The 144,179-nt window shown below is 40.9% G+C and overlaps 1 protein-coding gene, 1 non-coding gene and 1 pseudogene across 5 annotated transcripts; all 3 read right to left on the reverse strand.

Moving 5' to 3' along the window:
• Positions 1-748: 748 nt before the first annotated feature.
• On the reverse strand, positions 749-103,207 carry Dnajc5b (DnaJ heat shock protein family (Hsp40) member C5 beta). Of its 4 annotated transcripts, none has more exons than XM_021158367.2 (5): positions 103,121-103,207; positions 60,892-61,018; positions 32,517-32,730; positions 29,051-29,222; positions 749-1,096 (listed from the first exon to the last, which is right to left on the reverse strand). In XM_021158367.2, exons 2-5 carry the CDS (start codon positions 61,008-61,010, stop codon positions 1,002-1,004), a joined length of 600 nt encoding a protein of 199 aa, XP_021014026.1. In that variant the 5' UTR covers positions 61,011-61,018; positions 103,121-103,207; the 3' UTR covers positions 749-1,001. The 4 variants fall into 4 exon arrangements, with proteins under 4 accessions (XP_021014026.1, XP_021014025.1, XP_085691484.1 ...); XM_021158366.2 differs by having other exon boundaries at positions 103,114-103,207; XM_085835358.1 differs by lacking the exon at positions 103,121-103,207 and adding an exon at positions 79,468-79,679.
• On the reverse strand, positions 22,570-25,982 carry LOC110290958 (B-cell lymphoma/leukemia 10 pseudogene; annotated as a pseudogene).
• LOC115030729 (U1 spliceosomal RNA) lies at positions 46,009-46,172 on the reverse strand. The gene has a single exon (XR_003836326.2). It is a non-coding gene; the product is annotated as a U1 spliceosomal RNA (small nuclear RNA).
• Positions 103,208-144,179: the final 40,972 nt, after the last annotated feature.

Below are 144,179 nucleotides of genomic sequence, written 5' to 3' on the forward strand. Positions count from 1 at the left end.
AAAACTATAACAAGTACTTGAAAATGAAATATTACATAAAGAAGTAAGACAGGTTCCGGGGAAAGCAACAAGTCCTGGCTGCTCTGCCATTTTAGAAACAGCGTGTGGCTCCTTCACGATGGTAAGAAAAAGGAATCAAACAAGCAAATACCGAGGTGCTTTTGGAGCTCACGAGGCCTAGCATGCAGAGCTGTTCCATAATTAATTCTATCAAAACGGGCGCTGTGCTTTTCAGTGCAGCTTTTCAGACGTTAAAGATGCACCCCTTACTTCCTGTGTTTCTCTTCTCAGCTGACTCATCCAGCCAGGTTATATACAGATCATTTTACAAAGAAAATGGCAGGGTACTGTTTGGGGCTAGCTAGGTCATGTTCATGCTGATTATCTAACTGGCTTAGTTCTAAGAATTAACTAAGGTTGAATGTTTTTGTCATTTTAAAGCCAATCTAAACCAAGCATGCACTAAACCAAGCCACTCCTGTTTTTACTCAACATTTTTCAGTAAATGTCATGTCTCCTTTAGATCATATTTCTGTTACCACTTTAAATATCAACAAAGAGCTCCACAAACACAAATTCCTTCTCAACTGCTCTAAGTGCTTTGCTTATGACATTTGTGGCAAGTCTGGACTATTGTGTTTAGTTAAGGGAGAAAAAGTGTCTTTTCTTCTAAAATAGTACAACTTTAGTCTATAAGAAATAACATCTGGCTCATCTTAAGATCAGACTCATAATGACTGTCCACTGCCACCCTGGTACCTCATGAAATCAGCATAAAATAACTCTTCAGGCCTTTATTCATCAAACTGAATGCTTTGATTAGGATTCTACTCAAAGAGAAAGTCTGAGAAAATTATGTAGCAATCATCTTCCCCTTAACCTAAAAATAAAATACAAATGTGAATATGTTCACAGCATTTCATGTTTGCACTTCCCCGATGACCACCCAGAGACATGGCTGAACCAAAGAGAGGAGCTGTGGACCCTCCACGGGCCCAACATTAAGAGTCTGTGCAGTAACTTCGAGATCCTTCTCTGATTAGCTGTGTTTTCTCATTTGTATTTGTAGGCTGGAGAACAACTGGAAAGTCCATATCTGGGGAGGAAAACACAAAGAAACAATAATCAAACTTTTTTTTAAACCTTGTTCCTTTGATAATGAGGCAAATGGTAGTGTTTTGGTGAAATAACCAGCATGCTTATGAGATATTACCTGAATCCATTCTGCAAGTTAGAGGACTATAACTAAATCTAGGCTGCACTCTGCTCATTGTTCCATTTTCCATGGAAACTACAAATATGAAATAAAAACATCTATATGGAGGATGAGTCCTAGAGTTTTGTCGTTCATAAATGTATGCTTGCCTCTTGCTGGAGCAGAAGTTACAGCCTAGGGCTTGCTTTGGTGGAGAACCTAAGGGGAAGTTTAACACATAAGTAGTGTCCAAGGTAGCCACACTCCCTCTTAAGTGTATATGAAGTTCTTCTCTGGTGCTAGGCTGAGGAAGCTTCCTTAAAAATGTTTGAAGACAAACCAATAAGCACACGAATTGTCAGCCAATGTCTTTTCAGTATCCATGTCTTCTATCAGATACCAAGATAATCATTCACCATACAGTTATTCGGTACAAGCTATACTCTCAGGAACCTAGCAGAAATTAATGACTTCACATTCAACCTAGCACTAAGGAGTCCCTATAAAATTGCAAGAAACCTGAGCCCATAGAAAACACACATGCACATATTCACACAGACACGCACACACTTACAGAAAGAGACAGAGAAACAATGTATAGTGAGTGAAACCCCTAGAGTAACAACAAAAGATGAGATAAGATTCAGAGATGCTTCCATTTTTGCATTTATTAAATACAAGTGTACAAAAAATATGTATTTAAAGATATCAGATATTGAAATGAACAAAATCCTAGTGATTGAAGTATCTGAAATTACATTTTAAAAACTAAAGAGTTTTTAAAAGCTAAAAAGAGAATTCATGAAGTAGCAGACCTATTTGAAGAAATTATTCAGAATGTAACACAGACACAAAAAGAAAATATGATAGGAGATTAATAAGTATGAAGAACAGAATGTTAAGACTTAGCCTATGTCTATAACATTCTTTGCAGGAAGACATGTTTTAAAAAGGAAAGTAATATTCAAATCCTCAAGATCCAAGAACCAACTGGATTCCCCTGCAAATTAATATCTCTTTCTTCTTTTGCTTGCTTCTATCTTTGATGGTGTTGTGCATTTGTGTGCAGGTGTCTGTTTATGTGGGTATACATGATTGTGTGGACAAGTGTGTGTGGAGGACAGAAGATAACCTTAGGTGGTATTCCTCAGGAGCCATTTAACTAGGCCAGCCTTTGCCCTCCACACATGTGTACATACACATGTATTGCACCTATACACACATGTACATGCACCACACTTGCATATAAGTGTTTAACCTTACCACTAAATGAAGACAAAAATTAGAGCCATGGCACTATGCCATAGGCCCCACACTAGACTAGATTGATTTTCAGTCAATCAATGTCAAGAGTCAGCAAGAATGTGAGCTTCTGTACTAACATTAACTCTTAGTGGGAATATAAATTAACCCTTCAGTTTTTCAGAACTGCTTGGTGCTACTTATTACATTGTAGATGTGAATACCCTTTGCCTATGGGATTCCATTCCTGTGTATAATCACAAATACCCCTTAGCACTCATGCACCAAGACTTAAGTACAAGATCATTCTTATCACTTGTTTGTAATCCAAAACAAAGTGGAGTCTACTCAATCATCAGCAGTAGAATGGATACTAAATTATGAGATGCTATTTCAGAATATTATAATGGTGAAAATAAATAAATGAAACCCACAAAATGAAATCTAGACAAAATAGGGCCTGTGGCATAGAGAATGAATTTTAGAATGATCCAAATGTGAAGCAAAGTGAGGCTGATTGAAAGTAGAAATGTGATTGCCCTTCCAATCTGCATACCCACCTAAACTTGTGGCAGAGTGGTGTGTCTAGCCCTGGACCCCACAGCCTCCCTGTCTCCTAGGAGGTCTGCTCAAACCAAGGACACAGGAAACCTGCTCTAACCTGGGACACAGGAGCCCCGCCCTAACCACCATATAAACAAACCACTATATAAACAAACAAAATCATTCAAAAGCTGAAAAAGTCTTTGACAAAATCCAACACCTCTTTAAGTTAAAAGTCTTGGGGAGATCAGAAATTCATGACACATACCTAAGCATAATATAAGCAATATACAGCAAACCAACAAGCCAACATCAAATTAAATGGAGAGAAATTTGAAGAAATCCCACTAAAATCAGAGATAAGACAAGGCTGCCCACTCTCTCCTTATCTATTCAACTTAGTATTTGAAGTTCTAGACAGAACAATTAGACAACAAAAGGTCAAGAGGATACAAACTGGAAAGGAAAAATTCAAGGTATCACTATTTGCAGATGGTATGAGAGTATACATAAGTGATTCCCAAAATTCTGCCAAAGAATTCCTACAGCTGATAAACAACTTCAGCAAAGGTGTTGCATAGAAAATTAACTCACACTCACACACACACAAATCAAATAGCAAATCAGTAGCCTTCCTCTACACAAAAGATAAACTAAGAAGTTAGGGAAACACCACCATTCACAATAGCCACAAATAATATAAAATATCTTGGTGTGACTCTAACCAAACAAGTAAAAGATCTGTATAAGAAGAACTTCAAGTCTCTGATGAAAGAAATCAAAGATCTCCAGAGGTGGAAAGATCTACCTGCTCATGGATTGGCAGGATTAATAGTGAAAATGGCCATCTTACCAAAATCAATCTACAGATTCAGTGCAATCCCCATCAAAATTCCAACACAATTCTTTACATACATACAAAGAGCCATTTTCAACTTCATATGGAAAACCAAAAAACCCAGGATAGCCAAAACAATTTTGAACAATAAAGAACTTCTGGGGTAATCACCATCCCTGACCTCAAGTTGTACTACAGAGCAATAGTGATAAAAAAAATTAAAAAAAGCTGTGCTTCTCATGAGGGTGTGGGGTTCAGAAAATAAATGTACAATTCACCATCTCTATTTAGTTGGCAAATATCTCCTTGGACCAAAACAGGAGTCAGTGGGGCTGCTTGTTACTCACCCTTTGCCCTGTGTCCTGGCGACCACCGACCTGTTTCCTCCTTCATGAATTCAACCGCTCTGAACTGTGTTATCTGACTGGAAACACGGTACACTTGTTTTTTCTACCCTAGCTTCTTTCACTTAGCATCATGTCCCAAGTTCCTCTCTCTTCAGAGTATACCTGTGTTTCCCTCCAAGTCTCTGAGGTTCTCTCTTGACTCCTTTCCCTCTCTCATAGCTGTTCCTGGTACTTGGTGCTTCTTGGGCAGATTGTCAAGGCACTCTACCACCCCTTCTGATCATATTTCATTTTGATGGGTTGAGCCCTTCCTTGAATACACATTTTGGTCCCAAGATCTTTGCAAATACTGCCTTAATGAAACTGCTTCACTAACTCAGTGATAAAACTGCTTTGTAGAGGTCCATACTATGACTCCCCTGCCTTGCCTGACATGTGGAACACCATTCACTATCTTATCTGCAGGAATGACAAACAGACTATACTAAATATTTCTTGTATCAATATTCATCCCTTCAAATGTGTCCCATTTCCATTTCTTGCTCTTTTATGTTTCTAAATTAAATTTTATGTTTCTGACTTTGCTGGGGAAGGTATAAAAATGCCTGAAACTATGTCAATTCCCCTCCTGTTCACTTTCCCAGGCTCCGTGGTTCTTCTCTGATAGGTTCATTGTCCCTGCAACTTGCCTAGCTCTATGTGTTAACTCTATGTGTTTCTGCACATAGTATTTTAAATATTAGATATAGAAAGACATTCTCAGTTCACACACACACACACACACACACACACACACACACACACACATACACACACACACACACACACACACACACACACCTTACTGAATCTTGGCAGCTGTTGGGAGCCATTAAGACAACACAATTGTCCTGATCTCTGAATTGGGCCTCCCCCACCGCCCCCCCCCCCCCCCCCCCCCCGAGAAGAAAAGGGAGTCAAAAGCGGGCCACCACTCCGAGAACAACCACAAATTGTTCCAGCCCTAAATCAGCGCCAGATGTCCTGGCCTTAAGATGTACCCTGATACCACCAAGTTCCTGCTTCCCCGTGTAGTCGCCAAAAGAAAAATTTCTGGTGTCCCATCCCTCCTGCTGAGAAGTACTTCCTTTTTTTCTGCTGCCCCATCCCTCCTGCTGAGGTGCATTTCCTCCGCCCCATTCCTCCTGCTGAAAGGCACTTTCCCTTTTGCTTGTGCATTTAAACCTCGGGCCTGACTAATACACTGGGGCTTTGATGCAATTCAGAAAGGTCCCATGTTGTTCGCACAAGGCCCTCGTCTCTCTCTACCCCCCATTTGGTTCTTAGGAGAAAGTCCCCTCGAGACCCTTGAATAACTGGACCTGCTGGACGGGTCAGGCAGCTAAACATTGAAGGGACACTTTGAGCCACCTTGTTGGGGACAGTCCTGGGCTGCTCATTCATTCCACTACTCTGTACTGGTGCCTTAATGTTCTATGATGTCTTTGTATGAAGCATCACAGGATTCTTTTTCTTTACTTTGTTTTTAGATTTATTTATTTATTTATTTATTTATTTATTTATTTATTTATTTATTGTAAGTACACTGTAGCTGTTTTCAGACAGACCAGAAGAGGGCATCTAATCTCATTACAGATAGTTGTGAGCCACCATGTATTTCCAGGAATTTGAACTCAAGACCTCTGGAAGACCAGTCAGTGCTCTTAACCACTAAGTCAAGTCTCCAGTGCATCACAGGTTTCTAGTGATATTTCCCTTTCACTGTTCTTAGACATTGATTACTCTCATTGTAGGGAAAAGGACATTGAATGAGGGTGCAAAAAGAGGGAGGATGAATTTCCATCTCTCTTGGTCCCTTTTCCTGGAGTGGCAGATGTGATGAATGCTGAGCAGTATATATAATACATGTTTCTAGATCCTGGAGGAAGCAAGAACCATATGGTTGTGAGTCTATTGGAGTTCTGTTCAGGTGACTAGCAATAACAGCTAAGCAATCAACATTTCTCTGTGCTCTGAATCATGTTCTTTAGCTCCAAGGTCAACTCTATAAAACCTCTCTCTTTTTCATACTCTGTTCCACCTCTTTCCATAAAAAGGAAGCCGTTAATTCATAAGAGCTTGTTAGTGTTTACCTCAACAGTTTTGTTTGGATTTATTCTATTGGCTTCAGCATAGAAGAGAAAAAACTGAATTTAGCACTTGTATTTTGATCTGCTTTCCCAGAGTGTTCAGAAATGACTGGCTGCAGTTTAGGCTTTTGTTCAAAATTTTACACAGTGAAGTTTGTAATGGGAATATGGGAGGGAAGAGGAAATGATGCCTCATAGTGTTTCACTGGTACAGTTTTATTGTCTCAAAGGCTAAAATTCAAGGAAGTGCCAAACTGTCTCGAGGATAAGCTCTTTAATGTTGGCTGATTTCCAGAGCATCACAGTCCTCCCAGTTTCAAACGGGGAGGGTACTTTAAGACAGACAGAAGAACCCATTTGTGATTTCTCTAGCTGGCAGCAAATACTGAAGGTGGCAAGAGTTTGAAGTGTCTGCACTTCATTTTTTAACCATGGTAGTTGGGTAATTTATTTAAACATTTCAACATTGTTTAAAGAAATAGAATAACCCAAACAACTTTCTCTCTTATACTAGCGAATCCTACCCAGTACCACTACACAGAGACTTGTATCATGTTTACAACTCCAGAGACTCTTATTGATGCAACAGCACCAAACAGCAGGAGGAGCTGAAATGCATGCACATGAAAAATGGGCAAAGACTGAGCTTCTCAAGGAACTCAGACTTGTGATTCTGCTAGTTTGTAGTGTGAAGTTTTGTCTACTACTTTTGAGTTCCTATCCAGTATCACAATAACACCGACCCATGAGCTTTCTCAGATCTGTGATTAGAAAACACACACACACACACACACACACAAAGTTAATCTTGAAATGCCTTAGCTACTCATTAACTGGGCACTCCTAATCCTTCCCCTGCTATCCCAGGCCCAGTCAGGGAAGTGGTCAGAAGCCACTTACCCTGAAACTCACATTTCTGGTTGGTTTTTTCTCTCTACTACTTTATTCCCTTCTTCTCTTCCCCAGCCTTCTGATACTCTCTCTGCATCCTACCTGAGAAACTCTCAGTGTCCCATCCCATGTGCAGCCATTTGCTATTGGCATCTTTGCGGATAGATCAAAATTCAACTGGGGTCAATGACCTTCAGTGCCAGTAAACGCACATTCCAGATCAAAGCATCAGATCCAGCCTCTACATCTCAACTTTTCTGTTCAATTTTAAAAAGAAAAAAACAAAACCCAAAACCTCTTCTCTAAGTCATAAACTTAACAGAACTATAACTATCATATAAATTAAAAAGCATGTTATACCATTAGCATCTAGTACACCATATTGATCAATTAAATAAAGTACTCTATCATCATTCCTAACTTAAATAGTTATAATTCTATCCCTGTAGCCTGTAACACCATCTGAAAACTATGTTTTTACTTCTATATCGTATCTTTAAGGTTAAACAATTGTTTGCCTATGGGACTATAGTTAATTTTCAACTCAGAAATCTGAGAATGAATTAAATATCACCTGAGTAATAGGAAGCCCCACACTTAACTTCTAAAACTTAAACAAATTGTAGAGACAGCAGACTGCTTGAATAGTTCCCTAATTCCTAGTAATAACATCAGAGCACCAGTCTTCAGCCTTCTGGCCCGTTATCATCTAACAGACCTTTGCAAAGCAGACTACATGAAGGACTAGCTTACACTGACTTAGTAGAGCTTAGCAATTGACCATCCCACACAGTGTGTCATTTCCCCAGACAGTATTATTTCTACAATTAACATAGGCCAATTCTGCCCTGTGGCTACCTTACCATAATAAATAACCTCACCTGGAGGTGAAGATACTCAATTCTTTTTAAAAAGAGAATGGGAAAGCTGTCAGGAACATACATGCCTCATTATCAAATGATTCTTAACAGTGAAATAACATGCCTTCTAGTTTCTGCCTGCACCAGGAGCCAATCCTGTGCCATAGCACTCCATATCCAAATACCACTGGGAGAAAGCTGGTCTCCCAGGAGTGCTGATGTGCCTGTGAGCACAGGTAAGACCACCACTTCTGCTCAGAGGGACCCGCCCAGAACCATCAGGACACAGGAACCAAGGAGCAGCCTGGAACAGAATCCTTGCAGGTTCTGTCCACTCTCGGTGATAATTCTGTGCCACAGCTCTCCATGTTCAAATGCCACTGGGAGAAAGCTGGTCTCCCAGGAGTGCTGACATGCCTGTCAGCACAGGTAAGACCACCACTTCTGCTCAAATTTCTGGCTGAAGAGGGAACTACTCAGAGCCATCAGGACACAGTGGGAGACAAGATCCTTCAGGTTTCTGTCTACACCCCAGAGTTGACACTATGCCACAGTTCTACATACAGAAATTCACCCAGAGAGAACTGGTCTCCCAGGAGTACTGACCCATGGGCTTGCAGGAGGGACAAGCCACAGAGACAGCTAACACCAGAGATAACTAGATGGTGAGAGGCAAGGGGAAGAACTAAGCAATAGAAACCAAGGCTACTTGACATCATCAGAACCCAGTTCTCCCACCACAGCGAGCCCTGAAAACTCCAACACACCAGAAAAGCAAGACTGATTTAAAATCACATCTCATAATGATGATAGAGGACTTTAAGGAGGACATAACTCACTAAACACCTCAGTATCAAAGACAGACATTACCTCAGAGAAAATTGCTGGAAAACAATTTTCCAAGCAAATGGTCCCAAGAAACAAGCTGAAGTAGCCATTCTAATATCAAATAAAATCAACTTTCAACCAAAAGTTATCAAAAAAAAGATAGGGAAGGACACTTTATACTCATCAAAGAAAAAAAAATCTACCAAGAAGGGCTCTTAATTCTGAAAATCCAAATGTAAGCACATATCCACATTCATTTAAAAAAACTTTAATAAAGCTCAAAACACACATTGTACCTCACACAATAATAGTGGGAGACTTCAACACCCCACTGTCATCAATGGACAAATCACAGAAAAAAAACTAAACAGACACAGTGAAACTAACTGAAGTTATGGACCAAATGGATTTAACAAATATCTATAGAACATGTCATCCTAAATAAAACGAATATACCTTCTTACCAGCATTTCATGGTACCTTCTCCAAAACTGTCCATATAATTGGTCACAAAAGAGCCCTCAACAGATACAAGAAGATTGAAATAACCCCATGTATCCTATCAGTCCATCACAGACTAAGGCTGGTCTTCAATAGCACCAAAAACAACAGAAAGCTCACATACACATGGAAGCTGAACATTGCCCTACTCAATGATAACTTGGTCAAGGAAGAAATAAAAAAAAAATTAAAAATTTTTAAGTTTAATGAAAATGAAAGCACAAGATACCCGAACTTATGGGATGTAATGAAAGCAGTGCTAAGAAGAAAACTCATAGTTCTGAATGCCTCCAAAAAGAAACTGGAGAGAGCATACACTAACAGCTTGACAACACATCTGAAAGCTCTAGAACAAAAAAAGAAGCAAATACACCCAAAAGGAGTAGACAGGCAGGAAATAATCAAACTCAGGGCTGAAATAACCAAGTAGAAACAAAAAGAACTATACAAAGAATCAACAAAACCAGGAGTTAGTTCTTTGAGAAAATCAACAAGATAGATGCACCCTTAGCCAGACTGACCAGAGAGTACAGAGACAAAGAGTATCCAAATTAACAAAATCAGAAATGAAAAGAGAGATATATCAACAGAAAGTGAAGAAATTAAAAAAAAAAATCATCACATTGTACTTCAACAAAACTTGACAATCTGGATGAAATGGACAATTTTCTAAAAAGATACCAAGTACCAAATTAAAGTGGGATCAGATAAACCATGTAAACAGTTCCATAACCCCTAAAAAAATAGAAGCAGTCATTAAAAGTCTCCCCGCCCCCTCAAAAAAAAAAAAAAAAAAAAAAAAGCCAAGGACCAGATTGGTTTAGTAGAGAATCCTATCAGACCTTCAAAGAAGACCTAATATCAATACTCTTCAAACTATTCCACAAATTAGAAAAGAAGAACACTAATCAATTCATTCTATGAAGCCACAGCTAGGCTGATATCAAAACAACACAAAGACCCAACAAAGAAAGACAACTTCAGACCAATTTCAATATTGAGTATCAATGCAAAAATATTCAATAAAAGTTAAGCAAACAGAATCTAAGAACATATCAAAATGATCTTTCACCACCATCAAGTAGGCTTCATACCAGGGATGCAGGGATGGTTCAATATATGAAAATAAATCAATGTAATCCACTACATAAACAAACTCAAAGGAAAAAAAAACACATGATCATTTCATTAGATGCTCAAAAAGCATTTGACAAAATTCAACATTCAAGGCCTATATGTAAACATAGTAAAAGCAATCTACAGCAAACCAGTAGCCAACATCAAACTAAATGGAGAGAAACTTGAAGCAATCCCACTAAAATCAGGGACTAGTCAAAGTTGCCCATCCTCTTCCTATCTATTGAATATAGTACTTGAAGTTCTAGCCAGAGCAATTAGACAACAAAAGGAGATCAAAGGGATACAAATTGGAAAGGAAGAAGTCAAAATATAAGTATTTACAGATGATATGATACTATACTTAAGTGACCCCAAAAATTCCACTAAAGAATTCCTATAGATGATAAACAACTTCAGCAAAGTAGCCAGATATAAAATTAAATAAAACAAACCACTAGCTTTCCTATTCTCAAAGGATAAATGGGCTGAGGAAGAAATTAGTAAAATGACACCCTTCACAATAGTCACAAATAATATAAAATACCTTGGTGTGACTCTAACCAAGCAAGTGAAAGATCTGTATGACAAGGACATCAAATCTCTGAAGAAAGAAATCGAAGCAGATCCCAGAAGATGGAAAGATCTTCCATGCTAATGGATTGGCCGTATTAATATACTAAAAATGGCCGTCTAGCCAAAATCAACCTACAGATTCAATGCAATTCCCATCAAAATTCCAACTCAATTCTTCATAGACTCAGAGCAATTCTCAAATTCATTTGGAATAACAAAAAACCCAGGATAGGGAAAACTATTCTCAACAATAAAAGAACTTCTGGGGAAATCAGAATCCTTGACTTCAAGCTGTACTACAGAGCAATTGTGATAAAATATTCCTTGGTATTGGTACAGTGACAGGCCAGAAGATCAGTGGAGTAGAATTGAAGATCTAGAAATGAACCAACACACCTATGGTCACTTGATCTTTGATAAAGGAGCTACAACTATCCAGTAGAAAAAAAGATAGCATTTTCAACAAATAGTGTTGGTCAGCATTAGAAAAATGCAAATTGATCCATTCTTATCTCCCTGTACAAAGCTCGAGTCCAAGTGGATCAAGGATCTCCACATAAAACCAGATACACTGAATCTAATGGAAGAGGAAGTGGGGAAAATCCTCAAATACATGGGAACAGGGGAAGAGTTCCTGAAAAGAACATCAATGGCTTATGCTCTAAGACCCAGAATCAACAAATGGGACCTCATCAAATTGCAAAGCTTCTGTAAGGCATAGGGTGTGGGAAGCCACATGTGCCGTTGCAGAGTGGCGCTGGCTACCACTGGCCACTGCCCATGATTATGGGTAAACAACCAACGTGCGCATGTGCATAAGAGGTTTTTGCCAAGTCACTTCCTGGCCCGACGCATATTAATGAGGTACTGGTAGCATAACCAATCAGGTATGGACACGTCACTCCTAGGCCTATATAAGCAGCACCATTTCTGGGCTCAGGGTCTTTCACCTATGCAATCAATGTTCTCCCAATAAACGTGTGCAGAAGGATCCTATTGTGGTGTCGCTCTTGCTGGCAAGACGGGCGCCCACAAATGGTGCTGAAACCTGGGATGAGAAACATCTTCAGGCATGAGCGAAGACCCCCTGCTACAGGGAGGATTCAGAACTGCATTGAGGGAAGGAGCGGTTAATAAAGTGTTCCCGTAAAACAGACTGCTGAGAAGGATCCGGCGTGGATTCAGAACTCTTCAGCTGGGGAACAGGGGTACCAGTAAGTGAAAGGAAATTAATGTGTGTCTCTGAGAGGTATGCTTTCTTACTCAGTAGGTCCAGTAATTGTCGTTGGGGTTGTGTTGCTTTCTTTCTTTCTTAGTCTTGATATTATGCTATTGCCTTACTTTTTCATCGCCCTGGACACATGGGTGGGAGTGTATCTGCTGGGGGTAGCTTGGCAGGCACATAAGATCATAAAGCAAGTGTAGATAAACTCGTGGATCGACCTTGGGGCTAAGAATCTCACGTAGATAAGTGAGTACCTCAAGGACGCCTTAGTCCAGGACAAGTATGGGTACTGGCCAGTCTATGGCGTTAGTGGGGCCAATGCAGGCCTTGCTCAAAGAACGAAGTTTAAATAGACTTGCCCCTTGGTTTGCCCCCACTGGGTCGCTGACGCTACCTAGTTGGGAAAAGTTAAGGAAAGATATAGCGAGAGAGGAGGCAGAAGGAAAAGTGAGAGCAGGAACAAGGCTGTTATGGAAGCTGACTAAGGCCAGTCTATCCAGGACAAGAAATGTGAGCTAGCTGTTAAGGAAGGGCAACGACTTTTGCAGGAGCACCAGGGAAGCATATCAGAAACAGAGAGAAATGAAAAAGAAGGTGCGCACAGAAAAAATTTTAAAAAAATGAAAATAAGCTATTTCAGAGCTCTCCTAGGGACAGAAGAAAAACGGGAGATGTCCTGCTCTGGCTCCTATGGAGATATTTTTAGGTTTGGATAGGATATCTGTGTCCCTTTGAGACAACAAGTTTTATTCCCTGTCTGTCTATTGTCTGTTTTTGGTGCACCAAATTGTCCATATGTCTGTCAATTCATATTTGTTTTTGTTTTGTTGTTTGAATGGTTGTTCTGTGTTTCATGTTGAAAAAATATAATTGGTTAAAACTTTATCTGCTGGCTGTCCATCCTTTAACTTGTTTAAAAAGCAGCCTCAATTTGCACAGCAGAAAGTGATAAAAGCACTGTGGCTGGGAGTCAGGTACAGCTGAAAAAGCCCTGCTGAGGGCTGATTGCAAATGGAGCTCTTAAAGGGGCAGGCAGCTGAATATAGACGGACCTTCTGTTCGGAGATTTGGAGAGAGATTAGATTCTCCTTGCTGGGATGTCCTATTTTCACCGACCAAGCAGGGAAGAGATACCATGAGCCTCTAGATTTCAAAGTAATCAGGAATTTGGCTGAGTCCGTGTGGATGTACGGCCTCCTATATTATGGCTCAAGTAGAGGCCTTGAATAGACACTGCATGATGCTGTCCGATTGGGCAGGCTTGGTAAAGGCATGCCTTTCACCTGGGCAGTATTTAGATTGGAAAGCCTTCTTTATTGAATTTACAAATGAACAGGTGGTGGCTAAAGTTGCTGTAGGAAATCCAGCATGGGATAGGGATATGCTGCTTGGTCAAGGTCGCTTTGCACAACAACAGACAGGATATCCAGTGCAGGTGTTTGAGCAGATGAACCAGATTGCCATAAGGGCATGGAAATCATTGCCCACCGGTGTTGACAGTGTTGTAGAACTCCAGAGAGACAAAGAGACACTGAATCAGGTAAGAGGAGCGCTCTCAATTGGTTTGGGAGAGAGGGTCTGTTAGTTTGTTTCTTTAGGATCATCGACAACAGCTGCAGGTCCCGGAGCGGCTGACCAGAGCAATTCAAGGCAGGTGGAGCTGTGAGGACATGGATGTTCCTGTGGCTGGAGGTGCTCCCGCTAGTGAAAACTGAAGAGCTCTGTGTTCCTGAAACCATGCCGTTGACGCATTCAGGTGTTTCTTCAATTCTTTACATCTAATGCCAGATTTTAAGCCTTAATGGAACTCGAATAGAATCCATCATTGTTGGCAATTTTACCTCTTGGCTTACCTCTGCTCTTTCTTACTTTAAGGAATGGGTGGGAGTGATTTTGTTTGGTGCTGCCATATGCTGTGGACTGGTGTTCATGCTCTGGTTGGTATGCGAATTCAGAACCCAACAAAAACGTGACTCAGGCACTTTTAGCCATTGAAAACGGAGCCTCCCCTGAAGGTTGGTTATCTATGCTCAAGAATTAGTTGGCATCTGAGTTCTCTGCTCTTGCACCCCACGGATTTATAGATCCATTACACTGGGAGGAGAGAGACTCGACAATCATTGATCAGCCCTTGCACATCGCTGAGGTTTCCTCATTGCACACGATAGGGTGATCATGATTTCCCCACTAATTCATTTTTTGGCTGGCCTCTTTTGTAGAGTTCGCCCTAGGTCATTTAGCAGTTATTGACACACAGCACTGCAGTATCCAGAGACGGGCAACTTTCCTCATGCAAAGACCAACCTAAGACACAGGGCCTGGTGGCAATAGGGTTACCCTATGACAGGAAAGGCTGTGACATTAGAAGAACGACCTAAAACAGGAGGCACGGCAGATGGACATAATTGCATAGGCCTAGACCAGCCTAATTTTATTAAAACAAAAAGGGGGAGATGTGAGAAGCCACATGTGCCGTTGCAGAGTGGCGCTGGCTACCACTGGCCACTGCCCATGATTATGGGTAAACAACCAATGTGCGCATGTTCATAAGAGGTTTTTGCCGAGTCACTGCCTGGCCCAACGCATATTAATGAGGTACTGGTAGCATAACCAATCAGGTATGGACACATCACTCCTAGGCCTATATAAGCAGCATCATTTCTGGGCTCAGGGTCTTTTGCCTATGCAATCAATGATCTCCCAATAAATGTGTGCAGAAGGATCCTATTGTGGCGTCGTTCTTGCTGGCGAGACGGGCGCTCACAATAGGGCACTATCAATAGAACAAAATGGCAACCATCAGATTGGGAAAAGATCTTTACCAATCCTACATCTGATATAGGGCTAATATCCAATATAGACAAAGAACTCAAGAATTTAGATTCAAACAATGAAATAACCCTATTACAAATGGGCTTCAGAGCTAAACAAAGAATTTTCAACTGAGGAATATGGAATGGCCAAGAAGCACCTAAAGAAATGTTTAACACCCTTAGTCATCAGGAAAATGCAAATCAAAACCACCCTGAGATCTCATACCCAGTCAGAATGGTTAAGATTAAAAACTCAGGTGACAGCAGATGCTGGCGAGGATGTGAAGAACGAGGAACAGTCCTCCATTGCTAGTGGGATTACTAGCTGGTACAACCACTTTGGAAATCAGTCTGGTGGTTCCTCAGAAAATTGGACATAGTACTACCTGAGGGCCCTGGTATACCATTTCTGGGCATATACCAAGAAGATGCTCCAAGATGTAATAAGGATACATGCTCCACTATGTTCCTAGCAGCCGTATTTATAATAGCCAGAAGCTGGAGACAACCTAGATGCCCCTCAACAGAGGAATGGATACAGAGAATGTGATACATTTACACAATGGAGTACTACTCAGCTATTAAAAACAATGACTTCATGAAATTCGTAGGAAAGTGGATGGAACTTGAAAATATCCTGAGTGAGGTAACTCAGTCACAAAATAACACACTTGGTGTGCACTCAGTAATATGTAGATATTAGCCCAAAAATTGGGAATACCCAAGATTCAATCACAGGTCATATGAAGCCCAAGAAGAATGGAAGACCAAAGTGTGGATTCTTCAGTTCTTCTTAGAAGCAGGAACAAAATACTCACAGGAGGAAATATGGAGACAAAGTGTGGAGCAGAGACTGAAGGAAAGGCCATCAGAAGACTTCCCCACCTTGGAGTCCATCCCATATACAGTCACCAAACCTGGACTCTATTTTGGATCCTGGGAAGGGCTTGCTGACAGGGCTTGATATGACTCTTTCCTGAGAGGCTCTGACAGAGCCTGACAAATACAGAAGCAGATGCTTGCAGCCAATCATTGGATTGATCTCAGGGTCCCCGATGAAGGATTTGGAGAATGGACTGAAGGGGGTTTGCAGCCCATGGAGGGAGCACCAATGTCAACTGATCAGACCCCACAGAGCACCTCGGGACTGGACCACTGATGAAAGAGTACAAATGGAGAGACCCATGGCTCTGGCCACATATGTGACAGAGGATGACTTTGTTTGACATCAGTGGGAAAAGAGACCTTAGGCCTGAGGGTACTTGATGCCCCAGTGTAGGGGAATGCCAGGGCAGGAAGACTGGAGTGGGTGGGTGGGTGGGCAAGCACCCTCATAGAGGCAGGGGGAGAGGGGATGGGATAGGGGATTTCCAAAGGAGAAACCTGGAAAGGGGAAAATGTTTAAAATGTAAATAAAGAAAATATCCAATAAAAAGATGAAATAACATTAAATGTCATATTTTGTGGATTTCTGATGTTTTTGAAGACTATCTATGTAAAGTATATTCAACTGTTAAACCTTAGCTACTCTTAGCCATTTCTATTTGAGTATAAATTGAAAGTACTTTACTATAATTAAATGAGAATCTAACTTAACCATGAGTTTACCACCTGGCCCTTAACTTGCATGTTTAATCATTGTCTTAGTGACAGTTTAATTGCTGTGAACAGACATCATGACCAAGGCAGAACTTATAAGGACATTTATTTGAGGCTTGCTTAAAATTCAGTCTATTATCATCAAGGTGGAAGCATAGCAGCATCCTCACAGGTATGGTTTAGGAGGATCTGAAAGTTTTACAACTTCATCAGAAGGCTGCTAGAATACTGACTTCCAGGCAGATAAGACAAGTCTTACAGCCCACACCCACTGTGACACACCTACTACAACAAGGCCACACTTCCTAATAGTGCTACTCTCTGGCCCAAGCATATACAAATCATCATATTCCACTCCCTAGCCCCTATAGGCTTATTTGAACATATGAGTCTATTGCATACCTAAACATACAGTAATGCAAAATACATTTAGTCCAAATTCAAAAGTTTCCATAGTCTATAGCAGTCTCAACAGTGTTAAATGTCCAAAGCTCAAAGTCTCTTCTGAGATTCATCTGATCACTTAACTGTAATCCCCAAAGCAAGACATGAAACCAGCTGGGCAAATTCCAACCTCTCCATCTCCAATTCTGATGTCAAAGTGGTCTTCAGATCTCCAACTCCTTTTTCATCTTTGTTGGCTGCAACAAACTTCTTTCTCCTAGGCTTGCTCTACTCCCTGTTAGAAGATTTCCTCAGCAGAGAGCCCACAGCTCTGATATCTTCAATGTCTGGAATCCACACATGATCTTCTAGGCTCCACCAGCTCTGCCCTCTGTATTATTCTAAGCTCAGGTTGATCCACTCCACTGCTACTGCTGTTCTTGGTGGTCATCCCATGGTACTGGCATCTCCAGTACACTGAGGTCTTCCTCTGCAACTAGGCTTCACCAATAGCCTCTCATAAGCTCTTTTCATGGTGCCAGGCTTCAAATCCTTTGCATGACCCCTTCAGTCCTGGGCCATCAACTGCAACTGAGGCTGCACCTTCACCAATGACCTTCCATGCCCTCTCACAGTGACAAGCCTCAGCTGCTCTTCATGACCCCTTCATGCCTTCAAAACCAGTAACACCTGCATGACTGTTACATATTACCAAGTACAGCTGCAGCACAAGGTACAACATTGGCTATTTCTGGAACAGAGCTTCTTTGTGCTCACAGAAAACACTTCCCAGAAGATTTCACCTCAGTGATGCTGGTCTCTTCTTAATCACCACTAATTTCCTAGCTCCAGCTAACCAGCATCAATTGTCCCAGTAATCCCTTCTAAAGAATCATGTGGCTGATGCTGCCAAGTTCTGCTGCTTGTTGGGTCTGGAACATGGTCCCCTTGTTCTATTGAATTATCACCAGCTTTCTGTTTTCCAACTCATTCACCGCCTAAACTTGGCTGTCCTGGAACTTGCTCTGTAGATTGATTTTGAACTCAGAGATCCACATGCTTGTCTCCTAAGCACTGGGACTAAGGTTGTGATTCACCAAGCCTAGATTTAAGTTTTTCTTCACCTAGAACTTGCTCTGTTCTAGGCTGGCCTTGAACTAAGAGATATGCTTTTCTTTGCCTCTTTTACTACCATACCTAGACTAAACTTAGCTGGGTAGGATCTTGCCCCAAGGTCACTTTTTCCTTAATTCAATTTAATATCCTTAAATACAGGATTCAGCTTCATTTCACTTCCTGGTGCCCCTTTAATACTTGAACCATATATTTTTAATTTTTTTCTCAGCTTGCTATGCTTTTTTAAAATGTTCTTCCTGACACTTAACCAGAGAATAAAGTCTATGATGGGTGTTTCTGAGACTTCTTTTGTCAATACAAAATTCATCTGAGTCTCTTTACCTTAGCCTCAGGTGGACTCTTCAGAGAAGGGCAAAAAATAGTGACAATCTTTACCAAAATACCACAAAAGCAGTTTCTAGGTCAGATATTGATGTTTTCCACTGAAACCTTTTGGGACAGATCTGCATGGTTTCAATCAGTCTCAGTAAGAAAGTCCTCCATATTCCTACTGGGATAACCCATTAAGACCCAGTTAAAGCATTCCACTGCTTTACAAATCCAAAGTCCCAAAATACACACTTTTCCAAACAAAAGCATTATCACCCCACTCCTGGTACCAACTTCTGTCTTAGGGTTTTATTGCTGTGAACAGACACCATGACCAAAGCAACTCTTTGAGGACAACATGTAATTGGGGCTGGCTTACAGGATCAGAGGTTCAGTCCATTATCATAAAGGTGGGAGCATGGCAGCTTCCAAGCAGGCATGGTACAGGAGGATCTGAGAGTTTTACATCTTCATCAGAAGGCTGTTAGGAGAATACTGACTTCCAGGAAGATAGGACTAGGGTATTCTAGCCCATGCATACTATGACACATGTACTCGAACAAGGCCATACCTCCTAATTGTGCCACTCCCTGGCCCAACCATATACAAACCATCACAAACATCTTGTTCTTAAATAAGGTGCATAGGCACAATGCCTATCTAAGTGTAACTATTAATTTCAAATTTTATATCAATATACAGATTTATATCAATGAAAATCTTAAATCTTTATCACTATATAAATTCTGTACCAATTTAAGAGATTGTAACTTCAATTTTAGATCAATAATAAAGATTTCTACCAATGTAATATTATGGCTATACAATGTTTTATTCACAAATATTTAGCAGTCCATTCCATCTATTTCCTCCATGTTCAAAATTATGACCATTCATAAATTATCCCTTAGAATAACAACCTATCTAATTTGTAAAATAATAATATCCAGACACCAAAATCCAAGGAATCAAGCTTCTTTATGCTGATTAGGAGCACTGAGAAATTCTTTAAAGGGGCAGAGAGGAATAGGAAAATTAGAAACTTGGTTAGACTTAAGAAAGCTAGCTTTAGTATCTGTTATCCAGTCTCTGTATGCTTAGAAGGCTCAGGGCTTGACTGAAGTTCTGACTGGATCCATCTGAAAAGTTGGATGAGGCCAAATGATCTGGAATCAGTAACAATCCTAAAGCTGTTCTGGAAACAAGTCTCTGGATAGCATCAAGAGCAGGAGGCTGAACAGCTGGTCAGTTCAGTATCTTTGAGTATAAATCTTGTCAAAATTGTACATTTTGTAATATATGATTCTCACAACCAAAATTTTAGAACCTTTAAGATTTTTGTATGGATTGTGCAGGATGCACAGATCAGATAAGGATGGAATTTTTTTGTTTGTTTGTTTGAGCAGGTGAAAAACAACTTTCTTGTTATTAATTAATTTCTCAGTAACCATTTGTAATAATTCTTCATTTATGCCTTATGAAGGAGGGCACAAAGAATCTTAAAGATTCGATAACCGATAAGATTTATTGACTCATTTTAGCTGAAGTTTTGGCTAGAGACATTTTTATGTCTAAGCCAGATACTGGGCTGTTTCTATATCCAGGAATCAGCAGATCAATTTACCTGTCTTGCTTGATTTTCTCAAAATTTTTTGAGATGTTCAGGTGGCCTTCCTCTGTCATATCTGATCCATATTACTCTGAAAGGGATCCAGAGCCTTTTCTCCTATCCTGTCAACACAAAACAGAAACTTTCTCCCAAAATAGCATGTTCTTGGTCCAGTAACTGGAAATCATTGAGGGTATAGCTTGACCTAGCTCCCAGAGGAACTTTAACACAACCACCAAACTCATAACCACACTCATTTTGATAGTAAAAACAATTCAAAGCAATTAAAGCAATGTAAACAAATAGTATCTGTTGAGACAGTGCTTCTACTGTCCCCTGGCCAACCTTCATGAGAGCAAGGCCTTCGTTATTTATACATCTGTGTAAACTTAAGTTGACCCTACTCTGGAGATTACTATCTCTGTGGGTTCATATTGTAGTATGTGCCTTTCTCTAGATATAATTCTCAAGGCCTAGGTTTCTACTGTCTGAGATAGGCTAGGCTCCCTACCTCCTCCTGCTTTCAACCTAATCTATTTTTTTAAGATCAAAATCCTCAATATTTATATATCTCTATATAACTTTAATTCAATTCCCTCTACTTGCTATATAAACCTATTTATAGGCTTTAATTTTTATTACAGATGTGTCAACCAGGTTCAAAGGCCCTGAAAAATTGTCCTGGCAAGGCTTTTCAAGTGTCTTGAAATCACTTGTTAATTCATTTTCCCCAACTTCTCTCTTCTGTGGAGCTTAATACTTGCTGCATCTACCATCTGGATGCAGCACGTGACTCAGCTCTGCTCCTCTAAGAAACCAATTCATCCCCCATATTAAACTATATCATTGTATGTGTGTAATCCAAGAATTTCTTAAATTATTAGTGGATTCTAACTTTCCATGTGCTGGTACACCATATATAGTGTGGAGTTTTGTCTACACTGCTTTGAGTTCCTGTCAAGTCACATGCTTGCACACCTGCACACTGCCCAGGAGCTATCTTAGATCATCCTTAAATGAAATACACACACACACACATACACACACACACACACACACACACACACACACACACACAAATTTAATCTTGAAATGCCCTCGCTACTCATTGACTGGGCACTCCTAATCCTTCCCCTTGCTACACCAGGCCCAGTCAGGAAAGTGGCCAGAGGCCACTTACCTGGAAACTCACATTGCTAGTTGGTGTTTTCCTCTGCTACTGTGGTCCCCTTCTTCCATTCTCCAGTCTTCTGATTCTCTCTCTGTGCCCTACCTGAGCAACTCTCAGTTTCCCACCCCATGCTCAGCCATTTGCTATTGGCATCTTAATCGATAGACCAAAATCCAATTGGGGGCAAGGACTTTCAATGTCAATAAACACAGCTTCCCCATCAAAGCATCAGAACTAGCCTCACACTAGTCAAAGCCAGCAAACTGGTTGGTTGGTTGGTTTGTTTGTTTGTTTTAATTAAAAACTTTATTGTTAATAGCAAATTTTCATTTCTTAATTTTTAAATAATAGAAATATATAGGAGTTAGATGTCAGGAAATAGGTAAAATTATAATTTAAATAAAGACAATCAGCATTTTTTAAATGTGTAAAGTTAGCCAAACTTTAATGCAGTAAAAACACAGATGGAGCTGGTGGCTGCCTGATGCAAACACTAAAGCCACACTGCCCACTGCACACATCCTGTCAGTTCCTCTAGCTGCTCACCCATGCTCCACATGGCAGCGCTCTCGGATCCAGAATGAACGGCTCAGAGCGAGGATTTTAGACAATTACAAGTATGATCCATTAATTACAAGTGATGCCCTGCCAGGATAACATCCTTTAGGATAGGGCTGAGGACACAAGGCCTGTGAAAGTAAGACCCTCACACTGGCAGGGTGAGTATAAAACAAATTTTGGCCCACTGAGGTCACAAGGTTCAGTGCCATCAGGTGTCTCCTCAGAACCTGATGGCCTCTCAAGAAGTAAGGACTGGGACACTCTCCTGAGTGTGTCGGCAGCTTTCCCAGTGCCCAGCTTTCCTGAAACAGAATAGCTTACTGCTAAAATGTACTGCCAGATCAGTGGGAATAACAATCAGACTGAAACTTTGTAGCATAAATGTGCTAAAAAAACATTATTCCCAATCCACAAGTTGTTTTCTCAAATTGAGAAATATTCTATAAAATCAGTCTTATAAAAAGTTCAAATTACGCAAACACCTAAAAATAATAAAAAAGAAAGGACATTATGGAAAAGTCACGACCACCATGATTTACACCCTAGAGTGCTTCTTTACCCTAACAAATCCTATTTACAGAGAATGTGTACACTGTGATTGCAAAGGCACGCATGGAATGTGAGTGGTTTGTATAGAAAGATCATATCCTTCACAGCATTTTGCATCACTAGTAAAACGACTAGGTGGTGATATATCATTGGCGTGAAAGAGCCCGTGACTGTAAGGGGAGAAACATCTCACTTGAGTTTCCACAACGTACCCCCTCTTCCAACGGAAGGTCTGAGGGCAAAGGGGGAGCCCCAGGGTCCCCGGGTCTAGGAAGAGTGGCTGACGAGAAGCTGCTGTTTTCAGTCCTGCCAACTTCCAGGACTGGCAAGTTCAGGGACAAGGTCACAGAGAAGAAGGGAGCGGTGCTGGACTCTCCCTCCGGGTGGTACAGGACAGTGGATGCTCTCTGTTTCTCAGAGAGATTGCTCTCATCTGAATTGCACCTAGAGAGGCTGTTGGTGGCTCCAGCTGCAAAGGGCTCACAGCTGCTGCACTTCAGGCCTTTGAAGTAATATTCCAGTTTTATATTCCGAAGCCTTAGCACCTCATCCGTTATCTTTTGAATCAGGAAGCTCTGTGTTTTCTCCCTGCGATGGATTCCACAAGGGTGTCCAGGCCCCTGGGGTTCTTCTGTAAGTAGTCTAACAACTTCCCAGCCCGTTTTCTACTTGAAGTTCGGCAAGAAATTTCTTCCGTGTCTTCTCTACTTAGTTTTTTTTTTTTTTTTTTTTTTTTTTTTTTTTTTTTTTTGCACGTAGATGATCAAAATGTCTCTCAGCTATGATTTTCTCACACAGGTAAACATGTAAATTCTCTAAAGCGTCCTTCTTCACTTCAGTCAAGTCCTCCTCCGTGAGGGACGAGGGACGGTGCGGGAGCTCCCATGGCCGAGGCTGGGATGGCGTACTTAGCCACCCAGGCTAAGGGCTTGGGCCTCCGGGAATCAGGCTGTAACTTGGGGGGTGGGGGTGGGGGTGGGGGTGGGGAGGGCTAGAAACAGAAGGGGTGGGGAACGGCCCGCAACCTGGTTTTTTTTAAAAGATGAGTCTCTTCTAAAAAGGATTTGAGATTTCAAATATGGATTTTTATAAATTAAGAAATATAACATTTTATAATTTGTTTTTTAGATTGAAATTTGAAGTGGTCGATTACTTAATTCAATGGAAAATACACTTTTTCTTTTCTTTTTCTTTTTTTTTCTTAGATATTTTATTTATTTACATTTCAAATGTTATCACCCTTCCCAGTTTCCCCTCCAGAAACTCCTTATCCCATCCTCCCTCCCCCTGCTTCTGTGAGCTAAGTCCTATTCTTTTCCTTTTCTGCATTTTTTAACTGTTTGAGCATTTCATACATGCATATAATGTGTTTTAATCAAATCCAGCATTCCCTCTCTTCCAATCTCTCCCCAAGCTACTTCGTGTGTGCCTTCCTTCCTCGCAACTCATGGAGTGCAGCAAAGATTCCCACATGGACATGGATAGAAGCCCAGCTACTAGAGCAGTGGTTCTCAACTTGTGGGTCTCAACCCACTTCGGACTGAACAACCCCTTCACAGGGGTTGCCTAAGACAATCAAAAAACACAGATATTTTCATTATGCTTTATGACAGTAGCAAAATTACATTACAAAGTAGCAACATAAAAAATGTGTATTGTTGGGCGTCAAAACGCGAAGAACTGTAAAGGGTTGCAACACTAGGAAGCTCGAGAACCACTGTTCTAGAGCATGATCCAATCTCCCCAAGGCTCATGGATCATTGAAGGGGTTGGAAAGACTCTAACAGTCAGAAGTAGTGGACTTTGTAGAGAAACAATATTTTCTGATATGACAGGCCCATATGAGTTCACAGAGGCTACAGCTGTATTTACAAGACTAAGCCAGTCATGGGGAATGGGGAAATATCATGAAGTCCAAACTCTTACTAACTTCTGTTCTCTCTTTGGTTGATTTAGTAAGGTCTGAGAGGGAAAAGTTCAGCAGTTGCTAGCTTTTTATCTGGAAGGAAAATATCTTCATATTAGATTTATTATATTTCATATTTTAGCACTTCTGAATAAAGAAATAACAGGAGGAAGAGGTGCTGCCTTTCACTAAAATCAGTATTTATGAACAAAAGATTAAATTTCCAGCTATAATCTTCATCTGTGAGTCAAATTTCCAAGCACAGGATATTTACATATATAGCACTTAGATGAATGGTTACTATAAACTGCCAGTTGCCACATGAATCTCCACACTGTTCTATTATACCTCAATTAGCTCTTCCTTCTTTCTCCTTCCTAGAGAAATGTGTTCAGTAGCACCTTCAGTCAGACCACAGGCCAAAAAGAACAACCCCCAAAGTCTGTTCTTTCCTCCTTACCGGTCTTCACTTGCATTAAAATTATCAGTAAGTTACATATGTCTCTGAATTAGTGGAATGTAAATATGAACCTAACTATTGCAACTGACCACAAATGAAGCATAGATTCTCACAATCAGATGTTATGTGAGCAATGGTGGTTCCAGTGTACAGTTAATGAGACTTAGGCCATAGAGACTCCTACCAATACAGAACCTTTTAAGAGTCCATTTGCATAGACCTGAAACAAAAGTCATTCTATCAAAACCAGACGAAGCACAGCCTCTTTCCACATTGACCTTTTCATGACATCTCTTTTTGACAATGGATACAAAAACATATTAAGAGATTTAGATAAGGAGAAACACAATTGAAGAGGGGAGGTGGTGAATCAGTCATTTAACCACCATTCAATGGGGCTTAATTTTGTAGTTTGCAGCAAGCAGTGTATAGCTAGTTATTGCTACTCCTACAGCTCACTATGCCAACCCATGTGCTAGGAGGACATTAAAACCCATGCCAGACACTGTGACACATCGTCTGAATGTGTCCTCTGGGCTCTGAGACCAGGAGGATCAGGTGTTGTGACATCAACATGGTCTGAAATGTACAGAGTAAAATAGTTGTCTGTGGAAAATTCTTCCAAATCTTACATATACAATATACATAGTCAACATGAGCTTTAAAGCTAGATGAAACTATTATAATTCAATAATAGTAATAAAAATAACAATTATAATAAACAAGTAAGTTTTGTTTGAATACAGTAGAGAAAAGGAAGAGTTGTTTTTATATTTTCAACAGAAAATTATATTGTAAATTTGTTATATGGATATGCAATCAAAGAATATACCACAGACAAACTAGGTGGTTAAATGACTGATTCGCCACCTCCCCTCAATTTTGTGACATACTCATGATTATTTGTCCACTTTTAAGCTCATTAATTCATCATGATTACTTTAATTTAAAACAAATACTGATATTCAGAACTGTGTGCTATTCTCGTAAAGAGGTCTGGCCAGATTGCATAAATTTCAAGAACCATAAGACTTGGGTCACCTTAGCATAAAATCTTTCAAATGTTTATTAAAAAAAAAAGCCATTCCTGTGTCTTAAGGATTCTTTAACAGTGGTATAAGATTACCGACCTGACCTCTGCAATGGAGTTGGTAGTTCTGGATGTCAGAACAGCCAGAGGAACACAGACCCATCACCAATCACCCAGCAGGGAGTAGCTCTGGGGAGAATCTGGCACCTAGTGTAAGATTCTGTTCCAGAAAAAGAGATCTTTCCACCAAGGTCTCTGAAATGACCTGCAGGAGCTTTTATCCAACTTTTTCAGGTAAGTATGGATGCTGGACTTGGGAGATCTGGGTTCAATTCACTCAGATTTAGCTTTCCTACTACAAATGCGAAGCTAAGGAAGAATTAGAAGTGCAAAGGCTTGCAAGTAGAGATACCACAATGAGACCCTTGACTTTGCATTCTGACTTATAAATTATAAAGATGCTTTAACCTAAAATAAAAAATAAAGATGAAAAGTAAAGACAATGCCACCATAGCCACTGTCTGTCCCTCCCTGTGCTCTGTCCATGGCTGAGTATTGGGTATTGATCATTTGGTCCACATATAGTAGTCCCGCTGACAGGATATGTCAATGCTGCACTGCCAATTACCAGCCTCAGATTGGAGAGGGGTTCTGAGGCAAGGGGTGTCTGAGAGTGGCAAAAACAAAGGACTTAAAGTCAAATTGTGGGTCCAAGCTGGTGGCCTATGTTCTCTTTGAGACAGCTTCTCAGGTTGTTTTCTCTTCGTTCTGCTTTCTCTGAAGATCTCCATACAGCTCGCTGTCTCTTCTCTGCTTGAAATAGTTCTCCAAGCAGTTCTTTCTTGCTATTCTCACAAATTTCTCTGGACATCTCATCTCTTGCAGATCATAAGTTCAGTCTTTTATTTTGTATATCAATCGAGTCATTTACTCCAGGTTTTCTTTTGATACCCTATGAATCACCATCTCTTGAGCCCAGCCCCTTGATTCTTAGGTAACAGCAAGCACACATTTCTTTTTGAACATTGAGAAAGAATTCAGAGATCTGCCTGCCTTTGTTAAGCAGAGCTGATAAACTAACTTGCTGGGTGGGACTCTGCCATGAAATTACCATTTCCACCACATCTCTGTATTTGCCTGCTTTTTTATCTTTCTGAGAAGCTGGGTCATTATTGCAGCTACCTTTGTTCTTTTAGATTTGTGAAGCACCTCAATATATTCATATTGCATTCTTTTTTTTTTTTTGCATAGTTGAGAAATGAGATATTTTCAAACTCATGTTTTTAGAGTTCTTTCCCACAGGATTAAGGGCTGTCCTGAAGGTGCCACTGGTTATCATTTTGCAAAGACATTAGCCACACCTTCACCTCCCAGACTCATGCTGTCTCTGATTACTATGGAGTTATTAACATTATCAGGGAGGTCATTCCTTGAAGGGGGAACATTAAAATATGTACAATATTATACAAATGAGCCCTGTGCCCACACCAGCCATCCATTGACACTCATGGAGGACCCATGCCTTGTTGGCCCTGTCCCAGGTGTGGGAGACAAGTCCTTTCACCCCAACCAAGGCCATGCTGGACTCCACATTGTACCTACAGAGAGTAAAAACATTACACCACACCTCACAGACTTCCCATGCCATTTCACCTCTCCCCTTATATGAACTGTCGTTTCAGTTTTATTAAAGCCAGTTTTCCGGCTTTCCTGTTAAGGTACACACAGAGAAAAATGAGTGGTAGTCACAGAATGGCATGCAGCATATTCTTCATTATTCTTAAGCACCTCTTTCACATATTATATGAGACCTGTGCCCAGGAATTGTCACTCGTGAGCACATCTGCCTATTGAGAAGGCCTTCCCATATAATCAGCACTGCTTAATTGATTTGTTAGTGATTTTATTTGCCTGTTCATTCTGTATTAAAAGATTCAATATTTGGTTACTTTCTATACAAAATAGTGCAGAGTAAATGTACACTACTTTCAATGTACAATAATTTCACCATTAGTCGACAGTTTAGTTCCAATATCAGTAACAAGAAATGTCTAGGAATATTTCTAGCTCAATAACCATGCCCATTGCAAGACATTACAGTTTTCAGGAAGGAAAAAAAAAAAGCTTAGAACAAAACAAAACAAAACCTCTACCCTCTCTGGACTCCCAGTTCTGAGAGTATGGAATTCAGGACTAGTCACATAATTAAACACACTCTTTTGCTGGACTCTGGGTGCTTCATTCACGCATGATGTTATTAGCTTCACATCTGATAAGAAATACAAGGCATACAGAAGCCTTTAAAAAGTTTCTGGTGCTGTTTAAGTGTGACGAGAGAACGACAGAAATACACCATACTGATTCTCGTAATCCTGGAAAAGTGTGCCTCTTACAGTTATCCAGTAATTCTTTTAGCTGTTTGTTGGGAACTTAGGAGTGGGATTAGTAATAAGTCTGAAACCCAAGATAATAATATACTCCACAGAAAACGGACAGTGAGAATTGCTTCTAGAAACCAGGACAATGGCAGTGTGATCCCTGCTTGTTTAAACAAAGACATTGTTCAAAGACCATAAACTATCTCTGGTATTTTGAACTCTGAGAATTTTTTCTTTTACATTCTTTTTTCTTTTTACTTTCTGGGTAGAATAAACTTAAAGTATGAAGCAATGTAGCACAGTGATGTGTGCACACTGATGGGAAGCAGAGGTGACTGAGCAAGCAGAGTTTGTTCTCCATGCTGCTTTATGGCTATCTTTGAGTGGACAAAGAAGCTACATTCCAGAAGAAGAAGGGGTCCTAAATCATCACACAATAATACAAAGGAAGAAAAGCCACGGTTGACTGTCAGTCCCTTGTATTTCAAAAGAGATCCTAAAGACTGAAGTGTATCTTCTGGGAGAAACTTCTACCTTAGCTCTCTGTCCCTGGGCACTCTTACCCTAACTTCCCTGAACCCATAGCTCATTTCTCTTATAAAGAGACAGCAAACTATACCATGATGATGTTTATCATTATCACAGGCAGTTCATGGTTTCTCTCTAATGTTAAATCTAACCTTTCTCTAGGCTCAGTCAAGATAAATGCCCTTTGTCTTCTCCTAAACTGCCCACAAAAGCTGGTAGTTTGGAGAAGAGGCTGGCTCTGTGTGGTTATTGTTTCACTTTAGTAAGACCTGGTCTATAGTCGGAGGTAACAATGCCCAGTACCTCTAATCTCATTTCACCCTACCTTTCTCCATGTCAGTTCTGATCTGCTCCTCAAGGTCCTCTGGTGACACATAGAACTCCTCTTCTGGTGTCGATGATTTGGGCCGACAATGTCCACAACAACAGTTGCAGCAGCAGCAAAGGCAGCAACAAAAATAGCAGCCGGTCAAGAGGCCAATGATGATGAACAGGGTCTAGGGTAAACAGAGGCCAAGTGAAGTCTGAGTCACTGGCATGAGGGACAAGATGACCCCAGACACAAAGTCTGTAAGTGTATACCTCATAGGATTAATGAGACCCCAACATCCCCTGCTTGTCACACACTCGTTCTTATCCTTACCCCCATGTAAGCTATCTCTTAAGTTCCTTTAAAATAACTTTTTCTCACAAATATTTGTGCAAATAAAACCTAGAGGAAATTACTTTCAGCCAGAGTAACATAGTTTGGAACTTCCTTCTTTTTCTTAGGCTATTAAGAGAGCTAAGAGCAAAAGAAAAATCAGACCAGCACTAGATAGGATATTCCTTGGTCAGCTGAGCTCACCAAGCTCACTTGTTCAATGAAAGTAAGTTCTTACCACATAGAAGAGCTGCCTTCCCTGCCACATGCAAGTGCCTGTTAGTACCCAGGTCCTGCACAACCTCTCCAAAAGATCCCTACATCCTCCCTCTCTTCTCTATCTGAGTCAGGGTTCTTTGCACATCCTGCTCACATCTCTGGTGTGGATACTTCATTGGCCATTCTCCTTCTGCTCTTGCTATATGCAACCCTTGTTCCCTGGAGCTTTGGCAGCACATCTGCTGCCAGCTCTCTCAGCAGTAGCACAACCCTGTGTCTGCCATACAGCTGGATATTCCATATGGATTTGCATGGCTAAACATTCCTGACCATTGTTCAGCTTATACCCATCTGCTCTCTAAGATCACCTCAAAAATCACCTTTATGTTGACTTGCTTGTTCCTATTCCAAAATGGCTGCCTATCCTTTTTATTCCAACTGTATGCCATACCACTCAGATCTCCAATCCCTTATTGCTGATGGTATGGAGCAGAGATTGCTTGACAGGAGTGTCTTATAGGCTACAATCATTAGTCATCCTTTACCCCATCTGCCTAGTGAATTAGTACCTGACATGTTGCAGACGTCTAATTCCTACCGAATTAGTGAGTATACAAAGTAATACGCAAACAAATGGTTTGTTCCTCCCAGGAAATAGCATCAAGATTTCCCTATAAGCACAAGTGGTTTGCTCATTAAACAGAAAACACTTTCTTTGACTTCTCCAATCTGAAATTCCAAGAAATCCATTTTTTTTTTTTTGGTAACCAAACAAAATCAAGTTTATTATAATAAATGAAGTTTGTACATCTTAAAATTTAATGCAGACTCTATATAATCAGTGACTGGGAGTGTGGCAATGGTTAAGATGTGAATGTGTATGTACACACTTCTTCAGTGACCTAAGAAGAATTCAAGCTTGACACCCACCCCTCGCCTCCTCTCCTTCTCAAGGTGTCACTACTCATTCTGGCTCCAGAAATGAGGATGGAGTCTCAGGATGGCTTGCGGTGGAGGACCTGTGGTTACACACACTTACGGTCTCTTTGCATGTTGTTGTATGTCATTATGATTTCATCATTTTAGGGAAAATTTAAACCCCCACTTGCCTCTAAGACTCCCTGTGAGCATTCCCCAGCCATGGCCCTCTAAGACCCCAGTTCTTCTTCACCTATATTTTTCCTCTTTCTTTGAACTGTACAACTGCCCTAAGTTTTCTGAAAATCTCCTTTTCATCCCCATCCTGTTCCTTTCTCCAGGGAAATCCCCTTTTTGGGAAAGTCTTACTTCATCCCTTACCATATGTGATATACAATATATATTAGTAACTATTAGTTCCAAGCAGGAACCTGGTACTTTTTAAAAGTACCTTTTAATGGTACATTGTTTCATTTATATGGAACATATTTAATGCCACTTAGGTAAGTGCTATGCAGTTGAGCTTTGGTGCAGCAGCAAAGGAAAGTATACTTCTTTGTAAGGAGCCATGCCTGGCATGGCTCTGTGATTGAAGTTTATCTAGAGAAATTTTGATCAGTTTCTTCAGCTTCCTGAACAACAAAATTGCTTCTCATCTTTAGACAAACAAAATACAATATCAGGTAAGCATGTGAGATTATCTGGACTGCAGATGTTTCTTCTCAAGGGAACAGTGTCATATCTGGAAGGCAGGTTCCTACGCAGCCCCACCAAAGCCCACTTTGTTGTGTGAATGCTAGTCTGCCCTCATTGATTCTGTGGTCAGAATGTACCTTCTCACCACATGGTCAAAATTCATTCAGCACCATCTCTTTATCCCAAGTTTCCCACGAAGGAAGGAGAAAGGATATCTAAGACAGTTAGGAGAAGACAAGTGGGGCTTTGTGGTTCAGACTGTCTCTCCATGCTTACTATGAAAACATATCCTCTTTCCCATCAAATTCAATATAGGGAGGTTAAGAGGGAGAAAACAGTAATCAAAATTCTATTCAACATGAATTCTGCCTTTTCTAAAGCGAACTTTTTTTTAGTTAGTATTTTCCACAACATACATGAATGTCAACTGCCCACAAAATGCATTAATGGAACATATGTCTATTTTATATGTAATATACATTATTACATATACATATGCATATTACATATATACTATATGTACCATTACATATATATACAATATATATTATAATATGTAATATAACTCTATATGCAATAGAATCCTATATGGATAGAACAATGTCTGTTCTATATGTAAAACTATTGCTTTTATCATAAAGAACACTAAATTTCATAAAAATATAAAACCACCAGCAAATGTGTATATATTAGGGATTCCTGGGAAAAGAAGCAAAATTACCACTACAATTCTGATTGTGCTGTTTTAAACATATTGCCTTTTTCTTAGCCAGGTAGCTATCAATCTCTTGTCTTCTACCACTTAATTCTCACTTTTCCTCTCATTTTCTTCTCTGCCACCTCAAGGCAGGCTCCAGCTGAGCCTGTAACATAATTACCACCCATCTTCCTAGGTATTGTCTTTGCTGATGTAGCCTATGCTATAGATAGTAAAGTACATGGCTAAATTTATCTTATAATAATTTATTAAATAGTTGTCACACTAATAAATTATTTTTAGTTTTGAAAAATGAGTCAGTTCTTAATTAGTCACCATGGGGGGAAAAAGGGAGCAGTCAGAATTAACCTGAAGCTCCATACTCAGATATAATTAATGTCTAGAAGTCTGTTAAGTCATGTTGAATTTCATAATTAATTGATGGACTAAAGAAAAATGGTCTCCAAATAACAGCTTTCAGAGGAAGTGATGTCTCATTTTATTTACAAGAGTTTAACAGAAGGAAGGTTGGTCTTTCTTTGAGATAGGGTCTAACAAGATGAATAATACCATTATTTTTCTAGGAAATTGCTTTTGAGGGAAAAAAAAGTGATTTACCTTTGCCCACCAGCTTGACAGCATGAAGTATGTGTTAACGTTTTCATCTCCAAATTGTTCGGCCACGTAGAGTCCCAGCGATCCATACTTGTCATATATGTTTCTCTTTGAGGTGTCGGTGAGGATTGTGTGGGCATTGTTGATTTCTTTAAACTTCTCAGCAGCAGATGGGTCATCTGGATTCTTGTCTGGATGGTGTCGCAGGGCTAATTTTCTTTTAAAAATTAAAAGCAAGGAGAAAAGTGTTAGCTCCCTATCAGAAATTACAACAGTACTTTATAAAGACAGTGTTCACTTGTACATTCTTTATTTGTACACTTTCAATGGGATGCTATGTTTCTAAGTTCTCATTAAATGATGCTATTTGGTCCCAGTATGCAAAAACTATTACATTGCTTCTCCCTCTACATCTTCAAAGGAATCCTCACTAAGGGAATAAAGGCTGTGGCTGAGATAACCTACTATTGGCAAATGAAGATGATTGTAGTCCACTCCAACACATGGAGGTATTTATGGATTCTAGTTTACACTAAAATTTCACTTAGAACCTGTAAAGCTATCTAGAATGGCAGAATCTCATGTTACATACTCTCAAAGTTAAAGCATAAAGATATCTTAACTTTATATTACCATGAGCAAACATTAGGGTTCCTTCATAAGTGCCCTACATGATGTCTTTATCACTTTTTATGTTTCTGAACAAACTATTGATTTCTGTTGCTTCCAAGTATGCATTTGACTTCTTTCCACAGGGATCTTTCTACTTCCAATAGCCTGGGCATCGACAGTTGTGCATATAAGGCTCTTCCTCCTTCCCATGGGGAGGATAAAGCTGATGCTGAGGGTATCATCTGTGGTCTGACTTGAGTGGGATGTCTTGGATTGATGTTAAGTGTACTCAGCTATAAAAAGCAACCTGTGAAGTGGATTTAATGAGTTAGCCATGCAGCCTCCTAGCCAGTAGCCATTTCTCTGACTTCTGTCAAGAAACAATTCAAATGATTAAAGCCGTGTTCAAAATTGAGCCTTCAATTTCTTTCTCCATAAAAAAAAAAATCAATTGCATGACTCTCAGTTAAAATCCCACAGGACTGTTCTCCCCTAGGAGGCCATCCTGAGTGTGCATATGCATTTACTGTATTGATCCGGACAGAATGTGTCACTATAGTGTTATAGTAAAAGCCTGTATGCAGAACAGAAGAGTAGGACATATCTTAAAAACCAACCTGTAAAGCTAAATGAAAAAAAAGACCACACCTATTAAAGTATTCAGTAAAATACTTGCAAACTGAAACTAAGAACGCATCACAAAAACCATCCATCATGTCCAAGTAGCCTTCACTCCAGATATTCAGAAATGGTTCAGCGTATGGAAATCTGTTAATGTAATCCATCACATAAAGAAACTGAAAGAAAAAGTGATCATCTCAGATGCCGAAAAAGCACTGAACGAAATCTAACAGCCCTTCATAATAAAAGCCAGAAAAGATCAAGGAAAAAAGGGACATTTAAACATAATGATGGCAGTATATAGCAAGCTGATAGCCAACATCAAATTAAATAGAAAGAAACTTAAAGCAATTCTACTAAAACTAGGGACAAGACTGTACACTCTCTCCAAATCTAGTCAATATAATACTTTAAGTTTTAGCCAAAACAATAAGACAACTAAAGGAGATCAAGGAGATAAAAATTGGAAAGAAAAAAAAGTTTCCCTATTTACAGATGATATAATAGTATACACAAGCAACCCCAAACATTTTACCAAGGAACCCCTACATAGGCTGGTAAAGATCATCAGTAGCCCTTCTATATGCAAGTGATAAATAGGCTGAGAAAGAAATCAGAAAAACATCTTTCAGAATAGCCGTATGTAACATATCTTGGTGCAACTCGAACCAAGCAAGTTAAAAACCTGTATGACAAGAACTTCAAGTCTTTGAAGAAAGAAGTTGGAGAATATATCAGAAGATGGAAAGATCTTCCGTGCTCATGAATAAGTAGGATTAACATAGTGAAAATGGCCATCTTACCAAAAGCAATCTACAGGTTCAGTGCAATCCCCATCAAAATTCCATCACAATTTTCTTTACAGACCTTGAAAGAACAATACTCAACTTCATATGGATAAGCAAGAAACTCAACTGAAACAGTTCTGTACTTTAAAGGAACTTCTGGAGCTATCACAGTGCCCAATTTCAAGTTGTACTAATTAATTGCAATAAAAACTGCAAGGTACTGGCATAAAAGCAAGTAAGTTGATCAATGGAATCAAATTGAAGAACCAGAAATAAATCCGCACAACTATGGACATTCGATTTTTGGGGGGAAAAAGCCAAAATTATACAATTAAAAGAATAAAGAATCCAACAAATGGTGCTGGTCTAACTGAATGTCTCCATGTAGGAAAATGCAAAAGATCCATATTTATCCCTGCACAAAACTCAAGTCCAAGTGGATCACAAACTTCAACATAAAACCAGATACACTAAACCTGAGAGATGAGAAAGTGGAAAATAGCCTTGAGTACAGCACAGGAGACAACTTCCTAAATGGAGCACCAACTGTGTGTAAGCACTGAGATTGAAAATTAACAAATGGGACCTCATGAAACAGACAAGCTTCTGTAATGGCAAGAACACCTTCAAAGAGACAAAACAGCAGCCAACAGATTAGAAAAAGATCTTCATCAACCCCACATCTGACAGAGGGCTGATATCTGAAATATATAAAGAACTTAAAAATCTAGACTTCACAAAAGCAAATGACCCAATTAGAAAGAGATAAAGAGAGAATTCTCAACAGCAAAATCTGATATGTCCAGGAAGTATTTAAATAAATGTTCAGCACCCTTATTCATCAAGGAACTGCAAATCAAAATGACTCTGAGAATGCATCTTACACTTGTCAGAATGGCAAAGATCAAAACAGAAGTGACAGCTTGTGCTATCCAGGATATGAAGCAAGGGGAACACTCCTCCATTACTGGTGGGAGTGAAAACTTGTACAGCCACTTTGGAAACTTATATGGTGGTTTTGCAAAAAAATTAGGAATAGTTCTACCTTAAGGCTGTTATACCAGTTATACCACTCCTGGGCATGTAGTCAAAGGACATTCCAGCATACCACAAGGATACTTACTCAACTCTTGTTTGGAGCAACTTTATGCATAATAGTCAATTACTGGAAATGACCTAGATGTCCCTCAATAGAAGAATGAATAAAGAAAATGTGGTATATTTACACAATGGAGAATTACTCTGCTGTTAAAAACAATGAGACCATGAAATTTCCCAGCAAACGTATAGAACTAGAAAAGATCATCCTGAGTAAGGTAGCTCAGACCCAGAAAGACAAACATGGTTCATACTCATAAGTGGATAATAGCCATAAAGTAAAGGATAACCATTTTATAATCCCAAACCCAGAGATGCTAAGCAAAAAGGAGGGCTCAAGGGGAATGGGGAGGCACACGAATCTCACTGTGAAGGAGAAATAGAATAGGTATCTCAGGAGATGGATGGGAGGAGGGGTCTACATGAAGTGAGGGTGAGAGTGAGGATGGGAACAGGAAGGACCAAATGGAGGGAGAGAGTCGTGGGTTAGACAACTGGAATCAGGGTGGTGGTGTATCTTTGGGACAAGCTAGAAATTTAGTACAATGGAAACCCCCCAGGAATCAATAAGGGTGACACTAGTTAAGTCTCCTAACAGTGGGGGATATGGAGCCTGAACTAACCATCTCCTGTAACCAGGCAAGACTTCCAGTGGAGATACTGAATCACCAACCCAGTCACAAAACCTCTGATCTATAAGTTGTCCTGTCTACAAGACTTGCCAGGATAAAAGTAGAACAGAGGTTGTGGGAGTGGTCAACCAATATCTGGTCCAGCTTGAGACCTATACCACGAGAGGGAGTTCACTCCTGACACTGACTGAAGGTCCAGGATTCAGAGAGTGGATAGCCCAGAGACCTAACATAGAACTAATCATGACAAAAAAAAATTAATGAAATGATTTCTAATGATATTCTGCTATATTCATAGTTCAGTAACTAGCCCAGTTATCAGAGAGGCTTCACCCAGTAACTGATGGAAATAGATGCAGAGACCCACAGCCTAGCATTAGGCAGAGCTTGGAGAATCCTATGGAAGATGAGGAGGAAAGATTGTAGGAGTCAAAGGGGTCAAGACCACCACAAGAATAACCATAGAGTCAACTAACCTGGGTTCATAAGTGGCTCACAGAGACTGAATCACCAATCAGAGAGCCTACATATGACCTATGCCCTCTGCACATACATTACAGTTACACAACTTGGTCTTCTTGTAGGACTCAGGGGCTGTCTCTGACTCTGTTGCCTGCTTTTGGGACCCTTTCTTCCTATTGAGTAGCCTTGTCCAGCCTTAAGAGGAGAGGGGGGTGCCTAGTCTTACTGCAATGTGATATGCCAGGGCTAGTTGATATCCATGGGAGGCCTACCCTTCCCTTTTTAAAACAGAGAAACGGAACATGTCCTTTGCTTTTAGCCAGGTAAAACACATTTCAGGATTCTGACCTCTAAAATTGAGGACTGAACCCAGGGCCTTGTGCAAGGAGATTCTTCACTTTGATTTATTTAATGTGTGCATATGTGGGCATGCACATTAAATATTTAAAACTGTATGTAAAGTGTGTCCTAGAAATTATTGTCAACAATCTGTCCTCATCCAGCTATTCACCTTAAATTCTATATAGTAAATGTTTTTATTTTTTTAAAAAATCACTTATTTTATGCACTAAAATTTGCTGATTAAAAGGTGGATGGATATTTTACATGCAACTAAGGATCATGGATGCTTAGGGAGTACCATAATGCTTGGGAATATAAATCCAGGTATAAAATCCATTCCACCACTCATCTCAGAACAAATAGAGAACAGAATAACTAGAGTTTATTAGTTTAAGTTTGGTTTATCAAAAAAAAAAGTGTGTGTGTGTCTTTTGCTTTCAGAGATATTTGGAGTACCTGTAAGTTCTTATAGCCAAAACTTCTGGTGTCATGGTTTTGAAATGTGGAATTGATGAGAAAGTCTTTGCTCCTAGCCCAAAGTGCTTGCCATTTTATAACCTTTTCAGTGTTCACTATAGGTGATTACTTGTGAGCTTGATATAACTATTCTTCCAGCAAGCATGACAAAGGCTTTTTTAGTATTATCCTATTTCACATGAGACTATACAGATAAGGATCTTGAGAATATACAGTTAAGGATCTTGCCCAGAGTCACACAGCTAAGGTGAGAAGCAGGCCCAAGGCACAATTAGACTCTCAGGCCATGTGCTTCAGTCTGTGTGATATGAGAGACTGCCTGAGTATTCTGAAATCAACAGTTCACCCAACATTACCTTCAGATATGCAATCTGAAAGATGCCTAAGGCAAAAGTGGGCAGGTGCTTCCAAGGCCTCTTGTAGTGATCAGGCAGAAGTTCCTGTGGTTGTGGACGACAGAACAGAGTCTTGATATATTTTGAGAGATTTGGATGTGGGGGTAAAAGGAAAAAAGATGAGGATAACAGCAAGGTTGAGGCCTTAGCAAACAGATTTGGTTACTACTGTTTGATGAAACAGCAAGGGACTCTCTTATACTGAAGATTTGATGGGGTCTAATGGTTCTATTTTGGATACTTGAGATGTGTATTAAAATATAAGTAAATCTCGAGAGCCATGAGTCCAGAGTTCAGAAGGAAAATACTGTAAGAGACCTACATTTAGAAGTTCTTGGTAGGCAGCTGATATTTACAATCATGAAACTACAAGAAAGTCCAAAAAAAGTGGTTCAAGAAGTCCAAAGACTGGGCTTTGAGATAGGATTTAAGAAAACCCAGCCATGCAGGGTAGGCACACCTAAAGCCAATCTATCTCAAACAAAATAAAACAAGACAAAAACCACACTTTAAAACAAGCAATAAAAAGCAAGGTTCAGTGAGATAGATGGGAAAATCTAGACAGTGCCAAGTCTTGGGATCCAGGGGAAGAAGATGTTCAAAGAGGAGCAATCCGGCAAACTGCTAAGACAGACAGACTGTAAAACGCCCAGGACTCAGAAAGACCAGACACAATGTCCTGGAAATCCTTCATACCAACCCCATACACATATGTTAAAGCATGTTCTAAAAGGAGGAAAGTAATGGTAAAAAAAAAAAAATTTAAAAAGCAGAAAAAAAGAAAATAGAAAAATGGGAAGTAACAACCAGAATTAAGTGTTTATGGTTGTACATTAGGATTACAGGATTTTTTTTTTTTTTGCTTTCTTTTTGCTTATGATAGTGTATATAGTACTTATATGTTTTTGTCAAAGCATCTTAAAGCTCCAGTGACAAGATGTATTCTTTTGAAACATCTGAAAATTCAGGTTTTGTTGCCTTAAGTGACCCATTACTGAGTCACAGGGAGTTCATAAACATAAAAGAAACGTTTTCTGAGTATGTATAGTGTTCTTGGTAGGGAGCATTCCCTCAAGCCTTCTTCCCGCAGCTGGCTTTGTGGTGTACCCTTCCTGGAATTTCACTGTGCAGCTTTTCCTTCTGGTAGTCCTCCAGGTACCATGTGTCATCTAACCCAATGGAAGGGCTGTGACCTCTGCCCAGAAGGGAAACATTCCCTGAAAAAGAATGGTTCTTACAAACCTTGCCTTGTCTCCAGGCTTCAGAGGAACACTGACACACTCCACCCAGACTACGGCAGAAGCCTGGCCTCCTCTCATTTGTTACCCTGTTGGAACTTTGACAGCTCACAAGGGCAGATGCACTCAGCCGTTTATCACACTCCCCTAACAATGGTGTTGGCTGATTTGGAGGGCTGGAACGCCTCCATCTGCAGCAAATCCAAGTCCTGGTTGTCAGCAGTGTTTTGACTCCTCTTGGCAGACACTCTTGGCTCTGAGTTTCCTTGGCACAGATGGCAAAGCAGGGGCAGCTGCCAAAATTACACAACTGCTCAAGCAGGTGAGCTCAGTGGCGCCCCACCTGCTTGGGGGTTACCTACAGATCAAGCAAGACATGAAAGGTTCTCTGGAAGCTCAGGTTGAGGAGGTGCTCGGACTCCATTTAAATACAACCATCACCTGTTTGTGTTAAAGGTATTCTTGCCATTTCTAATTTTACATGCAAAAGGGACATGATATTCAACTAGAATGTGAGAGTTCATTTCTAAACATTCCTGTGCTTCCCAAAAGTGAACTATAAGGGAGAAAAATAGGACGTCATAGCCAACACTCTCAGACGAGACCCACCTACTGTCATCCCAGCCTCTGAGTCACCTGGGGCTGATTTTGACCGGCTCACCCAGCTGTCCCTCCATGGGTTGAGATATCAGAGGAGAGCTTTTGGGATGACCTCAGCCACATTCTATTGTGGCTTGTTTGTGTCTCTAGCTGCCTTCCTCCTGCTGAACACATGTCTGCCTCCTTTTATTTATTATTTTTATGTTTATATCTATCTATCTATCTATCTATCTATCTATCTATCTATCTATCTATCTATCTAGGCTTTTCAAGACAGGGTTTCCCTGTGGAGCACTGGCTGTCCTGGAACTATTTTTGAAGACCACGCTGGCCTTGACCTTAAAGATCTACCTGCCTCTACCTCCCGAGTGCTCTGACCAAAGGCATGCACTACCACACCCGGCACATTTCTGCCTCTGAACTCAGTTTTTAATGTTGGTTATTATTGTGAATCTATCTCCATTTCTTCCTGACTTCTTTATTGAGCCATGACATGTGTGTTCTCTCTGACCTCAGAAGAAATCTACCTGCGGGGTGCTAAAAAGAAGAGACAGCAGCCACTGATATCTTCCCCTGTTCCAGAACCCTGTGGCAGAGCCAGTGCCAACTGTGCTTTTTGTTTCATTTTGTTTTGTTTGTCATTTTTCATCATAGTGGGTTTTTGTTTATTTTGAATATTCTTGTATTTTGTGTATCAATTTGGTTTTTGAGAGAGAGAAAGCATTGTATGGTGGGGGTGGGGTACAACCCAAAAATGAAATTGAGTGTGGAGGAATAAGGGGAGGGTTGGGAGAGAAACCGGGGAGAAACTCAGACCCTGTTTCAATAGAACAATCACTTGTTCTTTCATACACCTTTCACAGTGTATGAAAAAAAATTGATTCGAGACTATAGCCACAGCCTGAAATAAAGAGAGAGAAGCCTGGGATCATATTAGATCCTAGAAAACAGACCTTTGTCTAGAGAGGATTGCCTGTGGTGAGAATGAGACCAATAGTGGATACAGAGATGAGCCGCCAGAGCCACAGTTGGCAGAATCAGAAACCTGCCAACAGTGTGACCATGGAACATCTGAAGCTATGTGTGACAGTGGAGAATCGAGGCCCTTACACCCTCGTGGACTTGGGTGATGCACACGTGAAGATACAGAAAATGAGTACCATAACATTTGGGATGAACCAGCATCTTAATGTCTGTCTGATTCTGTACATGCCTATATAAACTAGTCTCTATATGTTTATGTTTTACATGTATACATATATATCTCTATATATGTGATATTATGATCTATAATAAAGCTAGTTATGTATTTTATATAGTTATATGTAGAAAGAAACATTTAGAAATAGTATATTTCTATCTTTTATAACTTTTAGTTTGGCTTTTAAAATTAATTTGTAGGGTCTAAGAAAATATTCTGTATGTGCTCCACATGAATCTTTCATTGATTATTTATACTGAATACATTTCCCTTTATTGCATTATTACTTAATGGTATCTTCTGGATAAAACTATTGTTTATTTTAAAGTTCTCTCCTCTTGATTTCTGGAGTCCTCTATATCCTGTTGGTCAACTTAGTCATCTCTAGGCACCCTAAGAAGCAAATTCCTTCACATAGTTCTGTAAAAGTTTTGGTCTAGGGTGGTGGAGTGGTAACAGGCAAGCCTGAGTTCCCAGGTCAGCATTCAGCACAGGGAACAGAGAGGTCTGGGCATGTCTGTGATAGACACAGTTTGTCAACTTATAAACACACATATTCACATATGTTGCCGAGACACTCTGTGCAAACTCTCAATCTTGGTTTTCATCTTTTTAATCATATTTGTTTTAAAATCTTTATCTCACAATTCTAACTACTCAAGTTCCCATAGTTCCATGACCTCACTTCTAACCCTGCTCTCTTGGCTTTCGTTATCTTTGTGTGATTAATATTGTATTTTAAAAATTTCCCAGAAGCAATATGAATATTAGGATATAATTTCAAATCACAGAGTATTTTACTTATGACTTTTAGATGTCTAGGGGACCATGTTAACCCAATATAATAAACCAATATTTTCTTCATTACACAGGTAACTAAGAGTTTAGTGGTAGCCATAGTGGTACCCACAACTAGGACCCTTAAAATAATAGCATTTTATTAATTAACTTACAGTATTATAGTCAGACCCAGATAGGTAGGACCAGTTTTTCTCAGCTCTACTTGCCTTTTTTGGGGACATTCAGTTAAGTGCTCAGCCTCCCCTGTACATGATTTCCCCATATGACTAAAAAGAGTCAAATTTCATAAACACTGTTAATTTAAACCAGATTGGAAAGCAGAAGCAGGTAGGCCATTTCAAGTTTTGAAATAGCCTTATGCATTATTTATTTTCAGATAGGCTGTCTTAGCCAAGGCTGACCTTGAATTCAATAGCGCCAAGGTCAACTCATGATTCCCCTTCCTCCACCTCCCAAGTTCTGGGATTATAAACCCATATCACAATCTCTTCTGATACACTAGTGAGAAACCTCAGAAACTCAGCCCTGATTCAAGAAGTCACCATAAAGCCAACTACTGAGGCCTACCAATGGAATTTTCCACCACAGATGGCTTCTGGTACTCTTAGACCTGTGCTGTGGTATTCCATAGGCTCAATAAATTTTCAGAATTCCCACCTTTGGGACATTTATGAGGTTTCTTCTTCTTCTTCTTCTTCTTCTTCTTCTTCTTCTTCTTCTTCTTCTTCTTCTCTCTCTCTCTCTCTCTCTCTCTCTCTCTCTCTCTCTCTCTCTCTCTCTCTCTCTCTCTCTCTCTCTCTCTCTCTCTCTCTCTGAAGTAGTTTGAAGCCTGCAGTCTTGAAGCCTCACTCCCCTCAGATAATGGCGTTCAGTAGTTTTTCACTCTCAAATGCTTTTGAGATACTCATTTCCTCTTGGTTTTCCTGTTTCTCTCACTGGCAGAAAGAACTAGTAGGAAGTACTTAGCCAGTTCTTAGCCAGGAACCTGCTAATCTCTGGGAGCTTCCTGGCCTGGGCAACAAATGTGTCTGCCTAATGGCCCCAGGTCCTGCCCTCCTTCACTGCAGCTGAGGCCCATTAGCGCAAAGCCTGCCAAAGCCAAAGGCAAATTTTTACACATCCAATTATCATAAAAATAGCCCAAACAAGCAGCTTTTAGTCACTTGGAGCCTTTCTATTTTACACAGCCTGCAAGAACTCAGCATCTGCTGGCCATTGACACAAACCACAGGGTTCTGTGTCTCAGTTCCTGAGCTGCATGCAAGACCCTTCTCTGACCAAAGACTCGTCTATGGGCTGGGTGGTACTGCCTGCCTGGGTACATGGCTCTTTCCGACTCTCTCTGCTCTTGGGGTTCCCTAGCCCTAGTACAGGGGGGGGGGGCGGTCCCCAGCTGTCAGCGCGTGGACCTCCTGCAGTAAGGATTGTTTCTGATTTAACCTTGTCCAAGTACCAGTCAACTACTGCTGATGGCTATCATGGTCACACATTCCCTTGTTTGGTCCTCAAACTTTCAGAGCCAAATACAACCATATCATATGCTGTACCCTGGACAGTGGCCCTCAACACAAGAAGATTTAATGTTGTGAGCTGTAGAGCAGAGACTGGAATGAAAACAGTATAAAGTCCACCATAAGGACAAGATAGAAAGGCCAGGACACCGTTTGGCATCATATTGCAGATACAGATGCCAAACCCACCACGGCTGTGTGATTATTTCTGGAGCATCTGCTACCAGAACGAATGACTCCTGTGCTTTGACCATCAAGATGCCACAGGAAACGACTAAACACCACATTATTCAGCACTGTGACTTCCCCACATTTGCAGACACTGTAGCTGAGTGTTAAAGGAGTTGTCCTAGTTTTGCGGGATCACATCACATCACATTTGTGGTTCAGGCTATGTGGTGTGAGGCAAGGACAGGAAAGAACCACACAGATAGATAGATGCTCTGCTGCCTCGCAGACAGCTCTCTTCTTGCCTGCAGAACTGCATCAAGAGTCAAGTGCTGCCCTCTCGTGGCTGGTGTTGCCACTGTACCAGAGATGGTCAGGATCTCAACTTTTTCATGAGGCATTATACTTTGATTTTTTTTTTTTTAATTTTATAAGAGTTTAAAAAAAATGCATCAATACTCAGATTTTATGGAAGCCTAAATTCCTGTTGGTGGCACCGAGTTTCAGTTTTCTGTTTGCTACCAAGTCTTCTGTGGCTTTCTCAGATCCACGTCTTTACTTTCCTTGATAAAATGAATACACTGGAATATCCATGTCAGTATATTAGATAAATCCGAGGCCAATTCTGTAAGCTTCTTACTGTGCTGGCAATAAAAGTACTAGTCTGAAAAAGAAGTGAACCCAGACACTATTGCATACGCCAGCAAGATTTTGCTGACAGGACCCTGATATAGCTGTCTCTTATGAGGCTATGCCAGTGCCTGGCAAATACAGAAGTGGATGCCCACAGTCATCTATTGGATGGAACGCAGGACCCCTAATGAAGGAGCTAGAGAAAGTAACCAAGGAGCTAAAGGGGTCTGTAACCCTATAGGAGGAACAACAATATGAACTAACCAGTACCCCCCAGAACTGTCTCTCTAGTTGCATATGTAGCAGAGGATGGCCTAGTTGGCCATCAATGTGAGGAGAGGCCCTTGGTCTTGTGAAGATCATATGCCCCAGTACAGGGGAATGGCAGGGCCAGGAAGGGAAGTGGGTGGGTTGGGGAGCAGTGCGGGGGTGGGGGTATAGGGGACTTTCGGGATAGCATTTGAAATGTAAATGAAGAAAATATCTAATTTTTAAAAAGGTGAAAAAAGAAGTGAACACCTGAAGTTCTGACAGCACGGAGGTCTGGATGTGTCCTGCCCCAGCTTGCTCTAGGAGTCTGGAGGCTGCATCTGCTTATCTACCTCTGTATAGGGAACAAACTCCCAATAACTATTTCTGGGTTTCTAACTTCACTGTTTCCAGAGGGAAAGTACATTCTTTTCTCAGGTCGACTGCCTCTCCTGAACTGTGACTATCAAGGTACAAGAACATTAGGATGGAGGAGAAATGGGCACACTCTCAGCTCAATAGCCAGGACTCCTGCTTCCAATAGCAGGCCCCACCGCTGCTGGTCCTGGTGAGACTTCTCAGCAGGCCAGAACTGCTGCTCCCTTCTGGGTCAACCTGAAGTGACAGTTAGCTGCACATTATATTCTTGCAGGTCCTAGGAATGTCTGTCACACTCAAAAACTTTCAGTCTCTCTTCTTCAAATCCTTTCAGTGCAAAAACATATGGCACTGTCTTCTTATATATCTTTGGGCCCAGCTCTCACTTAAAACTTTCCTCCCAGAAACTCACTTTTAAAACCGAACAGGGCCTTTTCTTACAGGCTGGGGTCTTGTTGGTTTAATTTGAATCATAGGCATGTACTTAAACCATTCTCAACCCCTACCAAGTTCCTTAAAAGATTTCCTGTCCTGGCCACGAGAAGATGACTATGGCCCCTCCTCCTATTTCTAGGCTTAGCAGCATTGTCAGACAAGATTTTAAAACACTATGAACAACAAGCTATAAAAATATACAGTTCCCCCTTGGCTGTCTCCTATGCGGTTTGCCTGTCTCTGTTCAACTTCAGTAAATTCCTTTTCATGTCCCCAAGAAAAATTTCCAAACCTCTTATTCCCCCCTTGATTGCTATTTCCAATTCCCTCAGCAGACACCCCCACTTCTGACTTGGAAAGGAACAATCTTCTGCCTCTACACTTGAGAGTAATAACACCACGGTCTCCATCCTCTTCCCAGTTGTGTTCCTTCTATCTATTCACCTGCGCAGACCCTAAAGCATCACCAGCCCCCACTCCCAACTCTAACGTTTTCTGTGATGTTTTGCTACTCCCATCTCCTCGGGGATCACTTAGCTTGTGTTTTCAGCTCTAGGCATGTGTGTACTGCCAGACTGTGGCCCAAGAATTGCCCTTTTATCTTTTTGAGGTATGGTCTCAGTAAGTTACTCAAGTTAGTCTTGAACTCACTATTTATCCCAGGCTGGCCTTGAACTCATGGTCTTCCTACCTCAGCTTTCCAGGTAGCTGTAATTATAGACCCATGCCATCAGGCCCAGCTTCCTCATCTTTCCCCTTGTTTATAAATGTTCTTCTCTTCCTTTGCATTTTAACTCCATTCTTCTCTCATGCAAAAAGGTTACTCTTCAATGCCCATTCCCTTCTCTTTCTTTCAGAGGAGAGCTCTAAAGCAGTTCCCCACTACCACAAATTATGCAGTTGAGTTTCCCACATTTGGGGAAATCGCAGGGGTCAGCACATCTGGAGTGCAATGGATAAGCCTCACCCCAGGAAAACCACCTTTGTGATCATGGTATCTCCCCTGCCAGGTAAGATGTCCATTTCCTTTTCAACTCGCTGAAATAACCTGATTGCTATTTCCAGCTCTCTCGCAAACTTCCTCTCCCTTCTATGATGCTCTGGATGAAATCCCACAGGCTTATTTTTATCTGTCTTGTACTTGACCCTTTGTAGTATTTGATGACTGCTCCTTTCTTCTCTAGACATCCTGAGTGTCTTTTCAGTTCTTTTCTGGGCTTGGCTTGACAGCCTAGAACTGGAAAGACGGGCACAAGACATCTGAGGAGCTCTTGCAGCCAAGTTTAGCAAAAGCAGTGTTTTGTGTCAAGTAGCCAGCACACTGTGAATGAAATAGAGAATGGGACAGACCATTAAATAACCCAGAGTCCAGGAACTGCGATTTGGGAGTGGAAATATCCAAAACAGTTTGTATTCATTGCCCTTAAACCAGATTAGGGCTGTCTCTCATAAGGGACCAAGAACAGACTGGTAATTTTGTGTCACTATAGTTCTCTGTGCCTATCAATTGCCCATGGCCATGATAGTTTTCAACATCTATGGCTAAAACCCATGTGGAAAGGAGTACGGTATAGGGGACTCTATAGTACTGTATAGGTGCCCCTGATCTTAGAGTTTTTGGTTCTGTATGTAGGTCTGGAGATTCTATATGGTAGAAATTATATATCTGATTCAGCTAAGTGCTGAACTCAGAGAATCATTGCTTTTGTAGTTTGGGAAATTTGGTTTGTTGTATTTATCTTATGATTTTATAAGAATGTATAAGATTTAATAAGAATTTATCTTATGATTTATATTTGTAGTATAAAGCTAATTTAACCAGATATGAGAATTGATGTCTTGTTTTCTCTTATAAAGGATCTTATGACATATTCAATCTGAAAGCCATTGTTTCGCCCACATTCCCACTTCAGAATCCCACATCAGATCCTGGAGTGTTCTTACAGCCTCATGTCTTCCACTCACAGTGTGCACATATCAGTGGGGATCCCTGTGATCCATCCAATGTGGACCACAGTGGGGCAAACACACCCATGAATTTTGAGCCCCATTTTTGCTTAGTGTACCCCCACATCCTACCCACATATCCTTACTTCCTGCAGTCTCTCTTTAACTTGTATGCTTTGTTTTTGAGTTCAGCTGTCTACCCTATTTTGTAAGTGGCCAGCTCAAAGAATTAATCCTGACAGAAAACCTAGCCCACATAGAGAAATAGAGTGAGCCCCATACTCTATGGGAGAGTGAAACAAAAACAGGTTCTGGCACACGCATCTGTTTACTGGTGTGAGGCCTGGTGTTCCACTAGTCTCCTTGATTCTCTGAATGTTTTATCTGTTTCATTTTGGGTCATCTTAGCCTACATTTGAGGTCCATAAAGTGTTTCTTGTGTACCCTCAGGTCTCCCATTGAGCCCTTCTACTTAATTTTTCAATGAAGTTATTGAATTTTCCATTCCAGGATTTTTGGTTGACTCTTTTGGTGATTTTGTTTCTTTATAGACATTCTTTCTTTGATGATTCATTATTCCCACCCTTTCCTTACATTCTTTAGATACCATTTTCCTGAGCCTTAGCAAATTTGAATGAGCTGATTTAGAGTTTTCATTCTTCAATTTATTCTTTGAAAATTTCATACATATATACAAAGTATTTTGAACATAGCCACACTATCTCCCTTGAACTCCCTCGGAGCCTCCACTTCAACCCTTCTCTTTCCCAAGGTCATGTCCTCTGTTGTCTTCTTCTTGTTGTTGTTATTGTTGTTGTCCTCATTGCTATTTTATATTGAGTCTACTTAGTGCTGGCATATGAGCCTGGTGTGAGAGCATCCAGTGGGGCAGGGACAACATCCTAGTAGCCATAAAGAAAAGTGACTTCCCAGTCAGCTATTGGATGGATCACAGGGATCCCAATGGAGGAGCTAGAGAAAGTACCCAAGGAGCTAAAGGGATCTGCAACCCTATAGTTGGAACAACATGATGAACTAACCAGTACCCCGGAGCTCTTGTCTCTAGCTGCATATGTATCGAAAGGTGGCCTAGTCGGCCATCACTGGAAAGAGAGGCCCATTGGACTTGCAAACTTTATATGCCCCAATACAGGGGAATGCCAGGGCCAAAAGAATGGGAATGGGTGGGTAGGGAAGTGGGGGGGGGATGGGGGACTTTTGGGATAGCATTGGAAATGTAATTGAGGAAAATACGTAATTAAAAAAAAAAAGAAAAGAAAGAAAAGTGACTTCCTACCTCAGTATCCATCAACTGGCAATATCTCCTGGGCTTGGGATGGAACTTAAGAAAGCTTTCTCCCATTTACACTAAAGTGCTGACTGGCTTAACTTTCTTCAAATCCTGTGCAAGTAACCATGGCTTTCATGAGTTTATATGAGCAGCAGGTATAGCATATCTAGAAGACAGTATTTCACAGTTGTCCAATGTCACAGCTCTCCCATGGCACAGCTCTCCCATGGCACAGCTCTCCCGTGGCACAGCTCTTCCATGGCACAGTTTTCCTATGCAACAGCTCTTCTCTCTATCCTCTAGCTGAATTTTCCCTGTGTACACACCTGTTCTTAAAATTTATTTTGAAAACTGGACATTTCAAACTGGATATTTGCAGCAACTCAACAATCCATACTCTCTCCTTCCCCATGATTTTTGTTGTTACTGTTATTGGTTAAAGTCACTTTTCTGACATAATTTATAGTTTGTATGCATAGATGTACTAATCAGGTAAAAGATCAGAGGTGGAATTCTTTATATATTAAGAACTAGAAATTTCACAGTCCTTGCAGATGGTCTTGTGTGTGTTAGACACACCTTTGACACTCACCTAGACAGTTTACATCTTTGTCTATCCTGCTTGCTCAGAGCATGACACAAGTGAGAGCTGAAGGTCTTCATGGATCTTTATTAACTGTGAGCACAACTTTAGGCTTAGGAGTAACTTCTGGTTAATGAAGACTATGACATGAGAGAACTTTCCGGAGTCTTATTCCCTAAACCACGTCATTCTCAACATTTCCTTCCATGATTCTTAGTAAACCCACCCTTTGTTCCAGGTGCCGCCATTGCCCAGAGATGCAGTGACATCAGTTGCCTACAAATACTTCCACAGCCCCCATGTTTCATCCCCTTAATTGTTTAACCAGATTTGTTGGATTCTAATAAGTCCTTCAGTCACTAGAAAAATCAATCAAGTATTTTCTTTGTCAACAATATTTTTTTTTCCCTGATCATTCTGGTATCCAACTTGATAGTGGTAATTGGAATGGTGTGCAGTTCTTTTAAGGTTACTGCTGACCCAAGGAGCAAGGGCTGGGGTGGTAGCTCTGTTGACATAGTATGTCCCTTACAATCACAAGAATCTAGGTTTACCTCCAGAACCAGTCCAAAAAAGAACGAACCCTGGGTCTCACTGGTGCCTACTACTAATCCTCCTTCTAGTTATCCTCCTCCTCCTCCTCCTAATCCTGGCCCCCAGTCAGAGTAATCATAGCTCCAAGGCAGAAACAGGAGACACCCAGAGCTCACTCACTAGTTCACTTGCTAACTTGTAGGTCAGCGACACTAACTCATAAAATTAGGGACACTCAGGCATCTCCATCCTCACATGCAAATAAATGCCTCTTGGTTTTGACAAGAACTCCATTAATTTTCAGATTCCATAAAATTTGATCGTGATAATTCTTGACATATTTCAGCTCCTTTCATGAGGAACTGGGCTATTTTTCATAAACATTTCCATTCTTGATAGTTTTAATATCTATACAAATAATAAAATACAGAAAATTCTATAGAAAATATGTCACTGAATGTAGAATTTTGTTGTTTCCTCTTTTGTTTCAAGAATAACAGTAAAAACAGACAGCCCAGGAGAGGTAGTGTATACCAGCAGAGAGGTATACCTCTGGAAGGCAGAGGTCGGGTGATTGTAAGATCAAGCATAGGTAGTCTATCAAGAAAGATCCTGTCTCAACAACAATAACAAACAAACAAACAAACTGATGGACCTACACAGAACAAACTTACAGATCTCACATCATCTTCAGTGGGTCAAATACTTTTGTTCCCTCCACTGCTGGTGCTCATCTGATTCTTTCCATCAAGCATTAAATCACTTGGCTGGATGCCTGCTGCATGAGTTCTCTTGAAGACAAGAATTGTTTTTTCTCACTGACTTATTCGTATAGACTTTCATGTTTGCATTTATCCATAGATCATTCAAAATGCTCCCATCTAGATCTACTGCTGTTATGATTGGATGCACAGCCCATCCCCATGAATACCAAAAGCTACTTAAAATCCTGCAGAAATAGATCCCGGTAGCTGAGGTGTGAAGCCATCACTGTGGGTGTATCTTCTGGCTTTTTTTTTTTTTTTTGACTGCCTTTAATATAAACTAGCCTTTCCTGTACTGAAATTAAGATTGTACTCATCTTTATAGGGAAATTGTCTCTAACCTCTAGAGTAGATTTCTATCTTTGTTATATACACTCTCTCCTTCAAAGCTCTTGACTTAAAAGTAGAAGTCTACTTTTCCCAGTATTCAACTATGATCATCAGTTACATTTCCTGTAACTCTTTCTCTAGCATCTAGCAAAGTGTGTAGAATAGAGATGAATAATGGGAAGCATTTGCGTTTAATTAATATGATATTTGTTCTTCTCTACTAATCAAGCCTCCCTTTTGTTTGCCATTGAGTGTGTAGATATGGAGTTCCTTCTATTTAAAGAGCTTACTGTGCAAAAACAAATTTAACAAGACATATATTCCATAATGAGCAAAATTGGGCATAAAAATCAGTGAGACCATGATAAGCTGAAATGATATGTAGGGTTCAAACTGATGAAAAATTAAATATTCTCTCCAGTAAATTGTAAATAAGCATGTTATAAGGAATAAACACTGAGTGAGTGGAAATGTCATTGATTGTAATGATCTCAGTGCTGAGGACAGGTTGGTGCTCCATAAAGAGTCAAGAGAATGAAATAGATGAAGATATTCAGGAGAAAGGAGGTCACACAGCCACCTGGAAATCATCTCCAACATGGCCTTACATACTTCTCAGTGGAAGGTTTTAGAACTCAGGAAACAAATTAGTGCCTGATAGAGATTAATTTCAATTAATCTTGTGAGCTTGAATCATCACTCTGCCTTGTAAATATTTACAATTTTTCCATTAGCTATGCATTCCCCTGACAGTAACTCTTTATTCATAAGCAGCCTCCCTTTTTACCTGTAATTGCTAATAAAGATGGGCAAAAACATCACAGATTGGGGTTGCTACAGAAATTATACTCTTCCTGCTCCTTGTGAAACTAGCAATTTCCTCATTTTGGTTCACTCAGGAGACTCATTATTTCAAATTCTGGGTAATTTTTCCAGAAAGTTCCATGTAGCAGTGAATGAAATAGAAGCAGTGTTTAGAAGCAGGGTTTGAATTACCTGTTGCTTTGTCAACAAGAAGTTAAGCTGATCCACAAAGCTCAGGGACTTACGTGAGGTTATATAGGGTATAATAAAACCAACTTCCTCTAATTTGGTGGTCCTTGATGAGCTAAGAAAGAGCTAGATCTTTGCGTAATTTCAAATCAGTGGACCAATATTTTGTTAGCCTTTTGTTCGGACATGACATAGACACATATTGTTTTTAATTTCTTAATCTTATTTCTGTATATTTTTAAAGTATAAATATTGGTGTAAATAAAAACTAATATGTGGCTGCATAAGTGGCTCAGCAGTTAAGAGCACTTAGCACTCTAGCAGAAGATCTGGCTGGGTTGGCTTCCCAGCAGCCACGTGGTTCATAACCACCTATAAATTGAGTTCCAAGAGATCCAATGCCCTCTTCTGAACTCCACAACCTTTGCACATGGAGCACTCACATACACTCAGGTACACACATGTACACAAATTATTTAAATATTTCAGATTAACATTTATGTAACCTATAAGGTTTTGTTGCTTCTTTTGTTTGAGGCAGGGTCTAGAAATTGCTTTGTAATTAGGGCTGACCTTGAATTTGCAGCATTCTTTCTACCTCCTATTGCCAAATAGTAGGATTACAAGTGTGAGCCACACCACACCAGCATGTGTGGACTTTGCACACTTAAAACTTACAGTCTCTAAATTGGCTCTGTGTCCTTTCCCTCATCCTTTGTGTCTCACTGGAAGGTCTGAAGTCACAGAAAATGTACTGTGTACCAAACAGATGACAAGGCCTTTCGTTGTCCATCTGCCCCTATCTGCATTTGCTGGGCCAGTTGACTACTTCTCATTCAGCAAGATGATTAAATATGTCATTTGAGAAATGGTTCTAAAGAGCTTAAAATAAAAACACAATCAAGGAGAGAGCAGCCAGAACCACACAATCAAAACATACTTGCTGATCACTTCACTTTTTCTTTCTGCAAATGTTAGTATGGGGGGTGGCACTGGGAGCACAGTGGGAGAGGCAGTATCTTCCCTTAACAACTTGGATGGAGTGGGAGATGCAGAAAGGAAAAAAAAGTTGACCAGGTGCCTGATAGGACACCTAGGCATGGAATATTTATAAAGTGCTCTGCTTCCCAGAAAAGGGACCTGCTGAGCACCTCGGACCCAGATAGGGGAGATCCAGTCTGCTCCTTTTCTCTCTCTCCTTCCATTTTCTTTCTTTCTCTAACCCCTTCAATTGAGTTCTAACTCCTTTTGCTTGGTTGTTCCTTGAAATAAATTTGAGAAACTTATTATTTTTAGCTTAGTTTGAAAAAAGCTATGAAATATGCAAAGTATGTGATTTTCACAATACTATGAGCATCAGCATGCTAAAATAGAACAGTTGTAATGCTCACTTATTCATTAATCCATTCATTCAGTAACTATGCTTATATGCTAGTCAGTATCAATAAAAAGAGAGACTCTAATCACACTTGCGATGTGTTTTGAGCAGCAGTAGATGGCAAATTTCAGAGGTTGCCTTCGTATAGAACTGTGTAGTTTAGATGACATCTTTGAGTCATTGCACATATCCTTGTCACTCACTACTAGAAATTTAACACATCAGGGCAAGTTTGGAAAGTCAATGCAACAGCCTGGAAAAAGGAATCCAACCCACCATCCACTGTGATTTCCTTCAAATGAGAACATGGTGAACAATTGGGAGGATGCTTATGTAAGCAAAGCATGTAACTGAAATCTGGAAAAGAATCAGTCTAAATGAAAGAGCCGGGCATGATGACCTTGACCTAGGAACAGAGATAACTGGAATTCTGCTAATAGTCCCATAGAATAATGAGAGCTGGCCCCTGAGGGAGCTCAGCAGAATGCAAAAAGAGGAAGCCATCAAACTCCATGCCTCCTGATGTCTCAACTCACCACCAGGGATTGAAGGCTCAAGCCTCAACAGTACATGAGACTTCTGGGCCAGAGGATTGAAGACTAGTGTGCCTAGTAGGGAGCAGCTGCACCTGCCTGTCATGCATGGGTGATACAGTACAGATGCAGGGTAGCTGTATCCAATTGAGCAGTAGGGGAGCTGAAGTTTCAGACCAGAGCCAGGGATGGATATACCAGTGGCCATAGACAAACCCACTGGGCCACTGGTATCACTGGCAGGGTAAATATGTGGCTTAGAGGAACTGCTGAGTGAGAATGATCTGGTTCTTTTGGTTCTATAGACTTTCCCAGCAGAGACTCTGGAAATACCTCAGTTGGTAGAAACTTTAACTCAATGTGATGATTTGTATTTGCTTGACCCAGGGAGTAACACTATTAGAAGGTGTGGCCCTGTTGGAGTAGGTGTGCCACTGTGAATGTAGGCTTTAAGACCTTCATCCTAACTGCCTGGAAGCCAGTATTCTGCTAGCAGCCTTCAAATGAAGATGTAGAACTCTCAGCTCCTCCTGCACCATGCCTGCCTGGATGTTGCCATTTTCCCACCTTGATGATAATGGACTGAACTATATGCCAGCCCCAATTACATTAAATATTCTTCTTTTAAGAATTGGGTCATGGCCTTGGGTCATGGTGTCTGTTCACAGCAGAAAACCCCTAAGACACTCAAGTTCTTGAATTAGTTGGAAGAGTCAGTTGAAAATCTTCAAGTCCCTCATTTCAAGTCCCTATTAACTACTCAGTTGTCTACCCACCCCACATTTCACCACCTCTCTCCCTCTTCCTTCACCAGCTTCATTCAGGAGCTTCCTAAGAACTATGTTGACTCAGAGAAACTAAGATAGGAAGGCAAAACATGCTAATGTAAAGAGAACAAATGACAGGAATATAGATCAGCCTTTGACTTTCTGGAACATGAGCATTTTAATAGAGCCTTCTTCCAACAATACATTAAGTAGTCGGTAAGATTTCTAAGTTCGGAATAACAAGAAAAGACATTGCTCATCTGCAAATACTGGTAAGGATGAAATGACTTTGCCCATCAGCAATAAGAACTGATTAAATAACCTTGGATGCTAATGTCTTTGAAATGAGCACTGCAGTGCTGAAGGCATTTTGTTCCTTACTGAGAGTGCCAGGAGAGATGCTATGAGTTTCATTCTATGATAGGTCACTTTAGATACGACCTAAAATTCACCTTGTATAAGAGGGATAAATGGTCTGAACAGTAGAACCAAGTGGCAGGCTAATTTTAGAATAAGAAGAATGATGGGGATGTTCGCTCAGTTCCCATTGTGCCTATTCACAAAAGGTTTCATGTTCTTTAAGAAAATGGTCTCATTCTTCCTACAAAATCCCAACAAGTCATGAGCTTAAGTAGCTTATAGACTGACACACTAAAAGCCTTCCTATTGTCACCTTCCCCCTCCACCACCACCTGTCTTTTGAGGTAGTAGGGAACTCTCCTAGAACAGTTACTTAATGAAGCACAGTTCAATTTCAGAAATTCAAAGGAAAAGACATTTCACAGACCCTGTGATGGATTTATCCACAGACATCGGAGAGATTTACGTGGTCTTTGGAGCACTAACTTATGGAAATTCTCTAAGGCATAAAAGACTAAGGGTGCCAAAAATCTCCTTCCCAATTTTGTACACCCCTCTTAAAGAATATTTCTCCTTTTCATATTGATACATGTCCTTGTTTATTGGCACTGGCTATCTGTAATTTCAGATCCCTAATCAGAAACAAATAGAACTGAGTAAGTAAATGGTTTATTTGGATAATGATTTGGGATCAGAACACACATAACTAGGAAGAGAATGGAAACCAAGACTAGTTTATTTCCTCCCTAACTTCTCCCTAACTTTCTGTGGCAATGAGGTTTCCCTCTAGGAGTAACTCAAATGCTGTTTAAAAGGCAGCCTTGAAGCATAACCTCCTAATTAGTTACCTTTTTTGCTGCTGTGAGCAAATAAATACCCGGCAAATAGTAGCTTAAGAGAGCAAAAACTTAGTAGGAGTATAAGGTGGTTGGCTACACTGCATCTGCACCCAGCAATCAGTGAGTGGACAGGAAGTAGGGCAGGGCTACATAACTTCAAGGGCCACCTCTAATGACACACTTTCTCCACCTGAGCTCCACTTCCTAAAAGTTCTATGACCTTCCAAAACAATGCCACTAGCTGTGAGCCAACTTTTCCAAACAAAAAAGCTATGGGGCACGTTTGACACTAAAACCATGATTGCCAACAGAAAGTTTATGAACTCATGGTACATCTGTGCCCTGGCAGTAAAGTCAAAGAGTAAGATCCTTTTGGGCTGGTCATTTCTGGGTATACTGTTAAATTGTAACGAATGAAATGGGATGGATAGTATATTCGAACTGTTTAAGAAAGGGAACGCTTGTCTGGGCTACTGACAATCCATTATTTTTATTTATTTATTTATTTATTTATTTATTTATTTATTTATTTATTTATTTATTTATTTTGGTTTTTCCAGACAGGTATTTTCTGTGTAGCCCTGGCTGTCCTGGAACTCACTCTGTAGACCAGGCTGGCCTCGAACTCAGAAATCTGCCTGCTTCTGCCTCCCAAGTGCTGGTATTAAAGGCGTGCGACACCACTGCCCAGCCCTGACAATCCATCTTATGTTAGGGATTAAGTCTTTTTCTTATTTACTTTCCTTTGTTTTGTTTTGTTTCTGTTTGCTATTTCTCCCACCTCCCCCACCCCCCAGTTTTCTGTTTTCTTTTGTTTTGTCTTCCTGTGGGTTATCTGAGCATTTTTTAGGATTATATATTGTTCTATTTATAGTATTATTACTTAGTTTTCTTAGTCATTTGAGGTGGGTGCCTTCAAATAGTCTATGAATATATTGGTATCTGTGTTTTCTGGTTTTAGCAAAGTGTATAAGTCTCACTGCCATCCAGGACAATCAAGAATCACGTGGTGATATAACTTTGGGTCCAGTAGTTCATACTTTAGGAAGCCCGTGGAGAAGGTAGTCTTATTTTATCCAGATTTCAGCTGTCTCTATTGTTCTTTCTTCATTGCATGACACTCAATTTGTAATTTCCTGTATTTTGAAAAGCTTCTTGGAGTACTTATTTTTTAATTTTGTGTATGTGCTTGCATATGTGGCATAGATTGTGTGTGTGTGTTTGTATGTGTGTGTTCACATTTGTGTGGGTACACACAAGTTTATGCCATTCTCTAAGAATAGATCTACTACTGCCAAATTCTTCTGGATGTCTTCTGTCTGTGTATTTCTTAACTTCCTTAACTTCCCCTGATAGCTGAGATACAATTTTATGAGATGCCATATTTGCAATTCTCCCTCAGCACTTGAAAACTGTCATGTCTGCTTCGCTGCAGATTCTGTTGCTTCGGGCCTGAGACTCAAGTGGCTGTGCCCAGTAGATAGGATGGTGTTCGTTTTTCTTCTTTCAAGTCTTTTTCTTGGTTTTAGTTTTTAAAGGTTTAATGTTGTGTTGGGATTAGATTTCTTTTGCTAGCCTATTTGTATTCACTTTGGTTCACTAGCTGTGGTTTGTGATTTTTTTGCTAAATTTGGGAGGATTTCAGTCATTAATTCTCTAAATACTCGAAGTCTGTTCTTTCTCTTCCTTCCACCTAAGACTTCAGTGCTGCACAGTAATCTGTTGGTAAGCCATGGATTTCTAAAATCTGATTGTTTTTTAATTTATTGTCTCTCTGTTGTGCATACTGGGTAAATTTTACTGGTTTATCCTGAACTCCAGGGATTCTTTTTTGAGTCCTTCCCACTGTTACTGAGGTCAACCTGTTAGCATGATTTCTGCTATTTCTCTGGTGTAATTCACTTGATTCTTTTGCTCTGAGCTTTCTTTCCTGTGATTTTTGCAGCTTCATTTGTTCCACAACAATTTGAAGATTGTGTCGAGCCCTTTCCCTCATGCCTATGGTTTTACTTTCAATAGCCAGCAGGCAATTCCAGTATCTGTTTCCTGTCAGTATGGGAGTCGGCTGATGACCTTTCTCATTCAAATTGTCACTTTCTTAGTTCTTTTTATGATAGGTGATTTTAAAAATATCTGGATATCTTGACTGGAGATATTTGGGTTCTATTTTTTTTTTTATTATAACAAATAGTCACCTGCTTTGGTTTAGTATGTGGGTCTCAGATTACTTTTGCAGGTGACTCCAATAAGCATCTGATTTTTCAGAGCCTCTATGGTGCTATTTTCATGGAGCTATTTTGATTTACTAGTTTGTCTCCTATGAGCCTTTCTCTTATACTATTTAAATGTTTATTTTTATTTTATGTGTATGGTTGTTCTGCATGAATGTACGTCTATGTATGTCTACTGTGGGCACTGAGGCAAGAAGAGGGCATTGAATCCACTAGAATTAGAGTTATAACCAGTTGTAAGCTCCCATGTGGTGCTGGACATTGGACCTGGGTCTTCTGGAAGAGCAGACAGTGCTCTTAACTGCCGAGTCATCTCTCTATCCTCACATGAGCCTTTCAGCATTCTTTCTCGTACCGGGAAAACTGAGAGGGACTTCATTTTGGCTGAGTGCTTTCCCGTGGGGGAAGGGAATCTCCAACCTCCTCTGACAAAAGTTCACTTCCACAACTGGGTGCCTACTGTTGAATCCATCTTATCAGATGGGATCTCTGCCAGACGGAGGCTGAGTGGAAAGGCGGTGTCTTAGATTATAGACCTAAAAGTGTTTTCCCTGTCCTTATTGTTAAGAGACTTTCAAATGACAATCTTTCTATTATGCAGGACTTTATAGGGTTATTGGGTGATGTGTAGGTCAAATTGGGGAAAGATTAAGATCACCTGGGTTAGTTCTGCTGGAAGACTGGGTGACAACTAAGAAAACTCCCTTTCTCAGTTATGCTATGGTGTGTGAGAAGTGGAAGAGTCCTAAGATGTTTTATGGCTATTACTCCTTTGGTCCTGAGGTCACTAGCCTGTTCACCCCATTCTAGCTATCAGATTTCCTTTTAGATGCCTCTTGTGTCATTCTCAAGAATTACAGCCAAACATATCAGGAGGTACAATGATGAGAGATAAGCCTACTCCATCTTGCCCAGTCTGGAAGTTCTATCTGCTCATGAGCTTTCTTTAGAAACGTATGCAAGAAATTAATAACATTGTTTCCTCTGAGAAGATGACCTGGAACATGCATGTATTCAAATGAATATATTATTTAATATCTATCAGAAAATTTGGATAAAGATAAGAGAAGAAACTTTCTAACTCTATCTTGTTAGAAAGAGGAACAAGCAAAAGACCCTAAGAAAGGTCACTAGACAGTCAGTAACTTTATCCCATCTACCTGTGGTCAGACAGCATATGGACCAACAGTCAGTAATTTTATTACATCTCACGGGCTTTAAGCTCACTATGTGGTCACTGTCTCAATGCAGACCTCTGAATATAGGAATAATATTCTCAGTGGATTTTCAGCCTGCTCCTGCATTTTGAATAACTTGCAGAATACAAATGTCTAATTTAGGTAGAAGTAGATGCTCTGGGTAGCATGCTAGTGCCCTAATCAGCTGAAAAATAATATTTGTATGACATTAAAACAAAATTAATGGCAAGACACTGATTACATGAAAAGATTTTCTGTTGTGATTATTAAACTTGCAAGTAGCACGGCATAATTAATGCTGTAATTAGGATATGACCTGAAATCTCAGCTTCCAAAATTAATAAAGGCAATTAAAAGTCACATTTGTAAACTGAGCTTTAAGAATGGCAAGGAAGTTTGATATAGCTTTTTTACTTCTCATTTTGGAGCACATTTTTATTGTTACTAAGCAATTGTTATGATTTCCATCCCCAAGAACTTCACAACAGTGGTCTGAAGCTTTAAGAAAAGTTCAGAAATGTTCCAGTTAGGTTGTGCATCAGTTGTGGGTTGAGCCACTCCTAGGCATACTTGTGAACCTCTGGTGCCAAATAAATAGTAAATTCTTCTCTGTCCCCAGCACTCCAGGTGAAACGTGCTACAAGATCCACATTGGCTTTAAGGAGCCTCCACCACTTTCAAACAACTGGACCGTATGGCAGCCTGAAGGATTGTCACTTGGGCTTCTTGGGGTCACATCAGCTCCCATAGTTTATCACATGGTGAAGCTCAAGGCCAAAAGAAGGTCTCATTATTGGTAAAATTGGAGACATCAATAAATATTGGTGGGCTGCTAATTTCACAAAACCATGTCTGAAATCCTGCCTCATCCCTTATACCAAAGTAAACCCTAAAAAGATCAAAGATTTAATGTCAAAGCAAATCGCAGATGCACTGAAAGGAGAAGGAAGCTGATATGTTTACAATATTGTAACTGAGAGAGGCTTTTTAGCCATGACAAGTAGGACAAAGACATTACAGAAATCACTAACAATTCTCCTATTTCAAAAATTTAAATTCCATACATTAAAAAAGAACTATAAGCTTAAAAAAAAAAACAGTTCAAGACATGTTTCAATTCATTTTGTCTTATAAAAGTGCAACTTTGCTCTTCTATTAGGAAACAATTGGAAACACATACTGCAATTTATGTACAGGATATTAAGCATAAAAGGAAACTAAAATAACTCCCATGTTAACTAATAAATGCTTGTAAAATGACTAGATACATTGAGAATAACCATAGGCTACAAGCAGGAAAACAGTATATTTAATAACATGAAGATGTTTTCATTCCAGTACTTAGGAGAAAGAAAGATGTGTGGAAACTAAAGACAAGGACAGTTTAATCCTTTGCTGCCTAATCTACACAGCAAAGGATGAAGGAAAAAAAAACTCTCCGTAAAAATTAGATAAATTAATGATGCACATTATCTTCATTTTTGATAGTTTAAAATTAGCGAGGTATTTTATATGTGATATGTATTTCTGATCCTTAGAATTTTAAGTAAAATGATATTTCAGTTTTCCCCTACAGTAACTATTAGAAGCAAATCAGCTATGAAAAGAGAAAAACTAAATGCCAGTGTGGTTGACAGTACAGCATTTGTGACAAACCTTTATACCAGATCTAGTGTCGCATGGGTTAAAGTTCAGCTACTGATTTGCTTAGGTTTCCTCCCTCCTCCTTCCTAAAGACTCTCTCTCCCTGGTCTAGACTCATAACTTCCCTTTCCTCAGGCAGGGCATCATTCAGCAATTCTTTCATAAATCACTGCTATGTCTATCTATTCTGAACTGTAGATACTACATAATAGGAAGCATGGGTCCAGAAATCAGATCACCTGGTCTTGGCAAGAAGCTTATGTCTTTAATTTGGTACCACTAGCCAGTCACCAGAAATCACCAACAGTAGCACAGGAACTGTCCCCACTGAACATCCATGGTACCTGTAGGTTTTCTTAATTTCTTCACATGATGCTCCCTTATGCAGACCAAGAATTTCATATAGACTTTCTCCTGATGTTGACAAAGTCCGCTGTCTTTGGTTAGGTGCGTTACATGCCATTTCTCAATCTGCAAAACCAAAGATGGAAAAATAGCCATGAAGATTCTATACTCTGGATCCTACCTCTGGAAGGGAAGAAAGTTCATTTTTTAACACCTGTTTTAAAAGACCAGCATTTTTGCCTTGGTGTGTTAGGTACAATATGAGGAGAGGAAATGCCAAGAGCTAAAAGTGGTTTCCAGTCAAAGATTACAGGAAGGCACACAAATAGAACATGACTTTTCACAACTATTTCAGAAGTATTGTGAATCAACTCTCATAGGTTAGAACTATAGGTGTTTTGTTTTGTTTGTATAAGATATGTGTGTCTTCAATTTTGTATATTTCCAACTGTATCTAGCTATGGAAAGAATCATCCTTCTCTACTGACTGGTGGGATATATAAGCAGGCAATGGTGCTTGCCAGGGTCCCACATGATGAAAGGAGAGAACCCATTCCAACAAGTTGTTCTTGTTGCACATGTGTTTTCTTGTACACACATACATACACATACAAGCACACACAAAATAAATAAATGTTAGAAAGAAAATACTAGATTCTTAACCAATGAAATAAGACACTTCAAGAAGGCATTGGGTGATAAGACAGTTGAGAGGTGCTGACACACAAAAGGGTGACTCAGCCAAAGGCACCACACACACAGCTCCAGGACAGTAGTTCTGTAATGTGGAGTTGCAGAGGCATAAACTTTATCATTAGCGCCTAGTGGCTCTAATGAAAAGAGGCTCACAGCCCCTCTAACAGTCAAGCCCACAGTCCTCACAAAATTCAAAGCCAGTTACAGTTTTCTTTGAGATTGACTACTCCAGTGGCTTTGTCCAGAAGTAGAGGGAAAGTCCATGTCACACCTCACCCCTTGCCCAGAGTTCTATGCATAGACACAATCTTTGTGGGGACCTACTGTTTAAAAGAGAGCTGAGGGTGTGAACACGGGGCTAATCATAAGTCAGAGAGCCTGAAGTTAACCATACAGTCCCAATGAGAGACACATAGAGGAGGCAGTTAAAGAAAGCAGAAAAGCCAGACACTGAAAAGCAGGTGGCAGGAGACTTGGCTCAGGAAGTAAAGATAAAAAGAGGATGCTGTGCCACCAGCTGGACCCAACCTGATCATTCCAGAACTTTGGATTAGACTGACCATCTTTGGAAAGCTGTGAGAACATGGCCGGGTCAAAGACACACAGTTAATGTGTGGACAAGACTGCACACATCCAATAGACCATCCCTTGCTTGCATCTTCGATACTCCCTTCACTGCAGCATTTCTCTGTTACATTCAGTGGACTTTTAGCAGTGTTTCTACATTACGTCTCTTTTAAAAAGAGACACTTTCACATTTTTGTCATCCCTTCTGATTTTGTTGAAGCATGTCTACTGGTTACTTTTCTTATTGTGTGATAAAAGTAAATGATAAAAGTCACATAAGGGAGGCAGAGCCATTTGAGCTCACAGAGGTTACAGTCTATCATAGCGGTGAACTCACAGCAGCAGGAGTGTGAAGCAGCCAGGCTTTGGCAGGCACAGTCAGGGCGCAGAGAACTGTAACTGCTAATGTTTAGCTTACTTTCTCCTTTTTATTTAGCCTAGAAACCCAGTCCACAGGAAAGTGCTGCCCATGCTCAGGGTGGGTGAACTCCCTTACATACACACCCAGAGACTTGTTTCTCAGATGATTCTCGATCCTCTCTAGTTGGTCATAATAGTAACCATCACGTGGTGTGATCCTTTTACTTCCTTTTTTGCCCATCCCTTTTACCACACCTTTACTGATACCTTGTATTTATCTTTTAAAGGTTTTATATATGACTTGCATTCTTTCATTAATTTTGCTTATGAATTTTTCCATTATTAGAAAATTTTTACTTCAAGTTTGAGAACTTTCCTCTTCTTCTATAAAATTCCTCTTTACTCTTCTTCTATTCCCTTACTTCCCCTTCTCCCTCACCCTTTACCTCATTCAGCTGGTATTTCTACATTTACCTAAGTGTTCTTTACCACATGCTCTGCTCGTGCTCTGTTCTCTGCTTTTTTTACTGGTATATGACCAGTCTTTAATCAATTTTAAGTATATTTCTATATTTTGTTTAGTTTGATGTTGTTGCTATAAGAGCTGGTTTCCCCCAGTGGATGGCATTGAGAATTAAGCACTAAAAAGCAAGCTACTCACTAAAATGCTTTAATTAAACTGGAAGAGACATCCAAAGCAACAAATGAACAAACTATAACACAGAAATCCAAGAAGCATGACAACGCAAGACAATATGATTCCTAAAATGCCAGAAGAATAGTTTATATGCTTACTTATAAAAATAATCAACAATATAAAAGAGGATACAATGAAGGAAGGCAAAAAATTCCAGTCCTGTGGAACAGAACCAGAAACATAGATGAGAGCATCATCAAAATAGATAAGAAATGCAAACTAGAAAGTTGAGATGGGGGAAGGGGTGGAAAGAAAGAAAATGTGGACACTGAAAACAATGAATCACATAGAAAACACAGGGAAATGTGACACTAACAGACTTGATCAAACAGAAGAAAACATACCAGAGACATGGAAAAAGTAGAAGGAATACTACATTCAAATATCAAATAAAAATTAGCATGGCTACAAATTTCAATTTCTATTGAATATAAATAGGAGACTATATCAACCCTAGATGATGGTATAGAGGAAGCTGAGATATTTTTAAAAACTAAAGGCACAGAAAATTTTAATGAAATCACAGAAATTCCCTCAAGTTTAGGGAAAGAAAAGAATATCAAACAAAGTTTAGATAAAGGCATAACTGGAGAACTTCTCCATGATACTCTGTACTTAAAATGTCATTGAAACAAAGAAATAACATTGAAAGGTATAAGAGAAAAATGCTAATTCACAAAAGTAAACATGTCTAAAAGACATCATACTTCTCAAAAAAGTCATCTAAAGCCAAGATATTAGAAAAGTGTATATTTCAAGCCCCAACAGCCAATAATTTCCAACCAAGATGGCTATGCCCACAAAAATTATCTGTTTAAATTTGATAGAGAAATAAGAATATTTCAACATGAACACAAAAGAAAACACTACAAAAATTTACCTAAAGGATTTCTAAACACACACGGGAGAAAAACAGTCTCAGGAAAGCACAAGCAAAGATTATTGAGAGGAATGTCTGGACAAAGAGACCTAGAAATGAATTGTGTTATAACAGAAAACCAGTAAAACCTCAATGTAAATAGGGGAGAAACAGAAGAACAATCATTTAACCATAAGAATTAGAATACCACTGTCAATAAAAACGTTAAGTTTTCATTGTCTCAATTCTTGTGATGGTTTGAATATGCATGGCCCAGAGAGTGGCACTATTAGGAGGTGTAACCTTCTTGGAATGGGTGTGGCCTTGTTGGAGGAAGTTTGTCACTGTTGGGGGGGTACTTTGCAAACCTCTTCCTTGCAATCCCCATCAAAATTCCAACTCAATTCTTCAACGAATTAGAAAGGGCAATTTGCAAATTCATCTGCAATAACAAAAAACCTAGGATAGGAAAAACTCTTCTCCAGGATAAAAGAACCTCTGGTGGAATCACCATGCCTGACCTAAAGCTTTACTACAGAGCAATTGTGATAAAAACTGCGTGATACTGGTATAGTGACAGACAAGTAGACCAATGGAAAAGAGTTGAAGACCCAGAAATGAACCCACACACCTATGGTCACTTGATCTTCAACAAGGGAGCTAAAACCATCCAGTGGAAAAAAGACAGCATTTTCAACAAATGGTGCTGGCACAACTGGTGGTATTCATGTAGAAGAATGCGAATTGATCCATTCCTATCTCCTTGTACTAAGGTCAAATCTAAGTGGATCAAGGAACTCCACATAAAACCAGAGACAGTGAAACTTATAGAGGAGAAAGTGGGGAAAAGCCTTGAAGATATGGGCACAGAGGGAAAATTCCTGAATAGATCAGCAATGGCTTGTGCTGTAAGATTGAGAATCGACAAATGGGACCTCATAAAATTGCAAAGCTTCTGTAAGGCAAAAGACACCATCAATAAGACAAAAAGGCCACCAACAGATTGGGAAAGGATCTTTACCAATCCTAAATGAGATAGGGGACTAATATCCAATATATATAAAGAATTCAAGAAGGTGGACTCCAGAAAATCAAATAACCCCATTAAAAATGGGGTTCAGAGCTAAACAAAGAATTCTCACCTGAGGAATACCAAATGGCTGAGAAGCACCTGAAAAAATGTTCAGCATCCTTAATCATCAGGGAAATGCAAATCAAAACAACCCTGAGATTCCACCTCACACCAGTCAGAATGGCTAAGATCAAAAATTCAGGTGACAGCAGATGCTGGCGAGGATGTGGAGAAAGAGGAACTCTCCTCCATTGTTGGTGGGATTGCAAGCTTGTACAACCACTCTGGAAATCAGTCTGGCAGTTCCTCAGAAAATTGGACATAGTACTACCGGAGGATGCTGTAATACCTCTCCTGGGTATATATCCAGAAGATGTTCCAACCGGTAAGAAGGACACATGCTCCACTATGTTCATAGCAGCTTTATTTATAATAGCCAGAAGCTGGAAAGAACCCAGATGCCCCTCAACAGAGGGATGGATACAGAAAATGTGGTACATTTACACAATGGAGTACTACTCAGCTATTAAAAAGAATGAATTTATTAAATTCCTAGGCAAATGGATGGACCTGGAGGGCATCATCCTGAGTGAGGTAACCCAATCACAAACGAACTCACATGATATGTACTCACTGATAAGTGGATATTAGCTCAGGAACTTAGAATACCCAAGATACAAGTGCAAAACACATGAAACTCAAGAAGAATGAAGACCAAAGTGTGGACACTTTGCCCCTTCTTAGAAATGGGAACAAAACACCCATGGAAGGAGTTACAGAGACAAAGTTTGGAGCTGAGACAAAAGGATGGACCATCTAGAGATTGCCATATCCAGGGATCCATCCCATAATCAGCCTCCAAACGCTGACACCATTGCATACACCAGCAAGATTTTGCTGAAAGGACCCTGATATAGCTGTCTCTTGTGAGGCTCTGCCGGTGCCTGGCAAACACAGAAGTGAATGCTCACAGTCAGCTATTGGATGGAACACAGGGCCCCCAATGGAGGAGCTAGAGAAAGTACCCAAGGAGCTAAAGGGGTCGGCAACCCTATAGGTGGAACAACAATATGAACTAACCAGTACCTCTGGAGCTCATGTCTCTAGCTGCATATGTATCAGAAGATGGCCTAGTCAGCCATCATTGGGAAGAGAGGCTCCTTGGTCTTGCAAACTTTATATGCCTCAGTATGGGGGAATGCCAGGGCCAAGAAGTGGGAATGGGTGGGTAGGGGAGTGGTGGCAGTTTGGGGGACTTTTGGGATAGCATTTGAAATGTAAATGAAGAAAATACCTAATTAAAAAAAATAATTAAAAAAATTAAATTAAATTAAAAAAAGAAAGAAAGAAAGAAAGAAAGAAAGAAAGAAAGAAAGAAAGAAAGAAAGAAAAGAAAACCTCTACCTCGATGCTTGGAAACCAGTCTTCTCTTAGCTACCTTCAGCAGAACTCTCAACTCCTTCTCCAGCACCATGTCTGCCTATGCACTGCCGTTCTTCTCACCTTGATGATAATGGACTGAACCTTTGAACCCATAAGCCAGCCGAAATTAAATGTCCTTTAGAAGTGTTGCCTTGGTCATGGTGTCTGTTCACAGCAGTAAAACCCTAAGACAGAAGTCAAAACTAAAACTACACTAAGCACCCTATTCAAAATATGTATCATCAAGAGGCCAATGACAAGAAAAAAAGATGTTGACTAGATTATAGGAAAAGAGGGGGCCCTTAGGGGATAATGGGTCTATAAAGTGATACAGCCACTATGGAAGGCAATATCGAATTTCCTCAAAACACTAAAAACAGGAGTTCTATATGATCCAGTTACATCATACCTGGATACATACCCACAGGAATCTAAGCGTGGAAATACATGGCTTTTTTATGGCACTGTCTATAGCAGCTAAGAGCTGGAACCTAGATGTTCCTCAGCAGATGAATGGATAAAGAAAACATGGTACATACATATGCTGTTTCCTTCAGTCATAAAAAAGAATGGAAATGTCATGTGCAGGGGAACGGATAGAACTGGAGGCTATCCTGCTTCAGCAAAATAAGCTACATGCACAGAGATGATGATTGCCTATGTTCAACTGCTTGCTCAATCAAGGTGTGACTATAGATGGATGGACCTATGATGGAGGGGAATCAGTCTAAAGGGAGGAGAAAAAACAAGGATGGGGGGGGGGAAGAAAATGTTTCAAATTTTTCTTTCAAACGGAATCTATGTTTAATTATTTACCCATACATTTATATGGCATGAAAGTAGGTGAGGCACTGTTTAGAAGAAAGAAAATAGCAAGAAGAGAAAGGTCTGAGGGAAGTAATAGCAAACATAAACAAAGTACAGAGAGTGATATGTATGCAAGGAAATGACATAATGAAACTCCCTAATAAGTATACTAAGTAAACACTAACTAAAAAACATTATAGAGAATCAGAAAAAACATAATAAAAATATGACCTTGCCAAATGAAAGATGAAAATTTATCTCTTTAATGTACACATACACACACACACACACACACACACACACACACACACACCAGTGAACCAATGAATGAATTCATATACTAGGACCATTTCAGGACTTTTCAGACAGTCTAAAGAATCCCCAGTGACGGGGCTGGAGAGAGAGATGGCTCAGCAGTTAAGAGCACTGACTTCTTTTCCAAAGGTTCTGAGTTCAATTCCCAGCAGCCACATGGTGGCTCACAACCATCCGGATCCGATGTCCTCTTCTGATATGTTTAAAAACAGCGGCACTGTACTCATATAAATATAATAAATAAATCTTTAAAAAGAAAGAGAGGGAAAAAAGAATCCCCAGTGACAATGGTGGCAACTGTGAGGAGTTGAGGAAGCCTTGGGTGTGTGATGCTCTGGGTGACTATGTGTGCTGTTTGATACTGACATAGGCTAACCATGTCAAGGACCCCTAACCTCAAACCCATGAGAATGCCAAAACCTTTCAGCTCCTGGTGAGGCTCAGGAGGATGGAAAATGCTTCCTTTTGGTCTGTGTCTGTTGATAGTGTGTGAAGAAAATGTCCACTGACCTGGCTCCTCCTAGATGTTTACAACCTGAAGACTGCTCCCCAAAGAGACAGCACCTGTGAGAGTAACCTGCCTCCTTGTTCAGCTATAGGCAATAAACCCTGCTTCCTTGTTGATCTGTGTTTCCTTGTTTGGCCGTGTTAAGTAATGCTGCCTCTCTGTTCAGCTGTATAGAGTAAACATGCTAAGCTTCTGGGGTTCTGGGGTTTCTCCATCACAGAGTGCAGCACACCCAATCCCAGCTTTTCTGGGTGCATGAGTCTGCCTGGTCTTCATTCTCTTGCTGCCTTAGTCAGGCCAAGTTGCTGAAGCAGTGCAAAACTGAGACAGGCATCAAAGAACATTACATATGGCAGTGGCAGGCAGGCACAGTTGGAGCCCAACTCCCAGCTCTCCGCTGACAGGGTTCACGCTGGACCACCTCAGATAAAGGCAAAAGCTACCGATTGTCGTCTAGTTACTGGAAGTGATCTTACGCTTCAGCAAGGTATAGTGACAGCTGGTGGTCCTAAGGAATTCAATAAAAACAACAACATAAGTTCAAAATGTTTTTGTGAACCTTCACCTTCTTTTGTTGTTGTTTTGTTTATTTGTTTTTCAATACAGGGTTTTTCTGTATAGCCCTGGCTGTCCTGGAACTCACTCTGTAGACCAGGCTGGCCTCAAACTCAGAAATCCGCCTGCCTCTGAATCCCAAGGGCTGGAATTAAAGGCACGCACCACCATTGTCTGAGGAAATGTGACATGATTCTGCAAAACTCTTAGTGCCTCCCAAAGGATCTGAGCTCAAAAGCAGCCTACCTAAGAATAAGACTATACAGGGGCAAGGGTTTGCCATGTATCCTGGTACATTTCCTTCTCCCTTCAAAGTGGAGTCCTTGGATGCCAAAGGGGCACAGTTTATAGAGTCTTATACAAAAAACAAACAGACAAACAAAAACAAAACACTGAAGAAATCCTGACTGTCCACCACAACATACAGCATGGTACCCATGGAATATGAGTTGCCCAGTAGAATTTGGGTGATCTCAGCACAAAAATTAAGATAAGCATGAAGCAATGCATATGTTAATTACCTTGATTTAGACATTCTACTATGTATGCACAATTCAAAACATCATGTTGCACGTAATAAATATATAGCACCTTGCCGAGTTAGATAATTGGTTAATGGATAAATATGGCCATCCAGATCCTAGAATCTAGAATTAAAAGTCAACTAGACCTATTATTATTACACTTTAGTCATTGTGTCCAGAAATCTTTATAACTGGTAATCTTCCTATTAGCAATTAGATTCTCTTTTTTCTGAGGCATACATATGTCTCCATTGTAACAAAGCTTTCCTCCAAGACCTGCTTCAGTCTCAAGTTTCACCTGATAAAATGAAAAGTTGGTACCTGACCCAATCCAGACAAATTAGCATTCATCCCTAGATTATTTTACACAGGACAATGACTCCGTGTGGGCTATAGATAGAGTGGACAAATTGTATTTTGCTGGCTTCTCTGAAATGGTCTGAACTTATGAACAGAGCAGTGCCCACAGGAGGTGGAAGGAGGCACTGTGGATCCCACCCCTCTGGCTCTAGATATTACCAGGTCTACATGCAGCTCTTATCCCCAACACTAGACCATTCAACCTTGTTCTAGATTGAACCAATAAATACCAATACACATATTTACACATACCCCACTCCTCTGAGCATGTTTTAGCTAGGATTTGGTCACTGTCAACTAAGATTCCGGTCTTACAGTTTTATTGCTATGAAGAGATGTTGGCCACTCTTATATTGGGAAACATTTAGTTGAGGTTGGCTCACAGTTCAGAGGTTTAGTTCATTATGGTTATGATAGGAAGCATGGTATCATGCAGGCAGACATGATACTGGAGAGGTAGCTGAGAGTTCTGCATCTGAATCAGCAGGCAACAGGAAGAGAGAGAGACATTGAGTCCAGCTTGCTTAGGCTTCTGAAACCACAAAGCCCATCTCACAGTGACACCCTTTCTCCAACAAGCCAACACCTAATAGTGCCATTTTTATGAGCCTGGGGGGTGTCATTTTCATTCAAACCATCACACTCCCAAGTACCTCACACTCTCAAGCACCTATGGTGATTCCTGGGGAATCTCCTCCCAGCCAGGTTAATAATTGTGTTATATATTAAGACATAAATTTTTCTTAAATCTGTTCTTTCTTGCTACATTTGTATATTTATATACATTTCTAAATATGTAAGTGGAATCTGCTCAGTCTGTATAAGGTTATTTGTATGTATTTTAGCTTTTTATATATCCTAGCACCAACCACCAAGGGGATGGTGCTGCCTGCAGTGAGCCAGACCACCCTACATCAGTTAACAATCGAAATAACCACCCACAGGCATGCCTATAGGCAATTCTTTTTTTTTTTTTTGATTTTTAATATTTTTATTACATATTTTCCTCAATTACATTTCCAATGCTATCCCAAAAGTCCCCCATAGCGCCCCCCACTTCCCTACCCACCCATTCCCATTCTTTTGGCCCTGGCATTCCCCCATATTGGGGCATATAAAGTTTGCAAGTCCAATGGGCCTCTCTTTCCATTGATGGCCGACTAGGCCATCTTTCCATACATATGCAGCTAGAGACAAGAGCTCCAGGGTTCTGGTTAGTACATCATGTTGTTCCAACAATAGGGTTGCAGATCCCTTTAGCTCCTTGGGTACTTTCTCTAGCTTCTCCATTGGGAGCCCTGTGATACATCCAATAGCTGACTGTGAACATCCACTCCTGTGTTTGCTAGGCCCCGGCATCGTCTCACAAGAGACAGCTATATTTGGGTCCTTTCAGCAAAATCTTGCTAGTGTATGCAATGGTGTCAGCGTTTAGAAGCTGATTATGGGATGGATCCCTGGATACGGCAGTCTCTAAATGGTCCATCCTTTCATCACAGCTACGAACTTTGTCTCTGTAACTCCTTTCCTGGGTGTTTTGTTCCCAGTTCTAAGAAGGTGCACAGTGTCCACACTTTGGTCTTCATTCTTCTTGAGTTTCATGCGTTTAGCAAATTGTATCTTATATCTTGGGTATCCTAAGTTTTGGGCTAATATCCACTTATCAGTGAATACATATTGTGTGAGTTCTTTTGTGATTGTGTTACTTCACTCAAGATGATGCTCTCCAGGTCCATCCATTTGGCTAGGAATTTCATAAATTCATTCTTTTTAATAGCTGAGTAGTACTCCATTGTGTAAATGTACCATAATTTCTGTATCCATTCCTCTGTTGAGGGACATCTGGGTTCTTTCCAGCTTCTGGCTATTATAAATAGGGCTGCTATGAACATAGTGGAGCATGTGTCCTTTTTACCGGTTGGGACATCTTCTGGATATATGCCCAGGAGAGGTATTGCTGGATCCTCTGGTAGTACTATGTCCAATTTTCTTTTTTTTTTTTTTAATATTTTTATTACATATTTTCCTCAATTACATTTCCAATACTATCCCAAGAGTCCCCCATAGCACCCCCCACTTCCCTACCCACCCATTCCCATTCTTTAGGCCCTGGCATTCCCCTATATTGGGGCATATAAAGTTTGCAAGTCCAATGGGCCTCTCTTTCCATTGATGGCCGACTAGGCCATCTTTCCATACATATGCAGCTAGAGACAAGAGCTCCAGGGTTCTGGTTAGTACATCATGTTGTTCCAACAATAGGGTTGCAGATCCCTTTAGCTCCTTGGGTACTTTCTCTAGCTTCTCCATTGGGAGCCCTGTGATACATCCAATAGCTGACTGTGAACATCCACTCCTGTGTTTGCTAGGCCCCGGCATCGTCTCACAAGAGACAGCTATATTTGGGTCCTTTCAGCAAGATCTTACTAGTGTATGCAATGGTGTCAGCGTTTAGAAGCTGATTATGGGACGGATCCCTGGATACAGCAGTCTCTAAATGGTCCATCCTTTCATCACAGCTCCGAACTTTGTCTCTGTAACTCCTTCCCTGGGTGTTTTGTTCCCAATTCTAAGAAGGTGCACAATGTCCACACTTTGGTCTTCATTCTTCTTGAGTTTCATGCGTTTATCAAATTGTATCTTATATCTTGGGTATCCTAAGTTTTGGGCTAATATCCACTTATCAATGAATACATATTGTGTGAGATCTTTTGTGATTGTGTTACTTCACTCAAGATGATGCCCTCCAGGTCCATCCATTTGGCTAGGAATTTCATAAATTCATTCTTTTTAATAGCTGAGTAGTACTCCATTGTGTAAATGTACCATAATTTCTGTATCCATTCCTCTGTTGAGGGACATCTGGGTTCTTTCCAGCTTCTGGCTATTATAAATAGGGCTGCTATGAACATAGTGGAGCATGTGTCCTTTTTACCGGTTGGGACATCTTCTGGATATATGCCCAGGAGAGGTATTGCTGGATCCTCCGGTAGTACTATGTCCAATTTTCTGAGGAACCGCCAGACTGATTTCCAGAGTGGTTGTACAAGCTTGCAATCCCACCAACAATGGAGGAGTGTTCCACTTTCTCCACATCCTCGCCAGCATCTGCTGTCACCTGAATTTTTGATCTTAGCCATTCTGACTGGTGTGAGGTGGAATCTCAGGGTTGTTTTGATTTGCATTTCCCTGATGATTAAGGATGTTGAACATTTTTTCAGGTGCTTCTCTGCCATTCGGTATTCCTCAGGTGAGAATTCTTTGTTCAGTTCTGAGCCCCATTTTTTAATGGGGTTATTTGACTTTCTGGAGTCCACCTTCTTGAGTTCTTTATATATATTGGATATTAGTCCCTTATCTGATTTAGGATAGGTGAAGATCCTTTCCCAATCTGTTGGTGGTTTTTTTGTCTTATTGATGGTGTCTTTAGCCTTGCAGAAGCTTTGTAGTTTCATGAGGTCCCACTTGTCAATTCTCGATCTTACAGCACAAGCCATTACTGTTCTATTCAGGAATTTTTCCCCTGTGCCCATATCTTCAAGGCTTTTCCCCACTTTCTCCTCTATAAGTTTCAGTGTCTCTGGTTTTATGTGAAGTTCCTTGATCCACTTAGACTTGACCTTAGTACAAGGAGATAGGAATGGATCGATTCGCATTCTTCTACATGTTAACAACCAGTTGTGCCAGCACCATTTGTTGAAAATGCTGTCTTTCTTCCACTGGATGTTTTTAGCTCCCTTGTCGAAGATCAAGTGACCATAGGTGTGTGGGTTCATTTCTGGGTCTTCAATTCTATTCCATTGGTCTATTTGTCTGTCACTATACCAGTACCATGCAGTTTTTATCACAATTGCTCTGTAGTAGAGCTTTAGGTCCGGCATGGTGATTCCACCAGAGGTTCTTTTATCCTTGAGAAGAGTTTTTGCTATCCTAGGTTTTTTGTTATTCCAGATGAATTTGCAGATTGCACTTTCTAATTCGTTGAAGAATTGATTTGGAATTTTGATGGGGATTGCATTGAATCTGTAGATTGCTTTTGGCAAGATAGCCATTTTTACAATGTTGATCCTGCCAATCCATGAGCATGGGAGATCTTTCCATCTTCTGAGATCTTCTAGAATTTCTTTCTTCAGAGACTTGAAGTTTTTATTATACAGATCTTTCACTTCCTTAGTTAGAGTCACGCCAAGATATTTTATATTATTTGTGACTATTGAGAAGGGTGTTGTTTCCCTAATTTCTTTCTCATAGGCAATTCTTCAATGGAGGTTTCCTTCTCAAGTGACTCTAGGATGAGTCAAGTCAACAACTAAAGCTAATTAGGATATCATAGCTCCCATAAATTAATGGATAGTGCTAGAATACTTAAGAAAAAAAATCTACTCTCTCACTGTACAGCCCAAGCTGGTCTTGAACCAGCAGCTCTCTTACTAAGCCTCCTAAGGGTTGGGATTCCAAGCATACATTACCAGGCTTGGCTTCTAATGTACCACTTATCAGGGCTTAGAGATGTTTATTTCTGAACACTGTCTCCCTCACCAGTTGTGAGTGCTCCGGCTTGGGTACTTCTGTCACTGATCCAGAGGGAGGAAAAGAATTAAAGGTTGCTGAAGGTAATCTGCTAAACAGTTTATGGTCGTACCCATGTAAGGCAACCTGATTAGTTATGCAAGCCTGAAATGTGAACAAACTGTCTGCAGATGTTGCTGGCAAATATCAAACATGAAGGGGAAAAAAGCCAATAATAAAACCAGAATTTTGGATTAGAGATGAACCAGATTCTAGAGGAGTGATTCTGCTTGGGAGATGTGCTGTCTGAGCCTGAGCATTACAACCAAAACACAGGTCCTTTATGAAAACTGACTTGATGGCTCAAGAAAAGGAAGCATCCGTAGAAATTTTCAGGACTCCATCACAGTGAAGGTGAAGCCTGAGTTCTGACAATCCTGCCCTCTTTCTATACAACTTAGGTAAATTTAAGAGTCTTCAATCACTCTCTATTCTATTGATTGGGGGAGGTTTCAGTAGAACTCAGAGCTCAACCACACAGCTAGTCTCCGTAAGCTCCTTGCTCAGGAGAGCCAGCTCCACCTTCTGAGTGCTGGAATTACAGGCTGGTTGTCATGCCCACCTGGTTTTAAAGAGTTCTGGAGATCCACTCAGGCCTCATGCTTCTGCACAAGTGCTTTAACGGCTGAGCCATCTCTCCAGCCTAAGGATGCTCCTGATTATCTACTGAAGGGGACTTCTGGGTTTGAAAGCTAAAACATAAGGGAGGGCCTACTTCAAAATGGGACCCAGCACAGAGAGGATGGAGTCCACAACACACAGTGTCACTGATCCCCTACCCAACGAAGTATTTCTGGGCTCCTCTGGAGAAAGAAGCCAGACATCAGAGAGAGGTATCCTCAAATGCTTGTTAAGGATTTAAAGAGGACAAAGACCCAGATCCTAGAGACCACCTTACTGGGAGAAGCAGCCTCCAGCACATGTAGGCCTGAGTTTTTCCCCAGGAGAAGCAGAGGCAGAGGATTAGCAGAGAAGTTAGGCAACACTGTTGTCTGGTCAGAGAAGGATAAGTCTCCAATGACTCACTCTTACTTATTAAAGCATTTGCTATAGCCCTGGGGATGCTTGGAAATGCTTGGGACCATTGGATGCCAGAGAGGTGCATCACCTTAAAGGGCAGGAAGGATGGGGGTGGAAAGGGGCATCAAGTTGTAGTACACATATGTTAGATGTGATTAAGCAAAACATCAATGATAGAGTTATAAAGTAGGTGTGGTATCATAAAGCTAATGGAGACATTGAGAGTGAAGAGTAGACCTTCAAACCCCAAATTCTTCTTCAGGAAGGATTTGTGTGGGATGATAATGGATCCTATGGTTGTATATATTACACTGCCAAGCAAAGCAGTACATAACACAGTGAGGGCAGGTGTATCTCCACAGCTTGTGGGTTGAGGAACAGTGTAGTTGTATTGCTCGGTGAAACGTGATTACTCACTCTCATGTCTGTCTTCACTATTGGACTCTGCTCCCAGTCCTGGTTTGTGGACGCATTCTGACCAATAAGGCTGTTAAAGTTTGTGGCATGAAGGGAACAGAGAATAGGGAACCAGCATTTACAGAATATCTTCTGTGTGTCAGGGCATCTCTGTGTGTGTCATATCACTTGATCCTGGTATCAGCACTGAAGAATGTCCAAGAGGAAGCCTGCAGGAATTCAAACTGAGAGGTCAGGGCATGATGGATGTGGGAAGAGCTGCCTTGGATTTAAGTTATCCTAAGTAGATAAATGTTTCCTGGGCTTTTAAGACCATATGGAAACCCACAGATAACTGAATAATAAAACTGATGGAACCAGGTTCCCTTTGTGTTGTCTTTAAGAGTAATCAGTTGTTGTCTTGGTCTTACTTTCAGTTGCTGTGATGAAATAACTCTGACAAAAGCAACTTAGTGGAGAAAGGATTTGTTTTGTCTTGCAGTTTTTTTAGGGGTTCAGTCTCTCATGGCAAGGAAGACATGACAACAGGCAGGGAAAGTTGGCAGGAGCAGGCAACTGGCTAGTCACACTACAGCCATACTCAGAAAGTAGAAAGTGAACAGGAAGCAGGGCCAGTCTACAAACCCTCAAGGCCCACCACCAGGGATGCTCTACCTCCTACAGGTGCCACAGCCTTCCCAAACAGCACTGCCAGCTGGAGAGCAAGTGTTAATCTGGGTATGGGGGACATTTCTCATTCAAACTATAACAGACATAGACATGTACAGAAAGGCAGATACATAGGTGAAGGCTTGTTGTACCATCCACATATCATTAAGGGGAAGACCCAAAGAATTCAAGTCTCATTAGCCACATGATGATCTGAGGAAGAACCAAGGAAGGAATTCAAGTCTCATTGGCCACATGATGGCCTGGGGCTCTGAATCATTTGTTTCATCTCACTTCTTGCTCCTTACACACCTTTTGATTCTGATGTGGCTCCAAAGTGGGTCTTCTTTGAGGAACAGAATTCACAGTAAACAAATATATTGGCACCCCAGTGAGAAGTTGCCATTCTCTGAAGTCTGCCCACAGGGAGGGCATAGGTTAGTATGTTAATGTAAGTTACTTGATTCACAGGATAACTATCTCTCTCTTTAAAATAATAAACACCCAGAGTTCATGCATCATCATGGAAAATGGAGTTACAGGAAGTCAGCCCTTCAGCAATATCTGCTCTCTAGACACTGCCCAAATCAGCAGGTTAAACTCACAGTGGACAGTTTTTACTGTTTTAATCATAGTAAGTCAATAATTTGTATATTGTATATCAGTTAATGAAGCCGTTTAGAATGAGTTGGTAGCTTCCAAGTGGTCACAAGTGTGAATGCCTATGTCATTGTGCCAGGGTTTTTTGTTTGTTTGTTTGTTTTTGAGTGATAAAAGTGAGTCTAGTGAAACTAAACTGGTCATGTTTGCACTGGTGAGTGTTGAGTTTGGAACCACCTGATTCTAAAGCTAGTGTTCTTTTGTGTGTGGTGGTGGGTAAGATGCTTCACGACTCATAAAAGACCTTTACAGCCAGTAATTCATTCATTCATCATAAGAACTCTGAATGTGAGGACAGTGACCATGTGGCCTCACACTGTGCCTGACCAGGGCTATGAGTGCCTTGCAGCTGTATCCATGATAGCTGTCATGATAGGTTCACTGCTCAGCACATACAGTGAACCAGTTTGTTGACTAAGAGGGAGTTCTGAAAGGAAGATAGGAGAAGAAACATTAAGAAGCAGAAATTCATGAATCACATAAAGTTTTAGGAACTTCTGCCTGCAGACCAGTTTGTAAGTCTATTAAGTAGGAAAGAAGCTTTTCTGTACATCAAAACTCCATGAGGCATCTCCAAATAATTCAATGGCGGCTCTCAGGACTCTGGAAGACATACCCCTCCCATTCTGGAGGCCTTTTGGTCTTTGCTAAACTTGCCCCTGTCAGCTATGAAAAAGCCCTCTTCACCTTCCATCCCAAAGAGCCTGGTTCTCAATGCTTCCCCCTGCTGGCCAGTCCATGACAGGAGGTGAGTGTGTTAGATTTGGTTATCAGTATTACTTTACCAAGCATACCAGCATCTGTATCTGTGAGTAAATCATCCTAGTCATTAGCATTCTCACATTTTACAAGGGATGCCTAAGGTTTTGAGAGATCAATGTGCTTGCATACCGATTCAGCATAATTTCCACTGAGGGTAAGGCAGGCAAGCGATCCTGGCAGTATCTCCAGACACCACTGTAATATTATTTTCTCCTAAGGCGTCTGCCTTCAAAATTGTCCCTGGAGTGAAAAATAGAGATTGGCCTATCCCTAAGCCTTCCAGAGAAGTCTTGGAAACATCATCATGGCAAATGCCTGTCTCCGGCCCATGCTTCCACATTCCTCTTCCCAGTGCAAAAACCAAGGCAGATTTCACTGCTCAGTTTACTACATGGAAATCTATATCCAGGTAGACACGGTGATCCTTCACTTTATGGGTTTTTTCAAATCAGCATTTTCTTTAGAAATTTGTGTTATAATTTATCCTGCTAAGTTAAATCTAATAGTGTACTACTGCCTTATGCTATCAGTTGATCCATACTCACAGTGGATGGTGTGGAGTTTACTGCATTTTATGCCATCTTTGCTTTATGTACTAAAGATTTCTCCTTAGGCCTACAATGTCTCTCAATTAAGGTACTTTAAAATTCACGAGGCATTTGCACTGTATAGAACGTAATGAAGACTTGGCCAATGTGGTTGTTAGTTGGCTGGCTCTGAAAGGCGCAGGCAAACCATGAACTTTCTCCACGCGTAAGTAGCCACAGCATCTCTTGCTAGACTCAAACCAGACTCTTCATATATTATCTATGCAGGTGTCATTTAGTCTCAGAGTATTACATAGAAACCTAGAAACAGTAGCTAAGCTTGCCTATAAAAAAAAAATCTCTTCCTAAACCACCATAAATGAATAATGGGCCTATAACAATATTTAATCCTGTGTGTAAATTTAATCTTCATAAAGTATTTTCCCATACTTCTAAATTCTAATATTCCTATGCAAAATTCACATCCTTACAGTTACTCATTATCCTTCAGCTATATGCCGTCCAATGGGGGGAAATGTTGCCTTGCGAAGTCATCAAGTAGCTGACACTGGATCATGCAATACATAATACTTGACCTTCTGAGCTGAAGTTCACAGTAAACTGACTTTCCGGCTGCATTATAATTCTACTAGCATCATAACAACTTAGAGCAGTGACCACTGTTACCAAACTGCATGCCTGCTTCTGGACCATAGTTAGAACTGAAAGGAGGTTCAGCTATACTGGAGATGGATGCTGCATCACAATGAAACTAATATTCTAAATGTTCTAATCCCAGGTGTCTAAGGGTATCCTTACACGTCAAAATAAGATTTTCTTCTTAAAGCAGAAACTTCATCTATCACTACTATGTGAATTATGAAAAATAAAAAAAAAACAATCAAACTATGCCTTTCATAGCATGGTTCTTTCATAACTAGAAGAAATTAGTGTGGGCCAGGAGAATAGCTGGTACAACACAGAGAACACCCTACAGTGGCTGTTACTGAGGAAATGAGCAAGCTGTGCCATTTGTTGTGACATCTATTTCTTCATTTGAATTCAATTTGGTGGCACAAAACTTTCACAGTCTAAATAACACGCCATGACTTAAAAATAACCACTGTTCCTAGCATAATCATCACTTTGCTTCTTAATTGCATCAGTATTTATATAGACAGTAACCTGAAAATGGGGCAATTCTGCCGTGTTTCCAATATCTCAGGGTACCTGTTCCTATGACTCCAATTCTGTCCTCCGACGGGAAGAACTTGCTGTTTTCACCAAGTCTGGAAACAGATGTGCAGAGAGACAGAAGACGGAGGCAGCAAGGAACGGAGCTCTGCTCCATACCCGTCCTACTGTGGCAAGGCTAAGGGCCCCTCTTTTCCATCCTTCCTGCTGGGTTGCACAGGTCAGTGGAGTCAGGTTACTTTTCATTTGTTACTTTATCAGCCAATTGGTTATCCCTTTGGAAAACATAACAAAGGCCAAATAAAACATACATGACCATACAGTCTGCTATTACAGAGCATCGTGACACTAAACTACGCAGCCTCCACCCTTCATTAGCTGGTGCGTGGCTCAGCCCACTCAACCGTGGAACAGCCCTGTGCTTCCAACAGGATTTCTCTGCTTGCCTTACCTACTGAGTGGCTTCTTTCAGAGCTCAATGTCTTTTTCGGTGTAAGGTTGAGTTAAAATTACTGGGAAATAGTAAAGGGGTTTTTTAATGGTTTGTATATTGATACAATTCTCTCTCTAGCGTCACATAAGCCTTTTGTCAAGAGGCCCCCAGTTCACCCAGCTAACAATCGTTTACTCTCTAAGCAGCCACAAATGCTCACACAAGAAAGTCACATGAAAAAACAGCATACTGGTGACAGTCTCAGGTGGAGCCTATGCTGCTCGCAAACTTGGTTCCGGAGAGTTAAAGTGGAGTCGCCTCCCTAGCACAATGAAACCTAAAGCCATTCTGTAAACTCATTGCAGAACTCCTTCCTCCTCTAGAGGGCGTTTGTATTTTAACTACCAAAGAACAAAAGTCTCATTCATCCTCATTTCCAGTCAGAGTTTAGAAAGCATCTGTCACTCGGAAAAATAGGAGTGCGGGCACAACCCTAAAGAGACTTGAGAGCTAAATATTCAAACTCTAGTATCACTTCAGCCTAAAGATAGTCTCCTCTTAAAGAAATGAAAATAGTTGCTGTGTTAACAAGGTATAGATAGCTTTCAATAAAGAACTACAGCATGTGTTCCAAATTCAACTTAATAACAACATTTCAGTAAAATTTAGTATTTTTTCTCACTTTATTACTCTTCTTAAGTCACTAATATTTTGGTACTGCTTAAGTCATTAGCTTTAAAAGTGTATTGTAAAACTCTTGGGTGAAGTTGAAGTATAAGTGTGTTTAAACAACAAAGCATTTTTAAAAAAAAACAACAACAAAAATAATAGAACAAAATCAAAACCACGGGTTCTTATAGGCCTGTTTTTTCATACCAGTCACAGGACTGAGTGCTAGAAAGATAGTAAGTTTAAAAGAAGAAGGGGAAAAAGAACACAGGGATATTGTGTCTCAGAGGTACAGAAGAGGTTGAAGTCAAAAGCCATTCAGGGAAGAATGAAAGAAGGACCGCTGGAAGATGCTCCAGGTTCCTCTAACACAGTAAACAGGTCTGGCAGCACTTCCCTGAACAAAACACCCACAGAAAGGAACCACATGGGGCAGCCGCTGGTATATGTCAAACAGATGGGTGAGAATGCAGAAAGGCCCTGGGTGCTTAACCCTGGAGGAATAAAGGGGGCATCCTAGTGTATATTGGTATACATAAGATGCTGTCTATCACACACCTAGATATAGAAGGTTTCTGAATACACATCGCCAAAGGATCTACCCAGAGCTTGGGTGACTTTCTGGAAGGAAAGTATTTCAGATGGTATTAGTAAAAGAAGAACTGACAGACGGCTCAGAAGCAACTGACCTAAAATGCCCTAGACTATGTGGTGTGAGTGGTCACACTGGAGAAGCCAAAGTTCAGGTAAAGGGACCTTTTTCGAGGAGAAAGAGTGAGAGCCATGATGGTGTGAGGAGTGTGAGATGCTAATTGTGATTTGAACCAAAATGTGCCTTAGGGACACGTTTTGAATCCTTGATTCCCAGCTCTTAGTGCCACTGGGAGAATCTGGAAACTTCAGGAGGTAGGGAAAAATGGAAGTTACCACTATGAACAAACCTCTGAAAGTTATACCAAGATGTAGGCTTGGGGTTTCCCACCCACCCCCACCCTCCCACCCCCCATCACTGGAAATAACAACTCTGAGACTTAGTTATGGATAAATGCCTAGGTCATAAGCTTTGGCTCATTCCCCGACTAGCACATAACTTATATGACCCATTTATTTGAGTCTATGTATGCCACATACCTCTCCTCAGTTTCATACTTCGGTCTCCTCTGAGTCCTGGTGGTGACTCTCCCACTCTTGACTCTTTCCCAGAATTCCTATCTCTCTTGATGCTGAATGTCTCACCTTCTATTTCCTGCCCCAGCTATTAGGTAATCAGCTTTTCATTGGCAGGTGATGCTTCCACACAGTGCATAAGAGACTCTCTCTACATTCAATCCCTGGTTCTGTAACCTGAATCTATTTTTCATGCTATGAACAGGCTCTCTGTTATATTTTCTTGCTGCTATAGACTACACTGCTGCCCTGCTTTCCCCACTGATGGACTAAGATCATGAGCCAGAATGAACCCTTTCTCAGGTTGCCTTTGCTAAGTATTTTGGTCACTGTAATACAAAATGAACTAGTACACTAATCTTTTTCCTGTGTACCACTGAAGGAGAAACATATGGTTAGGATTATTTGAAGAAATAAGTAATAATTTAGCACAGAATTTGCCATGTCATCCATCAGACAAAGCCCTTCAACGTACAACTAAAACATCTATCTACACAGGAGTCTGAGGATATGTTGTGGATGTCCCTGGTGCTGTTTGTATTTTGATGTTAATTCCATTTTCCCAGGAGGGGTTGTCTGGATGGAGGAATGAGTCACACACTCAGGTGACTTTTTGTGAACCTTCATCTAGTGAACAAAGAAACCAATCACTGGACAAGTAGACGGGACTTCTGGGTTGGAGGGAGGAAGAGAAGAGGCAGGAGAGAGACAGGAGCTTTTGGACAGGGACAGGGGGAGGACAAGATGATCCCTGGTTTAGATGGCTTGCAAGATTTAGGTCTTCCACCGGAAGATTTATATTTAATATGGCTTACAAGATTAGGATTCTAGTTGTTGTGCCTAGAGACTGAGTTACCATTGATTCTGAACTAAGTTTCTGTAGTGTTTTCCTTCACGCAGAAGCTCAAATGGGTTCCAGAGAGAAAGGTAGGGCAGCAAAGTGTGGGTTTGCAAGAATTTTGAAACATGGGGTTGGCATGGTAGCAACCCGAATGTAGGAACTTAGCAAATTGGGTGGAGAGATTTTGGAGCTCTGAATCAGAGAATCTCCACAAGATGAGAACAGGCCGGCCAGCCCACTGCATCCTGCTGACCATAGCGTGAATTGCACCTTTTTTAAATAATACCTCCCACAAGTGTACATTGTTTTTGTGCAAAGGCTTCCTAACACCATGAATAAAGGCAATGTTGCTATCCCTGTTACAATTTATATCACCTCTATACGTCACTGCTATAGTTCAAATATGAAATATCCCTCACAGTCCCATGGGTTGAACCCATCATTCAGGTGGTTCTATTATTTTGAGAGATGACCTAGCTAGAAGAGATAGATCATTAAAGATGTAGCTTAGAAGGTCATGCATAAGCCCCAGTCCCTTTCCCTCTCTGTGAGATGAACAGACTCCTCCTCCACATATTACTACTTCCACAGTGCTCTGCCAAAGTACATGGAGTCAGAAAAGCATGGATGGAAATACCCAAGACCATGAGCCAGAATAAATCTTTCCCTCTTTAAGTTCTTTTGTCAGGTATTTTATCACAGAGATGACAAGTCCGACTAGGGACAACTGTTTACATATCGTCGTCGTCGTCGTCATTGTCATCTTCATTGGTTTGGATGTGGGGTTTCACTTGGTTTTGTCTATGATGCAGGTAATGGAATCCAGTATTTCAACATGCCAGGTAACTTCTTTATCACTGGACTACATATTTAGCCACATGACATAACTTGGAAGTTTCGTGGGAATCAACAATCTAGTCAGGCTTCATTATGTTAAGTGAATTTGGAAAGGAAAAGACAGGTCATTTCTTTGATTCTGTAAGATGAAGATGCTGTCAGCCACCACTGTGACAGTCTCTCAACTGTAACTGAGGAATGACTCTATAGAATCAAATGCTATATGGCACAGGAGAGTACACAGGCTAGTTCCTTATTTTGTAAGTTTTATGAGTTTATAAGTTTTTAAACTTTTTTTTCTTGGTAAGGTTATGTTCAAAGCCAACCAGCCTGGTTTCAAAGTTGAGTCTTATTGTCTCCCACCTGGAGAATTATATAAAATGGTGAATAACATTTTTATATAATTTTAAAGTTACAAGGGGCCTGAGATTTTAATTTGGGCAACTATAGAAATATGTAGAAAGTATAGAACCTTAGGAGGCTATAGGGAAAGAACTAAATTAAAGTGCTCAAGAATGGCTGGCAGTGAATCTCCATAGGTCAGGCCTATGGTCACTCAAACTAACCCAAAGCAAGATCCTGCAGTGTGGTTGGGCTAACGAGTTTCTCACGTGGTATAGGGAGCTGCCCAGTTGAGAGTTGCTGTTGACCCCACATCAGAGAGCAGAAGCAGAGAGCTCTTCAGCTCAGTAATGTGGAAAACACTTGCCAGCTGGGTGCCTGCCCTCTGCAAGAACTTTCCACAGCTCAGGTTTCTGAAGGAAACATTTGCTGAAGGTAACAGCATCCATGAGATTAAAAACAGAGTCAAATTAGGTTCCACAGGACTTATTCAAGCTCTAGTAACTGAGATAACATCCCCGTTGGCTTGCATTTACACATGCTGCTCTCTTTACTCATCTCCTGTGTAAAACACAGAACAGCACATGGGCTCTTTAATATTTCCCATGACTATTACAAAGTATCAATGTACAGAGTACAGACTCAAATAGCCCATTGCTTTCTGGGGCTAGTATGGGCTAATTAAGAAGGTGTGTGTGTGTGTGTGTGTGTGTGTGTGTGTGTGTGTGTGTGCTGATTCTTGTGGTTTTTATTTTTTTATTCTAGCTTGGTTTTTGTTTGTTTTATAAGGAGAGAGAGGGGGGGCACGGGATTGGGTGGGTGAGGAAGTTGGGGGGTCTGGGAGGAGTTGGGAGAGGGGAAACTGATCAGAATATATTGTATAAAATCTTTTTCAAAGCAATAATGCCAGGTGTAGTAGTGGCGCATGCCTTTAATCCCCACACTCAGGAAGCAGAGGCAGGAGGACCCCTGATGGTCTAAGACCAGCCTGGTCTAAATAGTGAATTTCAGGGACAACCAAGGCTGCTATGTAGAGAGATCCTGACTCAAACACAGAAGTGACAAAATAGAAGGAGGAAGAGGAGCAAGGGGAGGGGGGAGAAGAGAGGGAGGAGGAGGAGCATCAGAAGGAAGGGAGGTTATTCTTTTCCTCCCTCCCCAAATCAGAACCTCGTGTACTGGAGGTGCTCTAAGAGGTTAGACATGCAATCCTGACAGGTTTTATCTCAGGCTTCTAACTCATCGCTACATTGAGTGATTTATACAAATGGAAACTGCTTCCTGTTCTATCATGTAAGGCACTTTGCCCAAAGCTTGGTGAGTCAACGATGGTGGCCCCGAGGCTGCTGGTGGTGATAGGACACGGTGACATGGGTGATGCCGATGCTAGAGGTTGGAATAGCTGACTCTGGTGCAACTATCTCACGTAAGTCCTAAAACCATGTAAGTAGTAAAACAAAGAGAGAGTTTCTCTGTTTTAAAACTCAGTAGATAGGCCTTATTGCCTTCATGATCACACAGACAAGAGTTGAGTGTGTCCCTGTGGTGGCCTGAACACCGTTGCAGAATGAGTCGTGAGAACTCAGGTGGTTTTGTTTCTATTATTGTTACATCTATTTGTATACTTTGTGGCAGGACATTCATGTGCATGATGGGAATGTGGAGGTCAGAGAACAATATTGGAGAATAGGTTCTCTTCTTCCACCATGGGGATGTGTGTGTCCAGGGATAGACTCAAGGTACCTTTACCTGCTGAGCCATCTTGCCAGCCTAAGCTTAGAAGAGACTCTACCAGCTCAGTGTTTAATAACCCTCAATATCTTATCAACTTCCCCATGCCTCACACTTGGTGCCCTGAGCTCCTCTCAATGAAAACACTAAGTTCTCCTTCACCATCATCCTTCCTGCACCTGACATTCCCATCCTAGTTTTTTTTTTTTTTTTTTCATCTGCTGGCCCAAAGTTTGCCCCTGGGTTATCAATCTTGACTGGCTCAGAACGGATCCCCATTCCATACATGGGATTCCCTTTCTATGTTATAATTTATACTAAATAAAGCATGCTTATAGTACTTTTAAAAAGAAAGTATTCGGGCTGGAGAGATGGCTCAGTGGTTAAGAACACTGACTGCTCTGCCAGAGGTCCTGAGTTCAATTCCCAGCAACCACATGGTGGCTCACAGCCATCTGTAATGGGATCCAATGCACTTTTCTAGTGTGTGTCTGAAGACAGCTGCAGTGCACTCATATAAATAAAAAAGTTAATAAATCTTTAAGGAAGGAAGGAAGAAAGAAAGAAAGAAAGGAAGGAAGGAAGGAAGGAAGGAAGGAAGGAAGGAAGAAAGGAAGGAAGGAAGAAAGGAAGAAAGGAAGGAAGGAAGAAAGGAAGAAAGAAAGAAAGTATTTATTGAGTCATTTTATACTATAAAGAAGATCAAGATGGGTGCAGCTACAGGTAGGAGACAGCCTGGATGAGACAAAGTTCTAACTCATTAAAGAGCTTTGCTTCAAGAGTGTATAACTGCAGGGGGAATTGGGGCTTGCTGTTTCCTTTCATACCAACCCATGACCCATGTCTGAGGGAAGCTCAAGAAAGCTAGAAGTAATGGTTTTAAACATGGAACTACTAATGAGGCCCACCTTACTTAAGTAAATCTCTAATCTGAGAACCATGTGACTGAGAAAATATTGACGGAGTCTTGTTACCTGCCTGGAAATACAATATATATTTCACATGTGTGAAATTTAAACACCGAGTTGCTTACTTATGATAAGAAATTACTGTAATAAACCAAGGAAGTTTGAGCCCAACAGATGTCCTTCTTTGACAGAGTATCGGTAAACAGAACCTTGGCCAGTGACTCCACAGGCCGCCCTTGTCTCCGGTTCAGATAAGCTCAAGTGACCCGCTCAGCACAAAATTCTCTTTTAATAGGACATCAGTTATAAAGATTGTTCTGCACATTCTTGTGTGAATGCAGTCAGGCAGCCTACAAAAGAACGAGCACATGGAACCGAGATACAGTATGTGTGGTGATGGCGTCGGAGGATGCCCCCTTTCGAATGGAGCTTTAACTGGGTAACAGACGTGTCCTGGAAAGAGAAGGAGATGCTAGAGATAAACCTCACATAAGCCACACTTGGCACCTCCCTAAATGCTTTCTTTTCACGAGTCACAGACATTTTAGGATCCCCTGTCCATTTAAGAAAGAGATCTGGTTACTTGTGGTCACGTGATTTTTCCCAAAGAAAAACATCAATCATGAAAGGTTAAAAGCTGGGCTTGAGTGCTCAGCTATGAAGCTGCATTTATATATTCTTGTTAAATTTGAAGAAGCTGAGCTGGACACATTAGCTTTAAGTGACAACGTGTGTCCCTTCTTCGAGTACACATCTGCATCCCCATGTCTATGGTCACTGGGGAGGCTGAGTGGCTCTGTCTGTCTGTCTCCTGGCCCACTATGCTAGTACACCAGAGACTGCATAAATCTCGAGGGTCCCCAGTGGATCTTTGCAAGAACAGCTCACAGAATGGGTAGTCAGAATTGAGTTGCAAGCAGCTAGTGGCTACAATCCATCTTCCAGGTCTGGCCTGCAGATCTTAGTCTTACTAAGTGTCAACTGGAGGTGCCTGGAACTGTGCATCCACAGCTGAGCAGACTCTCCCAGTGATGGGAGTAGAAAGGCCCCTTTCAGAACACGGTGGGTAACATTTTGCAGATTCCTCAACACTGACACCCTTAGGTCCCAGACATGCAGGATCAGATGGGCCCCTGTGCTGGTGCTGTCTCCTCAGCCGAACACTCTGCCTGCCATCCACAAGTTCTTATACTGTATATCTCCTGGAAAGCAGTCCCACTGACACTCATCACCATTGAGCTACATGCTACCCACTTACAGCCCTGCTCCTCATCCTTTCAGACTCTTGGAAGCGTTACAAGGTTTTCTGGATTGTTCCATATCACAAACACAGACTGTCCAGCTGTCCCTATCACCACAACTCCACAGATATGAGAGCCACAAAACAGTCCCTCAGCTTTTCTCCCACTGCCTCCCCACCAGATCTTACTTTTAGATACTACATTACAACCAAGCCAAGTCAGCATGAAGGACTAGCTTCCAGAGGTAAAAACCTGGACCCATAGACAAGGTAGCTCTCGTGTGTGACTAGGAATTGACAAGTATAATGTCCTGGCTAGTTAGTTCAATGTCAACTTGACACACACAGAGTCGTCTGAAATTGAGAAAACACCTCTATGAGATCCAGCTGTAAAGCATTTTCTTAATCTTAAGTGATAGCGGAGGGACCCAGACCATGGTCAGCGAGTGGTGTCATGCCTGGGCTAGTGGTCCTGAGTTCTATAAGAAAGCAGGCTGAGCAAGCCATGAGAAGCAAGTCAGTAAGCAGCACCCCTCCATGGCCTCTGCATCTTCTCCCTCCAGGACACTGCTCTGAGTTCCTGTCCTGACTTCATTCAGTAGCAAACAGTACTGTGGAAGAGTAAGCTGAATAAACCCTCTCCTCCCCAGTTGTTTCAGTCATGGTGTTTAACCCTAACTAAGATATAGAAGGGTGAGTACCAAGCACTTATCTCGATGCCTCTCTGCCCCAGGCTCCTGAGGCCCCTGTGCATGCATGTCTTTAAAAGGTCTTTTCTGAAACTTTCTTAAAAACTCAACCAGGATATCAAATACAGTTCAGTCCTAACACAAAGCTAACTTGTCATTCTATATGGCTGTGCTGCCCTCTAGTGTTCAAAAACAGAGTAACCGTAAGCAGTCATTTTCAACTTCAAATATTTCTCACACCGAATCACCGGTTTCCCATACCCTGCAATCACAATGGTGATTCTATGTGTACTGGCTAGGTTATAATTTTAAATCTCGTGTGTGTTTTTGGACATCCCTTCCTCTCTAGCTCTTCTGGATACATTGCCCTGACCCTTGGTATCCCTGCGACCTACAGATTCTCATCCTGGCACAGCCTCAGTCTGGTTCTTCATCTTCCCACATAACCTTGGCATAGATCTCACTCTCTGCATACCATTTATTAGGCTAGGGGCCTTTCTGACCTCGTGTCCCTCTCATTCACCACTTTCATCCTCCTACAGTCCCTTATCCTGCACAGGTCCTTCACGTCTTCAGTCTTGTCAGCAAGCTCCAGCCTGGCACACACTCACCGTTGACCTGTCCTGCCAGCCACCTCCCTTCTAAATATGCCATTGTATTTATGACTCACTAACATGTCTGAACTCCCCAAATCTGTCAGTTGTGCTCCTTTCTCCAACCTCCTTCCTATTCATCTAAGACTGTCAGACTAAGTCTAGCTAGCTATGCCTTTGTCAACATCCCTAACTCTTCAAAGCTCTTCACACTTGGCTGTGTGTCTCCCAGTGGAGTACAGTGTTACCCACAGGAACTGGTGAGCTATTCCTAGAAAGCACTCACGTTCCTGTTGATTCAATGGAGACTTGCACCAATCGACTGGTCTCCTCATCATCCCCACCTTGCTTCTAGCAAAAGACACCAGCTCTCAACTTGGGGGAGAAATGGTGTTCTATTGTCAACAAAGCACTTTCTTGTGGATATATTTGATGCATGCAACAACTGAGACAAAGTCTTACAAGCCAACAAGCCAGGCCCACAACACTGTCATAAAGAAACCACAGTTATTAACAGAACCTGGGTAGGAACATGCATCCTAACTCTGAGAACCCCTGTCATGTATGAAGTAGGTTCTCTGTCCACAGGCTCTAGGGAGCCCTTGGTCACCACCTCTGGAGAGTGCTACTTCTATACAGAGCGTCCACCGTTGGCAAAGCACCTACAGTTCATTTATTCCAGGCTAAAAGAAGAAGTGGAAAAGCCTTGAAAGCAAGATACTTCTTCTAATTTGAGAATTGTTAGTACTGAGGGCTGTGTTTCCTTGTGTGCCGATTGGTCTGCCATCTTCAGAAGCCTTGCCTGAGATTGTTCACCTTCAATAATATGGGTCACAGCTTTGGAACCAGTACCACATGGAAAGTCAGACCAAGTTCTTCTGGAACGCAGGCATGTGAGTACAGGTTGTGACAGTGGGGTGGAGAATTCACTGACCTAAGTGCAGTACACTTAAACCATGAGCTGATCTTCTCTGAATACATGATATTCACAGAAGTAGCTAAGGCCACTTCTACTGGGAATAGAGGACCTAACTGAGTCACTTAGCAGGTGATAGGACTCACAGCCCTTTCTTGGGCCTTCCACCGAAGCATGATGACCATGCAGCCCTGCTTTAGTCAGTAAAGTGTGTCCTCCTCTGTCCCCATTTTTCTTCTAATCTTTCTTTGCACTGCACCTATGCTGCTGTCCATGATGCTGATCTTCAACAGAGGCCTTCCCACAGATGCTGCCCCAGATGTGACCTGCTCTGTGATCTGTGCACACTGGATGGGGGCAGGAGGGTCCCCTCACTCCATGCCCTCAGAGCCGATATCTACAGGCTACACTAGAAGACCTGGCCTGGGAGATGTAGCTTGTATGTGACCATGGATAAGGAACTCATTCTCTTCAGTCTCAGTGCTTCTCTCTGGAAAAATTAGGTGCTTGCTGTTGTCGAAATCAATTCAACAGCACTGTCGGGACTAAGTATATTATCATAATGAATGAAACTCCAGGAGCAACCAGAGAGGGCTTATAAGGGTCCAGGACAAAGGAATCTGTGTGTATAAGATAGATTTAGGCACTTGGAGTTAAGCGTGTTACTAAACAGTGTTTTCTTAAAGTGTAGAGCAGGAGGGGAATGGGCAAAGGAGAACGACAGCACTGTTGAACAAGCACCATCTCCATAGAGGAAGGCCCAACCCATGCTGAGTGAATCAGCAGGCAGCATGCACCTATGGCATGATTGATGTGTGAACATTTTAAGCTGTTCATAAAAAATTTGGGGGAGGAATGGAACAGGATTGGACTGGCCCATGGGGACAGTTTTGAAGAGATGTTTCAGAATCCTTACCCATTCCAGCCTGTGGCAGGCCTGGAATGCTGCCCCTCTACAGCCAAGTGGGCAGTGGGGGGAGCACAGAGCTGTGATAAGCCCTAAAGAGTGAACATCTGAAGCACAAGGGTATGGCTTTCAGTAAACAGTAACTACTAATGTTCCATGGAGCCCTTGCAAAGCAAAGGAGAGGGGGGGGCCTTCGAGTACCGGCATGCTGCCCAAGTCCAGCATGTTCACACATGAAGACAGGACAGTGCGTTCCCTGAGCTTTGAGCAATAGCTAATGCCTTCAGTGCTTTCTTCCTAGGGAGGGAGCAACTCTGAGACACTTGGGAAACTGCCCACACCCAGCTAAGGCATGTAAGAGGGTTGGGATCCCAGCTCTCTTTTCACAAGTTAAGCTACTTAGATAAACTTACTCAACTCTCTGGACTTCTTTCTGCATTTCTAAAATATACAAATGTGGTACAGTCAAAAAAGTGTTTATCAGATGGAGACTGGATGACTTTCCACTTAGGATCATTGTTTCAATTAATTGTTCTTTGGTGGAATGGCTAATTCTATGTGCCAACTTGCCTGGCTACAGGGTACCTAGATATTTGTTCTAACATTACTCTTTTTGTGTGAATGTGTTTAGGATAAAGTTAGTATTTCAATCAGTAGACCCCCCCAAAAAGCACCTGCCACTCATCTTCAGCTAGAGACTTATAGAGATCAAAAACTTACCCTCCCTGAGATTAGAGTGCATAACCCTCTCATCTCCTGAAAGACAGCTCGTTGCAGAGACAGCTGCTTTCCAGTTTTCCTTGAGTCTCAGGACTGCTCACTCTGGATCCTAGGATTTGTTACCTTCCAAATCATAAAATCAACACCTTATTTTATAAATATATCCTATTGGTTCTGTTTCTCTGTGGAAACCCAAATATAGTATGCACTAAACAGTGATTTCTTAAAAGTGTTAACATTAAAGAAAGTAACATCTGCTTGTAAAGGCATTTGAAATTCTGTTTCTAAGAAGCAGAGAAAATAACCATAATGTGCTGTTCAGTGGGTAGACCTGATTTTCTAAACCCAAAATGTACAGCAAGGATTAGGGAAGGGAGACTTGATGCTTTGAGTAAGACATTTTAGATTTCTATTATTCATTTCCTCTTCTTTGTATAGTTCTCTGAATTTTACGTATTGCATTATTTGTGCTATGGTTTTACAGTGCATTTGCTAAGAGGAAATCACTGAAAAGCAAACCTGGTTGTGCTAGAGTCAAGAAACTACTGTCTGCCTCTGCTGCAGTGGATACAGATAGTGAGGGGGCTCTTACAAGCTTGGGCCCAAGAAGGCGGTCACAAAATCCCAGAGGCGGTCACAAAAATCCCAGAGGCACAGAAGGGGAGGCAAGAGGGTGTGCAGACAGTCCCATCTCCCCATTTGTAGGGCTCACACACAGAACAGCATGGGCCAACAAGCAGCGGCAGTTCAAGGAAGAGCAACTGCATCCTTAACATCAGTGAGGAGATGCTCTGTATCTCGAGGATAGAAGGATGCCTTTAAGGCTTTGTGAGGAAGGAATAGAAGGAATAGGACCTGGGGCTCCAGCTGGTGCTATCTCTTCCTGTCTGTCCAGCTGGCGTGACTTTGACAAGAAAGGATGATGTAGGAAATGGACTGCCAATGAGGTTAAAGAATGCTACTGCTTACTGATTTCCTAGTGTTGGCTTTGGTTCCCAAAACACAGACGCTGCAAGGAGCATTAAGAAGTCTACAAAGATTATTAGATGACTGGGACAGCCAAAGATTAATTTTCCAGTGAAGACCCAACTGAAATATGAGCTAGAGTAGAAAGAAAGTGGTCCATTGCAACTTAGAGTATGAAAGAAGACAGGGGTTATGTGTCAACATTTTCCAGGAAAAGGCAGCAAGACTGTTATGAACAATATAATTTAAGCAGTTATTTATCCACCAAGGTGTAATAGATTCCAGGGTGTCTTGGATGCTGATAGATAATGTTTAGCATCTGTATTATCAGATGGAGGCTTTAAAAATCAAGGTATCTTAGATCTTCATTAGCATTGTTAACATTTTTATCTCTGAAAAGGAAGTAAAATTTTTGTTTCTCTGGAGTTTGATTCTGACTTACAAAGAACTAGTCATTGATTGCCTGATTGCTGGAGTGGGGTTGGGGGTGGGTTGGTGGGCTGTGACAGTTTTTAACTTATAATTAAGCCCCTGGTGTAACTGAATACATACAGGAATTTTTGGAGATTATCACATATTTGGAAGAAAAAAATGATTTCTTTTAAGAAGTACTTGGATCTAAAACAAGTTTATATTACAGTGATAGGTGATTCAAGAAGAGCTCTAAGCTCATGTGACTGCAGACGACCCCTTCTTGTGATTAACAATGTGAAAATGGTGGAAAGAGAGTACTAGTGACAGAAAGTGGTTTGAAGCTCTGGGCCTTTCAGCAGCTGAAAGCTATACAAAAAGTAAGGACTAGAGGACTTATAAAAACCATACTTTACTTACATGTTCATGCATAAGTAAATGTAGATATGTTCATTGTAGATATTACGTATAAAGCAGATCTTATAAACTAATATAAAAATAGTACAATAGAAATATATTCGTGGTTTTTAAAAATCAAATCACTGAGTCTAAACATAGAAGCCCATCTAGATCAGAAGGTACCAGACTTCAAGAGCCTTGCTGAAGGCAGGTACCAGAACCATTCTCACGGACAAGAGCTGGACTCATTCAGGACAACAGGAAGGTCTGAAGGTCTTGCTCATGGAGAACCAAGAGCTTCAGAGATGGACATATAATACTGCATGGTATTGTGCTTGCCTCAAGGACAATAGAAAGTAACATTACTGCAAACATACTCAGAAAAATAAGGAGCGTGGTCACATCAGTGACTGTGGAGGCATCACCCAGTGCTTGGGAAATGCGCAAATGCCACTTCCAGTCCTAGTGCATGGAGCCTATAGCCTTAGTTGGGATAGATGAACTGGGGCCCTCACTCCAATTCAGAATATACTGCATTGTTGCTCACAAAATAGTCCCTTTGGATTCATGTCAGTATCTTTTTAAAAATATATTTATCTTGTGTTTAAATTATTTTGAAATTATGATTGCAAAATTTCTTCCTTTTCCTTTCTCCAAGCCTTCCATATACCTTTCCTTGCTCTCTTGTTAATCCATGGCTTCTATTTCTTTTACACACACACACACACACACACACACACACACACACAATGCATCCATATAACCTGCTCAGTCCATATAATGTTACCTGATAGTATATCTCAGGGCTTACCACTGGTATTGGATAACCATTGGAGGCCCTTTCATGGAGAAGACCATCTCTCCCTCTCTTGAAATTTCCCAAATGCCTGTAACTGTTTCTCTAGGACTGAGGCCCTGACATTTTCCCCCTTCCATATCAGTATGTCCACTAGTATATTTTAATGTGTATATGTATCTTCCTGCATGTATGTGCACCCTATGTGTGTGTGTGTGTGTGCGCGCACGCCCACAGAAATCAGAATAGGCCATTGGATCCCTTGAAACTGAGGATAAGGATGGTTGTGAACCAGTGTGTACATGCTAGTAACTGAACCTGGGTCTTCTGAAAAGGCAGCAAGTCCTTATAATCACTGCACCATCTCTTTAGCCCCATGCAGTCAATATCTTACTACATACCACTGCTATTCCGTTTTGACATCTCAAGGTTGCTCCTCAAATTTACATTTTAATTCTTCTGTTTTCTCACCTTTATAGATTAGAAAGAGAAGCTAGACACAAAGAATCACATAGTATAATGATGCTTAATGATTTCTACGCAAGGTGTGCTTTCCTCCTACAAGAAACTGAAGATATATGCAGCAACAAAGATTGCAAAAACATCATGTGTGAGGGGGAAAAAGAGAAAGTATACTTTATTTTATTATACATAAGGAATTGCACAACACTCATCTATATATAAATATATGTATATATATAAATATATGTGTATATATATATATCCAAGTATATGGGTGGGGAAAAGCTGACCTAGACAAGTTAAATGATGACTGACCATTAAAAGCCCAGATAATCAAATAGAAGAATATTCAGAACAGATTTGCTGGGGTGATGGAAATGTTTTATGTCTTAATTAGGATAGCAGCTACCAGAGTACTTAAATTAAGACATACATCTGTAAACATCTAAAATAAATGTTATTTTACATGATTGTATACTTCAGTAAAAAAAATGAACATATGGAAGAATTCGTTTTTTAAAAACTGATCATAGAAGAGTGTACATTATTAGTCTCACATGAAAGAAAACTGATCTCTCTTATATGCATAAGAGCAGCACATGGAGAGCATGAGTGTAATCATATGCTCAGACACATTTGTGTGTGTGTAGACATTTCTGGAGCCTGTATAAAATGGGAAGTTGCATTGGGACATGGAGAGGGAGGAGCGGATTGGTTTTCATTACAATAATATTGCATGAAAATAAAACTAAGTGCACAGACTTTTCAACAAAATCATATAGCTGTTTTTTCATGTGCCAGAACTCCATAGCTGTGACAGGCCCACTGCTGTAAGCCCTGTGCATTGTCAGCAGTAAGCACCCCACCTCAACAGCCATGACCAGCCTCTCCAGTTGACCCTCCATGACACTTCCAGTGTTTGCTTTTGCAATTGAAGTTGTGTAGCATATAGTATGATGGCACAGACCTCTAATTCCAGTACTTGGAAAGCTGAAACAGGAGGACAGCTGTGATTTAGAGGCCAATCTTTGCTACACAGCAAGAGTGTGTCTCAAAAAAAGGCATTTTTTCACAAAAGTGTAGGTATGACTAAGCGAGAGAGGAGGGAGGGGAGGGGAGGGGAGGGGAGGGGAGGGGAGGGGAGGGGAGGGGAGGGGAGGGGAGGGGAGGGGAGGGGAGGGGAGGGGAGGGGAGGGGAGGGGAGGGGAGGGGAGGGGAGGGGAGGGGAGGGGAGGGGAGGGGAGGGGAGGGGAGGGGAGGGGAGGGGAGGGGAGGGGAGGGGAGGGGAGGGGAGGGGAGGGGAGGGGAGGGGAGGGGAGGGGAGGGGAGGGGAGGGGAGGGGAGGGGAGGGGAGGGGAGGGGAGGGGAGGGGAGGGGAGAGGAGAGGAGAGGAGAGGAGAGGAGAGGAGAGGAGAGGAGAGAAGAGAAGAGAAGAGAAGAGAAGAGAAGAGAAGAGAAGAGAAGAGAAGAGAAGAGAAGAGAAGAGAAGAGAAGAGAAGGGAAAGTCCAGTCTCCATAGTAGATTTAAAGGAAGTGATACCACACCTTTATGTTATGTTTTGGCCACTTTTGGGGCTCATCTTCACTTGGGTCCATACCTGATCAGTCAGCCAGGCCTGATCATTTGTTCTGATGGTCTGTAAGTCCACCATCCCAATGCCTTCCCACTGTCACTACCCTAGACCAGACTCGTCTCAGAGGTTTACCCTCCCAGGCTCTTTTCTCCCTCTCAAGTCTTTTCTCCATGCCTGACTTATCTGTGCTATCAACACGGTTCTTTCAAAACATAGACATCACGCTCTCTTCACTCTGCTCATAACCCTTCAAACCCTCCCATTACACTTAAGCAAACAGTGAGGGCTGTTAGCACTGCCTGCACTCAGACATGGCTCCTGCCCCGTTGTTCATGGTAACCTCTTGCCGATTCCTTCTTGTGCACTCAGACTGTTTAGTTCCCTAAGTGCATGCTTTTCCCTATGCACATACCACTCCCTGTCTAAAACATTATTCTTCTCTCTGTAACCTGTATCTTCCAAACTATTCAGCTCAACTTTCAGAGAGTTGTCTACAACAAGAATGTCATAAATAATGGAGGTAAAACAGAGGGAAGAAAGCCTTGGTAAAGGATATGGCTTAGGAATTCAGCCTCGAGAAACCGGCCTGAGTAGGGCCACAGGCCTCATCCGGCCGGATCAGCACCGGGGTAGCTAGAGCGCAGGGTCGCTTGACACCCGCCAGCTACCCACGACCCCCGCCACAGGATTTTGGGACTGCTGGTGAGTGGAATACAGCTTCTGCTCCAGTCCAATCACGCGGGAACTGAGACTGCTCTGGTTGGGGAGAGAGAAATCCGGCCTACATAGGGCCACAAGCCTCTTCCGGTCAGAAAAGCACCGGGGCAGCTAGGGCACAGGGTTGGCTGACACTCGCCAGCTACCCACAACACCCGCCACAGGATCTTAAGACTTCTGGTGAGTGGAACACAGCTTCTGCTCCAATCCAATTGCGCGCGGGACCTGAGACTGCATTAGTTAGGGAAGCAGAAACCGGCCTGAGTAGGGCCACAGGCCTCATCCGGCCGGATCAGCACCAGGGTAGCTAGAGCGCAGGGTCGGCTGACACCCGCCAGCTACCCACGACCCCCGCCACAGGATTTTGAGACTGCTGGTGAGTGGAACACAGCTTCTGCTCCAGTCCAATCACGCGGGAACTGAGACTGCTTTGGTTGGGGAGGGAGAAATCACAGAGCTCCCAATGGAGAAGCTAGAGAAAGTACCCAAGGAGCTAAAGGGATCTGCAACCCTATTGTTGGAACAACATGATATACTAACCAGAACCCTGGAGCTCTTGTCTCTAGCTGCATATGTATCGAAAGATGGCCTAGTCGGCCATTACTGGAAAGAGAGGCCCATTGGACTTGCAAACTTTATATGCCCCAATATAGGGGAATGCCAGGGCCAAAAGAATGGGAATGGGTGGGTAGGGAAGTGGGGGGCGCTATGGGGGACTTTTGGGATAGCATTGGAAATGTAATTGAGGAAAATATGTAATAAAAATATTAAAAATCAAAAAAAAAGAAATAAACAAAATAAATTTTATTAAATAAAAAAAAAAAGGAATTCAGCCTCAGAAATGCTAAAAAAAAAAGTGTGAAGCCCACAGAGATGAGTGCTGAGATGACAGGAAGTTGAAAGTAGCCAGATCCATCTGGGTTTTGGGGGGTGCAGAAAAGAAATGAGGGAAAAGAAAAAGAAAAGCATAAAGGGCCTTGAAGACCAAGCAATTGGATTCTCTGTTTTGCAAACATCTGTTTTTAAACTGGGGAGTAACAATCTCTGTTTTGGAAACAGTATCTAATGGGTTGCAGAGAACTGAATTAAGTAAGATGAGTAGAAAAAGATGACCAGGTAGCAGCAGGTAGATATCACTAGGAATGATAAATTTGAAGGCATAGAGCTGTAAGTTTATATGGTGAGGTGGACAAAGGCAGAGAGACAGGTATTCAAGAATACTCCAGATACCCACTATGACTTCTAGTACTGTCTCTGATTGAGGCAGGAATCTACAAGGGGTGCAAATTAGAGGAAGACAATAATTTAGATTTGGAATATGCAGGCTTTAGGGTATTTGCTCACAAGCAAGCCAGCATAAAGGTTTAGTTCCGACCTAGCCATAGCTACAGTATGTGACCCCTTACAGATACCTTCTCACACCTTTCCCCTCCTTCCTTGTGTCTGCGTTTCTACAGCTCCTGTTTTCTATGTCCCAGTCAAGGACAGGAAACTATTCCCTGTGTTTATGAAAGCAAAGGGATAATGAGTGGCAGTGAGGCAAGTCCTGCCAGGGTCAACGTTTTCATTAGAAAAAATGTTTTTCTTCCCCAAGCATGGGTCAGTCATACTGTTCCTCTTCCTCAAGGTTCCTCCCATGGCCCAATGCTCCCTGACACTCCAGACCACTTCACTATTTCTTTGCTGAGCCCCATGGGCACTTTGAAGTCTGAAGGAGGCACATTTTTCACATAGTTAGAGTTTCTTCTTTGCCTTTGAACTCTTTGCAGGTGTACATATCACGCTAAGTAAATCCTTGACATTTGAAAAGGTTCAGCTTCTGCAGTATTTCATTTTCCTATTGCCCTTGTGCTTGATACAGTTCCAGGCACAAACACATTCAAAATATAAATTGGACTGAAACCTATATTGAAATCTTTAGGGTGAAAATAGCCACCTTGAAAGGATGTTACAGTGGGGGATGGCGTACTGGTTAGGAACGTGAAACCATGTTAGATTCTAACATATAAGCCAGTATAACAAGAATCCTCTTTAAAATGGTGACTTTTTCTTCTTCAAAAGAGGAGAATGCTTGCTGCAAGGCATAACTTGGTGACCTTGCCTTGTATGTTTGAGACTCTGAGTTCAACTCTCAGTTCTGCAAAAAGTTAATCAACCAATTAATAGTTTGAGGGATTGCCCTTAGTTTGTGAACAATACTGGCTCATAAAATGCAGACCTTGCCATTTACAGAAGATGATGCCCAACAGCATAAATGACAAGACTTGGGGTAGAGGGCTTCCTTTTGGTTACAGTTCTGTTGGCATGTCCATTGGGATAGTTGGGCAACTTAAAAGAGGGGTATTCGTGAGTCAGCTTATAACACCATTCCTCAGACAGAAGAGGAGAGGCAGCAGACCTGTGGTGGCCAGACTGTGCTGGTCAAGATGGAGAAAGCTATCTGGGGGTGAGGCGCAGACATATGGTTTGTCTTGTGTGCCCTGGCCATCAAGCCTTTAGCCTCTGGCACTCTATCATTGATGCCACTAATTCATACAAACTCTCCATTGCGAACATCCTAATCCCTCTATGGGCCACATGAGAACTCCGGCACATAGCTCCAAGAGGCACAACTGATATTAGGAAGAGTGTGTACCAAGGAAGGTGGGTCAGGTTTACTAGGGAGCAACAAGAGGCATGCCTCCAGAAGTGGCAAGAGCAGGAGTGGAGGGGAGAGGGAGGTTGTGCAGGCACTACCACCGTGGCCTCGAAGCTTGGCTGAAGGCTTGTTTTGGAGCATACCTTTTCCCGCCTGAAGTTCTCAGGAGGCACAGGGTAAACAGCAGGAGAACTCCTTGTGCCCTTGGTAGCACCAACACCCATTGACTCTGGGTCACATTCCTTTCCAGACTTCACAGGCCTCAGGTTACAAAGGCCTTGTTGCACAATCCATAGAGGAGCAGGTATGATGGGGGCTGGGTTAGATTGATGGTGTGTGCCCTGCGTGTGTCAGGGAGCTATGTGTGGTCAGATGCCCAGGCACCTAGGTGGTAGCAAGACTCAGCAGCCAATGTCTCATGATTTTTTTTTCAGAGTTATCCTTCTTTCTTATATCCCCTCTGGAAGCTTTTAGGTACCACTTGTCAAGCTGCAAGTTTTGCAGTAATTTTAGGGGAAATATTCCAAATGCTTACTAGGCACACCTGCATTTCAGTTTATTGGAGAGAGCTGGAACTTCAAAACCACACTGCAGAAGCTAAATCTAAACTTCCTTTCTTCCACAACAATCAGCTCCCTCCTACCATAGTACGTGAAAATTACTCAATATATTACACAGCTTTTGCAAGTAATATGGAAGTGGAAAGATAGACCACAGCTCTATTCAAAGCCTATGTCACAACAGGCTGCTTTTTCTAAGGAATGTTCATAATTCTCTTTACCACAGACAAGTCTGCATGGAAATCCAGGAATATATGGAAGAGTCTTTTAGGAGTTAGACATTTCAGTTGGCTTTAAACAAATATAAACCTATAACGTCAAAGATCATCTGCATTTACCAGTAGCAGTGAAAGTATTTACCACCCATTTCCAGTGATGGAGAAAGCTTACAACTATGACAATTAGGATTTATTTATCTTAAACAATTATCGGTTTCACTCAATTTCTTGCAGAACTTAGGTCTTTGTATAGACATTAACGTATTTTCAAGGAGTTCAGTTAGAAACTTGGTGTTCCTGTGTCCAGAGCGTGCCCAGGCATAAACTTACAAACTGATTGGAGATGTAAGACATACAGTGCTACAGAAAAATCCTGGCAAGGCTGAAGAAGCACCCAAGCTACCAAGATAATTTCCAAGGGAATCTGAAGTCATAGGAAAAGTTAGCAAATATGTTGGATAATAATGGTGAGTCACTTACCATTTACGTGTCAAATAGCCTCAGTCACCATACAGTGTTATCTACTCATACACATACAGGCTTACACATATACATTCATAAATTAGCATGACCTGCTACACTGAAAAAGGCAAAGCCACAGGAAGACTGTATTTATTACAAGGTAAAAGTCTTGTCTAAATGCTTAATAGTGTATGTACATGCAGTGTGTGCCTGTTGTATATGTTTGTGCCTGTATGTACTTGTGTGTGTATGAAAATGTGGGGCCAGAAGTCAAATCTGAGTTCCTCTATCCATCTCCCAAATCGTCATCATCATCATCATCATCATCATCATCGATGTAGCATTTCTTAAGAAACCTCAAGGCTACTAGTTAAGGAAGACTAGCCAGCTAGTAAGCAGCACAGATCCTCCTGCCTCTCCATCCGTAGCTCTCTGTTCACAGGCATGTACCAACACACCATTTTTTCCCATGAGTGCTGGGGATCAGAACTCTGGCCCTCGTGTCTGCGTGTAAACAGAGCCGTTTCCCCAGCCCATTTTTTTGTTTGTTTTCTTTGTAATGGGCTGTATCTAATCAGTTTTCAAGACAAGGTAGCTTGCTAACTTCCCTGTGGGTTTTTTTTCATCATTATCTCAAACTTTTGGGTGGGTTTGGGGTCTTGACCGTACATCTGTTAGTCACGAGGCAGTGCAGAGGCTAAAGGATGAGCAATGTTATCTTTAGACGTGGCCCGCAGTTACCAATAACCGGCGCGGGAAACGAGGTGTTCTCATTTTTAGAGTATTCTAAACTTGGAAATGCACAGAGTTAGCTCAGATATAAACTAATTTAACATGAGTCAAGGACAGAGTGTACTGGAGCAACCGCCTAGCTGACAAGACTGGAACTGTGGCTCCCGGCCAACACACCTCCCTGTGCTGCTGTCCTCGGACAGGAGGGGCTGGGGCAGTTTCCTAGATGATCCCTACAACTCTAAAATCCTGTGCCACGTGGCAAAGTTCATGAATATTACAGCCAATAAATGTAAATACAGATGAATTAGGAAACTATGCTTACATAAAGCCTGGCTTTTCGGTGTCTATAGAATGAAAGAAGTCTAAAAATTGACCAGTGAAAGTTTAGTTTTCAGAACCTTAAGAAATTGGACCATAACTCAATTGTGAAAAAACATAGCAACCTTCCAGATGGAAGTTGAATGTGTGCTATATAGCGAGCAGACAAGCACTTCTGCTTTGTTCTGGGTCCGTCAGCAGAGGCAGGCGGATTTCTGAGTTCGAGGCCAGCCTGGTCTACAGAGTGAGTTCCAGGACAGCCAGGGCTACACAGAGAAACCCTGTCTCGAAAAAACCAACCAACCAACCAAACAAACAAACAAAAAAGTGTCTCACATGCTATGGGTTACTGCTGCTTTCGTAGAGTGTCGGGACCCTGGTCTTACGGCTGTGATACACATGCATGACTGTTGGAAGCTGAGTGAAAACTGTAGCCCAGGTGGATTTGATCCCCTTTCTTGTCTATTGTGCCTGGTGTGCCCTGTAGGTTACTGATCCTAATCAGAGCCCCAGGCTACTCCTTCCACAGTGCCCTAACACGGCTCTTGCAGACCATGTTCGGAAAAGCCTGTTTGAGTAGTCCTAGCCTTTGACTGTGGAGTTGCTGTGTGTTAAGACCCAAGGGAGTCCAAACAGAGATGAGTCAGGGCCTGGCACCAATCCTAAGCTCCGCCCTGCTGCTAAACAGAACAGCTATTTGCTGTCACTTGGAGTCTTTCTAGGCCTCCAGGAAGAAACAAATACTTTAGAAGCCAAAACCCCAAAGCAAAGTAAAGAAAACAGAACTGTTTACATGTCCAGCAACGATTCACTGCCGAGTCCCTAGACATGGGCGGAGTGGAGTAGGGGTAAAAGCAGATGAACTGTACAACTTGACTTCTCAACCACAAGGCCTCTCTCTCTTACACTGTCCCTAGGGCTGGCCTTTTGCCTCTGAAGTCTTGGAATTTCGAAACTAGACTTTGAAGTTAATCCCTATTGTTAACCCATAATACACCTTTCTCCTTCGTATATTAATTTTTGTTGTATTTTTAAAACCACCTCTATTAAAATTATTCTTTCACTTAAATATTTAAAATATTTACTCTTCTCTGTCATCCTGGGAGAAGTCACTAAAAACCAAAACTCCTGTGTAGAAGACTATCATAGAATGAGTGAATTCCTTTAGAAAATAACCATGAACCGACGACCGCTGGAGACACCAGTGCTTTCTGCACTTTCACAGAAGTTGAGGAGGGGCCAGTGGGTATCTGAGAACTTTATAAATGCCTGTGTTTTGTGGCTTCATAGCCTCCTGGATGTACCAGCTTTACTTCTGCTGGGAGCCCCTCTGGATTCCTACCATCCCTTAAAAAAATAGGTACCCGTGTAAGTGTCTCCTTTTCCTTTAGACACTATTAAGTTCTGTGATTAGCTTAGCAAAAGTCATGTACCTTGTACCTGAACTGGAGGCATGGCTGGCTGATCCTTCTGGGTTCTTCCACGAGTGTTCTGCCCCTGCTCTGTCAATAACTGAGCCTCCGTTGCTTTTCCTTCTCAGATGCTAAGCTCTAGTCTATGCTGGGTATTGTGATGTCATAGACTAGAATTTCCCCCACCCCCACTACCCAGCTGAGACCTTTTCACCCACATCACTAACGGTCTCTCAATTTTCATTTACTTTAGCACTCAGGACCTTTTGAAATCTCCGGGAAGAAACACTGAAGACTGTGGTGGTTGGAATATGCTTGGACCAGGGAGTGGCACCATTAGGAGGTGTGGACTTGTTGAAGGAAGTGTGTCACTATGGGGGTAGGCTTTGAGAGATCTTCCTACTAGTTGCCTGAGGATGCCAGTCTTCTGTTTACCTTTCTGAACAAGATGTAGAACTCTCAGCTCCTCCAGCACCATGCCTGCCTGGACACTGCCATGCTTCCTGCCATGATAATACTGGACTGAACCTCAGAACCTGTAAGCCAGCCCCAGTTGAATGTTGTCCTTTATAAGAGACACCTTGATCATGGTATCTGTTCACAGCAGTAAAATCCTAACTAAAAGACCATCCATCTCACCTGCTTTACACATAATAGCATTGATAGCCTGGAGGGTGAAGTGTCTGAGCTAACTAGAGCCCAGAGGCCCTCTGTGTTGTGCTCTAACCCTTCTGGACACATTGCATTTATATCCTGATCTCCTGTCCAGAGTTCATCAACAGCAGGGGTTTCTGGCAGGTAGCTCAAGAGACTACCTGCATCTGCATGACAAGAAGCCACCCAAATAAAGTGCATTGCAGTAACTGAGCATTCGCAGTACAGACCACTCATTTTTCTAACAACCTATAGATTCCAGGAAGAGATTGTCCTAACCTGGACTCAGAAATCCTGGCCCACCAAATCAATTCTAGAATAGCAAGTAATGTGACTTCTGAGTAATTGATGTTTTCACAGATTTGGTGATGAGTAAGAAAGTCAAAGCTACTAATCATATTTACTGCAATGACACATCACATTCTAGTATCTACTAGAAAAGGAATATCAGTAAAGAAACAGATTTCTGCTATAATGTACTTCATATCCCCGTCTCCTTTTTGTAGACATTTCCCCATGATGTTAAGAGATTATCTTCACTGTGTAAGCTGACTTGTATCTTTCAGAGTATCGCAGGGGTGAGGGAACACATATCACACATATCATTTGTAACACCAACAAATAACTTTTTATATCATGCTTCAACATTTACAAGCCATTTTCACATATATCATTTCATTTAATCACATCTCAGTGAGGTATATTATGTTTAGTACAATTTTATGGATGAGAAAATTATAGCTTAAAGTGGTTATGACTTGCACAAGATCACGAAGTTAATTAAGTAGAAAGGTTAACATTAACTGTAAACCAGATCTTCCAGCCAAGCATTTTCTGCAACATATAGAGCTTGCCCTGGGTCAGAATTGCCATTTGGTCTCAGAAAAAAATTTAAAGGCAAGTGCATTAAAGGACCCTTTAAGGAATAAAGAAAAATCACTCCCATGGGTTATAAACGCTGTTTTATTAACTTCCTAAATGCTTGCATAAAAACTAAAAGGAATGGTTGATGCACACATAATTTCAAACTTTGATCTAATTACTACCCTTCCACTCAATTCCACATCTGTGAATCTCCCAAGATATCCAATATGGACATGAACAATATTTAAATGTAAGAGTTGTTTGTAACACTGTTTATAACAAAAGAAACACTAAAAGCTCAGCAGTAGAAAAGTGGTAAAAAAAATGAATATGCTAAACTCATGAAAATGTTTTTGAATAAAATTTCCTGGGCCATGGACTCCATTGTTGGCCATTTGTTTGCCATCTTTGGAATGTTGCCAGGAACACTATTTACTTGATATTTTCCTTGAAATTAACTCATATTTTAGTAAGAAAACACTGATTGACAGTATTTTATATAACAGGTTGAAGTATAGCATCAAAGATCATGTGTGATGATGACATCAGGGGAGTGGTTGGTATTAATACCTTAGTTTTGTTCTTACACCTAACTGAAAATATACAACTGACTTAATCAAATCCCAATTAATGACTTTCATTTCCATCAAAAGTTGACCTTTCTGTATGAAAACACAAAACACCTTTTCATCACTCATCTATAAAAGGTTCAGTGCAGAAGTGAAGAATTTGTTTAATTCCATATCGTAGCTAGATATGTTTCAATACACCTTGCACTAAATCAACAATCTGCCAAAACTTGTTTTAATAATCACCTTACGTAGATAAGTGTACTCATAGCAAGATCAAGGCCCCTTTTCCCAAAGTAGTTCCATCAAGCTGTTTCCTCTAGGGAAAAACATGATCCTCAATTGTGTTCCATCTTGACTAAACACCCCAAAAATTATATTCTATAGAGTGTGGATGCCACTGTTTCTCTGTTTCTGTAATGCAACTCAAATACTACCTGTCTGCGAGTTGGGCACAGCCTCACCTGGAGTATATGTAGCACTAAGTCCCTGGGAAAGGGATGCTCAAGATCCTATCCTCCTGTTGGTTGACTCTTTTCTATGGTAAATGAGGTACGATAGCAAAGGGTTTTGTTCAACTTGAAGGTGGATTTACTCGTTTTGATCTATAGACCACCAAGATGAGACCCACCTACTGTGTGTGTGTGTGTGTGTGTGTGTGTGTGTGTCTGTGTGTGTGTCTGTGTGTGTGTCTGTGTGTGTGTGCAGTCAGCCCTCTTATTTGCATGGGCACCCTATCATAGATTCAACCACACTGCAGATGGACAGTATGTAAACATCTGTCTATAGTGATATGTACTGGCCATTACTCCCTAGACTATACAGTATAAGAACTATGTCCTGACATTGTCTTAAATATTATATACACTCTATGGGTAGTTTAAACTATTGGGAGTGTGTGTGTGTGTGTGTGTGTGTGTGTGTGTGTATGTGTGTGTAGTGTATAGCCTTATACAACAGCTCCTCAGCTAACGCTGAGGGCTCAGAAGCCCCTCTCCCAAACTGGGACGTTTTTAAAGAAAATGCTGGTTGGTGAAAGACTTCACACCTTGTACATCATTATGTTTGGCCCAAGCTACTAACCATACTCTAAGGACATTTTCCAAGGCCCATGAAGCACAGTGTGGGAAGTTAAGTCTTTACTAGAGACTAAAAAAAACCTATTTGTTCTTTAATGAATTTTATTTCTACTTAGATTTTAGGTTTTATTTTCCCTTTCTCCTTTTCTTCCTTCCTCTCTCCCTCTTTCTCCTCATCCCTCTTTCTCCTTTTCCTCCTCCTCGTATCTCTGTGTCATTAAAAATTGAACCCAGGCCTTCATATCCTAAGCAAGTAGTTTATTGCTGGGCTGTATCTCCAGGCCACTCATTTTTTAATTGTTTTTTCCTTACAAATTATTTTTTATTTTCTTGATAAAATGCTTGAGACTATGTCTGTCTACTCAGGATTTTCTAAAGTTAAACACAATACTTGTCATTGATTTTGCACTGTTTATGATGTTATGTAGAAACAATAAAGAAACAAACAAATAAATGGTAAAAAAAAATTTTTAAAGCAAAATCCTCACTTGCTAGCAACCAGAGTCTAACTGCTTTAAGCCTGAACAAGGACACAATGTTTTATATTGTGACCTAAGTCCAAACTGCTATTCTCAAGAAGGGCAAGAACATTAAGATTTTAGTACATAACGAGATAGTGAGCACCTGTTACCCAAACAAATAAAACTGGGAGAGAAGGCTAGGAAACTGTTCTGAACTGCAGGAGAAGGACCCTATTCCCTCCAAGACAGGAGATTCTCAGAAAAAATTTCCAGTATTTCTGCCAGTGCTGTGTTCTCTTTAGTATAACTTTCATATCAATATTAGTCTGGTAAATACTTTTACTCCCATACTTTGGGCTTGTTCTGGCATGATACCTTAAAAACTTAATAAATGAACACAATTGGTGCATGAATTTCTAGATGCTTTCATTAATTTTACTTCAGTGACCCACTGAACAGCATAGCAACAGTTGCCAGGGCTCAACCTACAAAGCAGGCTGTGGCTGTGAACAAACTGTCTGGTAGAGATTTTAATCAAGTGTTGGTGACTCTAAAGCTGAAGTCTCTTTTAAATCATGTTATGAAAATTCAACATCCTGAGAAGAGCATTGTAAGCCAGGCCTTTTCCAAAAAAAAAAAAAATGCTTACTCTTGAGAGTAATGTAAGTATGCCTGCAGAATCCAAAGGATATTGGTTAGTATATGAGACCAACCTCATATACTCACAGACATCATACTATTTCTTCAACAATAATGTACCACTGCATACTCAAATAGAATTCAGTGTGTATGTATGTTGCAGGTTGGGGTCGATGGTATACTTGTATGTATGTTGCAGGTTGGGGTCAAAGGTATACTTGCATATGGAGGCCAGAGGCTACCTTATTCCCTTGAGACAGGGCCTCTCAATGAACCTGGAGCCCACTGTTCCCACTAGGCTCACTAATCTGTGAACTCCCAGAATCTACCTGGCTCTGGCTCCCAGTAGAACCCCTGGCTGGGATTCTATGTAGACCCAGCCGTGTCTGGGTCTTTCTTGTTATTGTTTTTAACACTGGTGCTAGAGATTCTTGAGACCTGCACAGCAAGTACTTTAACCCACTGATTCATCTCTCCATCCTTAGAATTTAATTAATTGCTTAGGAACTTAGTCTGCACAGGTGAGAGTGTGCACCACAGAAGCTGACAGCTTCTGGAACCGGCAGGAGCCACAAAACCGCTGAGGCAGCACCCTTTTCGGGCCTCAGACAGCCGGCCACCTCCCGACCAGTGGGCAGGTGTCCGCCTGGCTCGGAAGCCCTCTGCCTCAGGAACAGCGAGCGCCATCTTGGTTTCGGGACTCAGCCGAACTTAGGAACTTAGTCTGCACAGGTGAGAGTGTGCACCACAGAAGCTAACAGATTCTGTGACCTGCCAAAGCAACACAGCTTCTGGGAAAGGTCCAGTTTTGGGCCTTCTTCTTCAGCCAGGAGGAGTTCCAAATGCAAGATATCTGTGCACCTTCCCTGTGAGGGGAGAGCTTGCCAGCAGAGAGTGCTCTGACCACTGAAACTCAGAGGAGAGAGCCTGTCTCCCAGGTCTGCTGATAGACTGTAACAGAATCACCAGAAGAACAATCTTTAACAGAGTCAACTATAACAACTAACTCCAGAGATTACCAGATGTCGAAAGGTAAACGTAAGGATCTTACTAACAGAAACCAAGACCACTCACCATCATCAGAACCCAGCACTCCCACTTCGCCCAGTCCAGGGCACCCCAACACACCCGAAAAGCTAGACCCGGATTTAAAAGCATATCTCATGATGATGGTAGAGGACATCAACAAGGACTATAATAACTCACTTAAAGAAATACAGGAGAACACTGCTAAAGAGTTACAAGTCCTTAAAGAAAAACAGGAAAACACAACCAAACAGGCAGAAGTCCTTACAGAAAAACAGGAAAACACATCCAAACAGGTGATGGAAATGAACAAAACCATACTAGACCTAAAAAGGGAAGTAGACACAATAAAGAAAACTCAAAGTGAGGCAACACTGGAGATAGAAACCCTAGGAAAGAAATCTGGAACCATAGAGGCGAGCATCAGCAACAGAATACAAGAGATGGAAGAGAGAATCTCAGGTGCAGAAGATTCCATAGAGAACATCGGCACAACAATCAAAGAAAATGGAAAATGCAAAAAGATCCTAACCCAAAACATCCAGGAAATCCAGGACACAATGAGAAGACCAAATCTACGGATAATAGGAGTGGATGAGAATGAAGATTTTTCAACTCAAAGGACCAGCAAATATCTTCAAAAAAATTATAGAAGAAAACTTCCCAAATCTAAAGACTTCAACATATCACTTTCATCAATGGACAGATCATGGAAACAGAAACTAAACAGGGACACAGAGAAACTAACAGAAGTTATGAAACAAATGGATCTGACAGATATCTACAAAACATTTTATCCTAAAACAAAAGGATATACCTTCTTCTCAGCACCTCATGGTACCTTCTCCAAAATTGACCACATAATAGGTCACAAAACAGGCCTCAACAGATACAAAAATATTGAAATTGTCCCATGCATCCTATCAGATCACCATGGACTAAGGCTGATCTTCAATAAAAAATAAATAATAGAAAGCCAACATTCACGTGGAAACTGAACAACACTCTTCATAATGATACCTTGGTCAAGGAAGGAATAAAGAAAGAAATTAAGGACTTCTTAGAGTTCAATGAAAATGAAGCCACAACATACCCAAACTTATGGGACACAATGAAAGCATTTCTAAGAAGAAAACTCATAGCTCTGAGTGCCTCCAAAAAGAAACTAGAGAGAGCACACATTAGCAGCTTGACAACACACCTAAAAGCTCTAGAACAAAAGGAAGCAAATTCACCCAAGAGAAGTAGAGGGCAGGAAATAATCAAACTCAGGGGCAAAATCAACCAAGTGGAAACAAGAAGAACTATTCAAAGAATGAACCAATCGAGGAGCTGGTTCTTTGAGAAAATCAACAAGATAGACAAACCCTTATTCAGACTCACTAGAGGGCACAGGGAAAGCATTCTAATTAACAAAATCAGAAATGAAAAGGGAGACATAACAACAGATCCTGAAGACATCCAAAACACCATCAGATCCTTCTACAAAAGGCTATACTCAACAAAACTGGAGAACCTGGATGAAATGGAGAAGTTTCTAGACAGATACCAGGTACCAAAGTTAAATCAAGATCAGGTTAATGATCTAAACAGCCCTACATCCCCCAAAGAAATAGAAGCAGTCATTAATAGTCTCCCAACCAAAAAAAGCCCAGAACCAGATGGGTTTAGTGCAGAGTTCTATCAGACCTTCAAAGAAGATCTAATCTCAGTTCTTCACAAACTATTCCACAAAATAGAAACAGAAGGTACTCTACCCAACCCATTCTATGAAGCCACAATTACTCTGATACCTAAACCACAAAAAGACCCCACAAAGATAGAGAACTTCAGACCAATATCCCTTATGAATATTGATGCAAAAATCCTCAATAAAGTTCTTGCTAACCGAATCCAAGAACACATCAAAACAATCATCCATCCTGACCAAGTAGGTTTCATCCCAGGGATGCAGGGATGGTTCAATATATGGAAATCCATCAACGTAATCCAGTATATAAACAAACTCAAAGACAAAAACCACATGATCATCTCGTTAGATGCTGAGAAAGCATTTAACAAAATCGAACACCCATTCAAGATAAAAGTCTTGGAAAGATCAGGAATTCAAGGCCCATACCTAAACATGATAAAAGCAATCTACAGCAAACCAGTAGCCAACATCAAAGTAAATGGTGAGAAGCTTGAAGCAATCCCACTAAAATCAGGAACTACACAAGGCTGTCCACTCTCTCCATACCTATTCAACATTGTACTTGAAGTCCTAGCCAGAGCAATTCGACAACAAAAGGAGATCAAGGGGATACAAATTGGAAAGGAAGAAGTCAAAATATCACTTTTTGCAGATGATATGATAGTATATATAAGTGACCCTAAAAATTCCACCAGAGAACTCCTAAGCCTGATAAACAGCTTCAGTGATGTAGCTGGATATAAAATTAACTGAAACAAGTCAATGGCCTTTCTCTACACAAAGGACAAACAGGCTGAGAAAGAAATTAGGGAAACAACACACTTCTCAATAGCCACAAATAATATAAAATACCTAGGCATGACTCTAACTAAGGAAGTGAAAGATCTGTATGACAAGAACTTCATGTCTCTGAAGAAAGAAATTAAAGAAGATCTCAGAAGATGGAAAGATCTCCCATGCTCATGGATTGGCAGGATCAATATAGTAAAAATGGCTATCTTGCCAAAAGCAATCTACAGATTCAATGCAATCCCCCATCAAAGTTCCAACTCAATTCTTCAAGGAATTAGAAAGGGCAATTGGCAGATTCATCTGGAATAACAAAAAACCTAGGATAGCAAAAACTCTTCTCAAGGATAAAAGAACCTCTGGTGGAATCACCATGCCCAACCTAAAGCTGTACTACAGAGCAATTGTGATAAAAACTGCATGGTACTGGTATAGTGACAGACAAGTAGACCAATGGAACAGAATTGAAGACCCAGAGATGAACCCACACACCTATGATCACTTGATCTTTGACAAGAGAGCTAAAACCATCCAGTGGAAAAAAGACAGCATTTTCAACAAATGGTGCTGGCACAACTGGTGCTTATCATGTAGAAGATTGCGAATTGATCCATTCCTATCTCCTTGTACTAAGGTCAAATCTAAGTAGATTAAGGAACTCCACATAAAACCAGAGACACTGAAACTTATAGAGGAGAAAGTGGGGAAAAGCCTCGAAGATATGGGTACAGGGGAAAAATTCCTGAATAGAACAGCAATGGCTTGTGCTGTAAGATCGAGAATCGATAAATGGGACCTCATAAAATTGCAAAGCTTCTGTAAGGCAAGAGACACCGTCAATAAGACAAAAAGACCACCAACAGATTGGGAAAGGATCTTTACCTATCCTAAATCAGATAAGGGACTAATATCCAATATATATAAAGAACTCAAGAAGGTGGACTCCAGAAAATCAAATAACCCCATTAAAAAATGGGGCTCAGAACTGAACAAAGAATTCTCACCTGAGGAATACCGAATGGCAGAGAAGCACCTGAAAAAATGTTCAACATCCTTAATCATCAGGAAAATGCAAATCAAAACAACCCTGAGATTCCACCTCACACCAGTCAGAATGGCTAAGATCAAAAATTCAGGTGACAGCAGATGCTGGCGAGGATGTGGAGAAAGAGGAACACTTCTCCATTGTTGGTGGGATTGCCAGCTTGTACAACCACTCTGGAAATCAGTCTGGCGGTTCCTCAGAAAATTCGACATAGTACTACCGATGTATCCAGCAATACCTCTCCTGGGCATATATCCAGAAGATGTCCCAACCGGTAAGAAGGACACATGCTCCACTATGTTCATAGCAGCCTTATTTATAATAGCCAGAAGCTGGAAAGAACCCAGATGCCCCTCAACAGAGGAATGGATACAGAAAATGTGGTACATTTACACAATGGGGTACTACTCAGCTATTAAAAAGAATGAATTTATGAAATTCCTAGGCAAATGGATGGACCTGGAGGGCATCATCCTGAGTGAGGTAACCCAATCACAAAGGAACTCTCACAATATATACTCACTGATAAGTGGATATTAGCCCAGAAACTTAGGATACCCAAGATATAAGATATAATTTGCTAAACGCAATAAACTCAAGAGAACAAAGACCAAAGTGTGGACACTTTGCCCCTTCTTATAATAGGGAACAAAACACCCATGGAAGGAGTTACAGAGACAAAATTTGGAAGTGTGATGAAAGGATGGACCATCTAGTGATTGCCATATTCAGAGATCCATCCCATGATCAGCTTCCAAACGCTGCCACTATTGTATACACTAGCAAGATTTTGCTGAAAGGACCCTGATATAGCTGTCTCTTGTGAGACTATGCAGGGGCCTAGCAAACACAGAAGTGGATGATCACAGTCAGCTATTGGATGGATCACACGGCCCCCAATGGAGGAGCTAGAGAAATTACCCAAGGAGCTAAAGGGAACTGCAACCCTATAGGTGGAACAACAATATGAACTAACCAGTACCCCGGAGCTCTTGTCTCTAGCTGCATATGTATCAAAAGATGGCCTAGTCAGCCATCACTGCAAAGAGAGGCCCATTGGACTTGCAAACTTTATATGCCCCAGTACAGGGGAACGCCAGGGCCAAAAAGGGGGAGTGGGTGGGTAGGGGAGTGGGGGTGGGTGGGTATGGGGGACTTTTGGTATAGCATTGGAAATGTAAATGAGCTAAATACCTAATTAAAAAATGGGAAAAAAAAGAATTGCAACCCTAAAAAAAAAAAAGAAAAGAAAAAGAAAATACTTCTTTCTTACATGTATTCTTATTATAGTTTCCCTCCATCTATGCCTCCCAGTTCCACTGTAGCCTCTGCTTGAATGAATGTCCTTTTTGTATTTCCTTAGCCCAAAACTTAGGATACCCAAGATTTAAGATACAATTTGCTAAACGCATGAAACTCAAGAAGAATGAAGACCAAAGTGTGGACACTGTGCACCTTCTCAGAATTGGGAACAAAACACCCAGGGAAGGAGTTACAGAGACAAAGTTCGTAGCGGTGATGAAAGGATGGACCATTTAGAGACTGCCGTATCCAGGGATCCATCCCATAATCAACTTCTAAACGCTGACACCATTGCATACACTAGCAAGATTTTGCTGAAAGGACCCAAATATAGCTGTCTCTTGTGAGACGATGCTGGGGCCTAGCAAACACAGGAGTGGATGTTCACAGTCAGCTATTGGATGTATCACAGGGCTCCCAATGGGGAAGCTAGAGTAAGTACCCAAGGAGCTAAAGGGATCTGCAACCCTATTGTTGGAACAACATGATGTACTAACTAGAACCCCGGAGCTCTTGTCTCTAGCTGCATATGTATCGAAAGATGGCCTAGTCAGCCACCAATGGAAAGAGAGGCCCATTGAACTTGCAAACTTTATATGCCCCAATATAGGGGAATGCCAGGGCCAAAAGAATGGGAATGGGTGGATAGGGACGTGGGGGGGTGCTATGGGGGACTTTTGGGATAGCATTGGAAACGTAATTGAGGAAAATATGTAATAAAAATATTAAAAAAAAAAAAAAAGAACCAGGGGAATGCCAGGACCAAGAAGTGGGAGTGGGTGGGTAGGGGAGTGGGAGGGGGGTCTGGGGGACTTTGGAGATAGCATTTGAAATGTAAATGAAGAAAATACCTAATTAAAAAAAATAAATTGGAAAAAAAAAGAAAATAAAGACATCTAAGAAACAATTATAAAATAAAATATAAATCAAACCAAAAAAGAGAATTTAATTAATTGATTGATTAATTATATCCCAAATGTTGTCCCCTTTTCTGGTCCTCCATGCAGAGTTCTTCCACCCATCTTCCGTTCCCTTCGCCTCTAAGAGGGCAGCCCCACCAAACCCCTGGTATACTTCATCCTGGTGCATCAAGTCTCTTCAGAATTAGATGCATCTTCTCCCAGTAAAGTTAGACATAGAAGTCCTCTGTTACATCTTTCCCGGGGGCCTTGGACCTGCTCCTGTATGCTCGTTAGTTGGTGGCTCAGTCTTGGGAAGCTCCCAGGGATCCAGGTTAGTTGACACTGTTAGTATTCCTGTGGGGTTGTCATCTCCTTGAGAGCCTTCAATCCTTCTCCTAACTCTTCCACAGGGGTCCCTTACCTCCATCCAATGTTTGTCTGTGGGTATCTGCATCTGTCTCAATCAGCTGCTGGGTAGAGCCTCACTAGGTCATACATTTGTAGGGAATAAAGGACCCCTATATTCTGTAATATGACCATATAGGGTCTGGCAGGTCTCTACAGAACAGAAGGTAATATGTGAAATAGAGAACTCAAGCATTTAGGAATGAAGAGGTATTTAATAGTTAACTCTAGTGCCCATGTGTGACATTTCTTGAAACAGGATTATGGTGGTCTTTCGGAAATGCCTTAAACCAAAGCAAGAGACATAAACTGCAAACTGCAACATTCCCCCAAACTGGAATTCTCACAAGCCTAACTCTTCCACCAAATCTATCTTCCCCAAAACCACCTGCTTCTTATGCCCCTGAGAGGACTCTTCCTCTTTCCCTGTTTGTTCCAAAGAGTTACCACTGTTAAACGGAACTCAGGGCACTGCATTGATCACTTCTATTACAAGTGATCTCTGCTGTGGTCTGAAGGTTCCCCAAAACTCATGTGTGAAACCAGAATTCCCCACTGTAGTATCATTGACATGGCACCTTTGGAAAAGTAATTACATCCTTCCCAGTGGCTGGAGAGAACTACCTTTGGTTCCTTTTCTCTTCTGCTGCTCTACCATGTGATGACTCTGATCTCATCGGAGAACAGAGCAACATGGAAGCAGAAAGTAGCCCTGCTGGCACCTTAATTTGGGACTCCCCAGCCTCTAGGTCTCTGAGAAATATCTCTATTACTTATAAATTGTTCTGCCTTGGGTTTCAGCTCTGTCTTCCACACAAGGCAGCTCTCCACTATCTCCTGCAGTCTCCGGCAGCTGTTCTCCTAATTCATCCCACCTATTCCATCCTCATTCTTAGCAGAGAACTTAAAAGCCACCCAGCACACCCTCTCAGCCCCACTGCACAGTATTCTGAATGCCCCCTATGGCGCCTACCTCTTTCCTTCAGCCCAGTGGTAAAGGCATCCCTCCTGAAGTAACTCCCTCATGCCCAAGCCTCCTTCAAGGCTGGTACTTCAGAGACATCACTCCTTCACTTACCCTTTTGGCCAATTTCAACCACAACCTCTAGCATGTCTTTTCTCAGGAAAGCAAGCAAGCAAGCAAACAAACAAACAAACAAAACAAGCATTCGGTCTTCTGTTTTTTTATAAAAACCTTCCTTTAGCTTTTACCATGTTATCTCTACTACTCTTCTAGGACTTCCTTTAAGCTACCGCTAAAAGACAAGCTATCGGAGCCAACCTGTGCTCCTTTTGCCTGTGCTCCCATCTCACCTCAGTGTTCAGATCACAGCTACCCAACAGCTCCAGACCAGACACTCCCTGCCCACTATGGGCCTCAGGACTTCTTGTCTGGTCTTCTTCCCTGGCAGCGTTCACCTCTGAATTTCTCCTCAGCTGAGAAGTGGGGAAACATTTAAGATGCTGCCTTTACAGTCAACTCTTCTTGGAGCAGTGTGGATTGAATTGCACTTGTTTGCCTCTGTAAGGACTTGATTCTAAGATGGGATTCTCTCAGAAACATCTTTAGGAAAAGAAGAAAACACTGTCATAAACATCAAGACATCATTTTGACATTTTCAGTTTAAAAGGATTTTTTATTGGTTATTTTATTTATTTACATTTCAAACATTATTGCCCTTTCCAGCTTCCCCTCCACAAACCCCCTATCACATCCCCTCCCCCTGCTTCTTTGAGGGAGCTCCCCCACCCACCCACCCATTCCTGCCTCGCCGCCCTAGCATTCTCCTACACTGAGACATTGAGCCTCCACAAGACCAAGGGCCTCCCCTCCTATTGGTGCCAGAGAAGGTAGTCCTCTGCTACATATGCAGCTGGAGCCATGGGTTCCTCCAAGTGTACTCTTTGGATGGTGGTTAGTGTCTTAGTTAGGGTTTTACTGCTGTGAACAGACACCATGACCAAGGCAACTCTTATTAAAAACAACATTTAATTGAGACTGGCTTACAGGTTCAGAGGTTCAGTTCATTATCATCAAGGTGGGAGCATGGCAGTATCCATGGCACAGGCAGAGCTGAGAGTTCTACATCTTCATCCAAAGGTTACTAGTGGAAGACTGACTTCCATGCAATAGGATGAGGATCTTATGCCCACACCTACAGTGACACATCTACTCCAACCAGATCACACCTATTCCAACAAGGCCACACCTCCAAATGGTGCCTGGTCCAAGATTATACAAACCATCACAGTGGTTTAGTCCCTGGGAGCCCTTTGGGGTGTGGTTGGTTGATATTGTTATTCTTCCTTTGGGGTTGCAAACCCCTTCATTTCCTTCTGTCCTACCCCTAACTTCTCCATTGGGGTCTCTGCACTCAGTCTGATGGTTGAATACAAGTATCCGCATATGTATTGGTCAGGCTCTGGCAGAGCCTCTCAGGAGACAGCCATACCAGGCTCCTGTCAGCAACTGCTTCTTGGCATCAGCAATAGTGTTTGGGTTTGGTGTCTGCAGTTGGATGTGTGTCTGCAGGATGGATCCCTAAGAGGGGCAGTCTCTGGATGGCCTTTACTTCAGTCTCTGCTCCACTCTTTGTCCCTTTATTTCCTTTAGACAGGAGCAATTCTAGGTTAATATTTTTGAGATGTGTAGGTGGCCCCATTCCTCAAACAGGGGCCATGCCTAACCTCGGATATGGTCTCTACAAGTTCTCTCTCCCCTTTATTGGATATTTGAGCTAATGTCATTCCCATTGGGTCCTGGGAGCCTCTTACTTTCCTGGCATCTGGGACTTTCTAGTGGCTACTACCAGTTCTCTTTTCCCCACTACTACCCACCTCCTTTCAATTTCTTGACCCTCTGAACTTCTCTCCCATCTTCTCTCACACCTGATCCTGCCCCTCCTTTTTACTCCCCCTTCTCTCTTCCTTCCAAGTCTCTCCCTTCCTCTCCCTTCCTTTACCTCCCATTATTATTTTGTTCCCTCCTTCTAAGTGGGGAACTGAAGCATCCACACTTTGGTCTGAGTTTTTCTTGAGCGTCATAAGGTCTGTAAGTTGTATCATGGTTATTTTGAGTTTTTTTCCTAATATCCACTTACCAGTGAATGCATATCATGTGTGTGTGTTTGTGACTGGGTTACCTTGCTCAGGTTGATATTTTCTAGTTCCACTATTTGCCTGCAAATTTCATGAAGTCATAGTTTTTAATAGCTGAAAACGTCTCTCAGTTGTAGAAAAGTCTGGACCACAGGAAATACAGTATCTGTTGACTACTTACTATTCCGTTGCTATTACTACACAATGGTAGGAGTGTGGACGTATATATACATAGTGATACTTAGTCCAAGAAACATGCTGAGTGAGTAGGGGTTCAAATTCCACACTCTTTGCAAAAGTAAATCAAATATTGAAACTGTGTTGCTAACGCTATCACTTTTGGATTTAAAACTATCATTTAAATCCATGCTTGGTTTCTTTGTGGGCCGGGGAAATGATATTGACTCTGCAGGAGTTCTGCTACGAAGAGATGCTGGCTGTACCATTAGCATGACTTAAAGCACAGTGGAGATTCCCATTGATAATTTAGTGTGAGTTTTAGCACTCTTTGCTTTATTAGGTTAATGAGATACAAGCAGAATTGAAAGAAGGAAGGAATCACATATGCGTGGAATACTCAAGAAAACTTTCATTCAGTTGTCAGTCTTGTGGTGAGCCGTGAAGGATTGGAGATGTTTTTAGGAACACAATAAGGAATCACTCGTTTAGATCCTCCTCGTAAGTACAATCATGACTCTACCACAGGGACAGCTTTGGGAAGGAATCATGGGCAGAAATGAAGCTCTGTACATGCTAAATGTAGACTACTTACTTGTGATTAAAATTTTGAATTCTCTTACCCAATAAATTCCTGTCAAACCTTTGCTATAAAATAGGCAATCCTTTCTGAGGTGTTATAAAATAGTCAAAGAATCAAAAATGATATTTTTGAATGAGTGTTACTGTGAAATGCTTTCAAAAGCATGTGCTTGCTATTAATGACAGGTGGTATATCATGTTCTTCTTGGCCTGTCATCCTGTCTCTGAGGTACATGGTGTACAAGAAGAAAGAGAGGTAATTGTATTTCCCAGGAACTTCAAATTAAGTGTTCCTTCCTGATAGTTTTGTAAAGTAGAACTGTGTCATGATTGTCCTCAGTAAATGCTGAAAAAATGAGAAATAAATATCTTTTTTACAAAAATGTTTCAAACAAATTAAACCTGTTTAAAATGGTGTGCAGTCACTGAATACAGATTAAGACCCATTTAAACTAACTCCATGGATAAGTCTGAATCATTTTTTTTACCTTGATATTTTATTGTGTTATGTATTTCTTGGCATGAAATCAAATATAAAGCTTATATTAAACATGAAGCTTGTAAATATCAGTGCTACTATTAATTAAGCCAATGCTTGCAGACTCAAACAATTTTGCTATAAAAGCAGCTTCAGCTCCATCTAGTTGTGTAAACAAGTCCAGCCTTTTTATTCCAAAGAGGAACGAGTAACTTTTCAATTTTGTTCTGTAAAGATGGAGATTAGCCTTTGTCTTAGGTGTCAACTTCAGTCATTATCTTCAAGTTTTTATTAGAAAGACAGTTATGAGTGTGTCATTAAAATATGTATTCTTCATAAATATCTTTCTCTAGAATATAAAATGTTTTAACACTCATTGCATTATATATCTCAGTCATATTCCCAAGGAGTTTCTTCATTACTGGGCCTTGTCTAGGACTATAATTACTGCCTAGGCTTTAATACTGCTACAAAATATTAAAACTAGATATCAAATGTAACATAAATGGTGTCTGACTGTAGTCATGGGAGTGCCATTTGAAGTACTATAATTTCACTTTTAAATAAGACAAATCATTACCCAGAGGACCCTTGACATTGTCCCTTACCTGACCCCTCAACTTCAGTTCCTTGAAACCATTTCTTAGCTCTCTTAATCATCTCTTGCTGTGGCAATCCTATGTAACAAATTGTCAATAATCTGCAATAACAGAACATTTCCATCCTACTCATAAGCTGCAGCCATGCAGCTCTGCTGTATAGTATAGGATGAGAACTGTCCCATGATACTCTCACCTTGGAACCAGATCTCTCACTTAAACCTAAAGCTAGTTCTCCTTAATGGCAGGAAAAGGGAATCACTAAAGACCAGGATGTCAAGTCCAGTAGAGCAAAGATACTCAAAGATACTCAAAGCCTCCTCTTAAAGTTGCTGACTTCCATGCATCACCTCCAGCTCTCTGAATGGAGAATAACTAATAGAAATGAAGGAACCACTGTATGCACAGTATCCACTCCATACATGGTGAGACTTGACTCCTGTACCCATCTATCCTTTTACCTATGCTGGACCAGAATTTTGATTTTTAAAAAAGGTACCACAAATGAGTAGAATAGTTTCTTAAAAATGAACAAATTCAAGAAATTTGAGGTCAGATTCTATATTTTTAGAGTCTAAGAAACTAAAAAACAATATACAATTTTTGCTGGGATAGGAGGAGCTGACCGGGTGGGATCGCATTCTTAAGACTTTGTAGCTATATTAATAGGAGGTAGAAGACATTGCTCATAGTGTGATGTTTTACACACTGCATATGAGGAACTGAATGTAATCATCACTGATGGTGCCCAGACATAAGCCACTTAAATCACATCTTCTCAATTGCTTTTTTTTTTTAATGCTGGAATAAAACTGATCAAGAAAATGAAAGACATCTACAATAAAAACTTTAAAACTCTGAGGAAAGAAATTGGAGGGAGACATCAGAGGCTGGAACATCTTCTTAATGGTCATGGGTTGGAAGAGCTAAGGTTGTGAGAATGGCTTTGCTAATTAAAAAAAAAAAAAAAACCTACAGGGTCAATTCAATTCCCATCGAAAGCCCAATGCCATTCCTCACAAATATAGGAAAAAAAAAACCTTGATTAATATAGAAATAAAATATCCCTGATAGACAAAGCAATACTGAGGAAACAGATAGTGGCTATGGTATCTATACGCATATCTAATTGCAATTTGTACTACAGAGCCACAGTAACAAAATCAATATGGTGCGGGCTCAAAAAAGACATGCAAATTTTTAGAATGGATTAGAATGCATGTAAACCCATACAGTCTGATTCTTTAACAAAGATGGCAAAAATACACTGGAGGAAAGATAGCCTCTTTAACAAATGTGGGAAAATAGATACCTACATGTATAATAGACAAATGAAACTAGATCTCTATCTCTCGTCCTGTATAGAAAAATCAACTTCAAATATATCAGTGACTTTAATATAAGATATGAAACTTTTAGATGGAAAAGTTTAAGAAATAAGCGCAGGCAAACACTTTCTAAATAGAAATTCAGTTACTCAGGAGATTATGCCAACATTTGGCAAATGGGGCCTCGTACAACTAGAACCTACACAGCAAAGGAGTTAAGTGAAGACACAACCAACAACATGAGAGATGTTCTTTGCTAACTGTACATCGGAATGGGGATTGATTTCTACGAGATTCAAAGAGTTAAAAAACAAAACAAAACAAACAAAAAACCCTAAGAAACCAAATAGCAACACCGAAACACCGATAAATGAGATAATGAAATGAAAAGAATTCTTAAAAGAAACCGAAAAACATTAAAAATTGTCTAACCTCACAAGTTGTAGGGATTAATTTTGGCTGGGAACACAAGCCACCTGCGCAGGAGCTCTTTCCATGAATGGCACACACACAGACACACACACCACCACCAACAACAACCTACAAAATCCAAAGCCATAATGTAAAATCAAAAGACAGTGAAATAAATTGTACTCAAACAAAGAATATGAGTGAAAAATAAAATAAAAACCAACTATTTCACTTGAGACTTTATTGGAGAAAACTAAGTTTTCCTTTGAAAGAAGCTGTCAATTAGAGATAGCTTCTGGATTAGAGTTTGGAGTTTGTGTCCATTTCTCCCTATCTGTGCTGGTACCACACCTGGCTTAAACATATCTTAGAACATCACCCAAGAAGTCATACGAGAATTCTTAGTGCTTGTGAGAAAACAAGAAAACAAGACAAGAAAGAGTCTTGTGATCTCAGTTTCTTCAGAACACGGAATTGTTCCTGGAATGTGTTTTCATGCTCCTCCCAGGTGTAGTAGACAGGGGTGAGTTCATTTCAAATTATTTATTACAACTGGCTATTATTTGTTTATATGCCTTTATGGAACACATGATTTTGTCACATGTGGCTTGCCTATGTGATTATATGCTTCATTCACGTGACTCTTTAACTCTCAGAGTACAAATTGTGGGATTCTCTGAATAAAGTTGGCTTTTGCATGAGTCCTTAGTCCATCTCCTCTTCAGGTTCTGCTCTCCCAGTCTCATCACCTCTAGAATGGTAACAAATCTGAGCAGTTCCTGAACATACTGTCACAGACTCTGGGAGTTCATGTGTGTTAGTCCTCTTGAATCCAGAAAAACAGTTTCCTTGTTATCTTTCATCCCTTCTGACCCTTATAATCTTCCTGCTTCCTCTTCTGCATAGTCTATGTAACCCTGAGGGGAGGAGTTTGATGAAGACATACCACTTAGGACTGAGTGTTACAAGATCTCTTGCTCTCTGTATATTATTCAGTTGTGGGTCTCTGTATTAGTTCCCAACTACTCAGAGAAAATTTCTCAGGTAGTGACTGAGTGAGACACTGCTCAATGGGTACAGTAAATATCATTAGAAGTTATTTAATTGCTAAGTTCCTTTAACAGAATGATAGTATTGTTTTTCTCTAAGCCCATGGTCTTATCTAGTTTCGGGTTCTTGGCCATCTGATCCGTGTCGATCCTGAGATTCATGTCATGGAGTGGGCCTTAAATCCAATTAGATGTTGGGTGGTTACTTCCAAAACATCTGTGCCACTATTGCAGCAGCATATATCATGCAGGCAGGTCACTTCTGTATGACTGCTGGGTTTATAGATGGGTTGTATTTACTGTTATATCACCTGGTAGCATGTATAGTACCTTCCAGAACCATGAATACTAGTCAGCAGGCAGGAAGACTTTAGGTAAACACTGACTCAATTTCCCTGTGTTCAATGAGATATATAGATGTTGTCTTCAATAATAGAGTCTTACCAGCCGATTGTGGAGAACAACCAATAGCTTTAGAGAATAGCCTGAGTTGTTTGGAGGCTTACATGAGGCCCCTTTGGTCAACAATTAGATGTAACCTATTCCTGATACTGGAAATTTCATTTGGTTATGAGAGATGTCTAGCTGGGGCTTTGTCTCTTCCATTATTTAGTGATCCCATTTAGGTTTCTTTCATATATGTATTGTCTTAGTCAGGGTTTCTATCCCTGCAAAAACATCATGACCAAGAAGCAAGTTGTGGAGCAAAAGGGTTTATTCGGCTTACACTTCCATACTGCTGTTCATCACCAAGGAAGTCAGGTCTGGAACCCAAGCAGGTCAGAAAGCAGGAGCTGATGCAGAGGCCATGGAGGGATGTTCTTTACTGGCTTGCTTTCCTTGGCTTGCTCAGCCTGCTCTCTTATAGAACCCAAGACTACCAGCCCAGAGATGGTCCCACCCACAAGGGGCCTTTCCCCCTTGATCACTAATTGAGAAAATGCCTTACAGTTGGATCTCCTGGAGGCATTTCCTCAACTGAAGGTCCTTTCTCTGTGATAACTCCAGCTGTGTCAAGTTGACACAAAACTAACCAGTACATGTATATATTGTAAAACGCTCCTATTGTAGTAGGTTTCCATATGACCCTCCCAAATGGCCTTTAATTTTAATTGTCCCTCCTATATTTCCTCTTTTATCCTTCTCATTCCTTCCCCTCTCCATTTCAATCCCTCCACCCCTCTATAACTATGTATTCCTTTTCCCTTTCCTTGGGAGATCTTCCTCTTCCCCCTAGTCTCTTACTCCATCCCTGACTTCTGTGGTTATACAGACTTTAGCATCTGTATAGAAAGCTTAAATGCTAACATCCACATATAAGCAAATACTTACTATAGTTATCTCTGGGGCTCTGGGTTACTTCACTTGGAATGATTTTTTTCTAGTTCCATGCATTTACCTGTGTATTAAAATTTTAAAAACCTGTTGATGGACATCTGGGCTATTTCTAATTTCTGACTATTATGAATAGAGAAGCAATGAACATAAGCAAGTATATCTGTGGTGAGATAGAGAGTCCTGTGTATATATTCCTAAAAGTGATACAGCTAGGTCTTGAGGTGTATCTATTCCCAGCTTCTGGACGAACAGCCACACTAATTTTCATAGGGACTTTACAAGTTTGCACACATACCTGCAGTGGATGAGTGCTCCCTTATTCTTTCACCAGCATGAGCTGTCATTAGTGTTATTATTCTTAGCCATTCTAACCAGTGTAAAATAAATATCAAAGTAATTTTGATTTGTGTTCACCTAGTAACTGAGAATATAGAACTTTTCTTTACGTGTTTCTTGACTATTTGTATTTCATCTTTTACAAATTCGATGTCGAGATCTCTACATCATTTTGAAACTGGGTTGCTTTGGCTCTTTTTATATTTTAGATATTAACTCTCCTTTCCCATTCTAAAGGGTGACATTTTGTCCTTTTGACAGTATCTTTTGCCTTACAGAAGATTTTCAGTTGCACCAGATTCCATTTATTGTTATTCTTGGTGTCTATGCTTTGGTGTTCTGTTCAGAAAGTCCTTTCCCATGCCAATGAGCTAAAGATTACTCTTTACTTTCTCTTTTATCAAGTTCAGTGTGTCTGGTTTTAAGTTGAGGTCTTTGATTCATTTGGAATTGAGTTTTGTGTGGGTGAGAAACATGTATCTATTTGCACTCTTCTACATGCAGACATCCAGTTTGGCCAGCACTATTTGTTGAAGATGCTGCCTTTTTTTCAGTGTATATTTCTGGCTTCTTTATTAAAAATCAGATGTCCACAGTGAATAGGCTTGTATCTGGATCTTCAACTTAGTTCCATTGATCAGCATGCCCATTTTATGACAATACTATGCTGTTTCTATTACTATAGCTCTGTAGTCCATTTTCAAATTGAGAATGGTGATATCTCCAGCAGTTATTTTACTATTGAAGATTGTTTTAACTATCCTGGGGTTTGGTTTTGGGGTGTGTATGTGTTTCCATATGAAGTTTAAAATTGTCCTACAGTTTCTGTGAAGAATTGTATTGTAACTTCAATAAGAATTATGCAATGATGTTTTTGAAAAAAAACATAAAATAAAGCTCTGCTTCTTCTTGCAAATGATCTTTACTCATAAACAAATTACAGTCTGCTTCCATAATGAAATTGCTATTATCTTTTGAAACCATTTAATAAATACCTTGGATTTTTCTCACATAATATAAATTCATATCAAATTCATATGCAACAAAATCTTAGTGGCTATCTTAAAATTTCTAGAATATCTCATAAAAGTCAAAAGCAAGAAAGGGGGCCTTCTGGTGACTCTCTTTTGAAACACTCATGCCAACTGTAGGGCATGTACCACTGCTCAGTTTTAGCATGTCTTCACACACTCCTATACCCTTGCTTAAATGTTAAAATTTTTCTTAATAAGCTCCAATTTTTGTTTAAGAATGAATAGCAAATTAGACCTTGTGAGCAAGTAGAGAGAGTGACTAGCCCTATAGTAAAATTGCAGCCAAATGTGTGCATAATATGTTGGCGTACTCTTCTACATGCAGACATCCTAGGGTAAGTGGCATAAGTAATTGCATGAAAACCTCAAGACCAACTGTGGTGGTTTGAATGTGAAATTGCCAATGTGAAATTGCCACAGCATCATGGGAATAATGATTATTCCCATGATGCTGTGGACAATATTTGACAAAAATCAACTTATGGGTAAGAAGGGTTCATTTTAGCTCATATTTTGTGAGCACTCAAGTAGGTAGGAGAAATTGAACCAGATCATCTGGAAGAGAAACCTGTGTTCTTAGCTACTGAGTCATCTATCCAGCCCCTCGTGTCATATTTGAAGAGATACAGTCCATTATAGTGCAGAAAGCATAGAAACAGGACCATCATGCACTGGTCACATTCTTTCTACAGCAGGAGACTGAGAGCAGAAGGGAAGTAGAACTGGGCTACAAAGCCCCAAAGCCCTTCACACTGACCCGCTTTCTCCAGAGGCTTCACCTCCATACCCTTTCAGACCAGTATTAGCTGGGCACCAGTGCTCAAACAGATGGATCTGTAGTGGCAATTTCACATTCAAACCACCACAGTTGGTCTTGAGGTTTTCATGCAATTACTTATGCCACTTACCCTAGAGACCAAGTGGCTGGACTTGTCAAATACCAACTTTGTTCTTCATCTTTTTCATATTGAAACTGAGCACAAGAAGCTCACCTAGAACTGCAATGTGTTTGAGAAGTATTCCTTACATGGAGTTTGTGCTCTATACGTGCTAGTACACATTTGATGGAATACAAATGTCAATAATCATCATACTTGAACTCTGTGGGAAGAATTCTTGTTGCAATTGGCTAATGAGGTTTGTTGAATCTGGAGAATACTTCCCCCTTTCTATTCTTCATTGTGATCCTTATGAGTGATGACTTATGATTATTAGATTCTTGTTTGTAGAGATCTATATTTACACCTCAAACACTGCCTCTTTCAGAGTTCTGAATTATTTTGTAAACTCTGTTTATTTGCCTTCATTGGGCCACAGTTAAGAATTTCTGGCTTGTTTGTACATATCACCAAGCATTTTTAGACCAATTTAGCAAAATACCATGGAAGAAGCAATAAGCTAAAGTAAGATGAGAGATTTAGATCTAACTTCCAATAAGACTTAAAAAAAAAAAAAAGCCAACCTCTGCTCATTAAAAGATGACTATCAATGTTGCTAAGAGCTGTTTACTAAACTGATAAAATGAATATTGTCTTTTAAAAGTCAAAGTACCTTTATCTGATCTCAAAGGTTAGTTTGAAAAGCTAATCCTTCTGGTATTTGCTTATCACCCAAGCATAACTTTCCCTCTACCCACACCCGCTGGCTCTCGGTTCAGCTCCAGCAAATGTTGGCAGTGGCTCTATCAATGGCTTTGAATGAGAAATCCTGCCAGTGGCAATTAGACAACTTTTTCAGAGTTTGGGCAAGAGATTTAAATGTTAATTTAAATAAAACAAACTTCAAAAGTAGAGGATCATCATGACGACAGTATGGTATCATTGAAAGCTTCAAATCAGGAAACCTCTCCAATAGGTAGCTCATATGTTAGAAAATATAGATACTTTCATCTGTTTTCCCACCAAATACTTACTAAAACTCTGTTTCATAGAAGGCTCTATATACACTCTCTAGAGAAGAGGAATAGAGGAGTCTGATGTGAAATGTAATGTAGCATGGGGTGCCCGAAATGCACTGTCAGCATCTGCAGGCACGTGTGTGTAAATGCAGTAACTCATGGTGTATGCTTATCCTTGCATAAAGCAATGACAGTAAGAACTTCTGGGAAAGGAAGAGAGAAAGTGTAGAATCACCAGACCCCAAGCATTGCATCAGTAAAGACAATGAGCAATGTAAAGAGCTCCTCAAATCTCACCCCTTGGTTCTGAGAATACATGATGAGCACTGGGAACAGAGTGTTGAATGCCTCTTGCCTCTTAAACAGGCGTCCTCTGTGTCTGAACTCCTGACTCTTGTATTAGCCTTTCTGGTTATTCCAGTTCAGAAAGGTCTTACTGTTTCCTTGGTCCCAACTCTTGTTGGGATTGAAGTTAATTATATATTCCCTCATAGTACTGTCAGATTTTTGTATGTCTCCTTATGCTTCCTGAGAGAAGGGACTTCAGTTAATGTTTCTTAATATGCTCCCTGGCCCATTATCTGGGGCAGACAGGAGCTCTACAACCACTGACTAAATTGGCACGGTTGCTTTGCCCAGGTTAATATTAAGCCTGCATTCTCAGGCCATAAACCACCCAGTAATTAGAGGGCCATTTAGTAAGCACAGCCCTTCTTGTAGCAGTAATGGAATAGAGCTTGTCTGCTGGCTGGAGGAAGTAGAAAAGACTTAATAAAAATCTGATAAATTTTATCAAAACTGACCTAGAATCAGAGTTGGAAATATATACAAAAATCCTTTGGTGCACACCCCCTTTGTTTAGCTAAAAGTAAAGTTGTGTTGAAGCTTATTCTAGGTCACACTGAGTTCGTGATAAGAGTTGGGAGCTCAGGCTGGGAACTTCAGCTATTAACCAAGCCTCTTTTAGGTAAAGGGTTGAGCTTAGAAACCAATTATATGACAGTTCAACCTGGTGCTTGCTCCGTCCTCATAAGCAGCAGCAGCGAGGGTTAAAATGCTTTCCTGAGCTTTCAGCACTGAGTGAGCTGGTTCTGAGGTTGTTTCATTTAACTTCACAATGCAAAGCACAGAATTCAATTCAATCTCCACCCAAGAAGCAGCACATGATGTGTGTGTGTGTGTGTGTGTGTGTGTGTGTGTGTGTGTGTGCCTCTGTTGATTTTAGCCAGTAGGTTTATGTGATATAAGGCTTGGCTAGGAAAGTCTGAAACCTATAACCAAAGTTATCAGGGATGACAAATGAGGATTTGGGGCTCTGGGGAAAACTGTTGTTCACAAATGGAATTTCCTCTTTAGCCAAACTTCAGGCCTGCTTTTTACCCAGTTTTTATCTACAATCGAATCTACAAAACATGTTTGCAACACTGAAAATAGTGTTCAAAATACCACTACTCTAAACGAGTTCTCCAAGCCTCAGGCTGGTAAGTGGCAGAACTGGATACCCAGAATGTTTCTGTGACAAATGTATGAGCCACCTAGAATGATCTCTATATGCAAAATTCGGGCATGTTCTTGTGCTGCTGTGAGCCCCGCATGTAAGACACCATGCGGATATGTGAATGCAAATGAGAAAGGGTAAGCTTTTGGTTCATACTCAGAGCTCAACAAACGTTAGTTTTCTTCCCTTCCCTTTTGGGGTTCCTCACACTCAAGACACAGAGGACCTGTGCGATTGCCTCGAGCATCTGGGCTCTCCTGTGGGCTTCCCTCTGAAATGTTCCACAGCCATTAGAACTACACGGAGTAGCACATCAGTGTTTTCTCCACATATTACACATCCCTGTCCTGCCTCGCGTCTGTCCCCACTTCTGCCTCCACCGGTGGCTAGAAGTTTGATCAGCCAGGTGAGGACAAATCAGCTCATTTAGCTTGTGTTTCTGCTGTGTCTCTTTAGATCTCTTTTCTAAGAGAAGAAAGAGAAAGAGAGAGAGAGAGAGAGAGAGAGAGAGAGAGAGAGAGAGAGAGAGAGAGAGAGAGAGAGAAAGAAAGAAAGAAAGAAAGAAAGAAAGAAAGAAAGAAAGAAAGAAAGAAAGAAGGAGGGAGGGAGGGAGGGAGGGAGGGAGGGAGGGAGGGAGGGAGGGAGGGAGGAAGGAAGGAAGGAAGGAAGGAAGGAAGGAAGGAAGGAAGGAAGGAAGGAAGGAAGGAAGGAAGGAAGGAAGGAAGGAAGGGGAAGAAAAAGAAACTCTTGCTGCTGTTGTAAGCAAGTGTAAAAAAGTGTTTCTGCTGTTTCTCCCCTCTTTCTGTTTTTTTTTTTTTTTTTTTTTTTTAATATTTTTATTACATAATTTCCTCAATTACATTTCCAATACTATCCCAAAAGTCCCCCATAGCGCCCCCCACTTCCCTACCCACCCATTCCCATTCTTTTGGCCCTGGCATTCCCCTATATTGGGGCATATAAAGTTTGCAAGTCCAATGGGCCTCTCTTTCCAGTGATGGCCGACTAGGCCATCTTTTGATACATATGCAGCTAGAGACAAGAGCTCCAGGGTTCCGGTTAGTACATCATGTTGTTCCAACAATAGGGTTGCAGATCCCTTTAGCTCCTTGGGTACTTTCTCTAGCTTCTCCATTGGGAGCCCTGTGATACATCCAATAGCTGACTGTGAACATCCACTCCTGTGTTTGCTAGGCCCCGGCATCGTCTCACAAGAGACAGCTATATTTGGGTCCTTTCAGCAAGATCTTGCTAGTGTATGCAATGGTGTCAGTGTTTAGAAGCTGATTATGGGACGGATCCCTGGATACAGCAGTCTCTAAATGGTCCATCCTTTCATCACAGCTACGAACTTTGTCTCTGTAGCTCCTTCCCTGGGTGTTTTGTTCCCAATTCTAAGAAGGTGCACAGTGTCCACACTTTGGTCTTCATTCTTCTTGAGTTTCATGCGTTTAGCAAATTGTATCTTATATCTTGGGTATCCTAAGTTTTGGGCTAATATCCACTTATCAATGAATACATATTGTGTGAGTTCTTTTGTGATTGTGTTACTTCACTCAAGATGATGCCCTCCAGGTCCATCCATTTGACTAGGAATTTCATAAATTCATTCTTTTTAATAGCTGAGTAGTACTCCATTGTGTAAATGTACCATAATTTCTGTATCCATTCCTCTGTTGAGGGACATCTGGGTTCTTTCCAACTTCTGGCTATTATAAATAGGGCTGCTATGAACATAGTGGAACATGTGTCCTTTTTACCGGTTGGGACATCTTCTGGATATATGCCCAGGAGAGGTATTGCTGGATCCTCCGGTAGTACTATGTCCAATTTTCTGAGGAACCGCCAGACTGATTTCCAGAGTGGTTGTACAAGCTTGCAATCCCACCAACAATGGAGGAGTGTTCCTCTTTCTCCACATCCTCGCCAGCATCTGCTGTCACCTGAATTTTTGATCTTAGCCATTCTGACTGGTGTGAGGTGGAATCTCAGGGTTGTTTTGATTTGCATTTCCCTGATGATTAAGGATGTTGAACATTTTTTCAGGTGCTTCTCTGCCATTCGGTATTCCTCAGGTGAGAATTCTTTGTTCAGTTCTGAGCCCCATTTTTTAATGGGGTTATTTGACTTTCTGGAGTCCACCTTCTTGAGTTCTTTATATATATTGGATATTAGTCCCTTATCTGATTTAGGATAGGTGAAGATCCTTTCCCAATCTGTTGGTGGTTTTTTTGTCTTATTGATGGTGTCTTTAGCCTTGCAGAAGCTTTGTAGTTTCATGAGGTCCCACTTGTCAATTCTCGATCTTACAGCACAAGCCATTACTGTTCTATTCAGGAATTTTTCCCCTGTGCCCATATCTTCAAGGCTTTTCCCCACTTTCTCCTCTATAAGTTTCAGTGTCTCTGGTTTTATGTGAAGTTCCTTGATCCACTTAGACTTGACCTTAGTACAAGGAGATAGGAATGGATCGATTCGCATTCTTCTACATGTTAACAACCAGTTGTGCCAGCACCATTTGTTGAAAATGCTGTCTTTCTTCCACTGGATGTTTTTAGCTCCCTTGTCGAAGATCAAGTGACCATAGGAGTGTGGGTTCATTTCTGGGTCTTCAATTCTGTTCCATTGGTCTATTTGTCTGTCACTATACCAGTACCATGCAGTTTTTATCACAATTGCTCTGTAGTAGAGCTTTAGGTCCGGCATGGTGATTCCACCAGAGGTTCTTTTATCCTTGAGAAGAGTTTTTGCTATCCTAGGTTTTTTGTTATTCCAGATGAATTTGCAGATTGCACTTTCTAATTCGTTGAAGAATTGATTTGGAATTTTGATGGGGATTGCATTGAATCTGTAGATTGCTTTTGGCAAGATAGCCATTTTTACAATGTTGATCCTGCCAATCCATGAGCATGGGAGATCTTTCCATCTTCTGAGATCTTCTAGAATTTCTTTCTTCAGAGACTTGAAGTTTTTATTATACAGATCTTTCACTTCCTTAGTTAGAGTCACGCCAAGATATTTTATATTATTTGTGACTATTGAGAAGGGTGTTGTTTCCCTAATTTCTTTCTCAGCCTGTTTATTCTTTGTGTAGAGAAAGGAGCTGGTTCTTTGAGAAAATCAACAAGATAGATAAACCCTTAGCCAGACTCACTAGAGGGCACAGGGAAAGCATCCTAATTAACAAAATCAGAAATGAAAAAGGAGACATAACAACAGATCCTGAAGACATCCAAAACACCATCAGATCCTTCTACCAAAGGCTATACTCAACAAAACTGGAGAACCTGGATGAAATGGACAAGTTCCTAGACAGATACCAGGTACCAAAGTTGAATCAAGATCAGGTTAATGATCTAAACATCCCTATATCCCCCAAAGAAATAGAAGCAGTCATTAATAGTCTCCCAACTAAAAAAAGCCCAGGACCAGATGGGTTTAGTGCAGAGTTCTATCAGACCTTCAAAGAAGATCTAATCCCAGTTCTTCACAAACTATTCCACAAAATAGAAACAGAAGGTACTCTACCCAACTCATTCTATGAAGCCACAATTACTCTGATACCTAAACCACAAAAAGACCCAACAAAGATAGAAAACTTCAGACCGATATCCCTTATGAATATTGATGCAAAAATCCTCAATAAAGTTCTTGCTAACCGAATCCAAGAACACATCAAAACAATCATCCATCCTGACCAAGTAGGTTTCATCCCAGGGATGCAGGGATGGTTCAATATACGGAAATCCATCAACGTAATCCAGTATATAAACAAACTCAAAGACAAAAACCACATGGTCATCTCCTTAGATGCGGAAAAAGCATTTGACAAGATCCAACACCCATTCATGATAAAAGTCTTGGAAAGATCAGGAATTCAAGGCCCATACCTAAACATGATAAAAGCAATCTACAGCAAACCAGTAGCCAACATCAAAGTAAATGGTGAGAAGCTTGAAGCAATCCCTCTAAAATCAGGGACTAGACAAGGCTGTCCACTTTCTCCATACCTATTCAACATTGTACTTGAAGTCCTAGCCAGAGCAATTCGACAACAAAAGGAGATCAAAGGGATACAAATTGGAAAAGATGAAGTCAAAATATCACTTTTTGCAGATGATATGATAGTATATATAAGTGACCCTAAAAATTCCACCAGAGAACTCCTAAGCCTGATAAACAGCTTCGGTGAAGTAGCTGGATATAAAATTAACTCAAACAAATCAATGGCCTTTCCCTCTTTCTGTTTTATTAAGACAAGTTTTGGCCAAAATCTCTTTTAAGCTTAAGGAAATTTCATATGGAGTAAGGGTAAAATGTCTCTTCCCAAATATAATAAATAGAAATGTTTTCAGGTCTGGTGGCACCTTATTAATCTTACTAGTATCAAGATAGTTCCACTATACATTGCATTATTACATATACATAATCAATAAGCTTTGTACCAAACCACTGAAACTCTTGCGGGAGAAGTCAGACACCAGCAGGGTGTCTGATTTCTAATGGGCTCTCAATAAAGAAACATTTTGCTATTACTGAATGAATGGATACTAAAATAAGGAGGTAGTTAGGAGTCCAAATTTAAATTAAGAAACTATTTGGTGCAAGATATGCACTTACTCACTGAAGAAGCAGGAATTAAAACTGCTCTGTTGTTACTATGCTCGTGTATAATTTTTAAACTCTTACATTTTTTTAAATAGAAAATCTGTACAATATACAATAATCACAGTTCCCCCCCCCACTTTCCCACCCATCCAATTCTAACCTTTTTCTCTCTTACTCTCTCTTTAGAAAATAAACAGGCAAATTTTAAAAAGTCATTTAATTTTAAAAATTGACAAATATTTACAAGAAACACAAACAAAAACTATAAAAGCACAATTGGTAACCATAGTTTACAAATGAAAGACCAGGCAGATAAAAAGTGCTCAAACAAAGCTATATGAAACAACAACAACAGAACTGGATTGCCTCCCTTTTGTGTTGACTATCACTGGTAGAGGAGATGGTGTTAGTTAGGCACCACATAACTTCTCCATGTTAAATAGGATAAGTACATGTTTTCTTCAGCAGTAGGGCCTCCCCATCAGATGTAGAAGGAAACAAATAAGCTCTTTTTGAAAAACATTTATTATTTATGTGAAGGGGGATGAGTGCCAGGGCACGTGTGTGGAAATCAGAAGAAAATTTGTCCTTCTGTCATGTGAGCTCCATGGATCAAATTCATGTCATTAGGTTTTGTGGCAAGCATCTCTTTACCTGCTGAGCCGTCTCACCACCCCTAAGTCTGTACATCTTTTTATTCACAGCAGCTTCATTGTCTCATGGCTAGTCACAGCTCTTCAAATATTTTAGAAGTTTATGTTGAAACTCTCTTTGTTAGCATAATCTCTCTCTTAATGATGACAGTTTTAGGACATCTCATCAAAGACTTGTCAAGGACATTAAGACCCATTTCAATGGTTTTGTCCTCAGTGTGATAAATATGCCCATCTTTGAAGTTTTTCCTTCAAAATTTATTTGGCAAACCCTACATACTAACGTTAGTGAAAGTAGATCAAACTTCAAAGCTTCCGAATCTACCCAATGAGGTAAATGGATCAATTTTCAATGCCAAAGGCCATCCTGGAGCCAAGGTAGGCAAAATAGTTAGTTCTGAATAAAATCATGTGATGCCAAAAAGTAACGCTGGATGCAGTGTTTTGCCTTCAACAATCCCTCACAATTCGCCCATACCTAGCTGTGGGTTTCTGGAAGCCATGGAGGTCAGCTGTTGATTACTGTGTTGTTGGTTTCTGGAAGCCATGGAGGTCAGCTGTTGATTACTGTGTTGTTGGTTTCTGGAAGCCATGGAGGTCAGCTGTTGATAACTGTGTTGTTGGTTTCTGGAAGCCATGGAGGTCAGCTGTTGATTACTGTGTTGTTGGTTTTCATTCACTTCTGAATGGAACCCAGCCTTATGAATGTTAGACAACTACTTACCTTCTGTAATTACTACAGAAAATTATACAAGAATTGCGCGCGGGACCTGAGACTGCATTAGTTAGGGAAGCAGAAAACCAGCCTGAGTAGGGCCACAGGCCTCTTCCGGCCGGACCAGCACCAGAGTAGCTAGAGCGCAGGGTCGGCTGACACCCGCCAGCTACCCACGACCCCCGCCACAGGATTTTGAGACTGCTGGTGAGTGGAACACAACTTCTGCTCCAGTCCAATCACGCGGGACCTGAGACTGCTTTGGTTGGGGAGGCAGAAATCCGGCCTGAGTAGGGCCACAAGCCTCTTCCGGTCAGAAAAGCACCGGGGTAGTTAGGGCGCAGGGTCGACTGACACTCACCAGCTACCCACAACACCTGCCACAGGATCTTAAGACTTCTGGTGAGTGGAACACAGCTTCTGCTCCAATCCAATTGCACTCGGGACCTGAGACTGAATTAATTAGGGAAACAGAAAACCGGCCTGAGTAGGGCCACAAGCCTCTTCCAGCCTGAACAGCACCTGGGTAGCTAGAGCACAGGGTCGGCTGACACCCGCCAGCTACCCACGACCCCCGCCACAGGATTTTGAGACTTCTGGTGAGTGGAACACAGCTTCTCCTCCAATCTTTAAACAGTGACAACGACAACAACTAACCCCAGAGATTACCAGATGGCGAAAGGTAAACGTAATAATCTTACTAACAGAAACCAAGACCACTCACCATCATCAGAACCCAGCACTCCCACTTCACCCAGTCCAGGGCACCCCAACACACCGGAAAAGCTAGACACGGATCTAAAAGTATATCTCATGATGATGGTAGAGGACTTCAAGAAGGACTTTAATAACACACTTAAAGAAATACAAAGGAACACTGGTAAACAGGTAGAAGACATTAAAGAGGAAGCACAAAAATCCCTTAAAGAATTGCAGGAGAACACTGCTAAAGAGTTACAAATCCTTAAAGAAAAACAGGATAACATAATCAAACAGGTAGAAGTCCTTAAAGAAAAACAGGAAAACACATCCAAACAGATGATGGAAATGAACAAAACCATACTAGACCTAAAAAGGGAAGTAGACACAATAAAGAAAACCCAAAATGAGGCAACACTGGAGATAGAAACCCTAGGAAAGAAATCTGGAACCATAGATACCAGCATCAGCAACAGAATACAAGAGATGGAAGAGAGAATCTCAGGTGCAGAAGATTCCATAGAGAACATCTGCACAACAATCAAGGAAAATGTAAAACGCAAAAAGATCCTAACTCAAAACATCCAAGAAATACAGGACACAATGAGAAGACCAAACCTACGGATAATAGGAGTGGATGCGAATGAAGATTTTCTACTCAAAGGACCAGCAAACATCTTCAACAAAATTATAGAAGAAAACTTCCCAAATCTAAAGAAAGAGATGCCCATGAACATACAAGAAGGCTACAGAACTCCAAATAGACTGGACCAGAAAAGAAATACCTCCCGACACATAATAATAAGAACAACAAATGCTCTAAATAAAGATAGAATACTAAAAGCAGTAAGAGAAAAAGGCCAAGTAACATATAAAGGCAAGCCTATCAGAATTACACCAGATTTTTCACCAGAGACTATGAAAGCCAGAAGATCCTGGACGGATGTTATACAGACACTAAAGAACACAAATTCCAGCCCAGGCTACTATACCCAGCCAAACTCTCAATTAACATAGATGGAGAAACCAAAGAATTCCACGACAAAACCAAATTCACACATTATCTCTCCAGGAATCCAGCCCTTCAAAGGATAATAACAGAAAAAAACCAATACAAGGACAGGAACCACGCCCTAGAAACAACAAGAAGGTAATCCCTCAACAAACCTAAAAGAAGACAGCCACAAGAACAGAATGCCAACTTTAACAACAAAAATAACAGGAAACAACAATTACTTTTCCTTAATATCTCTTAATATCAATGGACTCAACTCCCCAATAAAAAGACATAGACTAACAAACTGGCTACACAAACAAGACCCAACATTTTGCTGCTTACAGGAAACTCATCTCAGAGAAAAAGATAGATACTACCTCAGAATGAAAGGCTGGAAAACAATTTTCCAAGCAAATGGTATGAAGAAACAAGCTGGAGTAGCCATTCTAATATCTGATAAGATTGACTTCCAACCCAAAGTCATCAAAAAAGACAGGGAGGGGCACTTCATACTCATCAAAGGTAAAATCCTCCAAGAGGAACTATCAATCCTGAATATCTATGCTCCAAATACAAAGGCAGTCACATTCATTAAAGAAACTTTAGTAAATCTCAAAGCACACATTGCACCTCATACAATAATAGTGGGAGACTTCAACACACCACTTTTACCAATGGACAGATCATGGAAACAGAAACTAAACAGGGACACAGTGAAACTAACAGAAGTTATGAATCAAATGGATCTGGCAGATATCTACAGAACATTCTATCCTAAAACAAAAGGATATACCTTCTTCTCAGCACCTCATGGTACCTTCTCCAAAATTGACCACATAATTGGTCACAAAACAGGCCTCAACAGATACAAAAATATTGAAATTGTCCCATGCATCCTATCAGATCACCATGGACTAAGGCTGATCTTCAATAACAAAATAAATAATAGAAAGCCAACATTCACGTGGAAACTGAACAACACTCTTCTCAATGATAACTTGGTCAAGGAAGGAATAAAGAAAGAAATTAAGGACTTTTTAGAGTTCAATGAAAATGAAGCCACAACATACCCAAACTTATGGGACGCAATGAAAGCATTTCAAAAAGGAAAACTCATAGCTCTGACTGCCTCCAAAAGGAAACTAGAGAGAGCACACATTAGCAGCTTGACAACATACCTAAAAGCACTAGAACAAAAGGAAGCAAATTCACCCAAGAGGAGTAGACAGCAGGAAATAATCAAACTCAGGGGCGAAATCAACCAAGTGGAAACAAGAAGAACTATTCAAAGAATCAACCAATCAAGGAGCTGGTTCTTTGAGAAAATCAACAAGATAGATAAACCCTTAGCCAGACTCACTAGAGGGCACAGGGAAAGCATCCTAATTAACAAAATCAGAAATGAAAAAGGAGACATAACAACAGATCCTAAAGACATCCAAAACACCATCAGATCCTTCTACCAAAGGCTATACTCAACAAAACTGAAGAAGCTGGATGAAATGGAGAAGTTCTTAGACAGATACCAGGTACCAAAGTTGAATCAAGATCAGGTTAATGATCTAAACAGCCCTATATCCCCCAAAGAAATAGAAGCAGTCATTAATAGTCTCCCAACTAAAAAAAGCCCAGGACCAGATGGGTTTAGTGCAGAGTTCTATCAGACCTTCAAAGAAGATCTAATCCCAGTTCTTCACAAACTATTCCACAAAATAGAAACAGAAGGTACTCTACCCAACTCATTCTATGAAGCCACAATTACTCTGATACCTAAACCACAAAAAGATCCAACAAAGATAGAAAACTTCAGACCAATATCCCTTATGAATATTGATGCAAAAATCCTCAATAAAGTTCTTGCTAACCGAATCCAAGAACACATCAAAACAATCATCCATCCTGACCAAGTAGGTTTCATCCCAGGGATGCAGGGATGGTTCAATATACAGAAATCCATCAACGTAATCCAGTATATAAACAAACTCAAAGACAAAAACCACATGATCATCTCGTTAGATGCGGAAAAAGCATTTGACAAGATCCAACACCCATTCATGATAAGAGTCTTGGAAAGGTCAGGAATTCAAGGCCCATACCTAAACATGATAAAAGCAATCTACAGCAAACCAGTAGCCAACATCAAAGTAAATGGTGAGAAGCTTGAAGCAATCCCTCTAAAATCAGGGACTAGACAAGGCTGTCCACTTTCTCCATACCTATTCAACATTGTACTTGAAGTCCTAGCCAGAGCAATTCGACAACAAAAGGAGATCAAAGGGATACAAATTGGAAAAGATGAAGTCAAAATATCACTTTTTGCAGATGATATGATAGTATATATAAGTGACCCTAAAAATTCCACCAGAGAACTCCTAAACCTGATAAACAGCTTCGGTGAAGTAGCTGGATATAAAATTAACTCAAACAAATCAATGGCCTTTCTCTACACAAAGAATAAACAGGCTGAGAAAGAAATTAGGGAAACAACACCCTTCTCAATAGTCACAAATAATATAAAATATCTTGGCGTGACTCTAACTAAGGAAGTGAAAGATCTGTATAATAAAAACTTCAAGTCTCTGAAGAAAGAAATTATAGAAGATCTCAGAAGATGGAAAGATCTCCCATGCTCATGGATTGGCAGGATCAACATTGTAAAAATGGCTATCTTGCCAAAAGCAATCTACAGATTCAGTGCAATCCCCATCAAAATTCCAACTCAATTCTTCAATGAATTAGAAAGTGCAATCTGCAAATTCATCTGGAATAACAAAAAACCTAGAATAGCAAAAACTCTTCTCAAGGATAAAAGAACCTCTGGTGGAATCACCATGCCGGACCTAAAGCTTTACTACAGAGCAATTGTGATAAAAACTGCATGGTACTGGTATAGTGACAGACAAATAGACCAATGGAATAGAATTGAAGACCCAGAAATGAACCCACACACCTACGGTCACTTGATCTTTGACAAGGGAGCTAAAAACATCCAGTGGAAGAAAGACAGCATTTTCAACAAATGGTGCTGGCACAACTGGTTGTTAACATGTAGAAGAATGAGAATCGATCCATTCCTATCTCCTTGTACTAAGGTCAAGTCTAAGTGGATCAAGGAACTTCACATAAAACCAGAGACACTGAAACTTATAGAGGAGAAAGTGGGAAAAAGCCTTGAAGATATGGGCACAGGGGAAACATCCCTGAATAGAACAGCAATGGCTTGTGCTGTAAGATCGAGAATTGACAAGTGGGACCTCATGAAACTGCAAAGCTTCTGCAAGGCTAAAGACACCATCAATAAGACAAAAAAACCACCAACAGATTGGGAAAGGATCTTTACCTATCCTAAATCAGATAAGGGACTAATATCCAATATATATAAAGAACTCAAGAAGGTGGACTCCAGAAAGTCAAATAACCCCATTAAAAAATGGGGCTCAGAACTGAACAAAGAATTCTCACCTGAGGAATACCGAATGGCAGAGAAGCACCTGAAAAAATGTTCAACATCCTTAATCATCAGGGAAATGCAAATCAAAACAACCCTGAGATTCCACCTCACACCAATCAGAATGGCTAAGATCAAAAATTCAAGTGACAGCAGATGCTGGCGAGGATGTGGAGAAAGAGGAACACTCCTCCATATTTGGTGGGATTGCAAGCTTGTACAACCACTCTGGAAATCAGTCTGGTGGTTCCTCAGAAAATTGGACATAGTACTACCGGAGGATCCAGCAATACCTCTCCTGGGTATATATCCAGAAGATGTCCCAACCAGTACGAAGGACACATGCTCCACTATGTTCATAGCAGCCCTATTTATAATAGCCAGAAGCTGGAAAGAACCCAGATGTTCCTCAACAGAGGAATGGATACAGAAAGTATGGTACATTTACAAAATGGAGTACTACTCAGCTTAGGATACCCAAGATATAAGATACAATTTGCTAAACGCATGAAACTCAAGAAGAATGAAGACCAAAGTGTGGACACTGTGCCCCTCCTTAGAATTGGGAACAAAACACCCAGGGAAGGAGTTACAGAGACAAAGTTCGTAGCTGTGATGAAAGGATGGACCATCTAGAGACTGCCGTATCCAGGGATCCATCCCATAATCAGCTTCTAAACGCTGACACCATTGCATACACTAGCAAGATTTTGCTGAAAGGACCCAAATATAGCTGTCTCTTGTGAGACGATGCCGGGGCCTAGCAAACACAGGAGTGGATGCTCACAGTCAGCTATTGGATGTATCACAGGGCTCCCAATGGAGAAGCTAGAGAAAGTACCCAAGGAGCTAACGGGATCTGCAATCCTATTATTGGAACAACATGATGTACTAACCAGAACCCCGGAGCTCTTGTCTCTGGCTGCATATGTATCGAAAGATGGCCTAGTCGGCCATCACTGGAAAGAGAGGCCCATTGGACTTGCAAACTTTATATGCCCCAATATAGGGGAATGCCAGGCCAAAAGAATGGGAATGGGTGGGTAGGGAAGTGGGGGGCGCTATGGGGGACTTTTGGGATAGCATTGGAAATGTAATTGGGGAAAATATGTAATAAAAATATTAAAAATTTAAAAAAAACAATGAATTTATAAAAAAAAAAGAAAATTATACAAGACCTGTATGTATTATATCAGAAAATAGATAAATAAATGTCTGTTTAAATCAGTTAGTTCTCCCATTCTCCCTCTATCCCCTCCTGATCTCACAAATTCCTTGCAAATCTCTCCTCCCTCCCCTTCCCTCCGCTCTCCTCCCCCTCTTCCCTACCTCTACCCCCTTCTCAACTCCCCTTCCCATGCCCTAAATAAAGTCTATTCTACATTATTCCTGTGATGTGGCTGGTATCTCAGGGGAAAAGGATATTTCAGCCTGGGCCTACCAAGGCACCTCTTCCACTTCAACATAATGCACTCTACAAAACATATCAAGTGGTCTTTTTAAAAATACAATGGTGCCATGAGACTCGGATTTAGAAACTCGCAGACTCGCATTTCCAGTGACTCAGATTTATAAACCTGCTGCCGCATGAGCTTTCCAGCCATAGGGTCACTAGACCAATCCATCCAAACACTGGCGATTTGGTAAGCTTCCTGTCCGAGTCAGCACAGGGGGCTTCTGGTCCTGAGAAAGGGCTGGCCACCCTCTAGTGGTTCCAAGGCTGGAGTTATACATGTTCTTTATGACTGGCCTTCTTGCTGACTCCTCATTCTAGGACGCTTTCCCTTGGGTAAGGTTTTTCTCTCTCTTTCCTGAGACTGTTCCTTTCCCGCTGCTGCAAAAATCCCAGGCCTGAGTAAACCAGTCCCCTAGCTGCTCAGCTGGCCTGTACTCAGCCCCCAGTTCACCACATGACAACCTGGTGGTCTGGCTCAGCTATTTTCTAGCTACTGCGTTTGTCCTCAGGACACCGGAGTGGACAAATCACTAGCTTCTACTCACCCAGTGGGTGCCTTGTCTTTGACCATGTCTCCAGGTTCCCCACTGGGATGTCTCCTGGAAGACCTCAAACCTCTAAAACTAGCACTTAACTTAAAGGTCTCCAAACTTATCCACATTTAGAAACAGGTCTGGCCCCATTATCGTTAGATAATGACTCTAAGGGGCTGCCTAACGACATTTTTTGATCCTACCATCTTAAAAGAGCTTTATAATTTATAATTATCATCAGTAGCAATCCAAAAAAAGAAAAAAAGAAAAAAAGAAAAAAAGGAACGATTCCTATGTTCAGGCTTCACTCTAACCAACTTGTTCTCCACTTTCCACTCCTTGCTCTTTTGCTCCCTGCCGCTGCTGCTGTCCAGGTGCCTCCCTGACTAGCTTCTGCTCTCCGGCTTTCTGCCCCTGCCCCTTGCTCTCTCAATGCTGTATTCCTTTGCTCTCTGCCCCGCCCCATTCCAGATCTTGTTTTTGACTCAGCTTACTATGTCTCCACACTCCCACACTCTCTTAGCCCACCCCTCTTGCAGCTCTCTCACCCTGCCCTTCTCTGGAGGCTGCCGTGGCTTGCTTGCCCACTCTCCACTGCCCAGCTCTGAGTAGCTTACTCAGCTACCCAGCCATGCCAGGCGCCCCTCACATCCCCCACACTGTGCAGCTTAGATTCGTCTTTATGTTTCCCTCTGCCATGTTTCTGCCGTTCTATTCTAAGGTATAACATGTGAGTTTTCGCCACAGGTACAGCTTATGCTTCAGGGCCATCTTAGCTAAGGGTGGTCACATGACTGCAGCTTCAGTGTCATCTTGGTTAAAGGAAGTCCATGACTACCTGCCATCTTTGTTATGGGCAGTTCCCACCTCACTGCCCCCTTACCTTAGAGCATCCTGACTTAGGGTCTCTGATTTCTATCCTGTCTTGATAAATAATGATTTTAATGTTAATTTAAAGATTTACAACAGTAAAAAAAAAAAGTTAAAGATCACTGCTTTGAGTATACCTGTAGCCTTGGTTTTGCTACTGTTATTAAGTTACAATGTACTCTCTTTATTTACTAGATACATTCTAGGACAAATAATTAAACAGTTTGTCTAACTTAGATATGCTTAATAGATACTAGCTTTCTATCTTTTCGTAAATCTGCTAAATATAACGTTAAATGTTTAAGCTTATTATGACAGACAGAGAGTCCCAAAGCCTAACAGTGACCCACCACAAGGTCTCCAAAAAGACATGGGCACAGACTGCCTGGACTGTGGTCTGATAACCACTAAGAAACACTGCTCTATTGCCTTGCCTCCTGCCAGGGCTCTGCCTAAACTGTGGACAAACAGAGGACACCCAGAGAGTTAAATGTCTCATATTGCCCAAGACAAGGTGAGTCATTTCTCCCATGTTCCTACCTTCAGCCAGACTGACTCTGCCGGAGTTGTGATAGAGGCTACAGGGACCTGAGAAAATTGTTGGGGGGGGGGTGCGCTGGAGAGATGGCTCAGCGGTTAAGAGCACTGACTGTTCTTCCGAAGGTCCTGAATTCAAATCCCAGCAACCATATGGTGGCTCACAACCATCTGTAATGAGATCTGACTCCCTCTTATGGAGTGTCTGAAGGCAGCTACAGTGTACTTATATATAATAAATAATTAAATCTTAAAAAAAAAACCTGGGTAGTGGATTATTGACCAACATCTGTCATTTTAATTAATGTATGACATCTAGATTATAATTTATTCTTCCCAGCTTTCTGACTTCACTGACAGCTAAACTAATTGCAGATTGACAGCTAGAAAGCATACCTCTAGCTCCTTACTGCAAGGTAATCCACCACTGTATTAGCTCATTAGTCAATTTGTGTTTTTTTTTTTTTTTTTTAAAGATTTATTTATTATATGTAAGTACACTGTAGCTGTCTTCAGACACTCCAGAAGAGGGCGCCAGATCTCGTTGCGGATGGTTGTGAGCCACCATGTGGTTGCTGGGATTTGAACTCTGGACCTTCGGAAGAGCAGTCGGGTGCTCTTACCCACTGAGCCATCTCACCAGCCCAAGTTGTTGACTAGTTAAGAATACCAGATCTCTTATCAAGATGACAGACAGGTTTGCCTAACACAGAGACTTCAGGATAAAGGGTACACAAGTTCAGATATATATAACACTTCTACTCTCCCTGATCTCTTTCCCCCTCTCTACCCTTCCTCCACTCCACATGTTCCTGGCTGGCTTCTAACTATTCTCTGTCTGTCTGTCTTTGCCTGCCTCTACTCCCTTCTCAACTCCCTTCCTCATGCCCTAAATAAACTCTGTTCTACACTATACCTGTTATATGGCTGGTACCTCAGAGAGAAGTGATGCCTCAGCTTTAGCCCAGCAAGGCACCTCTCCCACCTCACCATACCATGTTCTATAAAACGTATTTTAGTCTTTTTAAAAATACAACAAGTTCCACTTTCCTAAATGGTAACAGATACCTGTAATCTCTATAAGCAAACACAAGAAAGTATGTGTTGATAACCATATATAGGGTTATATTCATTCTAAAACATGCATTTGACTCTAATGACAAACATATCTTTCTAGTACCTCAGGGAAAGGACAAATGTACACTTTTTAATTCTGTTTTGTTTACCTGTCAGTAACTTGTATGCTGGTGAACATTTTTTTTTTGCATTTAATAGTATTTTTGTATTTTTTATTGTCTTTCTTTACATTTCAAATGT

This window comes from Mus caroli, unplaced genomic scaffold (assembly GCF_978045245.1).
Source record: "Mus caroli unplaced genomic scaffold, Mus_caroli_1 scaffold_3, whole genome shotgun sequence".
Lineage (NCBI taxonomy): Eukaryota > Metazoa > Chordata > Mammalia > Rodentia > Muridae > Mus > Mus caroli.

What these genes read in the sequence shown, in the direction of transcription:
- Dnajc5b (XM_021158367.2), bottom strand. Translation starts at nt 61,010, where the DNA reads ATGGCATGTAACGCACCTAACCAAAGACAGCGGACTTTGTCAACATCA. An exon ending in TGTCAAGCTGGTGGGCAAAG is followed by an intron (nt 29,223 to 32,516) that starts GTAAATCACTTT and finishes TGTTTACCCTAG; the next exon opens with ACCCTGTTCATCATCATTGG. An exon ending in CAGAACTGACATGGAGAAAG is followed by an intron (nt 1,097 to 29,050) that starts GTAGGGTGAAAT and finishes TTTCCTCCCCAG; the next exon opens with ATATGGACTTTCCAGTTGTT.